Here is a 144,179-nt window from a genome sequence, read left to right on the forward strand (position 1 = left end):
ATGGATTTCTGATAGGGGAGCAGGGAATCCGAAACCTAATTAATGCAGTTCTTAAGCATTATACCCTGGGTTTTTTTTTAATTATTTATTTATTGGCTGTGTTGGGTGTTTGTTGCTGCACGTGGGCTTTCTCTAGCTGTGGCGAGTGGCGGCTACTCTTTGTTGTGGTGTGTGGGCTTCTCAGCGCAGTGGCTTCTCTTGTTGAGGAGCACGGGCTTCAGTAGTTGTGACACGTGGGCTCAATAGTTGTGGCTTGCGGGCTCTAGAGCGCAGGCTGAGTAGTTGTGGCACACGGGCTTAGTTGCTGTGCAGCATGTGGGATCTTCCCAGACCAAGGATCGAACCTGTGTCCCCTGCATTGGCAGGTGGATTCTTAACCACTGCGCCACCAGGGAAGCCCCCAACTCACTATATTTTAAGCCTAGTTTCTCTTAAAGCATTTGGCTTTAATTCTCCTATCAGATCATTAAAGTTTGATCTGTAAAAGTTAAGTTTTATTGTTTCTAAAAATAAGCAAAATTGGCTTTTAATCTCTGTTAGTTTGTGATTTCTTTGTTTTATTATAAAACTTTTCTTTGTTTTATTATAAAACAGCTCACTGATTTGGATGTGAATCAAACACCTTACCTACTTGAATGGAAATGTTTTCTACCATGGCTTTCCTGAAGGGGGTGGGTGCTGCTATAAAACCACCATGTCTGTAAACTGTGGTGCCAGCAGAACTCCCAGGATGGTTAGGATAATGTTGACCATAATAGAGGGTTTCCTAATGGTAAATAATTAACATCAGAATTAATGACTAATTTGTCATCTTTTCTTTTTTTAAAATTGAAGTATAGTTGATTTACAATGTTGTGTTAGTTTCTGGAATACAGCAAAGTCATTCAGTTATACGTGTATATATATATACACATATTCTTTTTTATATTCTTTTCCATTATGGTTTATTACATGATATTGACTATAGTTCCCTGTGCTCTACAGTAGGTCTTTGTTGTTTATCTATTTTATATATAGTAGTGTGTATCTGCTAATCCCAAACTTCTAATTTATCCCTCCCCCACGCCCTTTCCCCTTTGGGAGCCATAAGTTTGTTTTCTGTCTCTGAGGCTGTTTCTAAGTTCATTTGTATCATATTTAGATTCCACATATATGTGATATCATATGGTATTTGTCTTTCTCTTTCTGACTGACTTCACTTAGCATGATAATCTCTAGGTCCATCCCACTCCTTTCTTTTTAGAATGTCTTTTAATATGCTAGCACGTTGCGAAGCTCTTTTTAGCTCTATAACTCTTTTATCAGAGGAAGGATTGTGGGGAAGCTCAAAATGTAAAACAGACAAAGCTGCTCCCAGGAGAGGGGGTCACCTAGAGCCCCCGCAACTAAGACCAGCTCCAGGCTCGTCTCTCGTTTGCGTGCATGATGTAGGCGTCGTGCACAGCCTACGATGATGGAGTGGACGGGGTACCTTTCTGTTTCCTTCCAGTGGAGTGTTTGTCTTGTCTGCAGACTCTGAGGTGGTCCTGGATCTTCTTGGCTTGGTAGGTCACTTTCAAAGCCCAGCTGCAGTTTTGATACTGTCTGAGCAGACAGACGCCTTGCATCTCTGGTGTCCTCTCTGGAAGGCTCTGTCACTGGTCTCCTCAATCAGTGGGAGGATGTTTTTCAGGTTCAGGAGAGTTACTTCTGTGTTTAGGGTGAATTTGATCTGGACCTTAATGTTGGCATACAACTCTCAGAGATAAATTCCTACAAAACCCCACGTGAGCTCTTAGAACCATGTCCAGGTGTCTCATAGGAGCAGTCGTTTTGAAACTGCAAAGAGCAGTGGTTGCAATTCTCATCTGAACACTTTTATTCCCCAGGTTGTGACCGTTGCTTTCCGATGTCCAAGTGGGCGTGTCCTGAGGAGAAGGTTTTTTAAGTCTTGCAGTTCACAGGTGAGGAAAATCATATTTGGAGAAATACTTGTGTTGAATTTGGCAGTAGTTTATTCCCATGCAGGGAGGAGGGGTTATCTGTTATCTGTACTCCCATCAGGTGCGGATAAATGGGATTTATGTGTACTCTATGCAGAAATTTGGAGAATTAGGCATGCTGAGCCTTCTCAAACTGCGATTTCTGCCTTCAAATTTTTTTCAGTTCTTTTTTTTTCTTTGTTTGTTTTTTTTTTTTAATTACATTTTCACAGCTTGGTGGGAAGATGCTTTCAGATCTTTAGGAAGCAGCTGGTATTAATTCTGTTCTTATCATTCCTGATGGGTTAGTCACCTCAGCCCCATTGCCTGTGTGTAGTTTTCAGATCATTCTTGAAAGCTTGTTTCTCTTTGCTCTAATAGACTTTTTTTTCTTTTGAAAACAATACTGCGTTCACTAGCAATAATTTGGAAAATATAGAAAAGTAGAGAGAGAAAAATTTTGATCTGACATCAAAGTCAGTTACTCATATCTGAGTGTATTTCTACTTTTAAGTGATTTGAACATATTATGTGTGCATTAAAAATCTAATTAAGTAGTTTTCTATATTGTTGCATTTAACCTATGTTAAGAATACTATAAACCATGATAGAAAATACTGATAGATATGACTAGATAAAGACTTTAAATTCTACAAAGTGCATCAAGTTAAAAATTTGGAAAAATTATTTTTTTTTATAAGGAGCTTCTACAAATCAAGGAAAAGAAATACCTTGGTGGAACGGCAGATAAAGAACATGCAGGATTTCCTAAAGAAGAAAAACCAAGTGACAGATAAACATGAAAACAATGTTTGGCCTCACTTAGAATCAGAGAAGTGCAGGTTAAAATGTCAAAGATTAAAAAGAATAGCACCCAGTTTTGGGCAGTGTGTGGGGAGAACAGGGATTCTTATTAATTGTGCATGTGAATGTAATTTGGACCACTGTTCCTGTGGGATAATTTATCAGTATATATTTTAAGTATACGAGAATTTATTCTTTGGAAATAAGACGGATGATCAAAAGTATGTGTTTATGTAAGGATTGGTTAAAAGAAGGCATATTCACATATTGGAAAGTTATGGCTCCCTGTAATGTAGTATACATTTATTACATGGAATATCAGTAGGTACGTGGATGGTGGTAGAAGTCAGGGATTACACCAGCATCCCCTGAGAACATTCTATTATTCAGTTCTCTTTCTAAAACAGCAAACCATCCTTTAGCAGGCATTGTTTTTAGGCAAAAATAAGTGGAAATGTGGACAATTACTGTGGGAATCTTCATGGCAGGAAATGCAATACATTTATAGGGATGGCCCACTGAATACTGGGTTATCAAAAGGCAGAGTCTCTGGAACCTAGACATGTCTGGTGTGACAGTTCCTGGGTGATTTTGATGTGGACCATTGGCTTAGATTATAATCTAAATGATGTTTTCCCCAAATACTGAACTTTTGTTCTTAACCTTTTTATTGAATAATCTTTCCATTCCCTATGATTGGGGCTTTCCTCCTTGTTAAATGCTTCTGCTCTCTGTAGGTGCCAGTAGTCCCTAGGCCTTCTCTGAAACAAAAAGTATTAAAGGTCATTCACATCTCAAAATTCATAGCATGGTATTTTCCTTTAAACTCAGGAAAGTTCCTTTAACAGGTATGAAAGTTCTGTTTCACAACTCATAGGGGCCTGATTTAACAATGAAAGAATCGTAAAATATTACGGTGATCTAGAGGGACACAACTTCGTATAATATTTGATAACTAAGCTTTTTATCTTTTAGGTCTTGTTTGACTGGATGATGAAAATTGGGTACCACACATCCCTATACAGCCTTTCCACTTCTTTTCCCAGAAGGCCTCTGGAAGTGGAGAGAGGCTGGTCACTGCAGGACATAGGAATAACCGTGGATACTGTACTCAACGTGGAAGAGAAAGAAAGAGAAAGTTCTTAACATCTAGTTAAGAACTGTGAACTACCTGTCCTGCATGCAATCAGTTGTGCCTGTGCGACCTTACAGGACAATAAAGGATTCACATTAAAATTGTGCCATACCTTGAACTCAAGGCAGTGAACACATTAATTTTAGTCTCCATGGAAACCCATGGACATAAAGTATTAGAAAAGGATAGCTCTCCACATAGAATTTTGGGAGTGTGCCACCTTACAGTGTACCAGATGAGAACAAGAGGTAGAACTATATACTGTAAGGTGGTCGTTAATTTGTATTTTTCCTAGCCGATGGCACTTGTCAGTTTCTGCCTCTTCAGTCTATCTTTGCCACACTGAACATGTCACAGTTCAGCCAAACTCTGAAGCCTTCTCAGTGGAAATGTTTATTCTGCTGTATTTCTAGAAATTAAACTTTGAAGACGTTTCAAAGCTCTTTCAAGGCTTTAAAGTTCATTTTGATAGTAAACGTTGTATGTACTAATGTTAACTGATGTGTGAGATTTATTTCATTTTGTCTTGCACTGAAGTGTAACATTTGCAGCATTCCAGGTGGATCAGTATTTTTAAAGATAAAACGATGACGACAAAATGTAGGTGAGTTTTAAAAATATATCTGGTCATTTCATTTTCCTGCTTATACCCCTGTAATGGTGTATTCACACGCTTTAACGCCAAGTCCAAACTCCAGGGATAGTACAGAGGCTCTTTGTTGTCACCACTCCCTTTCTCTTTCCCTTGCTGTTTTAAGGAGTCAGTTTAACTTGGCTCCTCTGTGCACTGCCCTTTTTTTTAATGCTCCTTTATTCCTTTTTTGTAGACTTTACTTATTATGTGTACTATAGCTATGTTTTTGTTTTCCCAAATACGTAATTCCTTAAAAGCAAGGATTATATCCTTTTTTCCCCTTCAGAAGTGTCTAGTAGTGCTTCATACAAAATGTTTCAACCTTTAACTCTTTTTTGTCTCTGGAATATTCCACATTGAGAAAAAAAGGAAAAAAATTTCTGATTATAAGTTAATTATAAAAGCATTTGGGAACAAAGTTGCAAACACCAAAGTAAAATCACCCCTAATCTCAATACCCAGAATAAACCTGACTGACATTAGGATTCTGTAGGTCCTGCCAGGCTTTTCTATACTTACGAGCCATCGATTAAAAAAAAGAAAAAAACACCTCGTATTTTCAGACCTTTTGGAAAAACCGATTACTGTAAAAGCTACCAGGTAATCATGCTTCTTAGGAAAGGTGGTAGCAGGCTCTGAGGTGGTCGCCAACGATCCCTGCCCCTTGGCCACCACACCTTAGCACGATCTCCTCCCTCGTTGTTCCAGGGTTGGTCTGTGCGGCCAGTAGAAGTGGTGTGTGGTGTGTGTCACTCTGAGATTAGTCTATAAAAGACTGACTTCTGTCTTGGCGTCTCTCTGGTCACTCACATGGGGGAAGAAGTCACGTTGCAGGTGGCCTCATGGACAGGGCTGCATGGCAAGGAACTGAAGCTGGCCAACAGCAACGGGGAGGAGCTCGCACAGTCGTGTGGGAAGTGGAAGGTGGAGATAAGGAATGAAGGGATCCAGCTAAATATATTTCCAACCCGAGTGTTGAAAATACCAGTGGTTTCTTCTTGCTGCTTACGGTAAAATGTGAAAGGAAAGAGAGACATTAAAGAAAGGACTTAAAAAGGAACCAGCGCTCCCTGGTTTGCAAGATTCCAAATAATGCAAAATTACATGGCTTCAGAGTGAAGATTAAATCCAGAACACTCTCAGGAAAGCATAGTCGAAAGATGAAGCCAAGAGTGTAAAATGTGAAATCCTTTGTTAAGATCCGAGAAAGATCAAAGGGGATGCCTCAGAATAGGACTCATAGACGATTCAAAGTTTTAAAAAATATATCAGCAGTAACCTGGTCAGCTTGGACTGAAAGAGAGAAATGAAAATGAAGAGAGGCTTTTGGACCTCCCCCGCACCCCCCAAATTCTGCTGGGAAGCAAGCCGAGCAAACAGCTCTGTTGTAAACCTGTCAAGTAAAAGAACGACTCAGAAGGTGAGGCCAAGGCCTCCAAGGGCCAAGTCAAGAGCCATTGGAAAGTCATTTCCTGGCAGGAGGACTGAGTTCTGGTCAAGGAATTTGTAACACTTGCCCAGCTGGATTTCAGAACTGCTCACGGACCAGTAACTTCTGGGTGCCGTTTGTTTTCTGTCTTTCTGAGCAGGAATCATCCTGCCTGATCAGCATTTATACTGGACGTGAGGAGGGGGATAACATTTCTATTTTCAGGCCTACAGACCAGGAGGAACTGTGCTTGAGAGCTACATACTCCCTCCTAGTCCCATCTGCACCTGGGCCTGATATAGATAAGATTCTGGACTTTGAGCTGATGCTGTAGCGGGTTGAGGCTTTTGTGTTCCTTGGGAGGGGGTGGGCTGTGGGAGCCAGCCTCCCAGATGGCCCAGTGATCCCTCTGTCCTGGTATTCACACTTTTTGTGCTGCTCCCTCCCACAAATGTACCAGGGTTGATCATGGGACCAATAGAATTAACCAAAAGTAATGATATGTCCCTTCGTAGATTAGATTACAAAGGACAGCTGCTCCTATCTTGGTTCTCTCTCTGTCTCATTAGCTACTCTGATGGAATCATGCTGTTCTCAGCCCAGTGGAGGGGACCGCGTGTCAAGCACTGGGAGCCTCCTGCCAACAGCTTACATGGAGCTTACGGCGAGCTTGGAGAGAATCCTCCAGCCCCAAACACGTCCAGAGACTGCAGGCCCGGCTGACACCTCAACTGCAACCTAATGAGAGCCAGAACCACCCAGCTAAACGCCTGGATTCTGGACCTGCTGAAACGGTGGGAGAGAATACACGTTGTTTTAAGCTACTGTTTTGGGGAAGTTTGTTATGTGGCAATAAATAACGAATACAAGAAATATTGAGGGCGTTTCCCTCAACAATATAAAGATGTCCTTAGGAATGACTTTTACTTTTCTGGATAGGTTTTTTGGTTCCTCTAGCTGTTGCTGTCTCTTTATCAGGGTTCCTTTCAAAGATTCAGGAAGCTTCCATTATTCTTTGAGATAGACTCAGATGCAAATAGAAATGCAAAAGAAAAAAAACCCCAAACATTTACGTATTTACCTGTTCTGGTCACAGGCTCTGTTTCCAGTTGTCCATCCACATCCATTTCCAAAGATATTGACACAGAAAAAAATTATTACCATTTTTAAAAGATCTGTGTTACCTTTTAGAAAGCTAAAATTTCAGTCATTAACAAGTAGGTCCTAAAATTTGTGGAATAAAGGTCCCTCCAGCCCCCCACTCCCCAGTTTCTAACACAAAAACATTAGGGCCATTTCTTTGCCTGGCAATACGTTTTTCTTTAACACAAAGAAAAAACACTATCAGTTGCATGTTACAGCTAAAGGGCTAAAAATAGATGATTAATTGTTTCCTTGGTGACAAAAGCTAATTATTCCTCTGAATTTAGGGAAACTTATAGATGCCTTAAATCTTTAGACTCTTGGTCAGTTAATACATCCTCTTATACTGTAGTCCTCATGCAATGAGTTGGAAAAGTTAGAAACATATGATTATGGAATTATTTTTTTCTAGGTGTGATGATGGTATTGTAGTTAGGTGAGAGAGTCCTTATCTCTAAAGATAAACACTACAAAATGATAGGAATTATGGTCAAAGTTTGCTTCAAAATAATCAGAGGGGGACAGTACGTGGGGATATAGATGAATTAATATTAAAGCTAAGTAAAAGGTACCCTGAAGTACGTTATACTCTTATTTCTACTTGTGTATAATTTTCCATGATAAAATGTTTTTTAAAGAGATCAACAGCTTAAGATAAAAAAGGGGGCAGATGTGTAACTTGTCAAGTGATACATGAGAGAGGTGTCACTTAAAATAGCTTTAGATTTTGGAAAAGAATAGCCCCAGGGAAAAGTAACTTGAATCCTTGCATCCCATTTCAATTTAGCCCTGTTTATTATTGTTTCTAATAATATCCTTCAGTGAAGGCGTGATATTGAAAAAATCTGAAGACCTACGTCTTAAGTATACTAAAGAATATTCCGAGTGCTGACTGAAAAAAAAAAAGCACAACATTTGAGAGTTGTGCGCTAAGTTTTATTTGGGGCGAAATGAGAACGACAGCCCGGGAATGAGAGACAGCACTTCAGAGGGCCCTGAGAAGCTGTGATAGCACAGAGGCGGTGGGAAGGTCAGTGTTGCATGTGATTTATGTGAACGTGCAGTCAAGCACACATTTGGGCAGAGGCTCGCTGCTGGTTAGGAGGAGCAGGTGTCGCCGTTCATGATTTTAGTGCTTTTCTAGATACGAGAAGATGCAAGAATTGGGCTTATAAAATCCTCTCCTGAAAATATCTGTCTGAAGACCTGTTTTGCCAGTTTCTCCCAGAGCACAGAGGGCCTCGTTCCTGATCTCCACCCTGAACTCCTTTCAGGGGCTGTTGAAGGTCGGCAGCTGCAGCGGCTCATCATTTAATCCTGGTGGAGGTGGATGGCGAGTGCCAGTTTGTAGTGGGCACAGGTATTTAAAAGTAGTATGCAGTCACCGCGATCAGGAGTGCACTCTATAACCTGTTTATCTCTAGCACACAAGCCACAGATCCTATTTAGAGAACTTCCCCTACTTTTATTACTCTTCCTCTCTGTTCATGCTTCACTCGGTAACTTGCTCCCTCACTGTCCTGGACTGATGTAGGAGATCAATAGAGTAATTGGGTTTGATGATACAACAGCTGCCTGTTATCAAAACAACCTATAAATGTCATTTCAGATTGTTCTACAATTGACAGTGACACGAAGGCGTATTTTGTTGTGGGGAGAAAAGAACATAAAGCCATCCTTTTTTAAAAGAGTTTTTGATGTGGACCATTTTTAAAGTCTGTTGAATTTGTTACAATATTGCTTCTGTTTTATTTTTATGTCTTGGTGTTTTGGCCCTGAGGCATGTGGGATCTTCGCTCCCCCACCAGAGATCTAACCGGCACCCCCTGCATTGGAAGGCCAAGTCTTAACCACTGGACCACCAGGGAAGTCCCAAGCCATCTTTTTTTGAAGGAAATTTTAAAAGACATGTGACATTCCTCTTTCAAGGGGCGAGGAGTGGGGAGGTGGGGGGAGAGACTAGCCGTAGCCAGTTCATTGTTTTGCTAGCTGAAATTGAGAGCCCGAAAAGAGCAAGTTCTAAACCATACAGCAGTTTTGGACTTCCATTTAGGACGGGAAAAAAATCCACTTAGAAAGTTGCAAAAAATGTTTCTCCCACCCTAACAAGAAACAGCTGAGTGATATACAAAATGGTAGCATCTTTGAGGCCTCAGATGGCTGAGGCTGCAAGGTTATCACGGAAACTGAATTCCAAAGAGGGATAATGCACTCGGAGGAGAGACAGGACACACAGACTGACTTTCCTTTTGCGTCCACGGGAGAAAAGGTAGCTGCTATGTAAGCAGACAAGAAAAATTCAGCCAAGATTTTAACATTTGTAAAAGCCAAGTGTGGGCTACTGCAGCACTTTGGAACAGGACTGGCTACTTAATTTATGGGTCTAAGTGCAAAATGAAAATACGAGAACCCTTGCTCAAAAATGAAGAATTCCGGATGGTGACAGCAGAGCATGAAACCAGATGCTAGGACCTTCTAAGTGTGGGCTGTTTGTGAGTGCACAGGTCACGCGCCTTGAAGCCAGTCCTCAGGCACAAAGGGAGTTCCCACTCACCTGAAAGCTCTTCGGCATCCACCTTCACCAGGTGTCCATGAGAAGGAGGAGAGCAGTGCTGACCTCTGTGCAAACGAGGAGCTGATTGGTGGCTGTAGAGGAACAAGCTCAGATCCCCACTGGCTTCCCGGGATCCTTCTCGCCTGCAGAGCGGAAGTCTTGAGGTGCTGGGGGTGGCACACCAGGTACTGTGGCCAAAGGATACTGGCAGAGATTTCCTGTCTCTGGAGAAGCAGTAGAAGCAATGTCCACCTGCCTCTCCTGACACGAGCAAAGATGTATTGCTGCTGGGGGAAGAGTGGAAGCAGAAAGTCTCTGCTCCTCCCGGAGAGGCCGATACAGATACCAGATGGTTGCTGTCCTGCTGGGGGAGGTGCAGAAAACGACCCCCCCCAGGCCAACCACAGTTTATCAGGCAGAGTTTGGAGGCCACAGGTAGGAGGAACGGGAATGCCAAGAAAACCTCACCTCTGAAGCCAAAGTATAAGGGGGCCTGCCTGAGACTGAGGTTGCATTGGGACAGGTGGTATCTCACCTGCTCCTGCCACGAGTTTAGCACCAAGTCACAAGCAACAATGTCTACAACTGGGGAAGCGGTCAGAGAATGGGAAGGACCCTTTCTCTGATACAGGTATGTGGGGACGGGGGGGCTGGGGGGGGCACAGGACACAAGAAAAGCTAACACCCAGCCCCTACCCTGAGCACGTGGTAACAGCAGCCAGCTCGCCTGTGGGTTCTGAGACTGTAATAGAATTCTATACCTGGTGAAAATATCTTTCAAAAAATGAATCATGAGGGAATTCCCTGGTGGTCCAGGGGTTATGACTCTGTGCTTTCACTGCCGTAGGCCCAGATTTGATCCCTGGTTGGGGATCCTGCAAGTTGTGTGGTGGGGCAAAAAAAAAAAAAAAAAAAAGAAATATTTTTAAGACATGCAAAAGCAGAAGGAATTCATCACCAGCAGACTTGCACTACAAGTAAGTCTTTAAGGCAGAAGAATAATTACACCAGAGTGAAATATGAATCTAAACAAAGGCATGAGGAGCCCTGGAAATAGGCTATATTTAAATGAGTAAATACATAAAAGTCTTACACATTATTATTTATATCCCTTTAAATAATAATCTATTGTTTAAACAAAAGTAGTAATGTTATATGTGATTTTTAATATGTGCAAAAGCACATATTGGGTATAACAATAGCACAAAGTTTGGGCGGGAGAAACGGAAGTATTATAAGGGTCTTACACTGTGTGTGGCGTGGGGTAATATTACTTGAGGATAGACTGGCTTAAAGGTATACCACAAATCCTAGAGCTGCCACTTAGAGTAATAAAGGAATAAGCTAATAAGCCACTAAAAAGATAAGTGGAATAAAAAAATATTTAATTATTCCAGAAGAATTAAGAAGAAAAAAGAATGTGTGGGACAAATAGAAAACAAATAGCAAGATGATAAGACTTAAACCTAACTATACTGATAAGCATGTTAAATGTAAAGACCTTAAATATTCCCAGTTGGCGGGTTAAATTGGATTTTAAAAAATAGGGCCCAGGGGCTTTGCTGGTGCTGCAGTGGTTAAGAATCCGCCTGCCCATGCAGGGAATACGGGTTTGAGCCCTGCTCCAGGAAGATCCCACATCTAAGCAACTAAGTCCGTGTGCCACAACTATTGAGCCCACGTGCTGCAACTGCTGAAGCCCACGCACCTAGAACCCATGCTCCACAAGAGAAGCCACCGCAATGACGAGCCCGCACACCACAACAAAGAGTAGCTCCCACTCACTGCAACTAGAGAAAGCCCATGTGCAGCAACGAAGACCCAACACAGCCAATAAATACATAAATTTATTAAAAAAAATAGTGCCCAACTGTATGCTAAAAGAAACAGTGGTAATGGGTAAACACCTCCAAAAAAACTGTAGCTAATATGAAATGCTGGTTGTCTTCGCTAATACAATATGAGACATGTAAGGAAAATCATAGAGCTTAGGAAGGAAGAAAAAAGCTGTGTATTCACAGACAACATGATTTTGTAATTTAAAAAACCCAAAGTAATTTCTAAGTATAAGAACTAAGTGTCTTTAGCATGGCTACTTGATACAAGTGCAATACTTTAAAAATCACTTTTATTTTTATTTATCAGTAAACAATTAAAATAGAAAGGTATCTTGTTTTACAACAGCATTTTAAAATCAAATAAGATTAGCCATTAGGAGAGAACCGTTTCTAATAGAGTGAATCCCGGAAACGGCAGAGAACATGTTAATGCCAGGGAGGGGTGGAGGGAGTGGGTTGGGACCCCAGCGGAGAGGTTCCGGAAGCTGCGTCTTGCGGAGTTTGAGGGAGGGGGAAGGGGTGGGACAGAACCTACAAGCCCCCTGCGAGGAGGAAGAATGGGGCTGAGGCGCGGAGCCATGGTCGACGTGCCCTGAGTCTGGGGTAATTTGAGATGAGACTGAACAAGCACGCAGGACAGAGCTAGAGTCTGGTCACAGAGGAGTTTGGGCACAAAGATTTTGAGAACGTTTCCATGTTTCTGTGGACTTGATATAGGGACTATCTGCTCTACCAACCCTGCCTGCCTCTCTTCCTCCCAGATGCTCGCCACCTGGGGTCCAGGTACCAGGTGCCTAAGCCAGAAACCTAGAAGTCTCGCTTGACCCCCTTCCTTGTCCTCACCTGCATCCAGTTAATTATCAGGGCCTGCCCGATCTTTCTCCTAAATCCTCCCCAGGCTCACCGTCTGCTCTCCATCCCCGCGGCCACGCCCCTCCTCCAGACAGCCCTCCTCACTCCTGAACCCAGCTCCTGGCAGTGACTGGGTCTCACCACCTTCGAACTTTGACATGAGAGAAATCCTAAAGCAAATCTGACCACATTCCCCCTGTTACTGAAAACCCTTTTCATCGATCCATTCAAGTATTGAGCAAGTGTTTGTTACAAGTTGAGTACTGAGGACACAACAAGGAGCAAAACAGAGAATTTAAAGAAGATTGGGGTGGCAGACGTCAATCCAATTATCCTCCACCACCGAAACAATTTATCATTACAGACTGGGATGTGTGTCATAGGAGGGCCTGACCTAGTGAGGGAGGTCCCAGAATGCGCCCCAGGGTAGCCATCTGAAGTTTGAATAGCAGTTATCCAGATCAAGGGGTCAAGGATAGGGCAAAAGCCCTGGAGGTGCTTCTCTGAACTTCAGTTTCCTCCTCTGTATAAGGGGGATATTTAGAGATGTGAGGATTAACTGAGTTACTATGTATAAAGTCCTTAGAAGTGGTCCTGGGATGTAATAAATTTCCCATAACTATTGACTATAATAACAAAAATTATTAATTTTTTTTTTAATGTAGAGAGGAGTTGGAAGCCTATCAGCAAAGGAGTTAAGTGAGAAAGTAGCATTTTTTAAAGGTCATTCTGGATGCAGGGAGCATGGATTGGAACAAGGAAAGAACAGATTTGCGGGATTTAATCAGACTTTTGCAGTGGTCCATTGAGAGCTATAGGACACAAACTAAGGAGGCAGAGGGGACTTAGGTTTTGTGATTTAGGCGGTAGAAGCTACTAACCTTGATGTTTGATTTGGTGGTGGGATGCTGTAAGAGGTGGCAAGGGGCGTCCCAAAATTGTGGCCCTGGCAGCAGAGGATGATGTTCTTCACCAGGTCAGGGGAGCCTGGAGGGAGGACCAGGTTGGGGAGGTGCTGAGCCCAGTTCTGGACGTGTTCAGATTCAGGTACCGTGGGGCATCCTGGATGAGGGGCTACAGGAGCTGCTCATTAGGTCTGGAGTTCAGAGGTGAAATTGTGGCTGGAGACACAAGATTGAAATTGTTGGCAAATACATGAAAATTGGACCACAATCAACCCATCTGGAAAAGGTGGGAGGAAGGAGATAGCTAGATGATTTTTAAGGTTTCTCCTGATTCCATGTGTAGGATTCCAGGTGTTGAGGTTGGAAGGACCCCAGAGACAAAAAACCCACAAAAATAAATGTTAAAATAAAATAAAGTAAAATATGGTTTGATGGCAAGATGTATACACCAAATATAATACAGCAAATAGTATAATACAACATTGAGAGAAATTAAGGAAGACTTAACGGAGGTACATGCCATCTCCATGGACTGGAAGACTCCATGTGAAAGCATCTATTCTCCACAAAGTGACAGCTACTACATCCTGGTCAAAATCCCAACAGGTTTTTTTTGTTTGTTTTTTTGTTTTTTTTCTCCTGTGTGTGTGGCTATAACAAGCTGATTCTAAAAAACAAAAAAAAATTTTTTTTATCGAGGTAAAATATATATAACAGAATTTACCATTTTAACCATTTTGAATTGTACAATTCAGGGGCATTAAGTACATTCACAATGGTGTGCAACCATCACCACCATCTATTTCCAGAACTTTTTCATCATCCCAAACACACTACACATTAAATAGTCACTCCGCACTCCTCCTTCCCCAGCCCCTGGTAATCTCTATTCTACTTTCTGTATCTTTGAAATTGCCTATTCTAGGTACCTCATATCAGTGGAATTAAACAATATTTATCTTCTTGTACCTGGTTTGTTGCACTTAGCATGTCCTTATGGGTCATCCATGTCGTAGCATGTATCAGAATCTGTCTTTTTTATGGTTGAATAATATTCCACTGTATGTATATACCATATTTTCTTTATCTACTTGCCCATTGAGTTGTTTCCACCTTTTGGCTATTGTGAATATTTGGCTAGTATGAACAGTGGTACCTAGGGCATTCTTTATAAGATTTAAATGAGTGATTGAATTTCTTTAATAGTAACAGTAGTTAGACTCCTTTTTTTTTTCTTTCCCATTATGGTTTATTACAGATGTTGAATATACAATAGGACCTTGTTGTTTATCCATCCTATATATAATAGTTTGCTTCTTATAGTCCAAACTCCCAGTCCATCCCTCCCCTACACCCCCTTCCCCTTGGCAACCACAGGTCTGTTCTCTATGTCTGTGTAGACTCCATTTATTCTTGAGTCAGTTTGTTAAGGTCAAAATACCCTAGTAATTTGCTCATTACTTCTGTTTTCAAATTTATTGGCAAAAATATTATTCATAGTACCCTCTAAACTTTTTAATCACTTCTCTTTTATTTTGCACATTCATGCTTTTGTTTGTGCCCTCTGAATGTTTTCCTTAATTTTATTAATCTTTTCAAGTACCAACTTTGGTTCTGTTGATATTTTCTTCTGAATCTTTTCAATATTTGTTCTTAATCTTCTAACTTTTATGGAGTAATAAACACTTAGCTCAATTAATTTTCAGCTTTTCCTCTGTTACAATACAAGCATTTAGTTATAAATTCCCCTGTAGAGCCTGGTTTGGTTGCATTGCACAAGTTTTGTTTCTGTAAACAGCTTCATTGAGGTATATTTTACATATGAAATTTTCCCATTTCAAGGGTACAGTGAAGATTTTTGGTAAATTTACCAAAAGGAGCAATCATGACCATAAACCATTTTTGGAACATTTTCATCATTCTAACAAGAACCCTCATGCCCATTTATAGTTAATTCCTATTCCCACTGGCCAGGCAACCACTAATCTACTTCTGTCTCCTGTGTAAATTTGCCTTTTCTGGGCATCTCATAGAAATTAAGTACATGTAGTTTCTCATGTATGGTTTCTTTCATTAGCATGCTTTGAAGTTCATCCATGTTGTATGTTTCAGTTCACTCCTTTTTATTAGTGGTGGTTTACCATTACATAACATTTTTGACCATTCACTGAACAGTTGATGGACATTTAGAATGTTCCAGCTTTTGGCTCTTATTTTTTTTATTTGGTTTTCTTTTTTAGTCTTCGTTGCTGCAATGAGGGCTCTCTCTAGTTGTGCTGAGCTGGGGCTGCTCTTTGTTGCAGTGCGCCGGCTTCTCATTGCGGTGGCTTCTCTTGTTGCGGAGCATGGGCTCTAAGGCGTGAGGACTCAGTAGTTGTGGCTCTTGGGCTTTAGAGTATAGGCTCAGTAGTTGTGGTGCACAAGCTTAATTGCTCCATGGCATGTGGGATCTTCCGGGCCCAGGGATTGAACCTGTGTCTCCTGCATCGACAGGCAGATTCCTAACCACTGCGCCACCAGTGAAGTCCCTCAGCTATTAATGTTGCTGTAGAACTGCAGGGTCATAGTTAATTTACATTTGAGAAGCTATCAAGTTTCCCAAAGTGGCTGCACCATTTTACATTTATCAATAGCAAGGGCTCCCGTTTCTCCAGTCTCAGCAGTATTTGTTATTTGTTCATAAATGAGAAAGGCTTATCATACCCTTTCTAATGGTGCGAAGTGATATATCAATTGTGCTTTTAGTTTACATTTCCCTAATGACTAATGATGATCTTTTCATGTACGTATTAGCTATTTGCACATCTTCTTTGGTGAAATGTCTATTCACATCTTCTGCCCATGTTCTGATTGGGTTGTCTTATTGAATGGTAATAAGAGTTCTTTTAAAATCTGGATACAAGTCCTTTATCAGATATGTGATGCAAATAATTTCTTTCAGTGTATGTCTTTTCATTTGTGTCCTTTGAAGCACAAAAATTTTGAATTCCAGTTTATCAACTTAAATAATACCAGAATGGTACATAAAAATTCTAAGAAATCTTTGCCTAACCCATGTTTTCAAAGGGGTTCTGTGTTTTGTTGTTAAAGTTTGATCCATTTTTAGTGAATTTTTGTGTACAATGGAAGGTAAGCATCTAAGTTCATTCTTTTGCATTTGGATATGACAATTTTCCTAACACCACTTGTTGAACAATCCTTAATGAATTGCCTTGCTGCTTTGTTGAAATTATTTGACTGTACACATAAGGGTTTATTTCTGGACTCTCAACTCCATTCATTGATCTGTATGTCCCTCCTTACTCCTATACGAGTCTTGAAAACTACTTCTGTAGCTAAATTTTGACATAGGGAAGTGAATGTACTTTTTGTTTTTCAGAATTGTTTTGGCTATTCTAGATATTTTATCCACATAATTTTATATGTATTTTCATAACCAGTTTTTCTAAATTCTATTTTATAAAATTTTGAATTTCTTTTACTTCATCTTTGACCCTTGAGTTATTTTCTAAGTTTCAAAATATATCGGTATTTCTAGAAATAATATAGATTTTTCTATTAAAGAATAAGTATTGATTTTATGATTACTGTCTCACCATTTCCTTAATTTAGGCTTACAGATTCCTAGAGCAATCTATGACAGTGGTATGATTTGTGTTTTAATGATACAAGTCCAAAAGTCCTTGGGAAATACACCTACATACACAGTCACTTGCATACCCATACGTGTATATATACATATATATACACATTTTTGCTCTTAACTTCTAATTGCACTGTAGTCAGAGTATTTGGTGTTATGTATCAATTTTCTGAAAGTTTCTGAGATTTGCCTTTGGCCTAATTGTCAATTTTTATAAATGTCCCATGTAAACTTGACAAGAATGTATATTCTCTGTTGAGATAGAGATGTATATATATTTATTATATCAATTTTATTCAAGTGTGTTCAGATCTTCCACAATTTTTGTTTTACTTTATAACAGAAGTTAGTTGAAATCTGCCACTGTAATGAAAACTTGTCAATCTTTCTCTGCATTTCTAAGACTTTTTGTTTCTAACATACTTCAGGCTATTTTGGTATGTGTATACAAGTTTAGAATTATGAGTTTATTTGTATTGGTCTGATGCTCTTAAATTTTTTCTCAAAGTCTACTTTAATATTTATATAGCTACTCCAGATTTCCTTTGTTTAGTATCTTTTCTTGGTCTATCCCATCTTTTAGTTCCAACCTATCCAAGTCACTCTGCATCCGGTGTGTGTCTTGTAATCAGTTATATAGCTGGATTTTCTGAAAAATCAAATCTGACCCTTTGTCTTTTAACTAGAGAATACAGTTCATTTACACTGAATTACAATTTTGAGATGTTTATACCTATTTCTACCATCTCATTTTCTTATATAAAGACAAAAAAATTTAGTTTTTTTTACTCTGTCTTCCACCCCAACCCTGCACAGCGACTCTGTATTTTCCCTTCTACTGTTTGGAATTTGTACTATACATTTAAATAGTACTACTACTTGTACTAAACTTTATCTGGAGATTGATTCTCATTTCTAGATCAAATGGTAAGGATAAAATATTTTGATTTTTAGAAGATGCTACCCAGCTATATGATATCCTACAGTTTGAGCATATAATCCATAGTTTAAAATGTGAATACTACAAATTACCTAATGAAATGATGTTAGGTAATAAAAATGTCTTTCGTGGCCTAAAAGTTATCAGGTACTATTAAAATTTTTTTTCTCCTGAAAATAAGTCCTATACAAAGAACACTACATTTAAAGTACCTCAACACAACTATTTATTACAGGTCAAGAGATCTTATATGAAGTTTCAAAAGAGTAAAACTTTCATTTAAAGTGTACCACAGTAAATCAATGTTTTTGTTTAAAATGGAAAGTTTATTTGCTCAGTACACCAAGTAGAATGCAAGCACTGTCATGACAAATATACAGAAATATGCAGATCAACAAAAAACAGTAATTTAGTTTAAATGAAGGGAAATCTCTTTAAATGTTATGACAACATACTCCCAAGAATCTTTTTCTCAGTTATACATTTCAATAAAATAAATGGTAATGAATTAAGTGGAAGTTAGCTTGTGAATTTTTCTTAAAAATAAAAATCCAACCCTATTAATCCATGCCAGTTAAACAGTCTAACTAAAATTTCCAAATAAGTGCAAAAGGAGATGGAGTTAGTTACCTTTTTTGCTTGAACAGTCCGGAGGAAAATGGTTACTACAAATACAGCAGGCAAACTGTTAAGACCGACCGATCTAGAACATAGTGTTGAACTAATCTCAGTCTCAAGTTGTGCTAAATGCTCATCATTAGTATGGCACGTTTGGTCCATGATATGGTTTATGCCAAGACAGACCCCAGTTTGTTACAGAAACACATACATTACTGTTGCTTTTTTTGTTTTCTTTTTTAAATATATATATATATATATATTTAAAAAAGCCAGGTACACTTCCACATACAAAGACAGGTTTTCCCAGGAGGAATTTACAAGAAGTAGTCTGGGGTGCGCCGGGTCACATGAGGCTCTCCACGACGAGGTGCCGGGTCAAACTGAAGGCTACAATGGCAAAAAAGCAAATGGTTAAAGGATTTGACTTTGCAGGCAAACGAAATCAATAAAGAACAAGACACTGAGGTAGAAAGAGCGTCCTCATGTGTGCTGTTTATGACTGGAATGACCCTGGGCAGGTCACTGCAGGTGTTCTCTTCCATAAAACTATCTCACAGAACCACGGTGAAGATTTAAGCAGACAAGATGTCTGGTTCGTGTCTAGCATGAAAGGTCTGAGGTGTTTTTATCAATAGAATGGAAGTAATGAGAGCAGACATGCTTGTTTTGTCCTAGATACTAGGGGAAAAGCATTCAGCCTTTCACTATTAAGAATGATGTAATTAGCTGTGGGGTTTTTGTAGATGACCTTTATCAGAGATCTCTTTATCATGAGAAAGTACCCTTGAACAACGTGGGGGTTGGGGTCCCAACCCTCTGCAGTTAAAAATCCAAGTATAACTTATAGCCATGCCCTCTGTACACACGGTTCCTCCCTACCTGTGGTTCCAAGGACCCTGTAGCACCGTAGTGTTTAGAGTACTAAAAAAACAAATCCACATATAAATGGACTCGTGTAGTTCAAACCCATGTTAAGGGTCAACTGTACTTTTATTGTGCAAGGGTGCTGGATTTTGACAAATGCTTTTCCTGGCCTTACTGAGAGGATCATGTGGTTTTTGTCCTTTATTAATATGGTGTATTACAAGAACTGATTTTCATCTTTTGAACAAACTTCATATTCCTAGGATAAATCCCACTTGGTCAGTGTGTAATTCTTTTCATATATGGCTGGATTTGGTTGATATCTTGTTGCAAGTTTTTGTATCAATATATATAAAAAGTATTGGTCTGCAGTTTTCTTAAAATGTTTTTGATTTTGGTATTAGGGCAATATGACTTTTAAAGAATGGGTTGGGAAGTAATCCCCCCTCTTCTATTTGTTTTTTGTAGGTGTTTGTAGAGGACTGGTGTTTACTCCTTTTTAAACATTTGGTCAATTCACCAGGGAAACCAACTGAGCCTAGGCTTTTGCTCTGTAGAAAGTTTTAAAATTATTAATTCAATTTCTTCATTTGTTACAGGTTTATTCCAATTGTCTAATTCTAATTGAATTGGTTTTGGTAGTTCCTCTTTTTGTCTTTCTAGGAAAATTTGTCCAATTTATCCAAGTTACCTAATTTGTTGCTATATAGTTATGGCATTCCCTTACAATGCTTTTTATTACAGTGAAGTTTGTGAGGATTTTGGTGATGTGAGTCTTTCCTCATTTCTTTCTTGGCCAGTCTAGTTAAGTCTTTTCAATTTTGTCAAAAAGAAACAACTTTTGGTTTCACTGGTTTTCTCTATTGTTTTTCTACTATTTCATTTTATTTCCACTGCTAGTTTTATTTCCTTCCACATGCTTGCACTGAGTTTAGTTTACTCTTCTTTTCCTACGTCTGTAAGGTGCACAGTTAGGTTATGGAGGCTGGAAGTCAGAGACCAGGGTGCCAGCAGGTGTGAGTTCTGGTGGGAGCCCTCTTCTGGGTTACAGACTGTCAACTTCTAATTCTATCTGATGTTTAATACAGGCATCTACAGCTATAAATCTCCCTGCAAACACTGCTTTCACTGTATCCCCTAAGTTTTGGTATGCTGTGTTTTCATTTTCACTCATCTCAAAGTATTTTCTCATTTCCCTTGTGATTTCTTCTTTGATCCCCTCAAAGGTTATTTAGAAGCGTCTTAATTTCTACCTATTTATACATTTCCCAGTTTTTCTTTTGTTACAGATTTCTGATTTCATCCTACTGTGTTTGGAGAACATACGTTTATGATTCCAATCTTCTTAAATTTACTGGGGCTTGGGGTATAGCCAAGCACACAGTCAGTGCTGGAGAACGTTCCATGTGCATCTGAGAAGACTGTGCTCTGCTGATGCCGAGTGGAGTGTTCTGTAGATGTTAGGTAAAGTTAGTGTTTCTAAAGTCTTCTATTTCCTTGCTGATCTTCTAGTTCTGTTACTGCAAGTGGCATAATAAAGTCTCCAACTATTGTTGCTGAACTGTCTCTTGCTTCCTTCAATTCTGTTCATTTTTGTTCCATATATTCTAGGGCTCCACTGTTGAGTGCATATGTTTCTCTAATCATCTGACTCTTTATCATCGTGAAATGTCCTTTATGTCTAGTAATAATTTTTGTTTTGAAATCTATTTGGTCTGGTATTAGTAATTCCAGTCCAGCAAATAGTGGTTACTATTTGCATGATATACCTTTTCTCACCATTTTACTTTTGTATTTTTGAATCTAAATTGTTTCTTACAGACCTTATAAAGCTAGATATTTAAAAACAAACACACCAACTTGATAATTCCTGCCCTTCGATTGCACTGTGTTGATGGCTCATTCAGTGTTATTGGTATGACTGGTTTTATATCTGCCATTTTCTTTTCTTTTTAACATGCCTTTGTTTATTGGTTCCTGCTTTAACTGCTTTCTAGTAAAATACTATTTTCTAACACTATTTAAATTCCTTTAATAACTACAGTCATTTTTGTTTTTTAATGGTTGCTCTAGAACTCAGAATACACAACTTGTGAAATTCTACTTCAGATTGATAAATTCTAGTGAATTAAGAGGTATTTACTCCTAGGAGCATATAGCTCCTTTCCATTTCCATTCCCCTTCTTTTTTTGCTATTGATGTTATACATAGTACATGTTACAACGCCCCCAAATTACCATATAGACTTTTTAATATAATTACTATAACACATAATCACTACTTTATGTACTCTATGACCTAGAAGCTGAGAGAGGCGGTCAGTGTGTAGTTATAGATTTTACTGAAAAGTCTCATTTTTACTTTCTTCACATTGTTCCTTTAATTCAAATTTCCAGCGAGTGTCACCGCCTTACTTTAGCACAGCTGGGTTCCTGCCCGCCTCCTCTGTGCTGTTACCGTCAAATCTACGACTACATTTCTATATATTCCATTTCTTTTAAGTTCAACTATACTACAAATATATCCATACTGTGTCATATAGCTGGTTTTTAAGTCAGTTAAGGAGGTGCAATTCTACCAGCTTCTACTATTACTATCTGGTGTGTGTAGCTGACTTACTTTGTGGTGTCATCTGCTCTCAGCCTGAAGTGCTCCCTCTAGTATATGTTGTGTGGCAGGTCTGCCAGTGCCGAATGCTCTGTTTTTGTTTATCTGGGTATGCCCTTCGTTTGCATTCATTCTGAAGTTGTGCTGGCTATGACCTTGGTTTTTATTTTCAGCACTGTGAGATCTTTCACTGCCTTTCTGAGGAGACGTCAGCTGATTATTCCACTGAGATTCCCTTTGGTAAGTCGTTTCTCTTACTGCCTTTAAGATTTTGTCTTTTAGACTCTCAGCACTTTGACCAAGTGTCTGACTGCTCCTGTGTGGGTACAGCCTGATATACGTGTGCAGCCGCCGTGCCCCCCAGAGCTGACCGTGGTGCTCTCAGGAAAGCTCTCCTGCATGACCTCTTTCCCGGGGTGTACCTAGTAGAGCTCTCCTCCTTCCCTCTTGTGCTTGTTGCTACTAGTATCATGGGAGCTATGAGAGCCTTCTTCATCGTCTCCACCATAATACCACTGTTGCAGCAAAATACTCAGGCTTGCAATTCTCGACTCTCTGTCCTAAGTAAGGTTAGTCCTCTCAGGCAGAGGGGAGGAACTTTTTGTTCTGAATTTCTCTGTGAACAGAACTTCTATGCCACTGTTCTGGAGTTGCAGGGAAGTATGATGGCCCACTTCTTAGTGACATCCTCTATTCTAGAGTAGGCGAAGGGCAAGAACTGGGGATACAGCATTCTCTACATACAATTAAAATTTAAAGTTACTTACAAGGAATATTTCAAAGTGTCATCTAATTCCATGATAGCAGCCTGGTTCCCACAACGATAACAGTAATTAGGTGCACTGAAAATGGTAACCACATTCCGATCGTGGCACCAATTGTATCCCTGCAGCATTAAAAAAAAAAAAATCAGTATTTCACCATAAAATCATAATGTTGACATAGGTAAGTTTAGAAAACTAAACTCAAGTTACAAGTGTTCCCTGTGGAAATGCAGTCTTCTGTGTTACCTTTTGTGGTGTCCATCTTTAATACTGTGCATCTGCACTGAGACTCAACTGTGGGCACAGGCTTCTGTTGCATGGAGCTCAGTAACTGTTTTTCTGCTTAATCTATGCTTGAGATCATGACTAGGATATGTATTCAAATTTCTCCCACAATGATGGAAGATATCTGCCTTCCTCACAAATTATGTCAAATTTTGCTTTACGTATTTTGACTCTATTACTAGGTAAGTAAAAATTTAGAATTATTTCCTCCTATAGGACTGGGCCAGTTTTCATCAGCAAAGCTCTCTTTTTTTAAAATGGCCTGCATTATATTTTACAAGGGGAGTTTTCAACTTTGGAGGGGAGTGACAGAACTGTGAAAGCCCTCTTTTTATTTCTAAATATACTTTTGTCTTACAGCCTTTTCTGATTCATATTATTAGCGATATTTTGGAGAATTATCTAGTTGATATACTAATACACCATTTTCCATCCCTCTGCTTCTACTCTGTAGTATCATCATGTTTTAGATAAATCCCAGATAATGGGTGAATTTTGATTATCCAATTTGAAGAGTCTCAGTATTTTAGGGAAGTTAAAATTTTCATCCATTCACATGCCTTATGATGACTGATAGAATTAGGTTTACCTTTACCATATGAATTCATGTTCTTTTTTTTACCACGCTGTTACCCCGCCTGCCTCTGTTGGGTTAGTGAAATTTTCTCTAACATCTTGAAGCCACTCCCTACTGGTTTGGAAGGATTATATTCTATTTATATTCCTTTAGTGTTTAAAAAATAGTAACATCATGGTAGAGAAACCTGGCCGGCACCACCTTAACTAAGTGATCCAAGTTAATACCACCAAGCAATGGGAGAGATCTCATGACCTGATGTGATGTGCCGAGAAGGACACATCACACTGTGAAACACCCACCAAAAATGCATATCCCAAATCACAAGGAAACATCAACTGAACCACAAATGAAGGCTACTTCTACAAAATAAAATTGCCTATAGTCTCCAAAAATGTCAAGATCATGCAAAACAAAGAAAATCTGAGGAATTATTCCCACATCAAAGGGGACTGAATACAGCGTGACCCTGGATGAGATTACAGGCACACCCACTATTAAGTTTTGCTATTAAAAAAAAATATGTTATAAAGGACATTGGTGAGATTATAATTTGAATTTATAGACTTTAAAATTTTTTTATCATTTTATTTTTTGGCTGCACTGCACAGCCTGTGGGATCTTAGTGCCCTGACCAGGGATCAAACCCGTGCCCCCCGCAGTGGAAGCATGGAGCCCTAACCATTGGACAACCAGGGAATTCCCTGAATAAAGCACTTAGATAAAAGTACTATATCAACAAAAACTTCCTGACCTTGATAACTGTACTGTGGTTATTTAGGAACGTCTTATTTTTACAAAATACACGTGGAAATTTGGGTGTAAAGGCAGATCTCACCTGCAACTGACATTCAAACAGTTTAAAAAAAGTAATGTGTAAGGGGAAAGAGAAACAGGAAGGGAGAGACAATGAATGATAAAGCAAATATATTTGAGGAATTTGAGTATAAGACACAAAGTTTTTTGTTACTATTTTTTTTTTGCAACTTTTCTTTAAGTCTAAATTAATTTCAAAAGTGAGATATAATTTTGCTCTGGCCAACTGGTACTTCCCCTACTTGCTAAAACCAGCCAAGTTTTTTCTCCCTTCAGTTAGGTAACGTGGAGGAATGTTTCTGACATTCTAAGTCATGAAGCCTTATTAGAGATACACTGATTTGAAACAGAGATCATCATCATATAGGAAAAGGACATACCTCCATTACAAGTTGGTGAGCACGAGAAACCAGTGTGAGACCATTGGCATGGTTAAATGTTTCAGAGATATCTTGTCCAAATGTGTAGCCAGCACCGCGTGGTGAAATACCCCACCCACCACGATCATCTGGATCTGACCATAACAGGTCACACATTGGGCCCTGGCAAAGAAAATGAAGTACACGGTATAAATTATAAGCAGTCATATTTAACTAATCTAGGGTTACCACAGTGTGGTTATATTCCTTTTTCATTAAAACTAAGTTTACCTCATGTGGAACTTCTTGTAAACGATCCAGGGCTCTTATATGATCCAGTGTATCTATGGAAGGAGAGAGGCCACCATGGAGGCAGAATATCTGTTTACGAATTTAAGAAGAAAATGTATTTGTTTTATTAACTGCTAAAAGTTAACAGAGTAAATAATGGTTACAAATGTCAATCCTAGTAGCTTTGCTTTACAAAATAATATTTAATAATATTTACAGTGGAAAATGTATAAAATACAATGAAAAAAACAAAAAATGTATTATCAGAGAGAGCTGTTAACATTTAAATGTTTCTTCTGTCTTTTTTCTTTACAATCCTACATAGTTTATATAGTGTATTTCCACTTTCTCTAGAATGTGATCTCCGTGCTTCTGACCTACCGTTACCTTTTGTTGGTTACTGCTGACATATAAAAATTTAAAGTTTCTCTTACAGAAAAGACCCTATTGATTCCTGTTACTGGTTCTAATAGTTTTTCAGTTTTCTAAGAGTTTTCTGAGCACATAATCATATTGTTTGCAAAAGTATTTCTGTTATTTTCAATGGCTAGAACTTCCAAAAACAAAATTGAGTAATAGAAGATTTTCTTTGGTGGGGGGAGGGGATGGACCTACTCCCAGGTCCATCCTCCAGGGATTCTAAGTCAGAGATAATAAAGTTTCAGAGGGCATTTTTCTCCTGATTTTGATGAGAAGATTTCTGATGTCATGCTGCTAAGTATACTCAGTGTAAGTTTCTTTATCCAATTAGTGTTATTTTACTCCTTGAGTTTTAAATAATAGGAAAGGTATAGGACTTTGTTTGAATGGTCTTGGTCTGATTTCATTTTTCTGTGCTTGTCATGTCTGGTTTGGTATTGGGGCTATACTCGTCTTACAGATTGAATTCTGAAGCTCTCCATCCTTCCTAAGCTCTGAAACATAGAAATGTTATGTTCTTAATGGCTTGGTAGAATCTGTGTATAAAACTACCTAGACCTGGTTACTCTCCAATTTCTTCTTAGTCTGATGGTCTATTTACATGGCCTAATTTCTTCAAAACAACTTGGTAATTAATATTCTGCTATAATAAATTTCATCTAAGTTTTCAAGTTTATTGGAATAAGGCTGTAACTGTTACTGTGATTTGTAAGTACCTCCATACTTAAAGTAATGCCTTATTTCTCATTCCTAGTGTTTTATGTGACCTCCCTCTATTCTTCTAGATCAGCTTTGACTATTTCTTTAATAACAGACTTTTCAAAAACTGCTTTGGGCCATATTGATCAACTATGTATTTGTTGGCATCCATTTCTGCTTTTATTTGTAATTAACCCTTTATTTTACTGTTTAATTCTTTGTTTATTTCACATTTCTATTTTCTACAAAATAAATGTAATTTATAAATAAATGCATTTCCTTGCATTTCATCCCTTACTTTTTGGTTTACACCTTACTTCCACTTGGTTGTTTAGAAATGACTTTTGAGTGTTAGTAGAAGACTGTGAAAGTTCCCAAGGAGGTAGATTTGTCCTAACTGCTTAGAATCAGAGCCTGTCACTTAACACATGGTGTATAAATAGATGGATCAATAGCTGGAAAGGGAAGCAGGCAGGTGGAGAAGGACTAAGAGAAGAACTTGCTGGTCTCAATGTGTATAAAACGTATCCAATTCCCAGTTCTGAAACTTTAAGTATAAGGGAAAGATGCAGAAAAGGCCAAGGAGATGCAGACAGAATGTCAGGTAAATCTGGACCTTAAATTACTAACAGAAAATCTTTTCCTACTTTTATCTGCCCCCACATACATACCTGTCCATCTACTAAAGCTGTAAGTGGCAGATAATCAAATAGATCTGTAAAATATTTCCAAACATTGGCATTTCCATACTTTCTCAGACATTCATCATAAAAGCCATACACTTGGGTAATTTGTCGGCTTTCGTGGTTTCCTCTCAATATTGTAATGCGTTCTGGATAACGCACCTGGAGGAAAAGGAAAAGAAACCCATGGAAGTATTTTTACTAGTCTGATGCTAAGCACATTAACCTCTGATCCATTTCTTTAAATGGTTCTCTGGTCTGCTAGTATATTAAATGCAAATTCTTTTTCAGAATAAAAAATGTTCTCATTCAGCACCAGGTCCTCTTGATTAACCTTTGAAATTTTTGTTTACAGTCATCCTTCTTCATTACTGTGTATCCATACTCCCCTCACTGGAGTCCTTATTAACTGATAACTATTTTACTGCAATAAAATTATATCTGATGTTTTGTCTCTAACATCTTTTTCATACTCAAATTATCACTAGTCTCCTCAGTCTTTCCAGAACACTATGACTTTTTAATGCTCAACGGACCCAGAAGATCAGAGATCTGGGCCCGAGACAAACTCTCTACAGACTAACTTCTCTCTCCCTTTTATTTCCCACAGGAAGAATGTATTTGCCAATGAAACACAAAAACAGGCCCTGCCAAATCTGGGCAAGATTTCAAATGTATTTATAGTTTCCTTCCTATAACAGAACAGAGAGACATACTTTATGGCATACTTTTTAGTTAGGAATGTGTCTGATAAGAAGTATGAAAAAGCATCAGATTCTGTAAACCGAAAAGCTGCAAACGCATACTTCACACATATTTACTAAGCATCCATTATGTGTCCAACACTAAGCACAGTGTTCAAAGCTAGTGCCAGGTCCACACATACTTAATACATGAATTCTGCTGGTTAGGGACTCATTTCACTTAAGGGAGTATGAGAAATAAGGCAATAAACCATATGTAACATAAATAAGGGATGGGAGAATTAAGTTTCATGATAATTTAGAGTGGAAGGAGTAAAAGCTAAAATGGTTGAAGTCTTCATGGAAGAAACAGGACTTGAGCTGAGTCTTGGCAGAAGGGGTAAGAAATCAGAGTAATCTCAGGAAATCAGATAAAGAAATATTTGGAGATAGGCAGAGCACTGAAATATTTTGACTTGAGGCAAAGAGTTTATGCTACCAACCACTAGCAGCAAATTCAGGCTAGACAGCAGAGGACCAGCCAAGGAGTGTGAGCTCGATTCTGCAGGTAGCACAGAATCACCGAAGAGCTGATTACAGTGAAGGAATGAGATGAAAGTTAAACGAGAGAGATTGAATCCGGCAACAGATGCAAGGTAGACTTGGAGGGGTCAGAGCTGGAAGGCAGAAATAATTAGTTACCATACTATCACACTAATTAAGTGTGAAGTGATGAAGACATGCATAGTATGATAGTAAAAACAGACACAGGAATAACAGATTTTTCAAGGCAAGAATTAAAAAAAAACTTATTAATTGAATATATATGAGGGATAAGTTGACTAGAAATGATTCCAAGACTTTAGCTGTGGACTACGTACAATAATTTATCAGGAGTTGGCAAGAGAGGTTTAATGTATCATTTTCATCTCTCTCTCTTAAAAGATGTAAAGTCAACTATTTTAAGGGGCTATAAAATGAATGGGTCATAAACTATAATATCTGATAAGCAATGCCACCACTCTTGCCTTCTGCCGATTTAAAGCTTGAAAAAAAGAAAATGGAATTTCATTAATCGTACCTTTAATGCCACAAGAAGAGTCACAGTCTCCACAGAATAATAACCTCTGTCTACATAGTCACCCATGAATAGATAGTTTGTATCTGGTGACTTCCCACCAATTCTAAAGAGTTCCATAAGATCATGGAATTGACCGTGCACATCTCCACAGACTGTAACAGGACAACGGACCTCTTGCACATTTGATTCTTTTGTTAAAATTTCCTTCGCCTGTTAAAAAAAAATGAAATCAACAATTAAAAGATTCTATCACAAATTTGAAGGCATTTCTTGTCTATTAAAAGAAAAGCTGGAGAAAAAAACCATCTGAAAGGTGCATTATAAAATCATAAAACTAAAACCACAACAAGACACCACTTTACACCTACTAGAATGGCTAAATAATAAAGAATTACACAAGTGTTTTTGAGGATGTGGAGAAATGTGAACTTTCAAACAGTGTTGGTGGGAATCTAAAATGGTACAACTGCTGTGGAAAACAGTCTGGCAGTTCCTCAAAATGTTAAACATAGAATTACCATGTGATCCAGCAACTTCATCCCTAGATACATACTTAAGAGAAATGAAAACTTAAGTTTACACAGGTTCATGGCAGCATTACAACAGCAAAAAGTAGAAACCACCTAAATGTCCATTAACTAATGTATAGATAAATATGGTATTATTCGTTCAATGGACTATTATTCAATAATAAAAAGGAAAAGAAATGATGTACTGATATATGCTCTAACTTTGAAAACATTAAGTGAAAGAAGACAGTCACAAATGGTCATATATTGTATGACTCAATTTATGTAAAACGTTCAGAATAGACAAATCTAGAGACAGAAGATGAGGGCTGCCTAGGGATGAAGGGTAGTAACTAAGCGGCATGGGATTTCCTTCAGGGGTGATGAAAATATTCTAATAATGTGGTGATGGATGCACATATCTGTGAATGTACTAAAAGCCAGTGAACTGTACACTCAAAATGAGTGACTTGTATAGGAATTTCATCCCAAAGCTGTTTTTTTTTATTTTTAAAAAAAACAACAATCTTGTTTATAGGTTAAAAATATTAGGAAAAGTCACAATTATTCAAATTCTTTTATAAACAAACACCTTCTTACACCAATTCATAGGACAATTTTCAGCTTCTTTATTCCAACTTTTATATTTAAAAGTCAAGTTACTGTTTGGAGGCCCTGAAGTACAGAATTTATATATACACAACAGCAAATTAAATATACTGACTAAATTCAAGTTCATTATACCTCATCTAACAACTTATCCTAATAAGAAAAAGAGCCCAGAATCAGAAAGAAAAAAAGTCTTCCGAAGTACTAAACATTTAAAAATATATGTATCTCCACACCAACCCACCAGGAGTCTCTCAGGCCTTTTCCTGGGCCTATTTACTTGTAATGCACAAAATCCTAATAATGCCATGTGGTAGGCTTCCTGAGCAGGTGCAGAGAGTGGGATGGTCTTCTCCCCACAGGATGAACCTTCACCACCAGAAAGAAGGAAAAAGGAAGGAGTCAAGGAAATAAAGAGCCAGCTTGTTTTTCCTCCTGTGGACTTCTCCACAGTATGACTCCTTTGGATTTCTCTGGATTCGGCACAAGTCTCACCCCTCAAGGTAATGCATCATATCATACTGTCTCACAGCTTTTCCCCTTATTTTTCCTTCACCTTGCCTCCTTGGGCTTGCACTTCCCAAATGAAGGCAGCACTTTAACCCTTGCCTCAGGTTTCATCCTCATTGGTCTACTACCCGTGTCAATAACAGACTGATTTAATTACTGCAGGAAATTGCAATAGCTGGGAAGTGAAGCTTCCTTCCTTATTGCTTTTATTCAAAACTGTTTGGCTACTTTTGGCCCTTTCATTCATTAAGCCTGCCATGTGAATTTTAAGAACTAACTTGTCCAGTCCTATGAAAATCTTGTTGAGATTCTGACTTAAATTGCACTGAATTTACATATCTGGAGCAAAATGGACATCTTTAAAATACTAAGCCTTTCCACTGACAAATAAGGTATTGATCAAGTAATTTGTTTTTCAAGTCAAATGGGAGCAAATAACCAACATTTCGCACAAATATTTAAGACAGAATCCTCAAGTCATGTAACATTAAGAATTTAACAAGCTAACCCTACATTAAAATCTACTAAAGGAACTATTAGCAGAAGCAGAGGAAAGATTACTTACATAGTACCCATGCAGGACAAGTTACCAGGCTGATAGACCATTCACTCTGATGTACACCATCCACAGCAACCACTTGACATATCAAAATATCCCCGAAGAGTCAGGTTCACATATCTATGTAACATCTGTCAAGTGTCTTTTACAGGCCAGGTACCAGAGATTGAATGAGGAACAGGTAAACTCTCCACATCAAAAATGCTGACTTTGACGGGCTTAATTAAACCAAACGAAATAAAAACTTCTACATACAGAAAGAGATAAGAGAAAAAGCCCGGGGAAATATTTACAGCACTCAGGATAACAGAATAATAATGACATCTGTAGTATAAAGATATTTGTAGAATAAGTTACAATGTGCCTCAAAAATAATTGATTCAGTCAATCCTAATAAGAGGTCACATTTTGAGAGGCCCCAGAAACTATATAACAGCATTTGAGAATATAAAGCTCTGAATTAGCCTTCTTTGTTTAAACTATTAAATGGAAGAAGGCTTTTAACTATTTTTATACCAGTTGACTTAAAATGTAAAGTTACATTTTCTGTATTTTAACATCAAAGAGTTAATTTTTAAGTCTAGGTAAGATTTTCTACATTGATGGCTTTATTAGTTTCCAAACTTGTAATAATGAGACTATGAAGTTTTGCTGAAAAACTTTTATTCACTTACTATACTGATATCCTCAAGTTTTAAAAGGAAAAAGGGGTCATGAGACTAAAAAGCTTGGAAATCATTATATTAATGCATCTGTTCTGTTGACCTACGTGTAACATGAAAGATCATGGTAAGTTGGTTCACATTACTACACAGACATGTATCATTCACCTCAACTTGTTTTCAGTGACTATTCTGTCCTATTACACCAATCCAAAATACTGATGTTATTGAATGTGTAAAACAAAATCACAGTGGAAGTCTGTATACCAACTGCAGGAATCACAGTCAGTCTATCTCTAGGTTCATCTATGCCAACTGGATGCCCCTAGCCCATACTTTTAATCTGAAGTGACTCTAAGCAGCAGGGGCAATGGCAGGTTCTACTCCCACACAGGTGTTCTCTCCAGGGTTCTAAATCATTTCTAAGCTATGACTGGGACTGTGACTCCAGTTTCTCTAATTTTTGGTTCTCCAGCTTGCCTTCTGATTCTAGGCTACTAAATATTATTCTGACAAATGACATTTCTGCTTAAATTAGCCTGCTAAACTTCCCAAGAGTTATGAACAGGGTAGTCTGTATTTTTCTTTTTTGCCTATAATTAGTTAGAATAAGACTATGTGCATAGAAATCTTCCAGAAAAATGAGTTCTCCTCCCATATGAAATCTAATTGTGTAACCCTAAAACCTATATACCTTTCAGTTTCTTCACTGAGATTAGGTATCTGTTGGTCTGTATCTAAAATGTGAAGTCTTATCTTCCACATGTGTAATCTGGAAATAGCTATGCTTTCCCAAATTTAAATTCTCTAACTGCTGATTCTTAGCTGTGTGGCAAAATACATTATTTTACTATCATCATGTTACTGAAGTTATCTTTTTTTCAGGGGGGAAGAGAAGACCTTGACTGTGGGTGTGTTTTTCTCATGTAACAGGAAGCCTGGATGTAGGCAGTCCTGGGTTGGTGAGGCTTCTCAAGGGCCACTGGGGCAGAAGACTCCCTTTCCCTTCTCTGCCATCCTTAGGAAACAGAATTGCCAACTCGTGGTCATAAAATGGTGCTGCATCTGTAGGCACTGCATCTGGTATCTCAGCAAGAAGGCAGAAGGGGCAAAAGGCCACCTGCCAGTCTAGTCTATCCACCACACAAAGCATTCCAGGAGTGTCACTGGCCAGCTGAGACACCTGCTCCCTGCTGCCCAATTGGTCACTGGGATGGGGAGAAAATGAAGGCAGAGCTGCTACAAGGTATAATTCCAATCAGAACTGAAGGGAATTTTAGAGATTATCAAGAATCTCCTAAAAGGTCTGACAAACAGATCGGAAATGTCCAAGATCACAAGTGAAACAGCATTTTTACCAAGTTTATTCCATAAGATAGCTTCCCAATTTTGAGGAAAAAAACATCAAACTGAAGAGCACAAATCACTAGAGTTCAGTTGGACCAGATGTCTTCTATTTTTATCATTATTACTAAAAAAAACAAAACAACGCTCAGCTGATGGTTCCAACTCTAAAAGGAAATCTTCATATACGACATTATCTTCATTACTGTCTCACTTTAAATACAGAAATAAAAAGAACCAAAATGTAAATATTATCCAATTCAGTTGTTCTTTTAAGGACACATGGTTATCTTAACCCAGCACAGGCTTTATAAAACTATGAGGATGGGTTAACATATACAATTCACTCTGTGTGTGTGTGTTTTACAAGAATACTTCCTGAGCTTTTATGTACACAGCAGTGAAGTACTTTGTCAGGCCAGAGCCAGCCCCACTCCAATATTTATCTTTACTGAACAGATCCCTGATGTTTCTAAACACTTGATTTATAACTCGAACCTTTTACCGTAAAGTGATCTTACTGTGAGATCACTACGGGTTGCCTTCAAGGAAAGAATATGTTGGACTGGCAGAAGTATATAGTTCATTGGATATTTGGAATTCTCAGTGTAAAAACCTTTGTGTATCAGGGTTCCCCAAGACCACTCCCAGGTTTGGTGGTGATTCACAAGAGAAGATCCACAGAACTCAACACACCGTTGTACTCACGGCTCTGATTTACTACAGCACAAGGATAGAAAGCAAAATCAGAGAAAGAAGGTGGCGCCTGAGGCACAGCCCTGAGTAAACCAAGCACAAACTTCAAGAGTCCTCTTCAGTGGAGCTGCACAGAATGCACCTAACACCTGCAGCAACGAGTTGAAACTACACGTGTGAAATCTGCCAGTTACGGGGAAGCTCAGGTGCCCAGGATTTGTAACGGGGAGCTGGTCACATGGATACCCTCTGCCTAGCATGTACCAAAATTCCAGACTTCAAAAGAAAAGCATGTGTTCAGCATAAACCACACCCTCTGCATAAACAGTTTAGGCACAGTGAACCACTCTTAACAGGAATGGTGGGAATCCTCCCCAAATCCAAGTTTCCAGACACCAGACAAACCTTGAAACGAGGCCTTTCTACAGACAGTGGTCTCAGGACTGCTATGCTAACTCTTTTCTGTACACCGTGTAATTCTGTATGTAATTCTCATGAATGCTTTTTAATGTGACTTAGCACCCAAAGTTTAATTCTAAGACTCTGATAAGACCAAGTTTAAACTGTGAAGTGATGGTAAATGCCACTTGCATAGACGCATCCAGGCAGAAAGCTGTTATTACTGGATGCACTGCTGTATTCCCATCCACTCACCCATTTAAAACATATTTTCTTGTTACTATAAAGTCAAATATGTCTTAGGAAGAGAATTGAGAAAATAAAGCGTTGGGAATGACATTCACATATAATACTTTATTTTTCCTCTACTCGCGTTTTAAGAATGCAGAATGTGTAAATGTCAAGTCTCCCCAGCTTCTCAGCAGGTGACATTCTATTTCTGTTCTTGAGTTGGTGCCCATCAACAGAGCCATAATACCAAAAAGCTACCATATTTGGTTTTGGCAGAGCCAGTATATAACTCTTTTCTTTTCCCTCTATTTACACATAAATAATCTGCTATAAAATATTAGAGGCTACCTCTTAATCCTAGGCAAATTCATCTAAAGAAAGTCATAGAACAGAGTGATCTCCAAAACAGATGAGATTAAATGAAGTTTCAAATCCCACAGGGCTAGGTTAATATAAGTAGGGTGGCCTGTCCTCCTATAGTTACAAGGTTGTTCCATAAATGAGAATTGACTTTTTTTTTTTAATATAAGGAAACAAACCTTTTCTTTCAGTTCAACAACAGTTAAGTGTCTGTATGCCAAGCAATGTCAAGCCTGGAAATACAAGTAAGAATAAATCACTCTTGAAATTGAGAAAGAATAAAGTATGTGTATGTACACAGGCCAAAACAGATTGGTAAAAAAAAAGGTTTTAGGATATTATAACTGTGATCCCATTTAAAAAAAACAATACACCACAAACATCCTCCCTACTCTCCAAAACACATGATTTTTATACACAGAGAACAACCTGGAAAACTACCTGATGTTTGCCTGAGGCAGGACGGTAGTGGACTGGGAAGGTGGGCTCAGCAGTGGAGAGCATTTGCTTGCCCTCTACATTTCTGAGATGCTCAAATTAAAAAAAAAAAAAAAGTATTACTTTTTAAATCTGAAAAAACAACTTTTTAAACTTCAAAACAAATTCTAGATGGCAATAACTTAACTATAAAAACCACCACAATGCTATATTCATATAAGGGAATTTTATTCAGCTACAAAAAGGAATGGTGTACTGACACAAGCTACAACATGGAAGAATCTTCAGCCAGACACAGAAGATTAAGTATTACATGATTCCATTTATGTTAAAAGGTCTAGAACAGGAAAATCCATAGAGATAGAAAGTAAATCCGTGGCTGCCAGGGGATGGGGGGAAGGGAGAATGAGGAGTGACTGCTAGCAGGCACCGAGTTTCTTTTCTGGGGTGGCGAAAATGTTCTGGACTAATATGGTGGAGATGGTTACAAAACTTTATACTAAAATCACTGAATTGTACACTCTTTAGGGTGACTTTTATAGTATGTGAATTATGAGGAGGGACTTCCCTGGTGGTCCAGTGGTGAAGACCCGGGGCTCCCAATGCAGGGGGCCCAGGTTCAATCCCTAGTCAGGGAACTAGATCCTGCATGCTGCAACTAAGAGTCCACATGCCGCAACTAAAAGAGCCTGCGTACTGTAACAAAGATCCTGCATGCCGCAATGAAGATTCTGTGGGCCACAACTAAGACCCAGCGCAGTCAAATAAATATTTAAAAATATATGAGGAAAAAACCCAAAACTAAATGTGAAATACTGCTGTAGCTCAGAATTAGCCTTCTTTGAAGATGACAGTGATTTTAATGCCATTTTTCTTAGAAAATCTAAATTCAGAAAATATAGTTTACACAGTCTAAAATGCAGTGATTGTTCTGGCATTAATTTTATCTTCAATTTCTGGCATTTTGGTTTCCTTTCATCAAAGAGGACTTCAGCCACCAAGTCCTTCATAGCATCTGTCCTGAAAAAAAGACTGAAGGAAACATTTCCTCAAGATCTTCAAAGCAGAATAAAAGGCGTATGTTGCAAGTAAAACTACTCCATATCTATGAACATGATTTTACACATCATATGTAAACTCAAGAAACGATTTTAAAAAGGCTGCTTTCTACCTATTAGCAGTAGTTCATGTTAGTCTAGTTTGGTTTAGTTTCTTTGTCTGCCATGAAAGGCTGGCTTAGGTTAGCATGGAAAATAATTTGTTCAGTTGGTAAAACTGAGTTTTAACTTCATATTCCACTGTAATCATGTCATTCTTTGTTACAGTAAGAAAGAAAGAAGCTACTTTCTATCTATGTCACTGTATTTTAAACTATATCAATGGGCCACTAAAGCTGGCACTAATCCTTGCTCAAGGGAAGTTAAAATGAAAGCAATGGTTAAGCTTTTTGGCTGTTAAGACCATCACTTTTAGCTACAAACTATTAAAGAAAAGTAATTGAGAGATTTTTCTTGACTCTGAAAAATCATTCATTTTTACCAGGATGTATCAATAATTTTCATTAAGATGGTTTTAGGCATTCAGGAATTTAAGCATGTTATTTCACATTAATGAAGTAAGTAATATCCTAAAGATACTTCTGCTTATTTCAAGGCTGAGGCAAGGACCCAGAAACATATCCATAAGTCCAATATAAAATATACGTATTTATCTGCACAAACCTCAAAATTTTTCTAAGTAGGCACTGAATAATCATCAGCATAAAGTTCTGCCAGCATAAAAATAGGCTAAATTTCCTACTTAGAACATCATCACCAAGGTTCTTCAGTATAAAATAAAGTTTATCAGGTCGAAGAGCCTAAAAAATTTCTCTTCCTGAGACTCTACCAAATGTTAACTACAGTGCTAGTCACAGAATGTCCTCAACAGTGCCAGACTGGCTCTCCAGGCACACTATCTTTCTAAATCACTGTGTCTGCTGCTGTTGCAGGAACAAATCACAGAAGCCATCTCTCTTCACACATAAGAGGAATCAAATGTGCAATTAGCTCCAAAGCTGGACTGCTAATTTAAGTTCACCTTAAGAGCTAGTCATCCTCTTGGAAGACATGCCTTAATTATTTTGTGTAAACAATTCTTCTCCACAGAAATTAACCTTGAAGGCCAGACATACCATATCATTCACAGCCATACTTTTTGTAGTTATTCTCCCATTGACATTAGGATGGGTTTTATTTCTGCCACTACCTCAAAACTGCGCTTTTTCCAGTACCACTTTGGTCTTAATTTCAGCTGAGTCCTTTGCGTCTTAGGTAATCTGAGTTAGAATAGGAATTTAATTTTGAGGGAAAAAATCACCGCCATATGATTTAACTTTCTATAGAATAATATTTCTAATAGACTCCAAAAAAAAGTCACGTTATTTAAAAAAAAAAATAATAAACTAAAATCTAGTCATAAAGAATTAAATGCACAAAAGGATGATATTTACAATTAGATGTGACTTTTTATTTTCTCTTATATTTTTTCTATATGCCTGCCATTCTTGACCTGGAAGGGAAGAACAAGTATTAAGTAGACCAAGTGAGGAATTACTACTAAAATTACTACCAACCCCAGTACTTTGTGCTTCAGATAACAGGGACCACAGAAATAATGCAACTGCTTTTTTCAGAGTTCTAGAACCACTATATAGAAAACCTCTTTTGAAGTACATTCTCCACAAAAGTCCTATCAGCGCATCTATTTATTTTGCATCTTTTTCCAAAACAAAATGGGATATTTAAAACAAGATAAAATAGCTATTTTTATTTTTAGCTTTTCTTCATTTAAAACTCATTGCTAATTTCTGGTCAGGACTTGACACCAGTAGTATCTTAACACAGACCCCCCCCCCCCCGGAGATCAGCAGATACTATCACCCCTGTCTCAGAGATAAGGAGTCAAAGGTGCAGAGACTGGCAACCATCAAGCTGTGCAGCCAGCCTCTGAACTCAGGCTGGCTACTAGAGTTGTTATAAACAAACTCTGCACTTGGCAGGAAAAAGGAGGGTGGAGGTAGGGAAATAACATGCAACTCTAGACCAAGATCAGAAGACAGAAAATATACACCACAAAATCTGCCGCAGTTGCTCGAAGGGGGCTGCCACTCTAAGCACTGGTCAGAAGGGTAGAGAGGAAGGAGGACAGTCACTCTTCTCCCGCCCGGCGGCAACCCCATCAAAGGAGTGGAGGACAGAGATAAATGACAAGGGAGTTTCACTTAAAAATTCATGCTTCGTGGAAAAGTATGAACATTCAAAGAAAGAAGCGGGTAAGCTACAAGCTTAAATATACCTCAAAGGTCCTATGGATTGGTAGTCCAATTTATTTAGGAGCTGAAGTCACAATAATCTCTCTGGACAAATACAGAAAGCTTGCTCAAGTGATTAAGGCTCAAGTGTGACATTCTCCTCCCGGAAGACATCTTACTATTATTAGAAAGGCAAAGGGAAAAACCGATTCAACTACCAACTTTGCCCATGACTTCAAGTCTATTATCTACTGTTCACAGTGAGGTTAACTGACTCAGCTCATTTCAGAACTGGATGTTTCACCTGACACTAGAGCCTGAGAGAGAGAGCGATTTAAAACGAGTTTTAAGACATGAAATTATAGATTTACAGGCAAGAAAACTGAATGTCGAACTTAAAGTGGTAAGCAAACAATTTGTCTCAGAACACAAAAATATCATTTGCTTGGTGGTTCTACTTACAGAAATAAATCCTCCTGTGTCAACAAATAATTATTTAATAGACTCACAAAGAAAACAAACTCATGGTTACCAAAGGGACTGGGGGTCGGGGAGTAACTTAGGAGTTTGGGATTAACATATATGCACTACTATATGTAAAGCAGACAAACAACAAGGACCTACTGTATAGCACAGGGAACTATACTCAATATCTTGTAATAACCTATAATGGAAAAAATCTGGAAAAAAAATATGTATAACTGAATCACTTTACTGTACACTTGAAACTAACACGTTGTAAATTAACTAATACTTCAAAAAAAAAGTTATATAATACACAAAGACCCTAAGCAACATTACATTTAGTTTAAAAACACTAACTTAATATTTGCTATTACTCCTCCATTCCTAAGAGGCTTAATTTTAAAAAGTACCCTATAAATGATACTGACAAAATCTTTCACTCTTCAATGCTTTTTGAGGCATCCTGGCTTCCAAACACAATCATGGAGAAAGAATTATGGATTATGGCTTAAAAAAACAAACCAACCCAAAAGCATTAGAGAATAACTTCGTTACTCCTTCACATTCGACCTTTTTACATAAAAATTTAGTCTAAACTATAAGAGATGAACGAGAAAAGGAAGATGGAAAGTCCTAAATAAATAATTCCGGTGGTTAAGAAAACAATGGATGCAGAATTCAGAAAGTTGTCTAAGATCACACAATCAAGGGCGACTGTGAACAGTAAATCACCTGCATATTTTATTACTTTTTGAAAATGAAAAAAACTTTACATATCATAGAAGTATAAAAAACTTTCTGAAAAGTCCTAGCCTGCACGAAAAAAATCCCATTTATCGTTTCAGGCAAGCACTGTTGCCAAACTTAAGACATGCCGTCTTGTTTCTGAAAAATCAACATTTTTGCTTCCAAAGAGCCTCTTAACGTGAAGACCAGTCACCATCTGTCGCAACTAAAGTCAACTTCTATTTTAAAAATCAGTCTGCCATCACACCCACCTCTCTATAAACAAATGCTTGACGCATACCAATTTAATGATTTTTGAAGGGCCGAGGCACCTGGGAAAAAACCTAGGTCTATTACCAAGCGCGTTCATCTTTTAATAGTCACAATGCCCAGGTTCGTTTTCGGTGTCTTTTCAGCGACGAGATTGCATGAGATTCAGCTGCCCGGCAGCTAAAGCACCGAGACTGCTAGTCCGGACGGGAAATGCTGGGGTGTCAGCAGTCCCCACCAAAGCGTCGGCGACCCCGATCACACTCAGGACGTGGATTCCGGGGGCCACGTTGCCCCCGCCCACCTACCCCGGACCCCGCAGGCCAGGACCCGGAGCGTCGGGCCCGGACCGTGGGCTGGGTCCCCAGGGAGTCCTGGGAGGGTCCGGACCCGGGCCGGGGGAAGATGCCCAAGCCCGCGCGGGTCCCCGGATCTGCGCGCCGGGCACGCGCCGGGCGTCCCGGGAGGGGGGGCAGGGGAGAAGAGGGGGAGAGGACAGGGCGGGGAGGGGGGAGGGGAGGGGGAGGGGAGAGGAGGAGAAGGAGATTGAGGGGAGGAGGGGAGAAGGAAGGGGGTCCCCGCCCCCACACAGCCCGGCGCTCCCCGCCCGCATCTCGCCCCTCTTCTCGCTCACCTTCTCGCACAGCGTCCGCACTTGGTTCTCGTTGAGCTGTTTACACTCGTTCAGCTGCTCGACCCACTGGTCCAGCTCCTTGGTGAACGCCTTGTCGTCCATGGCGGCCCGAGCCCCTCCTCCGCGGCCTCCCGCCGCCCTCGTCGGCCCCGCGCGCCGCTGCCCTCGCCCGCCGCCGCCGCCGCCGCCGCCAGCTCCCAACGGGAGAGGAAAGCGCCGGGGAGCGCGCCCCCGGGCCCCGCGCCCCGCCCAAGCCCCGCGGGCGGCTCCGGGCGCGCGGCCTCCGGGAGACCCCCGCCCGCCCTGGCCCGCCGCGCCGCGCGCCCCGGGAGTCGGTGAGGGGCGCGGGGAGGTGCGGGGCTTCCGCGCAGCTCCCGCCGGACGATGGGCACCCTCTGCCGCCGCCTCCCTCCCGCCGGCTGCTCCCGGTTCCCTTGCCCCTTCTCTCTCGCTCTTTCTCTCCCCTCCCTCCGGGTTTCCGTCATCGCCCGGGCATTTCCGCCGGGAAAAGGCGAGCAGGCGGCGCCTCCGGGGCCCGGAACGCGGGGAGGGGTGCGGCGCCCCCGTGTGGCTCGGCGGAGAAACGGGCCGAGAGTCACGCAGCTTTCTCCGTTTTCCCTTTTGTATCATCCTTTCCCACTTCCGGTCTGGACCGAGCGCACCAGGTTCTTCCTTCACGTCCTTTTCTCTGGGAAGTTTGTCCCCACCTTACTCTCCTGCAGTTCTTTTGTTTTCTTTTCCCTTCTCCTCTTTTTTCAGCGCTCTGGAGAAGGAATTGGGAAGTTTGTGCCTCTCTTTGACCACAGCGTATAGCGCTCTCCCGTACCAGGCATTCAGTATCAATTAAATAAATAAATAGATAAATAATTTCTCAGTCTTAGCTCTGTCATTAACTAGCTGTAGGGCACTGACATCTCGAATCTTCCCTGTCGGGAGACCTGGGGCTGGAGCCATCTGAAGGTTTGAGAAAAACTGGATGCTTCGCACAGAAGAGCTGGAAACTGAGGCCATGAGCAAAGGGCTGAGGTGAACCAGCAGGAATGACTAGGAGGTATAATTCTGGCCAAAGAGACGTGGAGAAGTCGCTGAGGGAGGCTCTACAGGAAAGCTTGTTAAAAGGAGGAAACTCAAATACTCCTGCCTGGAGCTCATTGCGGGCAATGGAACAGGCATTTTGAGGCTACTAGAAAAAAAGCAAGAGGCCGAAGCCTACATGTTAGGGATGCCTAAGAAGAAAGAAAAAAAGAACCTGGGTACCTAGTGGGAACGTGAAAGCACAAGAGCAGCTGTGAGCTGCTTACCTCCACACTTACTATGAGTGAAAAAGAAAACAGGATTTGTTTAAGCTACCTTTGGGGGGTTTATTACTTAGGTCTAAACACAAGCCTGAATGATACATCCAGATACTATTGATTTTTAGCATCAACTAAATGATAGGCGAAAAATATGATTTTTTTTAACAGCAAGATTGAGAAGAAAAGTCATATTTTTTGACTTTTATGCTGTGTATGTGAATTGTGTTAATCATTTTACTAGCTTTTCACATCCTTATTATTTATAGGCTGCTTGATATACGTTTCAAATATTTTAGTGTGTTACTTGGATTTTATATTTGTTTGTAAGAGTCTTGCCATACAAAAGTTTAAACTTTTTTTCATAATAAGAGTATTTACTATGTCAGGCAATATTCTAAATACTTAGAATACCTCAATTATTCGCTTCACTACAACCCTATGAAGTAGGTGCTATTATTATAGTTTCAATTAATTAAATGAGGATACTGAAGTAGAGAAAATAAGTGACCAGCCTGAAGTCATTCATTCAGAGCTGGGAAATGAAGCCAGGTAGCCAGAGCCGATGGTCTCAATCTCTGTAATACTCTGCCACCAATCCTGTCAATAACTTTGCTTAAGGCTGTTTAAAAAGTCTCCTCTGCCCCAAGATTACATGGATATCTTATGTATTTTATAGACACATATAAATGATATATAGAATTTACTGTAAATTTTATACTAAAATTCCCTTGCAATGCAATTTTGGGGGCAACTCGTATTGTGGTAAAATATAATATTTACCATTTTAACCATTTTTAAGCATAAATTCAACAGCATTAGGAACATTCACAATGTTGAGCAACCCTCACCGCTATCATTTCCAGGACTTTTTCATCATCCTGAACAGAAACTCTGTACCCGTTAAACAATAGCCACCATTTCCCCTATCACACACGTGCCTTTATGTTATTTATCATACACCTCAGAAGAGCCCTTACCCTAACAAGCGCTTCTTGGCGCTTGTTGTAATATTCTTGAGTTATCTGGAGTATTGATTGAATTCGAATTTTCATTTTCTCATATAAGGTTCCAGTTTCTCGCAGCTTAACATCTCTGAAATTGAGCCCCATCTTACAATCAATGACATCGTAGATTCAATCAACTCCCCTTAGAATGAGGGTCTGTACCCAAAGTGCTGTGTTCAAGTTACTTTTGTTTGGTCGCTCCCTACCCTTCATTTCAGTGTGGTTATAGTAGTCATTTCATGGCTAATTTTGTTTCTGTTTGCGTATAGTTTTATTCCCATCCTTATTGATTTCATTTTCTTTTTGGTAGGTAGAACATTACAGGAGCTTCTAAAAGTAAAATTTATACAAAAAAGGTGAATTCAGAAAAATGTTTTTTCCCTTATCCCTTTCACGCTATTCTCCTCTATTCTTTGTAGGTAACCAACTTGTTTTTTTTTTTTCCTGTGTTCTTTTATGCAAAAATATGCATATATTTCCCCTTCTTTCTTATGGAAAAGGTAATATATTTTAAATACTCTTTCATATTGAAAACATTAACTATTTCACAGAAAACACCCCTTATTGGTTCATACAGATTGTTCACATTCTGTTTACAACTGCATGGTCTTCCACTGGTGTATGCAACATATTTCCTCAACCGATGTCTTGTTGGGGCATTTAGGTAATTACCAAGATTTTCCAATTACAAGTAATACAGTTATAGTTTTATATTATTGGAGAGTTATCATCAGGGTAAATCTCTGGAAGAAGCATTACTGGGTCAGAGAGTAAAGGCATATTTAGTTTCATTAGATACTGAAACTTCTATTCTTCAGATGTTGCACAATTTACATTCCCACAGGCAATATGAAGAGTGACTATTTCCCCACAACTTCTCCAGCAGAGTACATGGTCAAGCTTTTAAAGCCGTGCCAGGGAATTCCCTGGCAGTCCAGCAGTTAGAACTCCGTGCTTTCACTACTGGGGCCCAGGTTCAATCCCTGATTCGGGGAACTAAGGTCCCACAAGCCACGCAGTGTGGCCAAAAAAACCCCCCAAAACTGTGCTGATATGACAGGTGAGAAATGATACCTCAGTGTATTTTTTATTTGCATTTCTGCTTTTTTCATTTTTCTCCAAAACTAGATTACTATGACTGGCTTAATTGCGAATAATCCCCTAAGTCTAGAGCAGGGAAATATCTTCCTCCAATTTCAAGGACTCTCTTTCCAGTATCTGAACAAAATCGGGGTTTGGTTAACAGCAAAGAAATGCATTTGTGACTAGGGATAATGGCTGTTGGGTAAGCAAAGAAGAGTGTGCCCCAAACACACAGGTGTATCTACCCAGATTTCACCTATGCATGTGTTCTCACCTGATACTTCAAGGAAATTAAGAAGCAAAAATCCAGTGAGTAATTAAGAAATACCCTGGTACATTTATAAACACTGACATGGACTGGCAAGGGAGGTAGTAAATGTCAAGGGCTGGGCGGGTTATTATTCATTTGAAAATAATAAAATTGTTATTTAAAAAGTAGGCTTGAAATAAACTCAAAGCCAAGATCTGAAGGCTAAGAGTTATTGGAAATTGGAAAGCAGAAGTACCTCAACAGTAATCAAACAGAAGCACTGAATACAAATAACCAAATAGTGGTAACCAAAGGGAAAGAGAATAACACGGGGATTCTGTTTATAATTGTGAGCATGGTAAAGCAAGATATTGTGAATAAGAGAGACATCCCTGTTGGCGCAGTGGTTAAGAATCTGCCTCCCAATGCAGGGGACATGGGTTTGAGCCCTGGTCCGGGAAGATCTCACATGCCTCGCAGCAACTAAGCCCGTGTGCCACAACTACTGAACCTGTGCTCTAGAGCCTGCAAGCCACAACTACTGAAGCCCACATGCCTAGAACCCGTGCTCCACAACAAGAGAAGCCACTGCAATGAGAAGCCCGGGAACCGCAACAAAGAGTAGCCCCCATTCGCCACAACTAGAGAAAGCCCGCTGGCAGCAACAAAGACCCAATGCAACCAATAAATAAATAAATTTATTAAAAAGAAGATATTGTGGATAAGGATTAAATACGGGAAATACATACATTAAATACTGGCAGAAGCAAAAGATTTCACTCAATGCATGGATTGAGAGTCTCCTTCTGAAACCTGTTTCTGGGGAGACATATAACAAAAACATGGAGAACATTTGGGAGGAGTGTTCAGTCACAATCTATGAGTCAATGGATACTGACATTCCATCACCTGAAACTGTTCCACGTTTTTGCACACAAGCCCATTGACCATAACACTGAAATGCTAGAACAACAAAACTTACTCTGAGCTTAACCATTATTATATATTATCATTTTTTTCTATGGCCTTATTTAAATCTACTAAATCTGTCATAGGCCAATAAGGTGAAAAATCTCCCATAATAATCCTGTTTGTCCATCTCTGGGATTCTAAAATTTTGCAATTTTTTTCCGTGTTTAAACTACACATTAATATTATGTATAATGTATTAACATACTATGTATTCATAATAATATTAACTTTTAACTTATTACTCTCAGATTTTTCCCTAATGTAACTTTGCTTATTAGCATCGTCATCAGTTTTCTACAAGGCAACTGGTAAATATTTGTCCAATATTGAAGTGTAAGGTTTATCTTTCCACTTACAATGTCTTGTATAAGCACCAGTGGTATAATAAAGAATGTATCTGGTCTTTGTCCCTAGTTCCTGGCATGGAGCTTCCAAAACCCTTGGGATATTCAGAGTGAGAAGAGTATCTTTGTTGTGCTGATGAAGTGACTCAGGATGGGGGCTGGTCACCAGAAAGACCAATCCCATGACTGGTCAGCCAACTTTGGGCCAGCCTGACCTCAGGGGAGGAGTCAGGGCTGGAGACTGAACTGACTCATGTGACCAAGGATTTAATTACACATGCCTATAACGAAACTCCAATAAAACCTCTGGTCACCCAGGCTCTGTGGAGCTTCCAAGTTGGTGAACACACTGATGTGCTGGGAGGGTGAGGAGCCTGGATCCCACAAGGAGAGAGCATAGATCCTCTGCATGTTCCTCCATTCCGAAAGAATATTTCTCAGTTTGGTTGCTCCTGGCCTGTATCCTTTATAATGAAACTGTAATTCTAAGTATAATGTCTCAATGAATTCTGTGAGCTGTTCAAGCAAATTATTGAACCTGAAAGGGTCATGGGAACCCCCAAATTTATAGCCTAGTTAAGGTTCACCTGAGGCTTTTGGCTGGAGCCTCCAATGGGGACAGTCTTGTGAAGGCCTTGGCACTTCTCTTGTGGGCTCTGTACTAACTCCACGCAGTGTCAGAAATGAAATGAACTGCAAGACACTCAATGCAGAGAAGTGCAACACGTTAAGTTTTAAAATGTCTTTTGTAATTTAAAAAACTATTACACAGTTCTTAACACATCTTTTGACAGCTGAACTTATGACACTTACAGTCTTGGTTACAACTATATTTAGCTTACTGCCATCAACACTTTTAAAGATAAATTTTTAAGTTGCCATAGTTACGTGATAATTTTTTTTTAATGCACAGATATAATCTATATCCTTTCATAGTTTGCTATGGAAATTAACTCTCCACTCTCTTTCTGGGTCTCAGATGCACATATAATTCATCCTTTTGTTTTATGGCATGCTGTGAACATGTTTGTGCAAAACTCCTTGTTTTCCCCTCTCATCCCTGATACACAATCTCAATTCTCTTCCTTGAAACACATCCTCTAATGTTTTTGGTATATATCCTTAAATTATCCATGTAAAATATATAGTATTATGTACTTAATATGCATATAAAAATATTCATATAGTTCTGTACATTTGTTTCTCACTTCACTAAATGGTGATTATTATATTTACTATTTGTACACATAAGCTATCATGTTTGAATCTAAAATGCTTAAAATATAGTGTTCTGGTCACCATTTTTTTTTTAAGATTTATTTTTGGCTGCGTTGGGTCTTCTTTGTGGTGCATGGGCTTCTCATTGCACTGGCTTCTCTTGTTGCAGAGCATGGGATCTAGGCATGCAGGCTTCAGCAGTTGCAGCACACAGGCTCAGTAGTTGTGGTTTGCAGGCTCTAGAGCATGAGTTCAGTAGGCTTAGTTGCTCTGCAGCATGTGGGATCTTCCCAGACCAGGGCTCGAACCAGTGTCCCCTGCAGTAGCAGGCAGATTCTTAACAGCTGCACCACCAGGGAAGCCCCAAACAATATGGTTTTAAAAAACAGTAGCTTTGATTATAGTAGCATCTTCTTGTCCATCACAATCACTGTCTTACTTGCTTTGCTTCTTCTTGCATCCTCTAATCTCCACAATCTTCTTCAATGTGTTCTCATCTGGTGTGGGACTCATAACATACTGTGTAAACCAAGGGCTACATGTGAAACAGTAAATGAAAGGAATTACAAATTCTAAGATAAATGCAGTTTCCTGCGACAAATTAAAATGCAGTGTATTTCAAGATTTAAGGGTTCCACAGGATATTTCAAAGGAGATGTCTTACAAATACCAGAGGGATTCTTTTAATGGTTAAAAGATTCATAAATAAGATGGTAACAATAAAGCAGACAGCAGATCTTACACCCCAAGAAATGAGTAAAATTTATATCCTCACAAAACTTTCCTTCCTGTCTCTGATGAGTTCTTTTAGATCTTGTTCCCACATTTCATTACTAATCAACGACCACTTACCCTCTTGTTTCTCTTCATTACTACTGCTAAGAATCTGCAGTCACTGCTCTTAGAACTGTATCCAACAGCTCTAATTTAAAGAATGCTTGTCTTGTAAGAATAACTTAATTTTCTTCCTCCACAATCCTTTTTTTTCCAAACTGCATGGATAACTGGGAGTTTATCATGGTACTCAAGCAATATCAATATTGTATACATTAAATCAAACTATGCCTGTAAAAAAAATCAATAGCTTTAAAATACCACATATACCAGAATATAAGTTAATTTTTCTCCTAAGATTACTCCCATTGAAAAGAATATGGAGCCTTCTGAAGACTTAAAATCATTACTTTGAGGACGGTTTTTAGGGAGACAATTAGCTCAAAATGACTTCAACTGAAAGTAATTTTAGATTTGCATACAGCTTGAAAAAGCATACATCTCAAAGAATTTAGAAGTGAGGATGATATGCTTTGGACAACCCTGTCGTAGGGCTCCAAAAAGCTCTGATGACGTCAAAGATGCATGAGACGGCACCTAATGAAACTGTTCTACGCGTTAAAAACAAAAATGTAAAGTATTTTTATAAAACATACAATTGATGTTTAAACATTGCATTTATATCTCTAAAAGTTTATATATTTCAGCTTACCAAAAAACTTTTTTGGGGGAATCTTCTCACTGGGGAAATGGAATCTAGCCTTACATTTGGCTACATTCGGAACTCAAGTTTTAGAGGCACTTTTACACTGCGTATATTAACAGAAGGCAGACTGATCACAATTAAAAGAGATGAATATGAAAGTTAGTTTGATCACCTCATCAAGGAGGCCCCCCTGAACATCTCAGCTTACGGCTCATCCAGTAATTCTCAACTCTATTACTTTGTTTTGTATCTGTCACGTCTCAGGATGTGAAATACCCTCTATTTACATGTTTATTACTTGTCTCTCTTGACTGGAAGGAGAACAGCATGAGGCAGGAATTTTGGCTTGTCCTGGGAAACTCCAGGCAGGAATGACGTGTGTCAGTCAGGGGAAAGGAAGGAAGGAGACACAGGCAGGAGCAGCGGAGTGGACGCAGTGCCCCAGCAGTGTGTTTAACCGAATTCAGCTCTGTGTGGGCTTTTTCTTTTTTTTTTTAAGGCTCTTTATTGGAACATAATTGCTTTATACTGTTGTGCCAATTTTTGAGGTACACCAAAGTGAATCAACTGTATTTATATATATATCCCCATAGCCCCTCCCTCCCATGGCTCCCTCCCACCCTCCCTATCCCAGCCCGCTAAGTCATCACCCATCATTGAGTTGGTGTCCCTGTGTCATGCAGGAACTTCCCACGAGCTATCTATTTTACATTTGGTAGTGCATCTATGTCGGTGCTACTCTCTCACTTCATCCCAGCTTCCCCATCGTCCCTGCCCCACTCTTTTGCATATAATGAGTGTACACAGAAACAAAAGACTGTCCATAATTTGCTCGGTAGTCAAGAAACAGAAAAGGGGAAAAAAAACCTTGAAACTAGAAGGACTAGAAGGAATTCAGTTTATTCAGACAATTCTTCAATAACATTTACAGACAAGCAGGGTTTTTTTTTTTTTAATAATGTTCACTCAAATTTTAATTTGTTCTTTTAAAAAATTTTTAGAACCAAGACACATACTTGAGGGGGGAAAAGTACTCCATTTTCCATGTTCTGTTTCAAAGTGCAGCTTTTAAAATGTAACTAAATATTTACAAGGTTTTTTTTCAAGAAAATAAAGCTCATGAAATAAAAATATCACACAAATAGTATCAACAGAATCTACAAGTTGTTTAAAGAAAGCATCTTTAATTAGAATACTTAACTTCTGGTTCACCTACTAGAAACATCTTCCCGTAACCAAGCAGAAAACAGATGGCTGACGGCTGAGGCAAAGCCATTCTTTGAATAACAGCTGATATTACTGCTTTAATGCCTGTTCAGGAGTTTTGATCTTTACAGAATATTTCCAAATAAAACAACTATTGGACAAAAATATTAGTTATTTTGATAGTGCTTTAATTCTATAGTACTGTTCTAATTCCTGCTTTGTTCAGTTGCAGTTCTTTCCTTGACTTTCCCCTTTTAAGATCTGTTAGAGAAGAACCCTAAAGTGCCCTGAATTCCATCCTATTCAGTTGACGTGACTAATGAGACTTATCTTGGGGGATCTTAGTGTTTTCCTAAATTGAAAAATTAGCTACTCTACAATAAATTTGGCTGAATCACACTCTCTTTGGATGCCTGTAGTAGACAACATAAAAAGTCTGCTAACGTAAAAAGGCTGCGAAAACACTGAAGCTTTGCTAGCTGGCTGTTTCCATGCGGCCAATGCAAATCTCTCATCACGTTTTCGGGCCCACTAGCACTCAGCAAGGCTCTCCAGCTGTGAGGGATCTTTCTGACCTGGATCTTACAGAAACCAGGAACGGTTGTTGGCGGGCAGAGAGGTTGCTGAAGACCACGGTTACACACTACAGCCCTGTTGTTTAACAATGATTATCACTAACACACGTTACTTTTGTGGAATGTTGAAAAGGAAAAAGAAATCCATGATCGCAGCATTAAACAACTTGTATTTGTACTGCATTATTTAAATTACTGAAATACAACTAAACTAATGGCATAAGCAAAAGACATCATTCCCTATTATTGGCTATAAAATCACTAAAAAAACCCACTTAAATTGTAAAATACAAATAGAAAAGAAATAATCTTGTGGAAAGGGCCCTTATGGAAAAAGATGTTAAATGTGCTTTAATTTCAATATAATGATCTAAAACTGCTTCAAACATAAAAATTTTTAAACATCTCTACTCAAGGACAAATACTGAAAATATGCAAACCTAATTCTGTATTAAAATATACTTTGCAAGTAAAAATTAGACAACATTGAAATGAAAGGAATTTGTCACATCAGACAAAGAATGGTAAATTATATAAAGTGTTAGGAATTATAAAATTATTGGTTTAATGACCAATATAAGTTAAAAAAAAATTCTACTTTAATCTAAGTCACAACACTACCATACACAATGTATCAAAAAATGAGACAAAAACCTTGTTTTGAAGATTTTACTACTATTGCTTACCCTTAATCATATTAAATGTTACATTTACTCTCCCTATTCCATTAGAATAATTCCAAAGAAAATCTTTATATAACTGTGACAGCTGTGGTAGCAACATTTTGAAAAATAAATTTCACAATATTGTTAATGTTTCTGAAGGCTAAGTGGGTACTGAAATAGCCTAGTACAGAGTTTGCTTAAATAACTGCAGGAAATTATTTTGGTATTTTAGATGTCAGAAACTGATTTCCTATTGCCTGATATGATACACTTTTGCGCTTAAATATTTTATCAAGGGCTATAAGGTTTATAACTTTTTTTTTTAACCACATTTACATATATTTTTAAATGTTAAAATAAAAAATAGGTAAGTAAAAAAATACGAGGAAAAACTTGTTAAACCCCTTTTATTTCAGTAGACACAAGACTATTTTCAATGTCCTGGCTGAAAGGGTTCTTGATGCCATGGAACTGGAAGAAAAAAAGCACAAAAATGTTAGATGAGTTAATGAAGCAGACATGGTACATAATAGGATAGTGGAAAGAATCCAGTTAAGTTAGCACTAAAGAGATCAGAGTTCAAACTCCACAATTGCCCTTTACTAGCCATGGGATCCCAAGAAACTTACAGTATTGTAATATTTAAGGCTCTCCAAAGAGTAGTTTATTCATCTGTAAAAGAGCAATAATAACCCTGCACCTCTCTATCTTGTGAGAATTAAACGGAATAAAGGATGTAATGTGCCCTGCACACAGGGCTCTCTCAGCCCTTCCTTTAGTTCCATTATGGTGCTGAACACAAGCATCATGAGAACAGCAGCAGGAAGTGGGTCATGGGGATGGTCACCTCTTTAGGAGGATGTAGTTCATTTTAAGTGTGAAGTGATCTCTATGGATTTATCTGCACTCATGAAAACTAAAAGATGTGCTTATGGCCTCCTAATCGTTTTAGAGTTACTTTTGGATACTACAGTAAGTAGGCAATTGTTTCCTTTCCTTTTATTTTCACTTGATTAACACAACCGAAGAGAGAACAATGAAAATGTCTGAGAATCAAAGCTGGATTTGATTCCAGAGATAGCTTTCTTGGCATCACAACAGCTTAATTATTAAGAACACAAGACAGCTCGAACTATGAGACCTTTAAGAAACAATTACGTTCGAGATTTCCTATTTCAAAAATTAAAGTGTTTTTTTTTTTTTTTAAAGTGCTTTTATTTATTTATTTTTATTTTTTTGTGGCACACGGGCTTAGTTGCTCCGCGGCATGTGGGATCTTCCTGGAGCTGGGATCGAACCCGTGACCTCTGCATTGGCAGGCGGATTCTTAACCACTGCGCCACCTAGGAAGCCCAATTAAAGTGTTTTTAATTCATAAGTCTGTCACATCTACTGTGCGTGGTGTGTTTATCATTACAGCGGCAACAGCAATATATTAATTTAATCAAAAAGGAAAAAGCACAATTATATACCCCCGCCCCTGCTTCTTTCTCTCCGCCTTTATAGTTTTTCTTCAGGCTGTGATTTAGGTGAAAATGTTCCAGTCCTGTTTAAACTCAACTGGTGGGGCAGGGAGGGAAGGAAAGGATATGCAGATAATTACAACACCACATAATACTCATATGTAAGAAACACACACAAAAACTATGGAAGTAGAAGAGGAATTCTCACATGAGAGAACAGAAAGAAGTCCAATGGCGGCTTGAATACAGAGGTGGAAGTGGTGGGAAATGAAGCTGTATGTGCAGGGCTGTCAAGGGCCCTGCATTCTAAGTTAAATAATTGATATTTCAATTTTATCCTATAGGTTATAGGGCACCACGGGCAGCTCGAATGTAGCGGTGATGCTGTGAAAAGGTTTCTTAATTAGAAATAGAATTATGCTAACAGCCTGCTTCTTGTTCAATTCAGACTAATGAATGGATGAATGAATGAATTCAAATAATTTTTTTTCTACTTATTAGTTTGTAAGCTAACCCAGGATTGAGAAAGAACTTTTTAAAAAATACCATTCAGCTTAAAAAAAAAAAATTCCATTCAGCACGTTTATTGAACGTTCCAAATATTTTAATGAATACAAAACCTTGTTGGTTTTAACAGATTTTTTTCCTTCTTTTATATTGCAGTTAACACCAAGTTGAGGCAAAAAGCCAAATCAAAGCTTTAACAATACTTTTTGGCTTAATCTGCAAGTGGTATTTCTCACCTTATATATCTACAGACACAAACAACTTACAAAACTGATTTTGCTTGAGAAACAACTTTTCAATTTAAAAGAAATTCTCTTGCATTTCTCTGTTTAAGACATTAAGAGATGATTAACTTTACATACAGCACATTTTACCTCTGATGGTAGAATATTCAGATGTTAATAGATAACTGTAGTTTTTGCAGAATTATTAATAATTGTTTTAAAATTTTGCTTTAACTCCAGTAAATATACATTTCCATTTCATTAAAAACTATATTCCAATCATGATATTCTGCAAACAGAATTGTGTTTCAGAGAAAAAACTTCAAGTTCCAGTAGCAAACTATCAAGTTGTTCTACCAACATATTTCAATTAACTCCATTCACTTATACCAAGATACTATATTAGAATACTAAATTAGACACTATATTATCTGATTGCAGTTCCTTTTTCCACCTTGTTTTTTTCCTTCATTTATCAAAAAGTGTATGTTCACAATAGGAAATCTAGAAAATAACGCACTCCACAAACTCCAAATTTTATCACTCACAGTGGGACAAGTTAAAATGTTAGTGTATTTTATTTCAGTATTTCTATTCATTTCTTTATTTACATAAGTAAATTTATGATATAATTTTTAAAATTGTCATTGAAACTTCTATAGTCCCTTCAATGGTTGCATCATATTTCATTAACTATTATGTGCTTAACTATTATTCTTTGAAGTTGGGTTTTATTGAAGGACCTATTAGTGATATTACCAATTCTTTCTTTCTCAGTCTTTGACAACTAGTTTTTCACTGACAACATAATTCAATTCTGCCTGATATTTAAACAATTCTACAAGTCTGCACAGAAGAATGTGCTATCTATCATTACTTGTTGTAAATTCCACTTACAAAAATGCACAAAGATAAAAGTGAAAACTCTATGAAGCAAGCATTAAAACTTGTGAAACTCACCGTAAGTCCAAGGAGCTTCTGGAAACACACCCAAATCAGGAGAGCAAGGGTATGCAGCGACCGGCTGATGGGAAACATACTGTGAAAAAATTGGCTGTTGAAAGTTGTAAACAGGCATTTGAGATTGAAAATAGCCATTCACTGGCACAAAGTCATTTGCTTGTCGTTCTCCAGCAAAGTAACCAAAATATTGAGAGCACAAAAGATTAGAATGTGTATTCTGAACAGTACTTGTAACTGTGGTCAACATCCCAGAAGGAGGTGACTGTACTTCACAGGATGTAATTCCCTCGTATGTCTGGGTAATGGAACTGCCATTGCTGCTGCTGTAATGATAAACACACCAAGCATAGTAAGGATACGAGGTTCCAAATGAGTGCTCAGAAGGATTATATATTGGGGTACATGCAGACTGTGGAATTTCATTCCAGTATGTGGCAGCATTCGGAGATAAGACTTTTGAGTTCTGTTGTTCAGAAAAAGAGCACTCTGCTGTTTGATTCACATTAAAGGTCATGTCCTCAGATGCTTCAACAGGTATAGTACTGGAATTCAATGTATCCTTCATATAGTTTTCTCTTGATTCAGTTTTTGCAGGTTGTGTTTTATTCATTTGCAGAACAGGAATTTTGTTCTGGATACATATGGGTTCTGGTGAACTGGTGCATGCAGAATTTTTAACGGATGAATTTACTATTTCATTATCTTGAGGTTCAACGTCAGTGTCCTTCGTTTCTAAATTGGCATGGCTGTCCCTCACAAAATGCAAAATAGGTTTTGAGAGCACTGACGCTTTAGGCAGGAGAGAAGCACCAGTTCCTGGTTTCATGTCTGAGGAACCAGACTTCTCTGCAGGATCTGAGGAATTCTGAAGAAATTTCTGTGAAGGTGTCTCCTGGTCTTTTGAAAACATGCCACTGACACTTCCTTGGTCAGAAACTGCCAGAGGAAGACAAACTTTCTTGGCACTTTTTGCTTTGGCAGCGCTAAAATGTGCATTTCTTTTCTTCATGTTATTTAAGTTTCCCTGTTGTCCAGTGAGATCTTCTGAAGTAGCAGATGAAATGTTAGTTAAATTTATTTTGCCCTCTGACTTCGACATGCAAGTGTCTTTCAGGTTCTTTAAAGGTAAAAATGAGCCGGCTAGTGATCTTTGAGTTTCAGCTTTTTTTGGAGAGACATGATTTCTTTTCAGATTGTCAGATGAACTCGGTCCTATTTGATTTTCACTTTCAGGATGAGATCTCCTAGTCCTGTTAGATGTAACACAACATACAAACAACTTTAAATATACAGAATCACAAAATTTCAATATAAATATATATTTGAAAATTTTATTTAAGAGAAAAAATCTTAAAATTCACATTTTCCTCTTTGTATTGGCACTATACAAGAAACACATTTCCCCAGTTTTACTCCTTTGGTTTGAATTTAGATACATTTCTTCCTGAAAGTGACATATTCCACATTTCAAATATATTTCCAATACATCTGAAAATATAGAGTGCTGCCAATATTGTAATAGATTATTTTACGCTTTGGACATTCCCTGATTTCAATTTTTTCTGCAGCAGTTTCTAATTCATATACCTCCAACCCACTGACAATCTTCTTTGCTTGTGAATGGCCATATATAGCTGGGGAAACCACCAGCTGTGACCCCAACCCCCAAAAGCTCATCTTCTGTTATCACAAAGTACTGAGATATTTTCTCTGTTCAAGGTCGAGAATAGGAAAAGCAGACTGTCAGAATTTCTTGGCAAGTGAATATCCTTGGCATTTCTATCTAAATTTAGACAGTCTCAATCAGACTGAAGGAAGCGCAGTTAATACAGGTCCCCAGGGTAATTATACTTTTTGGTGTCTCATCAAATTCTTTGAATTACAAGTGGAAAAGAACATGTTGAAAGAAAAAGTAACCATCCCTCCACAGTCAAGAGAAATTAATCTTTGGCCTGGAATTTGTACATCCCACTCATGAAACCAAAAGCCCCTTATTTTACTTAATCCAGCCTCCTTAAAAGGCACTTGAATGACAACCTACACTGTCATCCAACCTGATATATAATACTTTGACAGTTTCCAGAAAGTATAATTTTGACTTTATCACATTTCCAATGATGTTTCAGTGATGTCTCAACCTTACAGACTGACAGCTGCCTGACTGATGTGTCCTTTTACGCACTCTCTCAGAGGATGTTCTTCCATGACAATGGCACCTTATACTAACCTTACACTAGAATTAATTTTCTTGCTAAGTGAGGCAGAGTTTGATTCTTTGAGTAGCAAATACTACCTATACTTAGTTACAAAACTAAGATGATTACAGAACTGGTGTATGTTATGCCTCTGATAGCCTATTCATCTTATGCCACTACACAATCATTCAAAGTCATCTGTGCCAGGAAAAAAGTTCTAGAAATGTAGTAAATTAAAGATTGTATTTAGAGAAGCAAAACGAAATAAGACAGAAATGAGAATGTTTATCTTTTTTTATTTATATTATTCATTTTCCCTCAAAGGAGGGAAAAAAAGATGGTAAAAAATGAAGCTTGTCATAAATTGAAAATCTTACAGACTTGAATGAAACAGGAGATGGTCAACAAGTCCAGTGGTGCCACTTCATGTCAAAATGAGAAAAATGTAAATAATGTAGTTGGTTTTTAATAAAAATAATTCAAAACGAATTTAAAGAACTAGCCTTTATTTTGAAACCACATTCTTCCTATATTGTGGTGTTAATAATTCTTTCACGAAACAGTAGTATACTTAATAAAATGTGTGTGTGTTTGACTAGCTCCCACCTAGCAATATAACTTATCAATTTATATCTTGTTAACCAGTCTTGAAATTTGACAGGTCTGTAAAATTCACAAGTTTAAAAAACTCAGTCTAATCACTTGCCCCATTCTACACCCTTTTTAGGAAGCCAGTCACTAAGTCCCATCAATTCATTAAATAATGTCTGTCACATACGACTTTTATTTTCCTATTCTGTAAAGCATCACTCTTCTCTAAGCCCTGGCTGACTTATTACTTCTAACTGTACTTAGAATCTCCTTACCCTTTAAATCACTGCCAAAACACATTTCACGGGACATTACCTGTCAATACTTACAGAATGAAATTCGCACTCCTTACCTAAGACATTGCATAATCTGAAACAACCTTCTTCCCCCTCCTTAGCTCACTCTTGTCCCCTAAGTTACAGGTATAACCCAACAGAGGTAACACATAAAGGTTTTAGTCTTGGTCCTTAATATGTGCTCCATTTTGTTTAGCTTTTCTTCAGAAAGGGCTGATGGCAACTCCTACCTTGGATGCCTGGATGTTGCCTTTTCTCTGCTGATTTCTGTGACACATTTCATGTTAACCTGTGTTTAAAACATACAAAGAAAACCTACATTATTGATGGTTTAAAGTACAATATAAATATTTATTATTTTAATTATCAGACATTTGCAATTGCTTGTTCTGTCATCATCTAAAATGCACTGTCTTTATTAATGATCCTCTCCTTCAAAACTCAATGACTCTGCTGGACTTCCCATATTTCAAGAATGTTTGGAGAAAGTTTTTAAAAAAACAACTTGCAGCACTCCTTTTACCCACATCCTACAACAAGTCTATTTACGACTGCTCCCTCTTTTGTGCCCTTATTAGTAAACCACTCAGCGCCACTGTAGGTAATGTCTGTCTATATGGATTTTTGTTTCCTATTCTGTAAAACAGTTCTTTTTTCTAAGACCCAGATGACTTACTACTTCTAACTATACTCAGAATTTCTACTCTTTAAATCACTGAAAACACAGTTCACAGGACACGACTCTTCAATACGTACAGAACAAAGTTCAAACTCTTCAGGCCTATATTTAAGACATTCCGTTGATATTATCTGAAACACTATTCTTCTCCATCTTTAGCTTACTTCTGTCCACTAAGTTAAAATGTTTGTTCCAGACTTCATTTTAAACTCATTTCTCAATGTCAACAAGCATTGTGCTTATATTATTTTCTATAGCTTGGATACCCTCTTCACTTGATGACATTTTTTCCTTAAAGGCAAAGCTTTGATCTGTGTCCTCCTATGAATTCAATGAATAAATGTTTATTTAAAAAATTTTTGCTTTTCTTCTCTATACTTGCAACACCTTTTTTAGTATCACCCTCATTTTACTCTTGATTTGGAGTACAGAACTTGTGTTCTTCTTGTGTTTTGGAAGTATGTTTACAAACTGGTTGTTAATTAAGCATTCTTCCACAAACACAGTGCAATTAATGATTTGTTTCCTAGTCTACAGAACTAGTTTAAGTAACTAATACAATTAGAGTAAGCTGAGAAAGAATCCTACTTTTCATTTTGCATATAGGTTTCTCCTTCTTTACTTCTGAACTGAGAAATTCTCAAAAAACTTTGAGAAGTATCTGAGGGTAGAGTAGGGGCAATTATTAGTATGGGCTTTGGAGCTAGACTTCCTGGTTTTATATTTAGGTGCTTCCATTTACTAACTCTGTGACCTTGAGAAAGTTATTGAACCTCTCTACGCCTTAATTTCTGTACTTTTTAATAAGATAATAATAGTGCCTACATCATAAGCATTTTGTGAAGAATGAAAAGAGTTAATGTTTGTACATTCATTAGAACATAGCCAAGTCCTTGATAAATGCTGTATAAAATTTGTTAAATAAAATGTACTTATGCAGGACTAACTCCTCCATAATCATCTATTTTGAAATATCTGTACTACTTCTCTGTGCGGATGATAATGGCCAAGAACACAAGCGCCACTGTCAATTTTTAATATTCACAACATTAAGTTCAGCCTCGTTATGTAGAAGCTACTCACTAAATACTTGGTCACTCGCTTAAATCACATTCACAATATGGACTTTTCCTTAAGCCGTTATTAAAATTCACATCACTCCAAGAAGTGTTTTCTAAATAAAATAATGAATTTGTAAGTTTAAAAGTAGACATTTGCAAGGTATCTCTCATATATATACAATCATTCACATCATTTTATTGATAATAGGAACCCTTTAACCCAACCGTTTACCTTAGTAAATTCGTTCTGCAAGGCAATATTTAAAGCATTCTCAATTTTTACAATTCTGCAAACGACGTACTTGTCTGCTTAAAGCGTAGACTTGTTCTCAAAAAGAATACTTCCATAAGTTTCCCTTAAAGCATTTGTTACCTTTTGTTTTTTGCAACTGGAAATGGTAGTATTTTCCTCTTGTTCCTGAGAGTCTTCACATTTGTCTACAGTGATAGGTCGTTTTTTAGAGGAATTTGAAACGGTTTTCATTGTGCACTCTGATACTGAGGGCACCGTCACACAAGTACTGGCCTTGTTGATACTCTTCCTAGGCTTTACAGGAATATTCATTTTTTCCTTTCTCTTCGGTTGGAAAGTCTTCTTTCTGTTATGTAGCATTTGGCACAGGATAAAGGAAAGGGTTAATTTAGCATTTTTAGCACATATTATCTTCATATGCTCAATAGTTTTCATGACTTTCGTAATATGAGTCATTTTCCCTAAATCCTTCCGCGGGGCAGCCATTGTATTTTTGAGCAGGGTGGAAAACTGACTGTAGTTGTAGTCTAACTCTGTCATAGTGCTGCCGTAATTTACGGATGCTACACATGGCACAAAGTCAATGTATGTGGAAATGGAATACTTAGACTTCTTTATGAGTTTTTTTATTTCTGAAAGTTCTTCAAGTTCTCTTGAAAGCAAATGAAGAGCGTAGGAGCAATTAACAGCTTCATGGTCTTTGTAGATAACACCCAGATCTCTGTTAAGTGTGGAGATGGCAGTCTCTATCACTTTCCAAAGACAACCTGTTGAATTATCTTTCAGAAATGAGAAAGAAGTCATTTCTTCTTGGCAGTGAACCAGTTCAGGAAGAAGTGACAAATCAAACCAAAGCATACCTCGAAACCTCTGTGTGTCTAGTTTCTTTGCCATTGAGTTTTTAAGGAAGTGAACTGTTTCTGAGAGCATGACAATTTCAACATAGGTTTCAATGGCCGCAGGTTTTAAAATTACTGCCTCACGGTTGTGGTTTTTCACCACGTCCGAAACATTTTCTTGTGTGATAAAAATATTATCTATGTTATCTTCTTGCAGCAACTGGAAGTCTTTTTTTAAAATTTCTAAGTGATCAGTACATCTCAAAGTGAGGTCCTGTAATTTTTTAAAGTCTGCAAATTCAGCTTGATCCAAAATTTCACTAAGACAACAGATATCTGGATGTGAAAGCAAAGTACTGTTAAACCTGGAGTTTTCAATGCTAATTGTTGCTTTGTTTACTAGAGCATTTGCCTTTCTGGAAGTAATCATGGTATTCTCCTCAAGCCCAATACTGGAAATGTGTTGTTCACTGCTTAAATCTTTAGACAACGTATCATACACCTTCTGCAACTTAGAAAAAGCACATTGATTCATTTTCAGTAGTATTTCGTTGTTCTTCTTTCCTGAGTATTTTCTGCAGAAAGATTCTCTCTTTTCTTTCCAAACGAGACTTTTTGCGGCATCAAAACAGATATGTTCCAGACCATAAAGAGCTATTTTAATACTTACTGCCTCATTGCTCTTGATAAAATTAACTTTTGAGGAAATCATTTCTATAATAATCCACAGATGGTCTTGTTTTCCTGGATAGGAATCAATTTCGGGAGAGTCCCCATACATACTGATCAGATTTAATGTTCTTTTTCTCAAGGTTTCTAGGTCTCCTAAACTATCTCCAAAGTTAACTCCACAGGTAAATGGAACAGAAAGAGAAAAGTCAAAGCAATCAGAACAACACTTCATTATTGCCTCACACTCATCAATCTGTCGTTTGTATTTTAAGAACGCATAGTACGAATTGTTTTCCTTTTTGGTTTCTTCAAACAGTTCAACTAACTGATCATGATAGTTTTGCAACTCACAGAAGGCATTATATTTTAACCTGCCTTGAAAAGCAGGATAGAAATTGGATTGTTGTTGAAATCCACGTGGTCTTCCAAGCAGCTCACTGTACAATGTCTCATCGTACCAAAGCAAGCTTCGGAATGTTGGTTCACCTCCTAAGAGCCTTTTTTTGTTTTCAATGAATTGAATAGTTTCCATCATCATTTGGAGTTCTACCAAGGAGTCAACAGCACACGGTTTTAATTTGTGTCTGCAGTTACTCCACAGGTTTTGTTCTACCAGCAGGTCTCTTGAAATTAAGATCTGTTTAAATGAACATTCTTGCTTCCTTTCAAAAGCTTCAATAAATAAAGGGAGAATATTTTGACAAACTTTAGTTTCTTCTTGAAGAATCTGCAAAGATGATGCTTCATCTGCCCTCTTCAAGATCTGAGCTATCTTAGCTACAGGAGCCAATTTATTAGTTGAGCAATGCTTTTCTTTTAATTCATTCATGTATGATGTAGGCTTCTTTGGAGGAGTAGAGACTTCAGAGTTTTCAGAGTGGGCATGTAGAAGAGGCCTATGACTCCTTCCTGTAATGCCTGGTTTGGAACTGCGGGCTTTTTCTGAATGCAAGGTGGAGTCAGACTGAGAGTCATGACTACCTTTCCCCTCCTCTTTCTCGCTTTTGTTAAGCTGATTGGAAGCAGTGTTACCCAAAGAGACTGCCTCAGTAGCATTTTTAATGCTTAAATGAGAATCAACCAAGTTATTTTTAATTGTTTTCTCACTTAAGTAAGAGGATTCTTCTATTACCTTATTCTTTGGATTTTTGTACTCAGTCTTAACACTTGATCCCTCAGTCATGTTTTTGTGAACTGAATCTTTTGCTTTTTCTGCTAGTTTATCTTTCCACATTTTTCTGTCCTGAATGTCTTTCTTTGCAATACATTTTTGGGAAGAAGAGCCCTTTATGTTATCTTTTAAGAGCAGAAAACTATCATTGGGAAATAGTTTCTTCATCGTATTGTCCTTACTTTCTTCAGTTACTGATGTGAAACCCAATTCAGAATTCTCAGTAACATGTGTTTCACGCCCGTCTACACGGAAGCAATTACTTGAAGAGCAATATTCTGTCTTTAGAAGCTCCTTTCCACCACATCCTTGCTGACAGTGTGGTACAATGGTAGACGCTGCTGAAGAATCTACAGTAAAAATGCTCTGTTTATTCAGGTAAGATTCTGAAGATTCTCCCTCACTGCCTGCCACTAGGGTGGTTGACAACAACTGAGGAACACTGTTACACGTTTTGTTTGTTATCAGAGTCGGATTTAATGGGTCTGTAAGGAAGTTTCCTGTAACAACGCCTGGTTTGGAGCTCTCATCAGGAGCTGTCCTTTTTCCTACAGGAAAACTTACTTCCAGGTTTCTTTCATAATCAGATAAAATGAGGTTATTTGGTTTGTAGTTATCAGTGTTAAAAAAATGCTTCACAAGTGATTCTAAGACTGAGATAACGAAATCCCTCTTCACCTTTGTGTGGGCTGTACAAGTTGCATCAGAATTTCTGTCCCCGCTAAAACTTATGTTGTTTTCTTTTATGCAACTCAAAAATATTGAATTCCTTCCACTTATTACTTCATTAGCCACAGAATTGTTTTCTTTTGTTGTATCCTTAATATTATCATGTGCCGAATGGTTCTCAAGCATGTCATGTTTACTAACATTAGATAAAAACCCTGTATCGCTTTGATTTTCCTGTTTAGTTGGTTTCCCATCTGCGCAGTCTGGGGAAGAGAGACACTCAGTTTTTCCAGAAAAGGGCTGAAGCTCTGATGATCTGGGATTTCTCAAACTGCTACGGCTACAAGGTGACGGACTTGTACGTTGGGACGTGGAGCACAGGGCTGACTGAGAGTCAGGATACTCTGGACCACAAAATTCTCTCACGCGAACAGTCGTGTGACTTCTGGAAACGCTGGACACATTTTTCTTAGAAATGCACCGTGTGCACCTCTCTCCACTTGTTTTATAAGACTTGTGCTTTGACACACGAGTTAATGATTTATCAACTTCAAATCCCAAAGCCCTTCTCTCTCCAGGTTTGTCGTATTTTCTTTTCGACAAAAAATGCTTAGTGGAGTAATATCTTCTTTCAGACACAGACCTATAATCTTGAAGATCACAACTTTCCCAGAAATTATTGCATATTATTGCATATGCTTTTGGTAAAGGGCCCTTTCTTTTTTCTCCCACTTTGGCTATAAGCTGCAAAGACGTGTGAACTCTTCTATGAGCTTTTTTTAAGTGAAGAACAGCTCTGTCAAGCCTTCTGGAAAGACGTCTGCTTTTGCATAAAGACGCTTCACTATTTAGAATATCCAGGACGCTCCTGATGTGTTTTTCTGACAGTGAAAAGGTTTTAATTCGTCCTTGGGATAATGAAGAAAAACATTCCAACGAGTCCTTACTGGTTAGACGCCTCCGCTTCCCACCAATTTCGTGATATCGTAAATCTTTATGTGGTGTGTTCTGGTCCCCAAAAGATGTATGTGGCTCTCTCTTGCTAATTCTTGATTCTGTGTCCTTTTTACTCCTAGTATCATTACAATCCATCTCTGACTCTGTAAAGGAACACCTGCTTTCGTTCTTTACTGTTGTGACATTAGAAGGTTCAGTAAGCAAAGGTCCCCTGTTTTGCTTTTCAGACATGTGATTCACGTGTGTATTATGACTCAAGTCAGAAGAAAGTGAGGTTTCAGATTTACTCACTAGTCCTGATTCCTCCCTTGTATTGCCAAATTCATCTTCAGACGGATGCTGTGAATTTTCATCAGAACACTGGGATTGAATTCCAAATCCTGAAACTTCTCCCTCCTCATTTATTTCTGATTTTGTGGCTTCAGTTATATGTTTACAGAAATTATCTTTCAATGCAAGGGATTCAACAGAGGGACTGAATTCGTGCATAAATATATTAGTAATCCTAACTTGCAGATCAGGAAGTAAAATTGGGTTGAAGAGCTCTCCTTTGTTTTCTGGCGTAGAGGACAAGAAACAACTTTCCTCAGAGCAATGCTTATTGCTGTTCTCCCTTCCCGTGGTGCTTTTCAAAACTTCCGTCTCCCCGTGATCACTTCCTAACAGACCTTCCCAATCGATGCGAGACTTCAGGGCCTCATATGAGGCCCCGAAGTCTTCACAGAGTACATTTCCGAGGCTATGAGTAGCTTGTTGAAACAGAAAAGCATCATCACTCTGTTCTGATCCTACTTCAATCTCATTATCCAATTTGCAGCTTTGAAGAACTGAGTTGTCACTTACTGACTGATGAAAAGTCTTGTGTAATTGATTTTTATCCACATCCGTTGCACAATCAGAAACCCTATGGTTTACTAACAAACCGAAACCTGGACTCTCAGGAGAACAAGTTTCTTCAAGCTGGTATCTCTGCTGAAATTGCTGATCTGTGCCTACCGCAGGTGCTGTAGTGTCAGCTATCTGAACTGCACTGTGTGAGGCTACGTGCACTGAAGAACCTGCAATTTGGGGAAATGCTGTGGAAATCAAATGCTCTACAGTCCTTCCAGTATTTTGAATATTTTTTTCTTTTATGGCAGTAACGGTATCTTCATTTTCTAATAATGTAGATTCTGTGGCTACATATTTTTTCCCCCAAGTCAAATTAAATGTAGCAGAAAATTCTTCAGAACTCAGAATTTCTATGCTATTGCAATCTTTATTCTCCCTCCTTTCATCTATAGCGGTGAAACTTTCGCTTCTATGAAAGCTCTGCTTCTCATCTCCATACATATTCCCTATGTTGTTTTCTGTAGACGAAGCAATGTCTTCCACTGGAGCCTCGTTCTGCTTTTCTTTATCGTTCTCTCCTCGTTTTCTGAAGTCAATATTCAGGTGCACATCATTCTTCAACTGTGAATTACAGAACTGGGTATGATCTTGAACTTTATTGTTAATTTGAGGGCTTTCTTTGCAGTCTCTTCGAATGTCCTCTAAGGACGCTGGATCATTTTCATTTCTCCTTTGAGCACGTATGTGTTCTCTAGCTATGCTGCAATTTGCATTATCATGAGCTGTTTTAATGTCATGAGATGAAGTAACAGCTGGCTGTTGTTTGGTCTGGGGAATGTCTTTCACTTCCTGGAAAACATCCGTCATAATGCTAACACAGTTTTGATCTTGTTTTTCCAATTTCAGTTCCATTAGTTTTTGAGAAATGACAAAACCTGTGTGAATGTTCTCTTCATACTCTAAAGAGTGCTGAGGATACTTTTGTGGAAGGCTCTCCATTCTTGGAGTAACAATATTTTGTATTTCCAATGCTAGATGATCTAGCTCATATTTCTCTATGGTAGATGCGGAAGATTTTGGTTTTTCTAACCCTTGAGTAATTAATATTTGATTATAATTTCCCCCCAAATAATCAAGAATCTCATTATCTTTGTAGTCTTGATGCAAAGAAATGTAATTATCGACTGGATTGATTTTTGTTTTATTAGTAAAGGAATTATCACTTTCTTTCCATAAATTTTGCTTTCCTTCATGTTTGGAAGTGTCTTCTGGCCCAGTGAAGTTTCTCATCTTCCCAATATCTTGAATGTACTCAGGTATGCTTTCTCTGCTTTGGAGTGGAAAAAGTGTAGACATTTGGTGACCAGTCTGACATATAGTTTCAAAATTAGAAGACTGTGATTCTGGAGAGATGTGACTATTGTACCCTTTTGTACAAGTATTCACTGATTCATAAGAGTCATATAGCTCACGGTTTTGTTCAATTAAAAGTGGGATGTTGCTTCTCTCCTGGGATTGTTGAGCTTTTTCTTCACTGTGTTTTTGGGTTTCAACTCCTGAAACTACATTTGACACACACATTGGGAAGGAAAAATTATCCTGACTCCCACACTGTCCTGCCGTGGTAATTTCACTGGGAGCTGTACCATCATAGGTCTTAGAGCCCATATTGTGAGTCTGCATTTGTGAATTATCCAAAGAAATTTTGAAGCAAGGGGCATCCAAATAATTAGTGAGAACAGTCTGATCACCAGGCATGACTTCAGATGAGGAGGGAGGATTAGTTGGCACTGATGACAGGCTTATTTCCGAATTAGCAAAATTGAAACCCTTCTCAAATGGCAAAATCTCACTTAAACCTGTAATAGTACTATGTTTTTCCATGTTTTCTTCTCTCTTCATCAGTCTTGGGTCTTTGATGAGTTTTGAAGTAATAACTGTGCTTGAGCCAGTATTATTATGAAGGGGAAAAGCAGCAGCAAGACTACTTGAAATATCTTTAAGATATGTCAAATTTAAGAGGTCACCATTATTAACACTTTCTCCGGTATCACTGGGGATAAATGAAAGACCTGAATCACACGCATGTACTTGAGAAGTGTCTCTACATTCTGCTGAATTGTGCTCCATCTGTCCACTGTATGCTTCAGATCCAGAACTGTTTTCATTTTGCACATTTCCAAAGGAATTAGGAATATTTGAGTTGGGAGGATTTATCTCTGAATTTAGCGCACTGCATGAACAGTTTTTCCGAACAAATGGGTCTACAGGTTTCCCGAAATGCTCAAAGATTACAGTAGCATCTTTTCCTTTTCCAATTCTTTTGGCCACTGTACAGTTATTCAGAGAGCATGTTCTTTCTGTGGAAATAATAAGAAAATAAGGAAAAATAGGAATATTTCTACAGGCAACTCTATTAATGCAAGTAAACTATGACATGAGCAGTTTTAACTGAAAGTCCATCAGATAACCTAATGATGATTAAAGTATGTTCTCGGCAGAAAAAGCAAGAAGAGAAGAGGATGAGTAACCCACCAATAAACCATAAATGATGTAGTATGAAATTCTGTCCTACAGACCCCTTACTAAAATACTTATTTGCCCTAAAAAATTTGAATTCTGAAAAATACTAAAAAACAGAAAAATTATATAGGAATAAAAACATGTTGCTCGCAGGCTAAGTATTTCTTATATTAATTTCTTATCTGCAGGTATTTAATAACAGCATCTACATATTATTAGGTAAAATTGTCTCCCTCCACCTACTGTTACCTTGCTTCTTCCCCCCCCCCCACAGGAGAACAGAAACAGAAAGAAAAGAGGAATGAGGTGAAGAAACAAGGGGGAAAAGATAAAAAAAGGTTGCACAAAATCCTTCCCAGGAGCCAAAGTAACCACTACTCCTGCTCCATTATGAAATAAATATTCCGGCAAATAATATATGTAAATAAAAACCTGGAAAACAGAAGCAAATTTTCTTTTATAACTTATATATATAAAATTTCATAAAGAACTTCATGTAATAACAAAGGAACTTACAAAAATGCATATTTAGCAAGTAAAATGCTCACAAAGCATTCATAGGTAAGTAATACCATGAAAATACCTTCATTAAAACAGATTAATAATGAGAAATTGGTCATGAGCGATATATGAACTTATAATCATATCTCTGGGAACGTACCATGAAGTTCTTTTTCACAGAATGTTAAAAGACAGCTTTGTTGAAGATTTCTAAATTATATAACCATTGTGATTATACTTTAATTACAGTAAGCTATAGTGGAAATATGTTCAAAAATAGTGATGCCATCATCAGAAAATCTTCAAAGAGTAAATGCTGGAGAGGGTGTGGAGAAAAGGGAACGCTCTTGCACTGCTGGTGGGAATGTAAATTGATACAGCCACTATGGAGAACAGTATGGAGGTTCCTTGCAAAACTAAAAATAGAACTACCATATGACCCAGCAATCCCACTACTGGGCACATACCCAGAGAACACCATAATCCAAAAAGACACATGCACTCCAATGTTCATTACAGCACTATTTACAATAGCCAGGACATGGAAGCAACCTAAATGTCCATCAGCAGATGAATGGATAAAAAAGATGTGCTACATACATACAATGGAATATTACTCAGCTGTAAAAAGCAATGAAACTGGGACATTTGTAGAGACATGAATGGACCTGGAGACTGTCATACAGGGTGAAGTGAGTCAGAAAGAGAAAAACAAATATTGTATATTAACACATATATGTGGACTATAGAAAAATGGTACAAATCAACTGGTTTGCAAGGCAGAAATAGAGACACAGATGTAGAGAACAAACATATGGACACCAAGTGGGGAAAGCCGGGAGGGTTGCAGGGGGGAATGAATTGGGAGATTGGGATACCAAATTGTACACTCTAAACATATGCAGTTTATTGTAAAAAAAAAAAATTAAAAATTAAAAAACATTGTGGAAAAAAAATAGTGATGCCACACTTAAGCTGGAGTGGATAGAAAAAAGGAAAGATGGATCCCTACACCTCCTTATACTGAAATAAAATAAAATTCATTGAAAAATAAAGCCATAAAAATACTAGAGGAAAACATGGAGGGATAGTTTTATAATCCTGGGGGTCAGAAAGTACTTTTTAAGTATGATTTGGAATCAGAAAACCAAAAATAAAAAATGTCAATTACATATAAATTAAATATTTTAATAAGTCAAAACTTAGAAAAATAAACTGGTGAAAAGAATATTCTGAATGAGACAAGCTTAGTACACAATTACATATATATTGGAATACATGAAGAATAGATAGATACCTTCAAAAGATTAATAAAAAGACAATGAAATAGAAAGTTGGACAAAGTATATGAACATGAAAATCACAGGTTAAATAAAAACTGTCAACACAAAAAGATGTCCAACTCCACTAAATACACAAGAAGATTCATATTAAAAAAATCTTTTAGATGGCTAAGACCCTGAAGGATAATTAATTACCCTTTTCAAGATAAAAACACTCAACAAACTAGGAATAGAAGGGAACTTCCTCAACATGGTAAAGGACATTAAAAAGACCCACAGCTAACATCATACTTACTAGGGAAAGATGAACACTTTCCCCCTAAGTTCTGGAACAAGATAAAGATGCCCACTCTCACCATTTGTATTTAATATTCCACTGGAGGTCCTAGCCAGGGCAATTAGGCAAGAAAAAGAAATAACAGGCATCTACAGATTGGAAAGGAAGAGGTAAAACTACCTCTATTTGCATATGATCTTGTGTATAGAAAACCCAAGGAAACCACTAAAAAACTACTAGAACCAATAATGGTATCAGCAAGGTTGTAGGATACAAGACCAATACACAAAAATCAATAGCATTTCTATCTACTTGCAATTAACAATACAAAAATGAAACCGAGAAAGTAACTGTTTACAATAGGATCAAAAAGAATGCAATACTCAGGAATAAATTTAACAAAAGAAGTGTAAAATTTCTTCCCTGAAAACTTCATTTTACACGCATGAGAATGCCTATAATCAAAGTCAGATAATAACAAGTGTTAATAAGAAAGTGGACAAATCCTAACCCACATACATTGTTGATGTGAATGTGAACGGTGCAGCCACTTTGGAAAACAGTCTGGCAGTTCCTTAAATGGTTAACACAGACTTACCATATGACTTCTAGCTATATACCTAAGAGCAAAGAAAACACATGTCTATACCAAAACTTGTACAAGAATGTTCTTAGCAAAATTATTCATAGTAGCCAAAAGGTGGAAACAACCCAAGTGGCCATCAACTGATGAATGGACAAACAATGTAGTGTATCTATGTAACAGAACATTATTCCATAAAAAGGAATGAGGTACTGATACACGCTGCAACATGCAAGAACCCTGAAAACACTGTTAAGTGAAAGTCACCCATCATGAAAAGCTACTATTTATGACTTCACTTAAATGATACAGCCAAGATAGGCTAATATATAGAGACAGCAGCAGATTAGTAACTGTTTAGGGGTGGGAAGGCATGGGGGAAAAGGGACATGATAGCTTTTAAAGGGTAAAGAACTCCTTTTTGAGGTGATAATCATAACATATCACACTCACTTGGCTGACAGAAACATTTTAAATTTTTATTTCATACTGGAGTACAGTTGATTTACAATATTACATTAGTTTCAGGTGTACAGCAAAGTGATTCAGTTATATATATATATAAGTATCTCCATTCTTTTTCAGATTCTTTTCCCATATAGGTTATTACAGAATATTGAACAGAGTTCCCTGTGCTATACAGCAGGTCCTTGTTGATTATCTATTTTACATATAGTAGTGTGCATATGTTAATCCAAAACTCTTTAATTTATCCCTTCCCTTTACCTTTCCCCTTTGGTAACCATAAGTTTGTTTTTCAAAGTCTGTGTGCCTGGCAGAAACATGTTTTAAAAAGTATATGTGCTGGGCTTCCTAGGTGGTGCAGTGGTTAAGAATCCACCTGCCAATGCAGGGGAAATGGTTCAATCCCTGCTCCAGGAAGATTCCACATGCCGCGGAGCAACTAAGCCCGTGTGCCACAACTATTGAGCCTATGCTTTAGAGCCTATGAGCCACAACTAGTGAGCCCATGTACCACAACTACTGAAGCCCGCACACCTAGAGCCCGTGCTCCACAACAAGAGAAGCCACAGCAATGAGGAGCCTGTGCACTGCAACGAAGAGTAGCCCCTGCTCGCCACAACTAGAGAAAGCCGGTGTGCAGCAACAAAGACCCAACACAGCCAATAAACAAACAAACAAACAAACAAACAAATTTATTTTTAAAAAACGTATATGTGCTGGCAGTGATGTAGAGTATAAGTAACCTGATGCAACCACTTCTGAAAACTTTGACATTCTTTGGATTAAGCTGCACATTCCTGATGTAGACATATACTCTACACAAAAACTCGCACATATGCACTGAGATATTTACATGAACGCTTAAAACAGCAATGTCTGGAGTATGAAGAAAACTACAGAATGTTGAAATATTCCCAGAGGAATAGTGTATACTCAGAAAATTAACAACACATGTGTGAGTGTGTGTGTATATATACACGAGTGAAAATGAAGAAACTACAGTAATACTTATCAACATGGAAGAGTCACAAACATAACACTGAGCAAAAGAAGTCACAAAAATAGCTGCAGCGTAATTCTAGATATATAAAATAAAAAACAGGTAAAGCACAACTCTTTTACTTAGAGATTCATAACATATTAGAAAATAATATTCAGAAGTTGTAAGACCAGCACAAATGCTACTGAAGTAGAAAAATATATGTATCTTACCAGCCCTCTTAGGAAATCCTGTTGAGAGGAATCTCAAAGATGTCATAAGGTTTCCATTATCTACTTTTTGACCAATAAATTTTACTGTTACTATTGCATATGGAAGACACTGCCTAGGTTTATCTACTGGCTTTGAAAGAATATCATATTCATAGACGTACACCTAAAACAAAAAGAAGGAGAGAACATTTTTATGCTGATTAATTTCTGCAGACTAGAATAAACTATTTTTAAAAACCTAGATAACTGCATGTTGTTACTTATTAATCAGCTTCCATACATCCCCCTCTCCCTGCCTTCTTCAACCCTAGTTTGCTTGAAGATGAATTTTTTCCCCACAATATATTTTTTTTCCTTAATAAGCTTCCAATGTCAGCAGAAACAGACAATCTGTTTTTATATAAAAAGGTATTTTTCCATTAAAACTTGTGCTTTGCATATGCTGGGAACCACCCTACTGTATTTTATTTGTGAGGAAAAAAATCAATTAGAAAAATAACAATAGCTTAATACAGCTTACATGTGGGAGCATATATATACTTCTAAAATATTTATCCTCATTTAATAATATATGATTATATAAAATAATACATATTATATAATTTAATCTTCTATAAAAGACTAAAGGTCTGCTAAGTGTCTCAGTAACATATGACAGAAAACTACTGTTTAATAATTAGTCTACTATGAAATGACTAATACATAAGCTTTTTCTCCTCTTGCAAAGTACAAAGGATCAATAACATTATTTCAAAGTGGCCTTGTTTTGCAAGTGAGGAATTAATCTATGAAACATCTAAACAAAAGCAGCCACTGTACTTGGAATGAAGTTAAATGTAAATTTGGAAGCTTCTTTATTAATGTTCCCAGATCGCAAATATTAAAACAGCTTTTACTATTTATTTATTTAGGTCATATTATATTGAATGAAGTAAGAGACTTCCATTTAATATCTTGGGCGGTTGTTTCAAGTCTTGTACCATATGATGTGAGGCATGTGCCTTTCAAGGAGTCAAATGAACCAAAAAGTTAACATACAACTGAACTGTAGGCTTGTAGTTCAATGGTATCTTTCAGAGAAGGTATACTTCTTGACATATGGCAGTCAAAGTTAGGAGAAGGATCCAAAGAAACTTTGTTTTTATCCACTGAAGGCTGAATTTTCTTCACTTTTCCAAAGAGAATCTGGGGGGGGGGGGGGGGAAGGCAAAACAAAGGTGAATAGAAAAACACCAAAACTCTCATACTATGAAAGTAAGGCTCCCTTCTTTTTTTTAAAGAAATTCAAATGGAGAGAGAGAATCCATGTCCCAGATGAATGGGATGACTTACTGTAATTATGTCAACTCCCTCCTAAATTAAACTCTAAGACTATAGTAATTCCAATAAAAATTTCAGAAAATCCATTTGCAGAAATGAGTTTTAGTTTAAAAACTTCCCTGGAGGACTAAACAAGAATGACAGAAAATTCTGGAAAAACATTTTCGAAAAAAAATTTAGGTCAGAAATAAAGAATGATGGAAGAGGTAAGGTGATGTGCACTTCCAGTATTAAATACTTTTTTAAGAAGACTGTACTACCACAAAAAAGGCAGAGAGGGGAAAAAAACTACAAAATAAGAAGTCCAGATAAGTCCAAGCATCTATAAAAATATAGCATAATACTAAAAGCATCATCTGAAATAAATGAAGCAAAATTAGGTTATTCAATAAATGGTGTGGACCTCAAAAAAATTAATCCCTCTCTTAATCTATATAAACCAAAATAAATACCAATCAAGTTAAATATTTAAGTAATGTAAACACTGTAGAAAGAAATATAAGTAACTATTTATCTAATCTCAAAGTGAGAATTCTTTTCTAAGCATACTGCCAAAAAGCCATAAACCAAAAACAGATTGCACTGTAAAATATTCCAAAACTTCTGTACATTGAAAACGAATGAACATAAAAATTTAAAAAGCCATGAAATAATTAAGTGATAAGAGATGGGGAAAAGTGCAATTAATATGAAAACAAGTACAAATTTTGTCAGCAATTTTATTACTTATATTTTTTAATATGCTAACAATTCATTCAAAATTAAAAACACTACTAAATGTAATGTGGTACCCTGTACTTGGGTACTGGAAGAAAAAAAACATTAGTGGAAAAACTGGCAAAAGCCAAATGGTCTGTAGTAAATAGTACTGTACCAATGTTAGTTTCTTTTCATTTCATTATTATTATTTTTTAAATTAAGATATAATTAACTTTTACACTGTTAGTTTCTTAGTTTCAACAGAGGTGCCACAGTTCATATGAAATGTTAACATTAGGGGAAGCCAGGTAAGTTGTTATACAGGAACTTTCTGCACTATCTTCATAACTTTTCTGTAAATTTAAATTTATTCCAAAATAAAACATTTATTTTAAAAAAAACATTAAGTGATAAAACAGTATACAGAGAAAAGCACAGCTCTCAAGATTCACTTTAATGAATTGATAATGCTTATGAATCAACTAGAAAAAAAGAAAGAAAAAAACAAGACTCAGGCAAAGGATATTAATAAGCAATTCACTAAATACTGTCAATGAATATAATATGCAAAATGTTAAACTCAGCAATAACTATGAAAAAGAAAAAAACTGAACAATAAGAAACTAACACACATTGGACTGGCAAATATTTTTTCAAAAGTTTAATACAAAGAGTTAGTGAAGACTGGAGATAATAGACATTCCCACAGGCTGTGGATAGGAATGTCCATTACTGTAACCTTTCTCAGGACAACCGGGCATTACATATCAAAAGTTATGAAAGTGTACACATACCTCTGACTCCTAATCTGACACACAGAAGTTAATCAATTAATTCTTAGAGAATAATTACAGGTGTGTGTAAAATGTACTAATCAAAGTACTAATTAGAAGTACAAGAATAAAAAACCAAGTAATTTATATCCAAACACTGAAAACTTTGTTACACAAATTTATGGTAGAGCTGTACAGTGCAATAAATATATAGTTCAGAAGGATATTACAGAAGAATATTTATTTAATGGCATGGAAAATGTTGATTTTGTAATCAATGAAAAGAGCAAGTTATATAGTATGTAAAGTAAGAATGTATTTTAATGACCATTATACAATGCATATTGATATATATGAGCAGAGGATTAAGTATAGATACACAAAAAAATTAACTGTCGTTATTAATGGGCTTTTGGAAGCTTCTTAGTATGTTCCAAATTTTCTGAAATCAGTATTATTTTTAACACAAAAATAAATTTCTCTTTATGAATTTGATAATACCTGAGGTCTAAAAATAACTATACCAAATGAACCATTGGTTTTACATGGATGTACACACATCCTAAGTTATATAACTGAGGATCCTGCCTGCCTACTGTGATTTTAGTAGTCCTGGAAAAACTGCCATAAACCAAAAACTATATCTTACCCAATTTGTCTGTTGATGCTTACAATTCAACTATAAAACTTTTTTTTTTCAATTTTGAATAATTTTAGACTTTCAGAAAAGCTGCAAGACATCTCAGAGGTCTATATACCTCTACCCAGCTTCTCCTAATGTTAACAAGTTATATAAGCATGACAAAATGATCAAAACAAAGAAATTAATATTGTACAACACTACTAACTAAATAAACAGTAAGAGTTTAGTAACTTTAGCTTCAGTTAGAAGTATTAATACCAATGTTTTGGGGAAAGACACTTAAAACACTGGTATTAACTATAGCCTGATCAAAAGAGAAGAGGTTCAACTGGACCAGAAAAAAATATATACATTAGGAAAATGAAGATGATAAAGGCTGCCCTTGCTTACTTGAAGATTTTTATGCTGCACACTCACTAGAGTCAAAATAGGGGAAACTTTCAAATGTTGATGATAGTAATAATTATTGTTTATTTTATACAATGCAACTTTACAACAATAATTCCAATTAAAAGTAAAATACGTTTAGGTCAATTTAAAACAAACTGAATGTAATATTTAATATTTGTTTTGTGTTACCAACCTTAAAAATTATAATACTTTCTACAGTAATGCTTCTACTATGAGCGTAATTCAAGGCAACATCAACATGTCTAAATACGTAGATTCCAAGAAGAGGATTTCCTAGTATCTTCAATGTAGATGCTTTGGTACTTATTCCATTCTGATATATCTCAACCACATCATTCTGAGGAAGTCCTAAAAAGCAGAAATGTTCTTCAAGTTCTCTGCCATGTCTTCCACTCTCACGCATCTCTGTCCTAAAGCAAAACAAACAGCATGTAGTTAAATGAGAAGATCAACAGGACTTTCAAGGAGAAGACAAATACTTCAGCTTGCTACAGTTAGAAAACCAAATACTTATCGATAACATTCAGAGGTGTCATTATCCTATTAATGAGTTAGGCTGAAAAATCACCTAAGGAAAGAATTCTGGAAATAGTTCAATAACTTGTATAGAATTATGGTCTACATTTTGTATAGGCCAATGGAAATAAGGGCTAACATTTCCTGAATGCTAATGTTCCCAGCAATGTAAAGACTTAACCTTTACGTGCACTTTTTCATTTTGTTCTCAAATCCCCAAGAATTGAATTACTGCTGTTATTATTATTATTAGTTATTATTGTTGTTGTTGTCATGCACATCTTTTTCAGGTGCACATATACATGCATCTATTCTTTTTCAAATTCTTTTCCCATTTAGGTTGTTACATAATATTGAGCAGGGCTCCCTGTGCTGTTATACACATTTTTTAAATGAGAAATGTGAGGTTCAGAGGGTCAAAACTTGCCAAAATAGTAAAGTGACAGAGTTGGAAATATATAAGTCAATTCTTATCCATTAAGTTCCAGAGCTAAAGTTCTTATCTGTGTTACAGAGGGAAGCATATGCATTTCAAAAACATATAGAGAGAGACATACACAATACACTTAGATATGGTCAATTATTATTAGGGCCATTCTCTATTCTTTAGGGATCTAGGTAAGAGATGGGAGAAACAAGCTAAGATTTGATTACAGATTCCTTATCTTAGCAGTATGAAAATTATGAATCATCCTCAGGAAAGATTATAATCTAAATTACAGATACTCTTAAAATTTCACCTACATTCCACAAGAACCACTGAAACATATAAAACATATATCCCTCCCCTCAAATTGGCGGATTAGGTAGGGAGTTCTATACGGCTTGCTCAGGAGTAGCAGCAGCAGCAACTGCCACACCAGGTGATGCGACAGAGAGTTTCAATCGCCATGCCAGATGCGTGATTCCAAAAGATTCTCAGCAATGAGAAGCTACAGATCTACAAAGCAATGTGTATACCAGAAAAGGAAAGCTGCTGTTGAAAACCACATGCTACCAGTATTTATTTCCTGGAACACCACTCACAGAATTTGTATAAAGTATACTATGCACATTAGTGTATTAATTAATATTAATTTGCAAGACTAATTCACCTTTAACAGTAGACAAGGCCATGGCAACAAAAACACACAACAACAATTACAAGCAAGACTAACCAATGAGATCATGCCCACCTCTCTCAGTTCCCAGAAATGTCAACCTTAATTTTCAACTCCACAGTCATCATTTCCTGCTCTTGTTTTCAGCATGACGTCAAACTCTGTAAACCACTAACATCTTTATGTTGATTGTTAAGGTTTAATTCTCACAGAAGAATTACAATACTTTTTTCTGTTTTCCTAATTTGTCAGTTGATTTTTCTTAGGATCTGGAAAAACATTAGCTTTCCGAGCAATGCCTGGAAGAACTCCCACAACAACAGCACAAAGGATGGGAGGGAGGAAGGAAGGAAATAAAAATATATTTTTGTAAGGTTCTTACACCACCCATAAATCACATTATGTGAAGGTATGTTATGATAAAGATGTATGCAGGCATACCTTGTTTTATCGCACTTCACTGCATTGTGCTTCACAGATGTTGCATTTTTTATGAATTGAAGGTTTGTGGCAACCTTGTGTCAAGCAAGTTTATTGGCACCATTTTTCCAACAGCATTTGTTCACTTTGTGTCCCTGTATCCCATTTGGGTAATTCTCGCAATATTTCAAACTTCTTCATTACTATTATATTTGTTATGGTAATCTGTGATCAGAGATCTCTGAAGTTACTACTATGACTCATTTGAAGGCTCAGATGATAGTATTTTTTAGCAATATGCATTTTTAAATTAAGGTGTATAGATTTTTTTAATGCTACTGTACACTATAGTGTAAACATAACTTTATATGCACTGGGAAGCCAAAAAAGTTTGTGTGAATCCCTTTATGGTAGTCTGGAACTGAACCTGTGATACCTCCAAGGTATGCCTGTAATGTAAACCCTAGAGCAGCAGTGCTGTTCACATTTTGAGCCAAATAATTCTTTGTGTTACCTAGTCATCTCCCCCCACCCCACCCCCAGTTTTGCTGTCTTACTATCTTTTTCTTTTAAAAAGAATTTTATTGAGATATAGTTGACATACAATAAACTGCATATATTTAAAGTGTACAATTTGATACATTTTTTTCTTATTAGTCTTACCTAGTCATCTTATTGGCTAAACATTATATCCTGTTAACGGACTGAGTAGAATGAAAAAAACAGAACTTAATAAAGATCTGATCCAGGGCTCCAAAAACCTTTAAAAATTAAAGTAGAAAATATTCCTTGGAGGTTTGTGTTGGTAATAACACTGTTAAAAACTCTGCACTTTTCAACGCATGTTCAGAATTACACTCGAAAAACATTTAGGACTACACATGATTTACATAATCAAAATTACCAATTACAAATTAGCTTTTAGAACTATTTCTAGGCCTAAAAAGGTATGTAAAATGTTGACTTTTCAAAGTCACTCAGACACTAGGATCTAGGTCAGCTTGTTACATGACAGAAGCTCTGAGCACGCGTGGATATGGAGGACCAACTAGGGACCTGAGCATCCACAGATTTTGGTATCTGGGGCGGGTCCTGGAACCAGTTCCTCACAGGTACAAGAGACAACTGTAAATGTAAAAGACTCAGATAAAACTCATATTAATGAGAAGTTATATAAGTTAACAAAGCCCAATGAACGAGTGGTATAGCTGTGCACTTCCACCTGTCACCAACCTAGACTGCTATGTGTGCACCATGGCAAGACCCTGCTGATAACCAAGGCTCTGCAGCAGCATGTGGGCCCAGATCCAGCCGTCTTCCGTCCCGGCCGGCACCACCAGGCTCACCTGCAGTGAGCCCCCTCCACAGGGATGGATATCCCTCGCCCCCATCACTAGCCTCCACAGCTATGTGTCCCTGGCAAGATCCAGTGGTCACAGTAGTGCACACCAACAGCCAGGACCCCCACAGCTGTCAGTGCCCCCGCCACTGGCACTTGCCTTGATATCTGCCCTGGCCCCCACTGCTACATGCCTGTTTATTTTATTTTTAATCATAGAATTCTAAGTATTTAATCATATTCTGAGATAATCGTTTAGTTACAGTAAATGCTTTTTGCTTCCATTTTCCTTTATTTTATTCACTGTAAGTTACTTTGTTGTTCCCAAGACGGTATAACTTTAAAATGAGTTAACATGTTACATACATTTTCCTTTACAACATGGAGTTTAATTATGAGGGTGAGTCAAAAATTATCCGCACTCTTGTTATATTAAAACTTCTGTAAATTCTACAGCCAGAGTGTGGATTATTTTTGATTCACCCTCGTATATTGCATTTAATTCACATAAGTGTTCATCTAACAACTGGATTTTTAATTTTTAAATTTTATTTTGTTTTATTTTTATATGTTTTTTAATTTTTTGAGTTACTAGAAACAGAACTTCTCTTTTTCCTCCTTTTTCTCCTCTCCTTTTGCTCTTCTTCCTTCTTCCTCTTTTTTCTCAAATTCCTCAGCACTGTCTCCTGCTCACAGATTCACAAAGTTGAGCCCACTGGAGCTAGAAGAGGCGGTAGCGACTCTCCTGTCCACGAGCTCCTGACCTGGGGTGCACTTACACAGCTGAGCTCCAAGGCTGGCTATTGTGGGGAGCCCCAAACCTTGACATTCTGTGCAAAGCTCTATGTTCATGTGCACTTCCCTGGGAAGAGGGTCTATAGCTTCATCAAATTCTCAGAGGGGTCCCTGACTCCAACGGTTAAACAAGCATCACTGATGAGAAAAACAATGGCCAAGGAGTCAAAATAGCTCATCCATGATCGTGTAACTATGTAGGCAAAACCAGGAGTAGAAACTAGGTCTCTGGCTTCTAGTACAAGGCTTTTTCTGCTACACTAAGAAAGCAGGCTTGGTTTCAATTTTTATGGAGTTGTTGATATACAGTTACATCTTTTTTAAGATTTTTTTTTCTATTAAAAAATTTTTTTTATTGGAAACAACCTAAATGTCCTCAACAGAGGAATGGATAAAGAATATGTGGTAACATACATAATGGAATATCATTCAGCTATAAAAAGGAACGAAACTGGGTCATTCGTAGAGACGTGGATGGACCTAGAGACTATCATAGAAAGTGAAGTAAGTCAGAAAGAGAAAAACAAACATCATACATTAACACATATACGTGGAAGCTGAAAAAACTGGTATAAACGATCTTATTTACAAAGCAGAAATAGAGACACAGATGTAGAGAATGTAGAGAACGTACAGATACCAAGGGGGAAGAGGTGGTGGGATGAACTGGGAGATTGGGATTGACATATATACACTATTGATACTATGTATAAAATAGATAATTTATGAGAACCTACTGTATAGCACGGGGAACTCTGCCCAATGCTCTGTGGTGACCTAAATAGGAAGGAAATCCACAAAAAGGGGATATATGTATATGTATAGCTGATTCACTTTGCTGTACAGTAGAAACGAACACAACATTGTAAAGCAACTACACATGTGTGTTTATAACCAGCCCTGTCACAACTCAGGCACCTGCAACTGGGCCACACAGCCAAGAGTGTGCATACAAGCCAGCTTGGGCCACTACTGCTGCCTACTCTGGTCCTCTCCCGAGCTTACGGACCTGCTGCTGAGAACCCCAATAGCCCTTGTAGCCTCTGCAGACCCTTGGCAGTGCTTGCCAAAGACAACACAATTGTTGATGTTGTGGATCCCAGCAGCCTGATCCAATGAGTTACACGCAACCCCCAAGATATGCAGCCACCACATGCCTCTTCACTTGGCACCCTGCACCACCAACCCAGGGTCATAGCACTCTTCAGCATGTCCTCACCCCAGGTGAAAGACTTTTCTTAGCAAAGTCAGTCCATAAAGTCTTCTTCAAATGTGCAGACACCTATGCAAGGCTACAGAACCATGAAAAATTAGGGAAACATGACTCCACCAAAGGAACAGAGTAAACCTCCAGTAACTGGCCCCCACAAAATGGAGCTATAGGATTTGCCCTACAAAGAATTCAAAATTATTCTAAAGATGCTCAAGGAACTAAAACCACAGATTGTTAAATACTTCAACAATATCAGGAAATAATACAAGAACAAAATTAGAATTCAACTAAGAGAAAAAGGACATAAAGAAGAACCAAACAGGAATTTTGGAGGTAAAGAATACAATGATTGAACTGAAGAATTCAACTGAGAGCTTCAACTCTGAAGCAAAATCACACTGGACCAAGCAGAAGAAAGAATCTGTGAGCTCAAAGACAGATTATTTAAAATTATCCTGTCAGAGGAGCAAAAAAGAAAAAAGAAAAGACTGAAGAAAGCCTACAGAACTTATGGACACCATTAATAAAAACAATCTATACACTGCTGGATTCCCATAAGAAGGATAGAAGGAGAAAAGTGTAGAAAGTTTATTTAAAGAAATAATGGCTGAGAACTTCCCAAACCACAGGAGATGTTTGGACATCCAAGTTCATGAAGCTAATAGGTCACCCCAAAATTTCAATCCAAAATGATCTTCTTGGAGACACTATAATAAAACTGTCTAAAATCAAAGACAGAGAAGATTTTAAAAGCAGTGAGAACATTTTTTTCTTTCATTCAAGGGAATCCCCAATAAAGTTATAATGAAATTTCTCAGCAGAGATCTTGCAGACCAGAAGAGAATGGAATGATATATTCAAAGTGCTGAAAGAAAGCATCAACCAAGAGTACTTAACCCAGTCAAGCTGTCTTTCAGAAATAAAGGCAAGATAAAAAGCTTCCCAACCAAAAGCTGAGAGTTTATCACCACTAGACCTGCTTTACAAAAAATACAAAAAGGACTTACTCAAGGTGAAATGAAAGCATTGTTAACTAATAACATAAAACATATTAAAATAAACAACACACTAGTAAAGGTAGATATATAGTCAGATTCAGAATACTATAATACTGTAATAAGGCAGTGTTAACTTAGATAAAAGTTGAAGTACAAAAGTATTAAAGATAAGCTATAGCTATGTTAATTTGTTAAGGGATACACAATATAAAAACACGTAAAGTGTGATGTCAAAAACATAAAATGGAGGAAATAAAAAGGTAGAGTTTTTGTATGCAATTGAAGTTAACTTGTCATAAGCTTAAAACAGACTATATCTATATAATGTTTCAAGAAAGCCTCAGGGTAAACACAAAGCAAAAACCTATAGTAGATACACACAAGATAGAAAAGAAGGAATCAAAGTGTACCACTACAGAAAATCATCAATTCACAAAGGAAGATAGCAAGAAAGGAACAAATGAACTTCAAAACAGCCAGTAAACAACAATTCAGCAATAGTTGGTCTTTACATATCAATAATTACTTTAAATGTAAATGGTCAAAAAGCATAGCATGGGTAAAAGGATTAAAAAACAAGACACAACTATATGCTACATATAAGAGACTCACTTTCAGGACACAAAGACTCAAAGTGAAGGGATGAGAAAACATCCCATGAAAATGGAAACCAAAAGATAGATAGCAGGGGTAGCTACACCTATAATCAGACAAAACATTAACAAGAGACAAGGTCATTATAAATGATAAAGGGGTCAATTCACCAAAAGGATATAACAATTGTAAATATATATGCACACAATATCAGAGCACCTAAATATATTAAGCAAATACTAATAGAGCTGAAGGGAGTAATGGACAACAATACAATAATAGTGGGGGACTTTCAAACCCAAGTTTCAACAATGCATAGACCATCCAGACAGAAAGTCAATAAGGGAACACTGGACTTGAACTATATTTTAGAGCAAGTGAACCTAACAGACATATACAGAACATTCCATCCAACAGCAGTAGAGTGTGCACTCTTTTCATGTGTATATGGAACATTTTTCAGGACATCATATGTTAGGCCACAACACAAGTCTCAGCACATTTTAAATCACTGAAATTATTACACCAAAGATCTTTTCTGACCACAGTGGTATGAAAGTAGAAATCAGTAACAGGAGGAAAACTGAAAAATTCACAAATAGGAGGATATTGTACTATACACACCTGAAGAACTGATGGGTCAAAGATGAAATCAAAAGGGAAATTTAAAAAATACTGAAATAAAGGAAAATGGAAACATGCATGCCAAACCTTAAGACATGCAACAAAAACCGTACTAAGAGCTAATTTTACAGTGATAAATTCCTATATTAGGAAAAAAAGAAAGATCTCAAATAAACAACCTAACTTTATACCTCAAAGAACTAGAAAAAGAACTAAGCCCAAAGTTAGCAGAAGGCAGATAACAAAGCTAAGAGCAGAAACAAATGAGAGAATAGAAAAACAATAGGAAAGATCAATGAAACAAAGAGTTGGTTTTTTTGAAAAGACAAGCAAAACTGACTTTTGCTAAACCTACCAAGAAAAAAAGAGAGAGGACTCAAATAATTGAAATTATAAATGAAAGAGATGACATTACAACTGATATCATAGAAATACAAAGGCTCATAAGAGACTATTATGAACAAATTATATGCCAACAAATTGGATAACCTAGAAGAAATGGATAAATTCCTATAAATAAACAACATACCAAGTCTGAATCATAAAGAAAAAATCTGAACACACCAATAACAAGTAAGGAGATTGAAATGGTAATCAAACATCTTTCAACAAAGAAAAGCCCAGGACCAGATGGCTTCATGGGTAAATTCTACCAAACATTTAAAGAAGAATTAGTGGCAATTCTCAAACTCTTCCAAAAAACTGATGAGGAGGGAACACTCCCAAGCTCATTTTATGAGGTCAGCATTACCTTGATATCGGAGCCAGGTAAGGATATTATAAGAAAACTAAAGTCCAATATCTCTGATGAATATAGATGCACAAATTATTAACAAAATACTAATAAGCCAAATTCAATAGCACACTGAAAGGATTATACACTAAGATTAAGTGGGAATTATTCCTGGAATGCAAGGATAGATCAACATATGCAAATTAACAAAATGTGATACACATTCATAGAATGAAACATAAAAATCATATGATCATCTCAACAGATGCAAAAAAAAGCATCTGACAAATCATCATTTCATGATAAAAAACTGTCAATAAACTGAGTACAGGAGGAACATACCTCAACATATGCCATTTTGACAAAATGACAACTAATATCATACTCAATGATGAAAAACTAAAAGCTTTTCTCCTGAGATCAGGAATGAGACAAGAATGCCCACGATCACCACTTTTACTCAACAGAGTACTGAATGTCCTAGCCAGAGTAAGAAGGCAAGCAAAAGAAGGCAACCAAATCAAAAAGGAGGAAGTAAAATGGTCTCTGTTTGCAGATGACAGGATCTTATATACAGAAAGTCCTAAACTCTACCAAAAAACTATTAGACCTACAAACCAATTCAGTGATGTTTCAGGATACAAATTAACATAAAAAATCATTGCATTGCTACACACCAACAATGAATTATCTGAAAAAGAAGAAAACAATTCCATTTACAACATCAAAAACTAAATGTTGAGGAATAAATTTAACCAAGGGGGGAAGAGCTATACACCTAAAATTATAACATACTAATGAAAGAAACTGAAGAAGACACAAAAAATGGAAAGATACCCCTTGTTCATGGACTGGAAGAGTTAACATTGTTAAAATGTCAATACAACCCAAAGCCATCCACAGATTCAATGCAATTTCTATCAAAATTCCAAAGGCATTTTTCACAGAAACAAAAAAAATCCTAAAATTTAAAGGGAACCACAAAAGACCCCAATAGCCAAAACAATCTTGAGAAAGAAGAACAAAGCTGGAGGCATCACACTTCCTGATTTCAAAGTATATCTCAAAGCTACAGAAATGAAAACAGTACGGTACTGGCATAAAAAAGCATATACACCAATAGAACAAAATCAAGAGCTCAGAAGTAAACCCATGGATATATGGTCAACTTATATTTAACAATGGGGCAAAGAATACTCAATGAGGAAAGGACAGTCTCTTCAACAAATGATGCTGGGGAAAGTGGAAATTCACATGCAAAAGAGTGAAACTGGACTCCTATCTTACACCACTCACAAAAACTTACTCAAAATGGATTAAGGATTTAGACGTAATACCTGAAGCAATAAAACTCCTGTAAGAAAACATAGGGGAAAAAAGTCCTCCTTAACACTGGTCTTGTCAATGTTTTCCTTTGGATATGACATCACAAGCACAAGCAATTAAAGAAAAATCAACAATGAGACCACCTCAAACTAAAATGCTTCTGCATGGCCAAAAAACCCAAAAACAACAACAACAAAACAAACAAACAAACAAAAACAGTCAAGGAAAGGAAAAAAGAACCTATAGAATGGGAGAAAGTATTTGCAAACTATATATCTGGTGAAGGGTTAATATCCAAAATACAGAAGGAATTCATAAACTCAATATTAAAAAACAATCTGATTTAAAAATGGGAAGAAGACCTGAATAAACATTTTTCCAAAGAAAACGTACAAATTGCCAAGTGCTTAATAAGGTGCTACACATCACTAATCATTAGGGAAATGCAATTCAAAATCACAATGTGATATCATCTCACACTTGTTAGACTGGCTATTCTCAAAAGACAAGATAACAAGTGCTGGTGAGGACAGAGAAAAGGGAACCTGGTGCATTGTTGGTAGGAATGTAAACTGGTACAGCCACTATGAAAAACAGTATGGAGATACCTCAAAAAATTAAAAATGGAACTACCATATAATCCAGCAATCCTACTTCTGGGTTATATCTGAAGGAGATGAAATCACTATTTCAAAGATATATCTGCACCCAAACATTCATTTCAGCATTATTCACAATAGCCAAGACATGGAAACAACCTAAGTTCAACAGATGAATTGATAAATGTGGCATATACACACAATGGGATATTATTCAGCCACATAAAGAAGGAAATCCTTCCATTTGCAACAACACAGATGAATGTAGAGGACATTATGCGAAGTGAAATAAGTCAGAGATAGAAAGACAAATACAATATGATCTCACTTACAAGTGGAATCTAAAAACATCAAGCTGATAGAAAAAGAGCAGAACTGTGGTTTCCAAGGACTGGGGAGTGGGGGACATGGCAGGTGTTGGTCAAAGGGTACAAACTTTCAGTTATAAGATAAGTAAGTTCCAGGGATCTATGGTACAGAGTGGTGACTATAGTTAATAACACTGTATCGTATACAGGTGCTATGAGTAGAATTTTAATGTTCTGACCATAACAACAACAACATGGTAACTGTGTGAGGCGAAGGATATGTTAACTAACCTTACCATGGTAAACATTTCCCTATATATGTGTATATCAAATAATCACACTGTACACCTAAAACATACACAATGTTGTATGTCAATTGCATTTTAACAAAGCTGGAGGGAAAAAAGATATTTTCTAACTCACACAAAAGTCCAGAGATAAAACAGTATATAGCTGCTGTAAGAAATTACCACACACTTAGTGGATTAAAACAAATCAGTTTATTATCTTACAGCTATATAGGTCATAAGTCTGACATGGGTCTTACGGGGCTAAAAATCAAGGTATCATCCAGACTGTGTTTCTTTCTTAGGCTCTAGGGGAGGATCCCTTTCCTTGCTGGCAGAGTTCAATTACCTGCATTTGGAGGACTGAGGACCATTACCTTGCTGGCTGTTAGCCAAAAGCTATCCCCAAATTCCAGACAATATCTGCGTTCCTTGGTTCATAACACCTTTCCAGCATCTTTAAAGTCAGCAAAGGCAGGCTGGACCCCTCTCATACTTTTCTTTCTTCCTTCAGTCTCTTCTTTCTGACCTACTCTTCTGTCTTCCTCTTAAGTTTTTAAGATTAAGAGCTCATACCATTAAATTGGGCCCACCCAGATTACCAAGAATAATCACCCAAACTCAAGGTCTGTGACCTCAATCACATTTGCAAAGTCCTTTTTGTTATGCAAAGGTTCTGGGGATTAGAATGTGGGCATCTTTGGGGGAGCATTATGCTGGCTACCACAGGAAGAATCTGAACTTATCTAGCCCCTCAACGATATTAGGAACTCAAGTTTCTTTTCCTTGACTCACCACATTGCCTTATCTTTATCTCTGTCTGGCTCCTCTTGTGGTCAAAAGAGAGCTGCCAGGAGCAACTAGGCCCACCTGCTCCCTTGCTCACAGACAGAAATAGAGACACTGACTTCACCTTCCCAGGATTTCCAGGCAAGTCTCATATTGTGTTATACTGGACCATACTGACTATGCTTGTACATCAGTAAACCAATAAAGGCAAGGGCAATGGGACAGAGAACAGTTTACACTAACTATATAAGACAATTTAGAACTATTAGGGAGACTGCAGTCTACTCATGTGGTGCCCCTTTAGACACACCCTTCTCCCAACACTTTTACTTTCAACAATGCTCACACTCACACCAAGCATGGTCAATCCACTTCACAAAAAGAGAACAATCCCATCTCATCGAGTTGCTGCATATACCTTCAGATCCATGATGTGAGTGATATGCCTTCACTTAGTCTGGATATAGACTCATGTGGCCAACATCCATTTAGGCGGCATATGGCTACAAGGTTAAGTTATCTACACCAAAAATAAACTGGTGAAGAAAACATAGGATGACTACAAATAAATTTAGAGAAGTGAAAAATGACACACTGGTCAGTGTTAACTGGCCCTTAGCACAAAGTATATCCTTCTAGAAAGAAAGAGCTAGGATTCTTTGCCCTCAAAATTCCAAAGGCTAGTAAGCATAGCATGATCTTGTTTAGACAATGGTTGCTATTAGGAATTTCTGTTTTCTGGCAACAAGCCTCTGAGACCTTCCCATTTCCCAAGGCCCTGAATTTAGAATGGTCCTTACCTAGTGCATTCCAATTTGAAACTATCCATTTCTTTCCCCAGACTGCATTTAAAATATATTTTTATTGTATAAAGTTGAGTAGTTCCATTTACCAGGCAGAAAAGGCTTAATTTAAAAAGAGGTATCTGGGAAAGGCTGAAGGCAACAGATTTGTGCTTCATACTTACTTCAGACTTGCCTCATACTTATCTCCTGTTAAATCTTTCTTTTTTTTTTTTTTTTTTTTTGTTCTCTATGTCTGTGTCTCTCTGCTTTGCAAATATGTTCATCTGTACCATTTTTGTAGATTTCACATGTACTATTAAATCTTTCTTTTGAACCCATTTTCACACTAACTTTGGAAAAGATGAATTCTTTACTTCAAGCTAATCTCGCAAAGCCAATCTGTAAAACTAGGCCATAAGTACAAAGGATTATGTTTGTTTGTTTGTTTTGTTTACCAAATCTGAATTTTAAAGCCCTCTTGGATCTAACCAGGGAATGGTCAGGGCACTTCAATATCCTGAATTTTTTTGGTACAAGTTCCTCCAAAAGCACAGCCTCATAAAATACATGGTCTGTGCCCCAATGGCGTATCACCAACTTCCCATTTAGGAACAGTGGGGGTCCTCATTGCCCTCTTTCCAAGCTAAGTCCATATCTTAGAATCTTCCACTAGCAAGTGGAAGTACCAAGTTCAACACCAGTACCAAGTTCCTAATACTAAGTTCGATACCAGTTTCAATACTATTGACTTCAAGTATAGAAGACCGTTCAAACTGGCTTAAAATTGAGTTAACTTCTTACAACAAGAAATCCAGAAATCAGGCAGCCTTTTTCAGAGTTGATCTATTCCATGGCTCCAGATGTCTTCAAGGATTCAGGTTTTTTCCATCTCTCTGTTCTGCTGTCCTCAGCTTGAGGGTCATCCTACTGGTGTCGTCATTATTCCAAGAGTGCTGCCATCAGTAGGTTGAACAACATGCTTCCTTGTTCACACCAGACTGGCTTTTATTTTCCAGAGACTGCCCCCACCCCCACAAGCCAATCTGTCCTCCGTGTGTCACTGACCCAAACTGATTTAGTTCTGCCCACCCCCTAACCCTGAACCAACCATTGATAAAGTAGATGAAATTAAGCATGGATGGCTCAGACTACTCATCTGGGGTAAAATGTAAACTGAGATGCCAAGTACAAGTTCAACCCCAGTGTCAAGATAGGTACTGACAATCTTTAAAATGATTTCACATAAATCTGAAATGTTTAAAGGTAAGTTATCTTAGAGCAAAACAAAAAAGAGTCAAACTGATACAAACAGCACAATATACTTAAGAAGTGAATTTAGTTCTCTTTTACCCATTAAGACCAGTTCAAGTTCTACTCTTCAAAACCTCTCTCAAGACTCTTACGAAGCATACTCAATCCCTCATCTGTGCGCCTACATCTTATTATAAGATTATATTACTTTATATTTAGCTGTATGTCTTCTCTGCTGGAATGTAAACTCTTTAAGGCTGAGGAGAAAACATTCATTTTTCTCTGAGGGTATCAAATACAATATCTGACACAGTAGGCACTCAAATACTCAATGAATGATTGAATACACAGATGTTTAGATGATTAATGTGTTTTTGCTGATTTCGCACTTAAGAAGTGGTAGATGCTATGTGGATAAGAAGTGGAGATTGGGGAGTTCCCTGGTCACCTAGTGGTTAGGATTTTGGGCGTTCACTGCTGTGGCCCAGGTTCAATTTCTGGTTGGGGAACTGAGATCCCGAAAGCTGCGCGGCGTGGCCAATAACGACAAGGAAAAAAAAAAGTGGAGATTGCTATTTTTTGGAGCTACTTGTTTTTGCTGAGACCACATACTTATAAACTCCTCTAAGGGGAACAATAAAAAGAAATGCTACAGGCAGTCAATGTTATTCGTACCTTCTCTTTTCATCTCTCCATCCTATTTTTCTCTTCTGCTAACCATTCTCATTTTTCCTTTTATTTTTTCCTACCTGTGCCTTAAGGCTACTTAAGGATACTTTCTAGCATCACTGATTTAAAACAATGAAATAAAAATGTAACTTAACAACTAAGTTGCCCACTGTGTTGCCAGACCCGGTTCCATACTATGGGCACAAAAACAAATAAGACAAAACTCATAATGTAGTAAGGGAATCAAACAAAACTAATATATTGTGGTAAGTCCTATAAAACGAGTATAAAGTACTATGGGAGATAAATGAGTTTGTCTAATTAGGCAAATACATAAGAAACCATTAATCCTATACCTGTTTTTCATTTAGAATGTTCTATAAAGTCTTGGGTAGTTATTCTAACTTTTCTGTAATGTTAACAGGGAGAAAGAAATGGTTGAAAATTAAGTATCAGGTGGCATTATGAAAAAGGATACAATTTAAAAATGCCTAATATAACCAAAATCAAGGAACAATGCAGGAATTCATTTTTAATCAAACTATTATTTCAATCTGGAAGGGGCAGCGTATAGCCAGTTCATTCTACTTTTGCTCAACACTGATTTTTAGGTGAAAGAATATGCCATCAACTAATTCTGTCATTCTCACCGATTCTCCCAAACTGACACCAAGTGGGGCAGCAGGTCTGAGTCAAGAGAAATTGATTTTTAAACAAAAAAGAGACCAAAAACATTCCAAAACGAGTTCTAACTTTGGGTCCACCAAACTACAGTTAGGTTCTAAGTTAAAAATGCAAAATGGTGAAGGAGACAAGTTCAGAAAATGAAAATGCTGAACTGCGTTCACACAAGATCTAAACCTATAAATACAAAATGTTTACAATGAGAACTCTGAGTGTGCTCTTATGTTTTCTTATCAAAATAACATAATGGAATGTGCCTTCCTGAAAAACAGAAGGAGGTACTTTTTAAAAGTTAAGTGTCAGAAATCGTGGCTCTAGTTGGAAACAGCCAGTTACAACTCCACCAAATTAAAGCATCAACTCTGTCTCTGAAGGATTCAATCAAGAAAAAAAAATTACATTCTAAATACTTTAACTGCTGTTTTATACAATGCAGGAGGCACAGGGATCTACGAAATGGCTGCTTAATAAATGTGCTGATGTATGCTTCTGAAAAATTTACAAAGATTAAAAAAATTAGAAGGGAGTGTCTGAAATATGACTATTAATGTAATGTGTAAAACTTGCTAATCAAATCACACTCGGCTTTTTATTATTACAAAAAGCTATGAGACGGCAACAAAATAAGGAACACTATACCTCTCTACTTACTTTCTTAGTAATATCAAATCTCAAATGGCAGAAATAACATATTCAAATAAAGCCTCATAGCAAAAACAAACAAAATCTCAATACTTCTTTAGGTCATAGTAACTTACCTCTTAGAAGTAAATTTTTTTTCCAGCTCCTCATTGTGAATCAGTTTTGTATCCCCAAATTGCCATGAAGACTGCAGATCACAGCTTATATCAAGCCGGCACTGGTTAAGAGTATCGTGTATGAAACTATACTCTCTAGTATTGGTGCAACAAGCTGACAAGTAAACTAAAAATATAGAAAACGGCAAGTGGTTATTTGTGTTTAAAGTGACATTATTGTACATCTGTACAATAACAACTATGTATCTATAAAAGGCACAAAATAACCAAGTATTTGGAATTTTCATTAACATCTGGAGGCATTTATATTTAAGATTCTATAATAGTAATACAGACTTCCTATACCTGGTATAAATGAAAATATGCACCTTGTTTTTCTCCACGTACCTATTGGGAGTTCTTAAAAGCTGATGCAAATATACTAGATAGTACTAGAATTCAAGTGACTCGTTTTCAACTTAAGATGTACAGACTCTACAACATACATTGTTACACAAACCTGGGAGCTACTGCTAGTGCAAGAATATTTCCCCCAAATAAGGCAACCTATTTATCAGTAAACTATTTGGTTATTTTGACTTGCAAAAATACCAGAACATCTTTGTAAACTCTTGACTGATATGGTGGCATGACTAAGAGACATAGACTTTGTGGTGACAATGAGTGGTGTTTTAAACATCGCTATGTTACGCAGATGCATAAAAGAATCAAAACCCTTAAGGAAGAGGACTCAGAGGAAATTGGGGAATACGGTTGGTTCTTGTTATCTGTGAAAGTTATAGTCTATTAAAGTTGCTGCCAACAATGCATTAGTGAATATTGAACTATTAATCTTAGAAGAAACACAGGGTTAGGTTCCTGGGAGCCTCTGGTCACATTTTTGACAACTGGAATGCCATCTGCAGTAAGTTTGTTTGCCAACATCCTTGTAAAACAAGAAAGTGTCATCAGGGTTGAAAACTTGCCACCTAACCTTTTACTGTGTAACACTTAGCAGGTATCTTTAAAATTCTTCCCCTGCCTCCTATTCTGCAGAACCTGCCTACCTGCATCTCTTATACCCTTTGAAATGTGGCAGCCAGCCAGCACTAGCCAGCCAGCATTTTCCTGACCTTGGGGACCATGACTGTTAAGTCTCTTTGGCTTTTCGCCTCACAACAGTGCTGCCCACAAGCATTTTATTGGTGGTTATCTCATGAATCTACAAATGCAGATTCCATCCTTTCCATAGGAAAGGCACCATAGATGTTCTTTTAACACTTTCTGGAGAGGCTTGATGTACAAATTGGCGAATTTTCTCTTCCTTTTTCTGAATGTACCATATTGTTGGCCAATAGCACTATAACTTATAGTGTAGTTTATGTAACACATGTATTTTCTCTGTAACGCCCATGATAGACTTCTTGAGCTTAGGGACCCCTGACAGCATTTCAGTGTTACATGGTGGAGGCCATCTTAAATGGTGACATCACCAAAAAAAATGGAAACAACATGGCACTAAATAGGTAATGAAATGGACACATTTATAATGAGAGCTGGAACAAGATGCAGAGCTCTGTCTCATCTGGGAACATGTGCATCAAGTGACTCAAATTTTTCACCATTCTGCACATGTCTGCAAATGACTGTGAAAACACTGGTGCTGAGCATTGATGCTGGGGTTACAAATTTTAGCAAGTAGGATATTTGCATATTTCCATTTGCAAATATGGAATCTGTGAATAATGAGGATCAATGATATATAAATCTGAGCCAATTTCCACATGTATGAATCTAACATAAATAATAGTCCTTTGTATTTAGCAATCAACAGAATAAAAGACAATGGCAAAAGTAATACAAAATATTACAACTCTCTATTTTTCAAAAACTCATTCTTCCTCCCTTTCCCATTTTAAATTCTATTATTAAATTAAAATAAAATAAATCCAAATAAAATTAATTTTCACTTTAATATCTGTAATCATTGTTACAAAGTTTGATCACTTCATAAGATATATGATTTTGCTCATGTGTGCTTGTGTTTAACTTATTTTGAAGCAAATACAGACCATACAACATATTTATAGAAGCCCTGTATACTCTTTTTTTTTTTTTTTTTTTTTTTGGGGGGTACACCAGGTTCAATCAACTGTTTTTATACACATATCCCCATGCCCTGTATACTCTTAACCCAAACTCCCCAGTGGAAACATTTCCCATAACTATAATAAAATATTAAAACCAGAAAAACGACATTAGTGTAATCCACAGATCTCACTGATACTTCACCAGGTTTATGTGCGGTTCTGTGTGTGTGGGTAGTTCCATGCAATTTTACACAATAATCAAGATCCACAACTTTTCCATCTCCCATGCTATTCCTTTACATATAGTCATACTGATAACCCCATTCCTCTTCTCTGCCTCTAAATCCTGGAAACTACCAGATCTGTTTTCCATTTCTATACTTTCATCATTTCAAGAATGTTTTGTAAATGGAATTTTGTATTTGCAACCTGTGGAGACTGGCTTTTTTCATTCAGCATATTCCCTTTGAGATCCAACCAAGCTGTTGTTCCAGTAAATCAACTTTTTTTAAAATTGTTGAATAAGTATCCCATGGTATGGACACACCATACTTTCATCATTCACTCACTGGAAATCAGGGTGATTATCAATTTCTGGCTATTGCAATTAAAGGTGCTATAAACATTTCTGCATTGGTTTTTGTGTGGACTTAAGTTTTCATTTCTCTGACATAAATGCCTGAGAGCACAACTGCTGGGTCATATGGCAGTTGTATGTTTAGTTTTATAAGAAACCATCAAACTTTTCAAAAAGTGGCTGAGCTATCTTATGTTACCATCGGTTGCCTGACTGATTTGGTGTCTCCATTTTCTTCCTAGCTTTTGGCATTGCTATTCTTATTTTAGCTGTTTTAAGAAGCATGAAGTGACACCTCACATTTCCTTAATGGTTATGACGCTGAGCATCTTTTTGTGTGCTTATTTGCCATCCATACATCCTCTTTAGTAAAATGGCTGTTCATGTCTTTTTCCTATTATCTGCTTGGATAGAACACTCTTTTTTTCTCCTACTACTGAGTTCTGAAGGTGCTTTATATGTTCTAGATATGAGTCCTTGGTTAGATTTATGATTTGTAAATGTTTCCTCCCACTTTCCACTTGTCTTTTCGCCTTCCTAACAGTCTCTCTCAGAACAATAGTTTTAAATTTTGATGAAGTCCAATTTACCACTTTTTATTTTTATTTTTTGGATTGTGCTTCTGTAATCATGCTAAGGACTCTTCATCTAACCCTAGATCCTGGAGATGTTTTTTCCTAAATGTCTTACAGTTTAAAATTTTCCATTTAAACCCAGGATTCACTTTGAATTAATTTCTGTGTGAAGTTTTTTTTGTTTGTTTGCCTATGGATGTCTTTCAATAGCTCCAGCGACATCTGACGAAAAGAGTACCTTTCCTTCGCTCCATATATCCTTGTTAAAAATTAACTGAAAGGAAACCAATTGAGCGTATATGTGTAGGTCCATTTCTTGAATCTCCACTCTGTTCCACTGATTTAAGTGTCCATCCCTTGATCAATGCCACAGTGTCTTATTACTGTAGCTACACAGTAAGCCTTAGTATTGGCTAGAATAATTCTAAATACTTCTATTTCAAAATTGTTTCAGCTATTCTAGCTTCTTTGTCTTCTCATGTAAATTTAGAACAAGCTGTGTTTTTTTACAAAACATCTTGCTGGGATTTTGATAGAAACTGCAATAAATCTACAGATAAATTTGTGGAGAACTGACATCTTCATTATGTTGAGCCTTCTAATCAATAAACACAGCATACCTCTCCATTAACTTAGAATTTATCAGCATTTTGTGGTTTAAAGTATAAAAATCCTGTATATATTAGTTTTATAATAAGCATTTCATGTTTTGAGCTATTAGAAATGGTATTATGTTTGTCATTTTGATTTTCATGTGTTCTTTGCTAGTATATAGAAATTCAATTCATTTCTGCATTTTGATTTTGTATTCAGTGACCTTGCTGAACTTACTAGTTTCAGGGTTTTCTTTTTCGTAGGTTGCTTGGGATTTTCTATGTAGACCACTGTGTAATCTTTTTTTTAAAAAATCTGTTTGTTTATTTATTGGCTGTGTTGGGTCTTCGTTGTTGCACATGGGCTTTCTCTAGTTGCGGCAAGCGGGGGCTACTCTTCATTGTGATCCGTGGGCTCCTTATTGCCTTGCCTTCCCTTGTTGCGAAGCATGGGCTCTAGGCGCATGGGCTTCAGTAGTTGTGGCACCTGGGCTCAATAGTTGTGGCTCACGGGCTCTAAAGTGCAGGCTCAATAGTTGTGGCACATGGAATTAGCTGCTCCTCGGCATGTGGGATCTTCCTGAAGCAGCAATCGAACCCATGTCCCCTGCATTGGCAAGCAGATTCTCAACCACTGCGCCACCTAGGAAGCCCCCATTGTGTAATCTTCTAATAGGAACAGTTTTATTTCTTTTCTAATCTCTATACTCTATGCTTTTTATTTCATTTCCCTGACTTTTGTGCTGGTTAGAATTTCCAGCACTATGTTGATAAGAGTGATGACAGAGAACATTCTTGCCTTCTTTTCATACAGAGAAAACATTCAGTTGTTCATCATTAAGTATGATGTTAGCTACAGGTATTTTTTATACACTTTTTATCACACAGGATTTTCTCTATTCCTAGTTTGCTGAGTCTTTATCATGAATGTTGATTTTTGTTAAATGCTTTTTCTGCATAATATGATATGATCATGTGATTATTATTTATCCTGTGAATACACACTGACTTTCAAATACTAAACCAGCCTTGCATCCCTTGAATAAAACTCCCTTGGTTATAGTATATGATTCATTTTATACATTGCTGAATACAACTTCCTTATATTTTGTATAGGATTTCTGTGTCAAGGTTCATGATGGATACTGGTCTGCAGTTTTCATTTTTTGTATTACATTTGTCTTTGGTACCAGGGTAATACTGTCCTGATAAAATTACTGTCTCCTATTTTGTGGAAGAAATTGTAAAGAATTTGTATTAGCTCTTTTCTTTAATGTTGAGCAGAATTCTCCACTGAAACCACCTGGGCCTGGAGATTTCTTTTCCAACAGTTTTTTTCAACTACAATTTCTGTAATACAGGCATACCTTGGAGATGTTGTGGATTCAGTTCCAGACCACCACAATATACACTGCGTTAAAGTGAGTCACACTACTTTTTTGCTTTCCCAGTGCATGTAAGTGTTTACACTTTACTGTAGTCTATTAAGTGTACAACTGCATTATGTTTACAAGACAAGGTATATACCTTAATTAAAAAATACTTTATTGCTACAAAATGCTAACAATCATCTGAACCTTCAGCAAGTCATAATCTTTTTAAAATAGTAACATCAAGATCACTGATGACAGATCACCATAACAAATGTAACAAAAATGTTTGAAATATTGTGAGAATTACGAAAATTTGACACAGAGACACCAAGTGAGCAGGTGCTGTTGGAAAACTGGCACCACTAAACTTGCCTGATGCAGGGTTGCCACAAACCTTCAATGTGTAAAAAACACATTATCTGTGAACTGCAACAAAATGAGGTATACCTATAGTTACTGATACAGGCTATTTAAATGATCTATTATTGTGCGAGTTTTAGTAATCTGTACTTTTTAACAAACTGGTCCATTATCTAAGTTGTAAAGTTTATGTATGTTGATCTGTTCATAGTATACCCTTGTTAAGCTTTCATTTCTGTGGGTCAGTAGTGATATCCCACCTCAATCCTGAGAGTTGTGGTTTGTATCTTTTTTCTTTGTCAGTTTCTCACTAAAGGTAGTCTTACTAAAGGTTTGTCAATTCTTTTAATCTTTTGAACCAGCTTTTTAGTTTGATTTTTTTCTTCTGCTTGTTTTGGGCTTATCTTGTCATTCTTTTTCTAGTTTCTTAAGGTGGAGGCTTAGACTACTGGTTTGAAACCCTATTTTCTAACGTAAGTATTCAGTGCTACAAATTTGTCAGCAATGATTCAGCTGTTTCCCTCAAATTCTGATGTTACATTTTCCTTTTTACTCAATCCAATGTATTTTTAAATTGCCCTGAAATCTCATGAATATTTAGGAATGTGTTATTTTCCATGTGTTCAGAGATTTACCTATTACTTTCTATCATTACTTTCTAGATTACATGACTTCAGTTCTTTTAAATATGTCGAGACGTGTTTCATGGCCCGACACATTCTCTATCTGGATGAGTGTCAAATGAGCTCTTCAAAAGAATGTCTATTCTGCTGTTGTTGTGTAGAGGATAATGTCATAATAATGTGTAAATGTCAATTAGATCCTGTTAGTTGATAGTGTTAAGTTCTCCTACATCTTTGCTGATTTTGTATCTCAGGAGTTCTATCAATTGCTGAGAGGTGTGCTGAAGTTGCCAACTACCATTCCAGATTTGTCCATTTTTCCCTTTAGTTCTATCAGTTTTGCTTCATGTATTCTGAAGCTCCATTGCTTATGGATACACCTGTAGCATCACTATGTATTATTGGTTGATTTATGCAGTATCCCCCTTTGTTCCTGGTAATTTTCTTCCCTCTCAAGCCTACTCGATCTGATATTAATATAGCCACTCTGCTTTATTCTGATTGTTTGCGTGGCTTATCTTTCTCTATACGCTTTTTAAAAAAATTAATTAATTTATTGGCTGTGTTGGGTCTTCGCTGCTGCATGCGGGGTTTACTTAGCTGCAGTGAGCGGGGTCTCCTCATTGCCTCGGCTCCTCTTGCGGAGCACAGGCTCTAGGTGCGTGGGCTTCAGTAGTTGTGGCACATGTGCTCAACAGTTGCGGCTCACGGGCTCTAAAGCACAGCCTCAATAGTTGTGGCGCATGGGCCATGCTGCTCCGCGGCATGTGGGATCTTCCTGCAGCAGGGATCAAACCCGTGTCCCCTGCATTGGCAGATGGATTCTCAACCACTGTGCCACCTAGGAAGCCCCTATATGCTTACTTTCAACCAACTTATATCACTATATTTAAAGTGCATTTATTGACAGTATATAGTTGGGTCATGTTTTTTTATCCATCATGTAAACCTCTTTTAATTGGTATGTTGAGCTCAATTATATTTAATATAATTGATACAATAAGGGTTTAAGCCTGCCATTTTACTGTTTATTTTTCCCTCAGTTGTTCAATTCTCTATTTCACTTTTCCTGCCTTCCTGTGGGTTACCTGAACATTTTTAAAATTCCATTTTGATTTACCTGTGGTGTTTTTATAAAAAAACTTTTAATTCTGAGGTAACTGTAGATTCATACGAAGGTGTGATATTTAATAGAGACTCTATATCCTATTCACCCCATCCCCTTCAACTTTGTCTCATTTTACATTTGTCTTAAATACCTCTTCTATATGTACCAAGAATCACATTGAAGAATGTCATAATTTTTGTTCCAACTGTCAAACATAATTAGAAAATTCAAGAGGAGGGCTGTATATTTCCCTATATTTTGACTCTTCTTTGTTCTTCCTTCATTCCAAATGTTCCCAGCTTCTTTCGTCATTTTCTATTTGGAGAACTTATGTTTAGCCATTCTGAACTAAGACCTACCAGTGAAAAAGTCTTCGTTTTACTTCATCGGAGAATGTCTATTTCAGTTCTATTCCTGAAGGATATTTTTTTCTGGGGACACTTCTTTTCTTTCTGCACTTAAAAAATGTTGTGCCCCTTTCTCTGGGCTCCATGGTTTCTAATGAGAAATCTCCTGTCATTCCATTTATCCCCTATAAATAACATTCAGTTGCTTTCAAGATTTTTTCTGTTCTTAGTTTTCATATGTTTGGTTATGATGTGCCTTGTCATGGACTTCTCTGGGTTTATCCTGTTTAGGGTTTATTCAACCTTTTGATTGTGCAGGTTTATGTCTATTGCCAAGTTTGGGGAATTTTCAGTCAGTATTTATTCAAATACTCTTTCAGCTCTATGTTCTCTTCTACTTCTGGGGCTGTGAGGACAAAGACACTAGGTCTTTTATTATTGTTCTACAGGTTCCTGAGGCTCTGTTAATTTGATGTCTTCTCTGTTGTTCAGACTGGGTAATTTCTATCTTCAAGTTCACTGCTTCTTTCCAGAGGCTTCTCAATTTTTCTCTTCTCAATTCGTCCATCCAATTAGTTTTTACTTCAATTATGGTATCTTTCAGTTCCAAAATTTCTACTTAGTTCTTTATCACATCTTCCATTTCTTTGTTGAGATTTCCCATTTTTTTCATTTGTTTCAAGAGTGTTTGTAAACTGCTTGTTGAAACATTAGTACGATGGCTGTTTTAAAAGCCTTGTCAGGTAATTCCAACATCTGCTGTATCGTGGTGTTGGCATCTGTTGATTCATGTTTTCTCATTCGAGCTGCGATTTTCCTGGTTAGTGGTGAGATGAGTGATTTTGTTTAATATCTTGGTCATTTGCGGTATTGTTAAAAGACTCTAGATCACATTCAATCTTGTGTTTTAATAAGCCTCTACTAAGACTAAGTCAGCAGGGGAAACTGTAGCAGCAGGGAAAGGTGGTGGGGGAGGGCGGGGGCAGGAAGGGAGACTCCGACTGTACCACCAGGTGTCTTGGCTCTCCACTGACACGCTGGTGGAGGGGGTGCTGTCCTGTTACCATGAGAGAGGGGCAGAAGTCTATGCTCCTGACTCAGCCTCCACTGACACTGTGGGAGGGGGACGGATGCCTTGTTACTGGTGTGTGTGTCTAGGCTCCTCACTTGGTCTTCACTGACTCTCCTCCCACTGAGAAACGGCAACTCATCAACACAGGGCAGGAGTGGAAATCCACTGACAATGCAGGGGCAGGGGATAGCAGAGAGAGGGGAACGTATGAAGTTCCATGAAGAGGAGAGGTATAGGTGGAAATCTAGGCCCTCCATTAAGCTTTGCTGACAAAGGTTTAGGGGCTATGTCTTTTTTTCCCCTCTAGTGTTTTGCAGGAATAGGGTGTTCACTGTCGAGTAGGTTTCTGTCATTCTGGGATATCCCATTCCCAGTCCCTGGCAAGACAGAACAGACTTTTCTTAGGGCTTTTTGTGTCTGTAAAAGTTCCCATTCCTGGGTTGTGGTCATCCAACCTGAGACATGGAGGAAACAAAAAAGAAAATCCCGAGTACTTAATGCTACATCACTCCTTAACTCCCAGGGTCCCACACTGGTCCATCTTCTTCTCTCTACTTTTCAAAATCTTCTTATGTTTGTTTTATGTACGATGTCCAGTGTTTTTAGGTGTACTTAGTGGGAGGGATAGGAGACATGTGTCTGTTTTATTTTGTGTGGAACCAAAAGTACATGTGCGTTTAAGGAATTAAAGCCCTGACTTAACCTAATTTTATTCAGAGTCAAAATAGAAGATTAGCATAAACTAAGAATCAGAGAAATGCAGTAATAGTTATGAAATGATTCCATCTTCCATAGAAATATTACCTTTCCCAGCTGTCCTCCTGATCTTGGGAATGGTGAATTTTTTCAAAGGACTGACATCTATACCAGTAACAAATAAAGGTTCACTGGTTGAGTTTGTTTTCCGTAGTGTCTTGTATTTAGAAATCTCTTTCATTTCCATTTTGTTGGTGGCCTGAAATCAAAAAGGTCAATAAATACATAAAAGGCAATAACAGTAAAAATGTTTAAAAGTTCTTACATGGTATTGAATAAAGATATATTTTTGGTCACACTCACAACACATTTCAATCTCAATCTGCCAGGTTACTGAAACAGAAAATGAATTAGCAACTCTGGGGTTTCTATAATATTAAAATACTTATTTTGTAGTTTCTAATAAACATTTTCCTTGCAATTTAAACCCTCTGTGTTTCCAAAAAGCTTCATAACTTTCAAACAACAATTTTTATTAACACTTGGTAAAATTCTTGCCAAGTCCCTATTTTTAAAAATGTTTTTCCTATACACTTCTGTGAATTTAATATATTCTCTAAACTAGAATCTTTGGCTTTGGGAGAAATTTACGGAAGCTGTAAGCCAGGGACTGTATGGCTATCCTTACAACTGATGGCCTACTACAGTCCATCACCCCCTGGCTACTGCTCCGCAGCATCACTACAAATGGATGAAGACATCACACTCTCATACCACCAGTAACATATTCCTTTTTCTCCCTCCTTCCTTCAAGCCTTTTCCCCAAACATACATACATACACACACTGATTAACCTTTCAGGCAGAACTCATACTGGATATCAAAGGAAAGCTATGGTGCCCACACAAAGAGAAATATATGCAAAGATATATTTTTCATACCATTTTATAGTATGGTTCCTAAGCTTCCTGATACTATCAGATGCTTAGTTCAAACATGAGATCACAATCCAAATTAAGAGTTTCCAAAATTCTACAGAAGGGTCACAAAGGAAAAGATTCTATAGAAGGTCCACAAATGGTTATTCCCTCAATCCCCACTCCTTCACCCTTTTTGAAAGGTGATCTTGCAATCTCCCAATCAAACATGGATCAAAACAGGGAATGGACCGAGACCTCTAAAAAGACAAGCAAATCAGCCTTTCTCTCATCCAGTGACATGGATAGACACTAGTGTTGTTGCCTACTAACAAGAATACCTTTAAGATATTCCAGCTCCAGAGATATCTGTCAAGATTGCCATGTTCACATTGAAGTTTAATGAGGTGGAAAAGGAAGAATAATTTACTCACAGAATAACTTACATTACAAAAAACTCTTTAAGTCATCATGATCTATACCTACTGCACACAAAGGTATACAAGGTATACAACCATCAGTTGACTATACTTGAAGAAACTTGTGCTGTGACAATCAGCATTTTCTTTAACTACAGTTACATTTTCAGTTAAGATGGGTGATATTTCAGCTGTATGGTTCCTTACAGAATGCTTTTCTAGTAGAATTTACTAATAAAGACTTCTGAAATTCACTCATTTTGTTCCTCACAGCTTAGGATAATACTTAGCCACAAAGTAGCTAAAAAAAGTATGTTTAAAACTGTGTGATGAAAGATGACTATTCAGGGGACAATTCAACATCCTTCATTAAGTAAGCTGTACCCAGCAGGTTTTCAAGTATAACCTTTTAAGTAGGAATAATACCCCTTTAACTTCAGTCCAAACAAATCAGCCACATTAAAGTGATAGCAAATTTATACACTTCTTCATGCCCATACATCGCACTCCCATACTCGTTTATTTATATTATTTATATTTACATAATATGCAAAAAACATCAAGTTATATACTGCAAAATATATATAATAGTCCTATAACCATCATCTATATATTTACATATATTATTTATTTTTCTCTATGTAAAATAAAATCAGGAAGTTTGAATCCAGCAGGTTCATGCTATGGTTGTCCTATGGGGTCCTGGATTATTCTGGGTGAGAATAAAGAGAAAAATCAATACTGAAAACTTCAAGAATAGTTAATGCACAGGACACTGGACGTAGTATGTCCTTAACAGATACTAAGAGAATGTATGACCTAAAGATCAAAGAAACCAAAACCAGAAATCCTCCCCAACAACTAAAACATCTATTCACATAGGTCCTAAGAATATGTATATTATGAACAACTTTAAGCCAATATATTTAAAGATTACACAAAATAATAAATTCCAGGAAAAAGATAATTTACTAAACTTGATTCAAGAAGAGATTAAAATAATGCATCATCCTATTACTATTAAAAAGTTTAAAAAGTAGTTACAAATTGATTCTAAAAATAAAAATATTAATATATCATAAACAAGCCAAGTACATCACAGAAATGCAAGACGGTTTATTAATAGGAAATGTGTATATTTCATTTACTATATAAACCTATTAAAGAAGAAAAATCAAGTGCTTATCTCAATAGATGAAGAGAAAGCATCTAATCAAATTCAAAATTCATTTATGATTTAAAAAAAACCCTCTTAGTAAAGGAAACATTCATAACTTGATGACAGGTATCTGTCGAAAATTTATAGCAAATTGGTAAATGTCCAATGCACTACCTTTTAAATTTAGGATAAAACAAGGATACCACTATCTCTGCTTTCTTTTAACAGTGTCCTGGAGGTGCTCACAAGGGCAGAAGACAAGAAGTAAAAGGTATAAAGGAGCTAAAAAGCTAAAGGGGAAAGGAAACGGGCTTGGGAATTTCCGGGAGTGAGAGAACGAGTCTCAGCTTCTGAAAGAAACTTTAGACCCAGTAACAGATGAAGAATGCATTTTACGTAGGTAAAAACCATAATAGTTCAAATTTTGGTTCTACTACTAATTAACTATGCTATGTTAGGCAAAATGTTTAACTTCTCTGAGACTAACAACATCCATACCTCACACAGTTGCAGGAGCTGGTACAAAATAACTGCACACTATGAACTGTTAGTGATATGAAGCTTCTAACATGGAACCAACTTACAGACTTTGTTAAGTATTGTAAAGATAACTAGGTTAGAAGTCAAGTGATACTGGTTCTAATTATCGATCTGCAATTAACCAATTAACCTTAGTTAATTAACACGTCTAACTTCTAACATGTCTAACTTCCTTTGCAGTGCATTACTCTGCTTGCATTATGAATGCCAATACATGCTTCTGAGGCATGTTAATGGCAAAGGAATAAATCCCTTTTATGTCAAATAGCCAGTCTAAAGACTTAATCCTCTCAAATTTTATCTTAAAAGAATATTTATACTGAGTTTCCTAAGACTATTACTAAAAATTAAGGACCTGAATGCTTGAGACCATTGGTTATGGATTAGAGATTACTAAATAAACCTGCAAAATCTTTTACCTGATTACTATAAAAAAAATCTTCAATAACAGAACTTGGTGTTTTAACTAAACAACTTAGAGAGCCCTAGAGTTGCTTTAATAAGACTCAACTGCTATCAGTTATGAAAAAGTTTCCTAGTATAAGGCAACTCAAGATGACTGTAGCTACATGAAGCATCAGTGAGAAAGTTTTTTTTAGTTCTCTTTCAAACTTTCACATTAATCAGCTTGTTGTTAACTTACCTTTAACATCTCTAAAAGTTTGTTAATCTCTTCTTAACAAAAAAACTATGCCTCAGTTTCAGGATTTTCTGGCAAATGACACTTCTGTTTTATTTTTACAATTACCTTTGATTTGTACCAAATAATACTGATTTTCTACTTATTTTTCATCCCAAAATATATTTAAGTAAAAAATAAATCTATTATAAAACATTAACAGTGATATGCAGATATGGCAATGATCATCCCTCTTCCAGTAATCTCAGGAAAAAGCTCCTGATGAATAAATAAGTGATGAATAACGTTCTTGGAACTTGAGTCACAAACACATAAATTCTAAGTTCTTCAGCAGAGTTCTAACTGGTTGAGAGTAAGAATTACTTCTGATAAAAGGTTCAATCAGATCATACATATGATTAACTACTACACATTAATGAGATTAAGTCAAGAATCCTTCAGTTAAGACAAGATGTCAAGATGAAATATATTTTAGTCCAACTTTTCATTTCATAGATCAGGGGTTGGCAAACTATATAGCCTGTGGGTCAAATCCAGCCCACTACAAGTTTTTGAAGGGTCCACAACTAAATGACTAAACAAACAAACAAAAACAACAAATAAGAATAATATTTTATATCACTTGAAAAATTATATGAAATTCAAATTTAAGGGTCTGTAGTAAGTTTTACTGGAATATAGCTACACCCATTTATTTACCTATTGTCTATGGATGCTCTCCTATTAGCGCATAGTTGAGTAAATATGACAGAGACCCTATGGCACACAAAGACTGAAATACTTACCACCCAGCCCTTCACAGAACAAGTTTGCCAACCCCTGTTTTAGATGAAACAACTAAGTATCAAAGAACTGGAACAATAAGGACTAGGTCTTATGATTTCCACTTTGGGGCTTTTTCTCCTATACTCCCATGGTCTCAATTATCTCTCAACTGTATTCTGAATTTCATTCCTACCTACTTTGCTTCTCTATATCCAGCCCCACAGCATTTAAACAGGCTCACACCTGATCAAACAAGAAGCCAAACAGACAAAACCTGCCAGGGTCAGATCTGCCCTTATCTACATCACTTCCTACTTCCTCCTCAATCTATTCTCATTTCCAACTTCGTTACTCTACCTAAACAGCAATCTTCAGTCACCAATGATTTCCATGTTAGTCTTGCATCCACATAATTTGTTTCTGGCTCGTAACTTACTTGGCCTCTCTACCTTTGAAACTTGTGACCAACCTCTTGCTGAAATAATACACGGACTTCTGTGACTTCATAATCCTGATTTTACAGCTACTTATCAGGTGGTGTTTTCTTAGTCTCTTAGCAACCCAACTGTTTTTAACCTGGCCTTTATCACTGTTTTAATTTTCACTTGTGTAAGATAAATTTAAAAATATCCTCAAGTTTTCTTTTAGTATTTTGTCAGACTAATCTTTGTAAATAATAAGAATAAAACTTTGGGGTTTTAATTTACATTTCTTTCATTATTAGCGAGGCTAAGTCATCCTGTTTATTTTTTCTTTGAATCACTTGGTCCAATATCTTTGTTTGTTTTTTTAGGTAAAATGGTCTTTTAGTTAATGATTTGTAAGGACTCTATATACACAGAAATTAGTTCCTGCCTATCATTAAGTGTTGCAAATTTTTTGTCTTTTAATTTTATTGATGGCATTTTCCTCCCATAGCGAAACTTTAATTTTTGTGTAGTCTACTTTCTCAATCTTTTAGTATACTGGAATTTTATACTACTGCCAAGAGTATATGAGAGTTCCAGTTGCTCTATACCCTCACTGACACTTGATATTAGGAAACTTTAATTTTTGTCAATCTGATGCAAATATCTCTTTGCAGTTAGTTTGCACTTCTCTGGTTTTTGATGAGACTGATCATTTACTGGGTGTATTTATTGGTCATTTGTGTTTTCACATTTGTGAAATGCCTGTTTAAGTTTTTTCCCACTTTTATATAAAGCTGTTTATTCTATTTAATGTATTTGTAAGAAATCTTTTTCAGATACTAACTCTTCATCAATTATGCTTGTTGCAAATAATTTCCTCCATGTTTTTTAAACTTGTCTTTTCACTTTTTTGAAAAGAGCTAATTTTAATGTAGTCAAAATTATGAAATTTTCCTTTATATTTGGTGCTTTCTTTTTCAATTTTGATCAACTTTGAGAAGTAATTATCAAAAGTGGTCAAGATGGTGGAGTAAAAAGACCCAGAGCTCACCTCCTCTCATGAGCACACCAAAATCACAACTATCTGCAGGACAGTCATTGATAAAAAAGACTGGAACCTACCAGAAAAGACCTTCTACAGCTAAAGACACAAAGAAGGAACCACATCAAGACCACTAACATCAGGGACTCCCCTGGCAGTCCAGTGGTTAAGAATCCGTGCTTCCACTGCAGGCGGCACGGGTTTGATCCCTCATTGGGGAACTAAGATCCCACAGGCCACATGGTGCGGCCAAGAAAAAAAAAGACCACTAACATCATACTCAGTGGTGAAAAGCTGAAAGCATTCCCTGTAAGATCAGGAACAAGACAAGGATATCCACCCTTGACACTTTTATTCAACACAGTTTGGAAGTCCTAGCCACAGCAATCAGAAGAAAAGGAAATGAAAGGAATCCAAATCAGAAAGGAAGAAGTAAAACTGTCACTGTTTGCAAATGACATGCTATATACATGCAAGGGTAAGTCAAAAATTATCCACAATCTGGCTGTAAAATTTATTTCAATTAACTTTTAGAAAAGACAAATACATCATTTTTTGACATAATCTCCTTGCTTTTCAATACACTTTGTCCATCTGTCAACAAGCTTCTGTATTCCCTCATTAAAAAATGTTTTCGGCTGAGCTGCAGCCACGAATGCACCGCTGTCTTCACGTTTTCACTGCTGTCTTCACGTCTCCACTGCTGTCTTCACATCTTCATCAGAAGTGAATCTTCATCCTCATAAGGCTGCTTTCAGGGAACCAAACAGGTAAAAGTCCAATGGAACAAGATCAGGACCATAGGGAGGATACTTTAACACTTCAAAACGAAGTTTTTGCAGTGTTGACAGTGTGGGCAGAAGTATGTGGACGTGCACACCCTCAGACCACAAGAAAAATGAATCACTGCATGCTGCTCTTCTTTCGTGCAAATCACAAGTGGGACATCCATTTTTGCTCACCCCACAGTTACAAATGAACTGGTGTAACATGTTCACACCTACAAAGCAGTAGCTGGGGAGACAGTATCCTTGAGTGGAAAGTGCTGATAAGATGGTGCGGCCAACAGAAGTTTTAACATAACCAGAGTGCAGATAATTTTTGACTCGCCCTTGCAGAAAATCCTAAGGGAACCATCAGAAAACTACTAGAGATCTTCAATGAATTCAGTAAAGCTGCAGGATATAAAATTAATATATGGAAATCTTTGCAATTCTATACACTAAGAATGAAATATCAGGAAGAGAAATTAACAAAACAATCCCATTTACCACTGCATCGAAAAGAATAAAATAGCTAGGAATAAACCTACTGAAGGAGGCAAAAAATCTGTACTCCGAAAACTATTAAGATGCTGATAAAGGAAACTGAAGACCACACAAAAAGATGGAAACATATATCATGTTTTTGGATTAGAAGAACCAATATTGTTAAAATGACCATACTACCCAAGGCAATCTACAGATTCAATGCTATCCCTATCAAATTAACAATGGTATTTTTTACAAAACTGGAACAAAAAATTTTTTTAATTTGTATGAAAACACAAAAGACCCCAAATAACCAAGACAATTTTGAGAAGAAAGAATGAAGCTGGAGAAATCACGCTGACTTCAGACTCTACTACAAAGCTACAGTAATCCACAGTATAGTATTAGCACAAAAACAGACTCATAAATCAATGGAACAATATAGAGAGCCCACAAATAAACCTATGCACTTATGGTCAATTAACCTACAACAAAGGAGGTAAGAATATACAATAGAGAAAAGACAGTCTCTTCAGTAAGTGGTGCTGAGAAAACTGGAGAGCTACACTTAAAAGAATGAAATTAGAACATTCTCTAACACCATTTACGAAAATAAACTCAAGATGGATTAAAGGCCTAAATGTAAGACCAGATGCTATAAAACTCCTAGAGGAAAACATAGGCAGGACACTCTGACATAAAATTGCAGCAATATTTGTATGGATCCTTTTCCTAGCGTAATGGAAACAAAAACAAAAATAAACAAATGGGAACTAAATAAACTTAAAAGCTTTTGCTCAGCAGAGGAAACCATAAACAAAGTGAAAAGACAACCTATGGAATGGGAGAAAATATTTGCAAATGATGTGACCCACAAGGGATTAATTTCCAAAATATACAAACAGTTCACATAGCTCATTATCAAAAAACAACCCAATCAAAAACTGGACAGAAGACCTTAATAGACTTTTCTCCAAAGAAGACACACAGATGACCAACAGGCCCATGAAAAGATGCTCAATATTGCTAATTATTAGAGAAAGGCAAATCAAAACCATAATGAGGTATCACCTCACACTGGTAAGAATGACCATCATCAGAAAGTCTATAAACAGGGCTTCCTAGGTGGCGCAGTGGTTAAGAATCCGCCTGACAATGCAGAGGTCACAGGTTCGATCCCAGCTCCAGGAAGATCCCACATGCCATGGAGCAACTAAGCCCATATGCCAAAAAAAAAAAAAAAAAAAAAAAAAAGTCTATAAACAATAAGTGCTGGAGAGGGTGTGGAGGAAAGGGAATCGTCCTACACTGTTGGTGGGAATGTAAATTGGTGCAGTCATTATGGAGAACAGTATGGAGATTCCTTAAAAAAACTAAAAATAGAGTTGCCATATGATCCATCAATCCCATCACTGGGCATATATCTGGAGAAAACTCTAACTTGGAAAGATACATGCACCCCAATGTTCACAGTAGCACTATTTACAATAGCCAAGATATGGACACAACTTAAATGTCTACTGACAGATGAATGGATAAAGATGTGGTATAAATATATACCACATTGGAACATTACTCAGCTATAAGAAGGAATGAAATAAATGCCATTTGCAGCAACATGGATGGACTTAGAGATTACCATATTAAGTGAAGTAAGTCAGACAAAGACAAGTATAATATCACTTACATGTGGAATTTTAAAAAATGATAAAAATGAACTTATTTATGAAACAGAAATAGACCCAGGCGTAGAAAACAAACATGGTTACCAAAGGGGAGTGGGGGGGGGGGGAGGAATAAATTTGTAATTTGAGATTAACAGATACAGACTACTATATATAAAATAAACAACAAAGACCTACTGTATATAGCACAGGGAACTATTTTCAGTATCCTGTAATAACCTATAATGGGAAAGAATCTGGAAAAGAACAGAGGTATAGATATGTATAACTGAGTCACTCTGCTGCACATCTGAAACACTGTAATCAACTATATTTCAATAAAAAAATAAAAATAAAAGAGAAATAATTACCCCTAAAGTCATTAAGATAACCTCCTATATTCTCTTCTCAAATTTTTATAGTTTAACCTTTACCTTTAAGTCTTTAATCTGCCTGAAATTCATTTTTGTCTAAGGTAAGAAAGAAGCGCTCAATTTTTTCTTATGAATATCAAACTGTACTAGCATTGATTAGAACAGTCTTTCCTTTCCCTATTCATCTATAATGCCATCTCTGAGAAAAATCAACTTTCTATACATGCAAGAATTCTAGGGTCTCTGTTTTGTTCTACTGGTTGGTGTCTTTTGCATCCTGCACCAACACCATACCATACTAAACCTTGCTATATGTCCCGGCATAGCCAAAAGAAAAAAACATATCTTATTCTTCTGAAGCATTTTTGCTCTTAAAAACACATTTTAAAATGAGCTTGTGGGCTTTCCTGGTGGCGCAGTGGTTAAGAATCCGCCTACAAATGCAGGGGGTATGGGTTCGAGCCCTTGGCCGGGAAGATCCCACATGCCGCAGAGCAACTAAGCCCGTGCGCCACACCTGGAGCCCGTGCTCTGCAACAAGAGAAGCCACTGCAATGAGAAGCATGTGCACCACAACAAAGAGTAGCCCCTGCATGCCACAACTAGAGAAAGCCCGTGCACAGCAACGAAGACCCAACGCAGCCAATACATACATACATAAATAAATAAATATAAATAAAATAAAATAAAATAAGCTTGTATGATAAGAAATCTTGTTGAGGTTTTAATTGGAATTTCATTGAACCTATTGATCAACTCTGGGAGGAATGACATTGTTATGTTAGTCTTCCCATCTGTGAACATGGTATTTCTCCACTTATTCATCATTAATATCTTGCAACAAAGTTTTATAAATTTTATAATTTTTTTCCATGAGGGTTTTACATGTTTTAAAGAATTTATTCCAAGGTACTTTATAATTTTTACATTGCTACACTATATAATATGTAATATATTTTTAATTTATATTTTATTCACTGCTCATGTGTTGTAAATGGTGTTGATACTACTGATAACATTTATGTACAACACTTACTAGGTATCAGACACTTATCAAAGTGCTTTAGATATAGACTGACCCATTTAATCCCCGTTATATCCCTATGAGATATCGTTATTTTTAAATTAGAAAACAAAATACAGGGAACTTAAATAATGTGCCCCAGGACACAAAGCTAGAAAGTGTTGAATCTGGAATTCAAAGCCAGGCAGTCTGGCATCAGATAGAATGCACTCAACAACGAGGCAAACTGACTTGCAGTGAAACGGATTCCCGCATATTAACTATCCAGCAACCTTGTTAAGTGCCTACTAATTCTAATAATTTGTCTCCATGAACAACTATATCCTCTATGAATAATGAAAGATAATATATTAATGACTTACAGTTTTGTCTCTTCCTTTCCTTTTCTTGTACCATTTATTTGTGCTTGCCTTACTTTGCTGGCTAGGAATTCTAACATACATCAAATATGTGATTATGGCAAGCATCTTGTGTCTTTCTCATATTTAAAAATGTTTAAGGGAATGTTTTAAATCTTCTGCAACTGAATGATAAATAATTTTTGGTAGTCATGCTGCCAGCAAGTTACAACAGGTTAAATTTTCCTGGGTATAAAATTCTAGGCTGCCTGCTATTTTCTCTCAATACTCTGAAAATACCCTACTTACTCTTGTTAATGAAATTGTCTGTCATTCAGTTATGGGCAATCTTTTTATCTGGCAGGTTTTAAAATCTCTTTGTCTTCGGTGTCTTGCATTTTCATCATGATGGTTTAGTCTAACTATCTGGGGGACTTCTTGTATCCAAGGTTTGGTATCTTTGACAACTACATGAAATTGTCAGCAACTTTATCTTTGACTATTACTGTGGCATTGTTCTACTTGCTTAGAATAGAATTTTTAGTTATCTACATTCAAACTTCTACCTCTATTCTTCATGTATCTTAACTCCTAATTCATATCTTTCATGTTATCGCCTTAGAATGAATTCTCAATAAGTTCATTTAAAATCAATAAAGTTGGTTTAATACACATCCAAAGGAAACAAAGGTGGAGATAATATGGTATCTGGGTTTGCTTAAAACATATATAGTTTATAACTGCTGAAGCCTGAAAACAGGCATGTGGGGTTCATCACAGTATTTTATTTTCAGGTACATTTATATTTTCCACAATAAAAATAGAAATATAAGAGTGCTTGATTCAATGTGCATAAATTATCCAAAAGAAACAGCTGCCTGTGGAGAAAGAAGCACTAGATGATTTAGGAATGGGGAGGAGGGATATTTATCAATTTCTATCTTTATTACCTTTTAATTTTTATCTTTGTAAATGTACATCCTCTTAAAAATTGAGAAGACTTCCTTCACTATTAGTGAGGACTCCCTCCCCACAGCAGCAAAAAATACAACATACCTAAGAATAAATTTGAAAATGGCCCAGGCTGATATGAAGACTTGTAAAAAAAGCCTCTGAGGGTTATAAAAGTTTTGCTTAAAAGGAGAATATGCAGACTTTATTTTGGAGCAGGAGTGCTTAATATATTGAATACGCAAAAATCTTCCCCTATTAAGCCTTTTAAGTAGATTCAATCTCAAAGTTGACAAAAATAATACTAAAGGTCATATGAAAGAAAAAGCAGAATGAAATTCTGAGAAATAATTGGAAGAGGAAAATTGGCACTATTACATATTAAAATTTATTTAATGGTTACAGCAATTATAATTAGCTAGGTATCTACAATTCAATTAAATCCAGGGTCTATTAATAAGAAAGAAGGGGATGATGAGTAATAGGCAACTTGAAACTGCGCTACTGACTCAAAAATAAACAATAGAACACTGTTGTCAGGAAAAAAACCCCCAAAAAACCCATGATTTTGAAGATGCTAATACTGGTATTACAAATCAGTAAGGAATTTATGGTATCGATTAAGCTAGGGTGGAAAGAGCAGATTCTAACCAAAATCTCTAAGAACCACTGCCCTAGAGAAGCTCCTGCACACGTATACCTAAAGACAAGTAGAGGAATGTTCAAAGCAGCACTGTCACTGAACAACTGAAATGTCTACTACCAACCAGCAGATAAATAAGCTGTAGTATATATACCAGGAAATACAAAACACGAGTGAAAAATGAATGAACCCCAGAATGTCAATTCAGGTTGCAAAAAGTATAATTCCATTTATATAGAGTTTAAAAAAGCATGCAAAACTGAGATATCTGTAACAGTGGAAACATGACAGCAGGCAAAGCATTAGCTCAGCTGTGTTAACAACCCTGGAGAGTCTCAATAGAAAATTTTCAATCCTACGACAGGAGAACAACTCAGGCTAGAAAAAATACATACAGAAGGGTTTAGACAAACATGTGCTCAAGAAATATAGTAATATTCTCCCTCCTCCTCACCATTCATTCATGGTGTTCCTTTATGTAGGCATGATTGATGACTGACAAAACTACTATATTGTATCTATTCCAGGAAACATTTTTTCAAATTCTGATGTTTTTGAATCAGGACATTTATTATAGCCAATGTGAATTGGCATGTAGTATTTTTATCTCCCCCGCCAAAAGATTACTATTAGGCTGATAGCAGATATTATGTCAAATGGCAATCTATAACAGAAAAAATATGACAGTCACACAACTGAGTGGTAGCTGAATGCTGCCCCCTCCCAAAAGAATCTAGCCACTGAAAGTTTACTATTTTTCAATAATCCCAATAACCTTCCTTTCCCCTTCCATACTGTGCCTATAATACTTTACACATTTCTTCAAGTATTATAGTAGCCTTCACCTTGACCAGCCCATTACTGGCAAAGAGAGGCCTAAATGTTCCAGGAGGAACTGTGTACAACCAGAACTATGTTACTACATTAAAAACTTGGGTCTTAATGATTTAAGTGAGTTTTAACATTTTCAGATTTTTATATCAATCTTAAGTTTGTTAAAGCAGTAATGATAACCTTAAAAATAGTTATAATTAGACTGTGTTCATCCTAATTGGAACCATTTCAGTGTTCTAAAACTCACTGATCTTGTGACATGTAGAGAAGGTAAGATCAAATCTCTAATTCAACCACTGCTATCATATACTGGATTATATGATAATCTTATCAATAGACAAAGGATACTTACTTTGACCAAATACTGCTGTCTTTGATAGGTTTAGTTACAATCACCACTGAATATGAAATTGGTATAAAAAAAAGACATGGATTGTGCAAGTAGAAAGCAGCTGGTTTTATTGACAGGACTAAAGTTTCACAAATTCAGAAACATCAGGAAAAAGAGGGCCAGGGTGAAAACAGACAAAATACTAAAGTTATGGAATCCTTAGCTCTTTTGCCCTTCCTGGCTCATAGAATGTCTGTACTAACACGAATGCCCTTTGTAGGTATGGAAGGGCTAAAATACATATATATTTACCTAGTACTCTTTATAAAAAGCCATTGTAAGATGTGCTTTGGGAAAAAAAAAAGAATGAATCTAAAATGAAGATGACACAGGATAAAAAAAAAAATGAAAAGTTTCTAACGGTAGTAATCCTGGGATGCATGAGTGGCACAACTTCTAGGAAGCCATCAGCCTGGACCAAAGCAGAAAAATGCAGGGCTCCAACAGACAATTCTCCAGGTCAAAAAAACTCACATGTCTCAGCATATAAAACATGACTGACAAGTTATGGGTACAAGTGAAGGAAAAAAATCATTAGATTTATAGAAAAACAGGCTTACAAAAAGCTACGATGAGAAAGGAAGTTACAGACAGCCACAGTTGTAGTAACCAATATCTGGATCATAATAATGTGAGCATTGACTTCTAACAAGAAATTTTATGTTGAAAGAATGGGGGCAGGTAGCAGAGCGATGAGGGCTGGATGGGAGAGCTTTGTTCTCACTGACCACAAAGAGAAATATTAATGGACAATTTCTATAATTGTTAAATCAAGAAATACTCCTAAAACCATAGTATCTCTAAGTGTGGAGGGGAATACCCAGGAGAGTAACTATAAGAGTTGAAGGTGGCTGCCCATAGGAAGTAAAACTAGGAACAGAAGAGACTGTGACAATGGACAACTGTTTTCTAGTATACATCTCTAATACTAAGTAAAACGTTTTAAATAACTGCATGTATTAGTTTGACTAAAAGCAAAAGTTAAAAAGTAACAGTTTTCATACTTCATATTTCCGTTAAAAAATAATACACATGATTGTATATACAAAACAGAAACAGACTCATATAGAAAAAAAAACTTGTGGTTACCAAAGGGGAAAGAGAAAGGGGGAGGGAAGGGAGAAGGGAAAAATTACGGGTATGGAATTAACAGATACAAACTACTATATATAAACTAGATAAGCAACAAGGAAACACTGTATAGTACCGTGACTTATACCCATTAACTTGTGATAACCTGTAATAGAAAATAACGAGCAAAAACACTGACTCACTATTGTGCACTACTGTTGTACACGATATTGTAAATTAACAATGTTTCAATTAAAAAAATAAGATATAAGGCTATGCTATTAACATGTGGCAACAACTTTGATAGGAATCAGAATATCAAGGAAGAACAGTTTAACATCTTTCAGAAAGAGGCAGCATATTCACTTTGATGGGAAAACATGAATTTTGGTATCACATGTCAAAAAGTTCTCACAGATCCAGGTAACATCCTGAGGAATATGGGGGAAAGTTTGCTTTTATTGTGGTGGTGGCGGTTATTGTTATATAAATGTTCCTAGTCCTTTTCCAACTCTTTTTTAAGATTTTTTTTTTTTGATGTGAACCAATTTTAAAGTCTTTATTGAATTTGTTACAATATTGTTTCTGTTTTATGTTTTGGTTTCTTGGCCAGGAGGCATGTAGGATCTTAGTTCCCCGACCAGGGGATTGAACCCACACCCCCTGCACTGGAAGGTGAAGTCTTAACCACTGGACCACCAGGGAAGTTCTCTTTTTCCCACTCTCAATGCTATTTGGCTATTTGTATCACTTAGTTTTTGTAATGCACTTGACATTTTTTAAGCAACATTTGTCTTTTGATTTGGAATTGTCTACTTCACTGAATACTAAATAGCAGTGATATTTGGGGAGTTCCCTGGTGGTCCAGTGGTTGGGACTCGGAGCTCTCACTGCCGAGGGCCAGGGTTCGATCCCTACTTGGGAATCTAGGGATCACCCATGCCGTGTGGCCAAAAAAATAACTACATAAAAATGAAGAAAAAAAGTAGTGATATTTTGTATATGAAAGAAAATTAAGGCTAAAACAACTGCAACTATAAGCTAAGATGTAAAAGAAAAATGCTCACAGGTAAGTGCTTTTACTCAAGTAACAAAATCTTGAAGAAACATGGATAAGACAAGAGAAGTATGAACAAAGTTTAAAAAAATCCTTTCTTACTAGAAATGTGTCTGAAAGGAACTGTTCTTGGCATATCCCTACCTGTGAACTGTAAGAACCATGTACAGTAACAGTTTTTTAATGTAAATATATAAGTTTAAACTCAAGGTCTGGGTTGTCACAGAACTCTTCACTAAAAAGAATTCATGAGGAGACAGTCTGAGGTACTTTAAGTGGGAAGAAAAACCGGCTTGTTTCTTTTAGAAGGAAATACCATGGGTCACAAAGTAAATTCAGCAAGGAAAAAAAAAACCTGGAAGATAATATAACAAAAATTAAACAATAATTATGGCTTGGGTTACTGGTAATTTCCTTTTTACTTTCTACTTTTATATTTCTAACATTAAGTTCAGAGGGTTAGAGTTAAGAGTGTTCTGAGACCCCATACTACATAGAAGAAGGATAAATGTACTGATTAACTTTAGACTTAAGTTATGTATGCATGTTTTAATTCCTAGGCTAACAAGATGGAGGAATAATTAATTGGCTTGGTGAAGAGTCTCACTCATTGATTTGTAAACAATGACATCTAGTTTTTCAATAACTGCTACCTCTCTCCCAACCTGCTGAGTAGCATGTTCTCTTACAGACTTCACAACTTTTTTTTGGCAATGAAAGCATGGAGTACTAACCACTGGATCACCAGGGAATTCCCCAGAGTTCATAACTTTTAACTCACTCTTCATTATTAAGTCTCATTTAATTAAGAGAAGGAAAACAAACTTACAATAGAGAAAATGAACAAAAAACAAAAACTGTTTCTTTGTAAAAGCCAAAAAAAACCTTTAAAATACTTCTGCTAAGACTGATCAAGAGGGAGAAAGACATATTTAAGACAATTCCTTTAGAATCCCTAAAACATTTATTTTTGCAGTTAGAAAAAAAAAGGTTTAAAAATGCATGCAGGAGAATAAGTGCCTGAGAATAGCTAATATCCTTAACTGCTATTAAAATTTATTATAATGTTACTATAATCAAAACGATAAAGTATTGGCTTAGGACATATACAGCTAGCAGGACCAGAAGAGAGTCCAGAAATAAATCTAAGTATCTATGAAAAATAAATAGATAATAAAGGTGTCTTGTCATATTGTTAGGATGAGATGGCTTATTCATTAAATGGTGCCAACATAAATGGTTATTTTTAAGGAAATAAGACTAGATCCCTAATTGAGAACAGAATGTAAAAAAATTCAAGTTGGATACAAGAGAATTAACCATGATTCTCTCTAGCACTGCTAGACATTTCAGGGGAAAGGAAATCTAGAACGTTTGGGAAATTATTAATGAGTGACCATGGGCAAATTCAGCTTCAATAATGATACAAAGTTTGCCAAAAGAGGCTGATAAAAAATACAGTGGTGAAAGGGGTAGAGATTACTGTGAAGCTAAAAAAGCACCAGGGGAGAGACGAAGTGGGAGGCATGCAAAAAGAGTTCATAGTCAAAAAGGTTGAGAGTGTCTGCAATCCCAGAAGAGTGGCAGATTCTGGTAATGAGTTTCCAAGAGGAAATGAAAACACTACACTAAGGAGGCCAAAGGCAAAAAGATCCAGACCCATAGAAAGAAACAGGATGATGGCAGAAAACTGGAAGGAGAAATTTCTTCTGATGTCACGAAAAACAAACAGAACACTACGAAGGAAGATATGAATATTGGAGGGTTTTAAGAAGATCTCCATGGGTTAGGCTGAACCGATCATTAGAGAGTAAAGGATTACGATCTGTATGATGAGAAGGAAAAAAGCTCAGATGAAAAAAAAAGTATAGTTTAATAACTCAAAAGTTAACACCTAACTGTATACAAACAGATTTTCAATAAATGTCTCCCAAATTGGGGATGCGGGATTAGAGAGGTAAAGTCAAACAATACATTGTTTTTCATGGGCTGGGAAACTTGAAACCAAATTTTGTTCAAGGGGCAGGGAATGCCCCTAAGCTGCTATTAGTAAAAACCATCTGTTAAATAATTCTCTTGTTTCACTTAAAGAATGTTATGGACCTTTATTTGTCCATGAATATGGGCCAGAGCATCCAGCTGAGTATCAGATCATTTCTTCTTATTGAGCTCAGACTCAACATCCCTGAAACCATTATTACATGTTATGTATTCCATCAGATATATTTACAGGCTATTCAAAAGGTTTACTGTCAACACATACATTTAAAGAAAGCCTGACTTCATTGTAATAGTAATTTAGAAAGTTCTATCCTTAATTCTCTCTCAAGTTCTTCTTTACCTTGAGGTTTTGCTATACGACATCTGGAATGCCTAAATGCAGAACAATGACAATGATGAAGTTGTGGGGTTTTTTTTAACTGCCCCTCAGTCTTATGCACAGAAGGTGGAAGTTATTAAACAAAAGATGTTTCTAGATCATCTCCACCCTCTTCACATAAAATTAACAGAAAACTGGAGATAAAATAATAAAGGAAGTTCAAGAAAAGTTTTATTTTGCTTCTAATTTTATTAAAAATGGCCACTAGGACTATTATTTCTTTTCCACTCATCACCTTTACTCTGCCACTGCCAAATCTCAGAATCTTTTAGAAAGAGCACCATATGGAGATTTTCAAATCCCTTTGGAGAAGATGAGCCATCTGTTGAGTCCTAGTTCCCTGGAGGGCATTATTCTAAAGGGCTTTTATCAACTACACAGTAATTCTAGTAGCTACCTGGACTCACTACAGAAAATAACAAGGAAGATTTAAAAAAAAAAAAAAAGCCAAACCCCTCCAAGAGAACAGCTCTGCTCTTCTGATACCTGTTTTACTTAGGTTTAAAAGATTTAGACAAGCAGTACTCTGTGCTTCTGAAATCAGTGCCCATATCAACCACTTCCCCAGAGAGACACGCTGTATCAAATGAAAATACCATACATTAGAATGTACTATCCTATAAATTTATAGTAAAACATTATTAACTTGAACTATTCAGGGAGAATAAAATCTTACCACCTTGGGGTGACCTTACTAAATATATTATGGAATGTTACCAAGTAAAAATCTGAGAGAAGCCCTCAGATTTGTTTTGAAGACTTTACTAACATTGAAAAAGCAAATGCAAAAAAGTCTAGAACTAATCACAGTGACAGTTAAAATATGAGGGAAAAAATCTAAACTGTCAGCCCCAATTACAAGTAGCTGAGGACAACCTGGCTAGAGAGCTCACCCTCTTGTGACTTAATCCAACTTCTCACTTTCCTTCTAAATTTTATGAAACTGGTCTGAAAAAGAATTTTTTCACCAGTATTTATGATAATAGTATACAAGATATCAACAGACATGCGTTTCTTGTCCTGCTTCTACCACTCAACTCAATGTCTGCTCCTAAATTTTACTCTTCTCATCTGTTTTTCAGAAAGGCTTAAGGCTGTATTGTAAACTGTACCTAACCTTCTCTCTACCACTTTCAGGCTCTATTTATTTACATTTTCTCTGTAGTTCCATGTACATGCAAGAAATTGCACACTGTATGCAAGCTGATGCCATTCAAGTTTGATAGCCTCATAGGGTAAACAGCCCTGATCCCTCCTCTAACCTTCAAGTGACTTACAACATTTATTTGCCTAGAGTACTTCTGTCTATGGCCATGGCACTTTTGTTTTTTAAATGTCAACAGTTGGTTCAATTTCCATCCTCTGAGATGTTATGTTTTACAAGCAACTAAATATTATTTAAGGGACTTCCCTGGTAGCACAGTAGTTAAGAATATGCCTGCCAATGCAAGGGACATAGGTTCAATCCCTGGTCCAAAGATCCCACGTGCCAAGGAGCAACTAAGCCCATGTGCCACAACTACTAAAGCCCGTGCACCTACAGCCCATGTTCTGCAATGAGAAGCCCGTACACCACAATGAAGAGTAGCCCCCACTCACCACAACTAGAGAAAGCCCGAGTGCAGCAACAAAGATCCAATGCAACCAAAAGATAAAAATAAATAAATTTATTTAAAAAAATATATATATATCATTTAAACCCCATCTGATTAATATGTAGGTAATCAAATATGGCAATTACTCTTTCCTTTTAAAGAAACAAACTTTTTATATAACTTAATCACATTCCATAACACTGCAGAATACTATTTTCAGTAATACATAAATATTTCAGCAAGCTAAAATAAAATTCTACTTTCTCAGTTTGATAAAGGCAATACCACTTTTGATTAAAAATACATAAAAATAAAAAAATCTGGATACAAGATAGTTAAGTTTCTTCTGCTTATGTAGTGGTTCAAAAGACAATTCCAAACCCTGAATATCACAAATGTTCTAAGCAATATTTGCATACTGGCCTGACTTTCCAACTTATTCAAAAATTCAATTCTTACGCTAAATTAAGGTCAGTTTTGTATGGGCCAGTCTTCTTCACCAGACTATAATTTACCCATTTTTCTATCTCCAGCACCAACCAGTTTCTTATAAAACAAGTATCCAATAAATATTTACTGCAAAGGATAAACATGTACATACTTGGAAGTATTCCAGCAAGTGAAAAAATACACACATTCTTCAGCTAACTTTTTTTACTGTTAATTATTTATGTCGATCATAAAGTAGAAGAGCTTATCCAAAGTGGATTTAAAAAAGTAAATACAGTATTATTAGTAATAGCAGTAGTGAACCCATTATTTGAAATACTTACCATTCTTCAATGGACTCTACCATCATATGGTTATGATCAGGACTCAGTCCATACATGAAAAATGACAAACGAATATCTACCAAAAAGAAAGGCAGAAATATGTAGAGAATTACTGTCAGACGCTCCTTTCAGAATCATTGTCCTCTTCATTCACTTTTTTCCTCCTGATTTCTGCTTGCCTCTCACTCCTGTTTCATTTGGGGGAAGGAGGGGTTGATTTTCTGCGTGTCTCAAGTGCCTTCTCTCTAACACCCTTGCATTCTCTTCTCCTCTCTCATTCCTCATTTCTCATTAAGTCTTTCTCATCTGCTGTTCAGAATCAGCTCACCACTAGCCACCTAGCAGGGAGAATGACACTGTGACACAGCAGATGAGCTGACCCTTGGATTTTTAAATAAGGCACAAAACACTAAATAACACTGCTAGTTTTATATCAAAATTTTAGTTAACCGTCATTGCAAACAGTTGTGATACATGCCATGCTCTGCGTCAGTACTTTATATACAGCCTAGCCTATCTCATTTAACTTTCACTGACTGTAGTAATATTCCCATTTTCCTGTTGAGAAAAGAGAGACTCAGTTTAAAACACTTGCCTAAGGTTACCCAACTGCGAAGTTGGTTTTCAGGTCCAGGCTTGATGTCTGGATTCTAAACCACTACACTATCCCAACCAGTTCTTAACTTTCTTTCTAGAGGCATTTAAACCTTAACTCTGATTATATGCACCATTATAATCAGTCCAAATTTTGGTAACTTGTTATAATTAGCTTCACGTTTATGTCTTGATTTCAGGATAATATTACTTATGTCCTCATTTCAGGATAATTACTGAAATACCACTTATGCTTTGATTTCAAGATAATACTACTGATTGCATGGTAATAACTACATGTCACTAACCTATACATTAAAATGCTACACACTCTTTAAGATGAGGTACTTTGTATTAGTGAAAACATCCAGCAAAATTTTGGACTGACGTCAAATTCTACATTTTTTCTTTTCTCCAAGTTAAACATTGAAGAATATAAAAAAGGATTTAAAATAGACATTGTAGATCCATTTTTGAAAATACCACCACTACACGTTTTAAAACTCAGTGTACAAACAAAAAAAAAGTATCCTTTACTGATTTGCCTATGTTTTACTCAAGTGCTTTAATGAAGTGTCATTGCTCAAGGGACCCAAATAAATAAGAGGAGAGAATATAGAGAAACAATCGGGGGTAAGTGTAGTCATGTAGTATCAAGGTAATAAGGATGAGAGGCTAGTGTATAAAAATGAAATGCCAAATAATTTAGGAAAGAAAAATTCTGAGCAATTTGACAGTGATGGTTCATCCTATAATGTGAGCTGGCAGTCACATAAGAATATTGAAAATGCTATGAAATATTTAGTAATACTTATAAGGACAACATGTACATTTGGAAGTTAATGGTTAATAGCATCTGTATATCTACTATAATTATGATAACTTAAAATATAATTTTTAAGTCACTACATCAGTAAGAATCTGAAGCAAACTTGTAAATTAACATGACTGGCACGTCTAAAAAACAAGTATGTATGAGGATGTAAATGTTTCTAATTTTCTTTTAATTTGACCATGAAAGTTGCTCAAGGAAGGATGTTAACATAAAGACACCTGCACAGAGCTGTTCCAGGCTTTCTGGAAGAGCAAAATAGTGGCAAACAAAACCCCTGGAGTAGGAAAAAAAAAAAAAAAACTGGCATGGGGACAGTGAAATTACAGAGCAACACCAACCACAGGTTTTAACAAAGAAGGTACTGATTTGATGAGCCTTTCCACAAATTCATGCGTGATAGTCTACTAAGAGAAAAACTAAAAGTGTCTTCAAGACTTGTCTTCTCTACTAGAACCTATCTAGCCTAGAAACTCTGACTCAACTCTGAGGAGGATGCATGCATTTGATTCGTATGGGTATGGCTGAAACAGTCAACTAAAGTTTCTATAAAACTTAAGAATTCTGGAGAATTCCCTGGTGGTCCAGTGGTTAGGACTCCGCACTCTTACTGCCAAGGGCCCAGATTCAATCTCTGGTTGGGGAGCTAAGATCCCACATAAAAGCTTTGCAGCATGGCCAAACAAATCAAAAAACAAACAAACAAACAAACCCAACAACAATAAACTGAAGAATTCTGTATTCGTTGATCTATTTCAGATTTTCTTCTTTAGAACAATTCAGCAAGAAAAAATGGGTTATAAAAGAGTTGGGGGGAAAAAACCTTAGTTCCACCTCATCTTAATCTGTTTCTGGAGATGCTAAGAACGTGTTATGTAAGAATTCAAGTGACAAGGAATCAAGTCTAAAAAACTTTGTTTAGTTGCGAGAAAAAAATCCAAAAGAAATGTTAATGTTCCCATTCTTTAGGAAGTTGTATTAAAGAACAGAAAATAGATAAACACATACCAACTCCAGCAACACATGTGTGGGTAAAAAATTACTTTGGATAACTAAGTAAGCTTGTTATGACTTGGTCAAATTAACACTTATTAAATGGAGCACAGGGTGCCAGCTGGTAAGACAACGTTCAACAACAGATCACAAGAGGAAATGAAATAAATAAGTTTATTATTCAGAGGTCCTAGAGGAAGTATTTAACACGCCTCAAGCAACCACAAGGGGAGGTCAAGGCAGAGTGCCGACAGAGAGAGGCAAGACCTGAGGCACGCGCCTTTATTAGTGTCTGTATGTGAAGGGCTTTGGGGTTCCTGAGCTAAGCCTGGATTGATCAAATCAAACCAAAAAGCAGGGTTTTGGTAAGCCACACGGGCACAGAAGGGGAAAGCAATGGGAGGCAGGGGAGGACAGCTGATTGTCGGGACAGTCCTATCAGAAACCTGCATGTGCTTTTTGACTCTGAGGGCTACTATCTAGGGCATGCACTTGCACGAGGGGGCTAGTGTCAGTTTAAGGTCACTGCAGGCTGCTTGGCCAAACAAAATGAATGCTAAGGCAGCAATACCTATGGAGTAGCTTAGCTGAACTCTCAACAAAGTTTGAGATGAAAAGTAGAGAAACGAAGTGATCAGTGTGGCAAGATTTGGGTAAAGAATCTATTCCACTCAATTAAACTCAATTATTTAAGCAGGTGAGTTTTAAGTCAGTTTTTAAGAAGTCTGAAAAAAGGCGTTGAGAAAGATCTTAACAGACATCTCTGAAAAAAATATTATTCAGTAAGTTTGTTATCCAAGTATATATACTTTCCACTGGCTATGCAAGCACCAAAACTAACATTCACATTCATGAAATTACCTGTATTTCTGGTCTTGGAGAACCAAGGACAGTCGTTCTCAAATTACAGTCCCTAGACCAGCATTATCAGTATCACCTGTTACAGGCAACAAAAATCTTCTGCTCCAAGTCTAGACCTATTGAATCAGAAACTCTTAGAGTTGGGCCCAGCAATCCGTGATTGGACAAGTTCTCCAGGTGATTCTGATGTAAGCAAAGTTTGAGATCTACCCACAGATGATGCTGAGGAAAGCATCCAATCAGCTACATAAGAACCATTCCTTTCTTTTCTTTTTTCTTTTTAGTATTAACAATCTCTCTTAACCAGTGTCACTACTAGGAAAGAAATGCTCTTAACTGGGAACCTCATTTTCAGACAATGCTCCTGCAGAGAAAGAATCCAAAAGAAATTGTAGAAGAATGTGGTTTTGCTTTTTGGGAAGGGAAGGGAGGCAGTTATTCATTTAAAAAGTATTTAACAAGCAGCTACCTTGTTCCAGGCACTCATCAAGAAGGAAAGTCAAGGAAGTAAAAAAGAACTCTGAAAGCCACCAACAATTTTATCTTGGGTACCATTCAATGTAATATGAATAACACAGACTGCCTATACTTGGCGTACACATGGGCAGTAGTACCAAAATGAGTAATAGGTATTTATATCGAAGCAATGGACTAACAAAGCAAAAAACCATGGTTTATCCCTGATGATCTAGGGTTAGTGGTTCTCAAACTTTTAACATCTATCAGAATCACCTAAAGGGCTTATTAAAGCACAGATTCCTAGGTCCCATCTTCAGAGTTTCTAATTCAGTATGTCTGAGCTGAGGCCCAAGAATTTTTATTTCTAATAAATTCCCAGGTGATGCTGATGGTCCAGGAACCACACTTTGAGAACCCCCAATCTAGATGATCAGGCACAATAAAATTCGGGCACTCCATGAAGGAAAAGTCTAAGGATTACCAGCACACTTCTCAAGACTTATTCATTTGCATCTATTGCTCAGATTTAGTCTGTTGCCCTCAGGGCAAAGCGAATGGGCAACAGAGAGATTACCTTTTAAACTATGTGTTGTTTAACAATTTTATCACGATAACCACTGATCTGTTGCCTATGCTGGATCAATGAATCTCCAATGTGAGAGATTTCCTAAACTAGACGCAAAAACTATTCTTCAAACATTTCCATGATTTTGTTGCAACTCAGAAATCCGAATCTTGTTTTAACATTTGTATTAAAATACTATTTTAAACTATACTTAATATCTTGTACTACATGGATGGACTTCTCTAAAAATTTGGGGCAGGCTCTCCCTTTGGGCCCAGGGAAAATCCTATATCTACCTAATTACAAACAGTCAAATGAGAGTAAAGTTAAATGTAATTCACATGCTTTAAAGACTATCTCAAGAGCCTAGGCTATGGGAAAGAGTACTTCCAGTCCAGCTGCTTTTCAACAGGGGAGTAATTAAAGTTAAGGAGCCCCCAAGGGTTAGGAGTCCCCTGGCTCCTTTCCCTTTAGAGTCTAGAAGCTTTGAGAAAAATAGATCAGGTTCCACAAAGAGGTCAAAATCATTCTGGCTACAAAGGTAACAAAACAGATCAAATCTTCACTAACTCAATCCTCCAGTCCTAGTCCTTCCTTCAACCTTCTCAAACACCCAAACTCTGACTGACCTGACCTAAACAGAACCACTCAACTATGGAGTAAATTGGCAAATGATAACTTGCAACCTGTTCCATAACAAGGAAGATAACCTGGATTACCTAACTGGGTTATCTACCCTAACCCTCCGTTTCAACTGTGTTTTATAATATTTACAAAGGAACACAATGAGAGAGTAGCTGCTACTACTAGTGAGCCCAAATATTAACGATAAAGAATGCCTTCCTCTAAGTTACTGAAACACACTGTACTGTAAACACAGCAAAAAGCAAATGACAACAGCAAGAAAGCCGCCACCTTGCCTGCTTAAAGTCACTTCTTGTCCTGCCTATGCAGATGCAAACAGAGAGATGACTGCTTGGCCAAAGTCTTGGAAATAAGACGTGTTGCCGAAAGGGTGTAAAATATGGAAGTTAACTGTGTTACCAGGCTGTGAAAGATGAAGAACAGATCAATCAATACAACCTCAAGCTGAGCTGAGTGCATTCTCTGCTAAGCAGATGGAAATTACATGCAAAAGGAGTTGGGGAATTGTTGTAAAAGCTCATGGACAAGATTTGCAGCTAATCTATTATGACTATGAGACTTTTTAAAAGACATTAGGGAAATACAAAGGAATAATCAGATGATTAATGATAATGACATGCAATTTTCAAGGGGATTAAAAACATGAAACTCTGAGAAGAGAAAGAACAACAGCAGTCTGTCTAATCCTTGTAGAAAGCTTATCAGTTACCTTCTCCAGTAACAAAGTAATCTCTAAAATTGGTCAGATGTAAAATCCACACAATTCATTTTTATTTACCTAGGAAAAATCACTATACAGGTAATATAAATATATATAGATAAATTTCTGACTAGGACGGAACCAATGCTGAATCAATTTATCCTCCTGCACTGGATTCTTTTCTAGTTAAAAACCAAGAGTATTCCACAGATTTCCCTCTAAGATCAATGAATGTGCACTGAATCATTCTTGCTATTCAAGATGTTCCTCTCAATTAAGAATATTAAGCTATCTTTCCATATTGGTCCAAAGAATTCAGCAGTAGTTTAATTTTCTATATATCTTGGCATGCAAAATACAGCCACCAATCATTATTTACCTGGTCTGCTGAACCTAAAAGTAAGAAACATATGGCTGAGACCAGAAAAATAAGGTACAAAAATTTTTTTAAATATAACTAACATTGAACTATGTGTATCTGTAATGGAGTCACCCCCAGAAAACACTAGTACACAATTATAATTCCTACATAAATTTACCTAATTATACATCCTTTTCATGAAAGAGGCAGAATGTTCATTCAAAAATTAATCTTTTTTCCCATATTTAAATTTAAGTTTGAGAAGGTAACAAATGCCAATTACCCAACCTTCTTTCATAAAAGCAACTAACTAATAAATCCATATCCTTCCTAACATTACAATAGTAATATATAAAGAACAAACTAGTGGATACCACCGGGGAGAGGCAAGAGGGGAGAGGCAATGCAGGGTTAGGGGATTAAGAGGTACAAACTGTTAGGTACAAGATACGCTACAAGGATATACTGTAAAACATGGGGAATAAGACTGATCTTTTATAATAACTCTAACTGGAGTATAACTTTAAAAAATTGTGAATCACTATATTGTACACCTGTAACTTACACAATATTGTACATCAACTATACTTCAATGAAAAAGAATAGACCTTAATAGAATTATCTATTTATAACATCTGATTCATCTTAAGACTCTACCTGACTTTAATAACAAACAGGCTTTTCAAATTCTGTAGAAGCCATTTAATCATGCAATGTCTAAAATACAAAAATACACCCAGTGACTATGACACCAAGTAGAAATCTGTAGGCAAACCTTGAATATTATCGAGTTCCCAGAAAAAAAGCAACTAGAATACGAGTCACAGCACCTTAGGCAGAGAAATGAACTTGGATCAGTTTTCTTGACCTTTGTGATGTCATTCTTTCACTAGACTTTTAGGCCCACTTTTGGATAGTGCATAAATATCAAGGCGACCAAAACAGAATAATGTGCCATTAGCTTTTCTTCAGACTCAGCAAATTTATAGCAATTAATTTTCCTTTAAAAATTTAGCATAAGTAGTTCAGATAGATTGTTTTTCGAAGAAAAGTATTTAACTTATGCCATAGATCACAGGTAAACATTTTTAGGGGCAGTTTGGTAAAACCAGCTCACCTGGTTCCAAATCCTGTTCTACCTCTTACTAGCTGTGCAACTTTGGACCACTTACCTAATTTCTTCGGCCTCAGTTTCTTCATATATAACAATTGGAAAATTAATAAATATCTACTCAGTAAGTTAATTCAGTTAATTGACACTCTCCTGTTGTATTGATTAACTGAATTAATATACGCAACACGCAGAAAAATGACTACTTTATAAAAGTGCTATGTTAAGTGCTGGCTATTATTGGTGCATGTTTAATCACATAAGGAGGTGTAATTTTTTAATCCTTACAGTTTAATATTAATCATCTAACATTCCTCCATTCTTTTTCAACTATGTATACTATTTATTGACCTGTGAAGCCCGATTCTCTTTTTAGCCTTAAGAGAGAACAAGCATATGTAAAGTGCTTGTATTTGTATGGGCTAAATACCTCACATGGGTAGGCACATAATAAATTTGGAGAAACTAAAATACTAAGTTTAGTTGATTGGAATGGGCTTGAAAGACACCTGCAAACACAACATTTGGGTCTTCTAGAGAGAGAGAGATGGATTTGCAGAACTTTCAAAACTTGTTCTTTTGTGATTCATTGAAGTTGCTTCCTATTCCTTGGCTAAATATGATGTCACACAAACACACCTCACAGAATGTGAATAAACCTTAATGAGATTATCATTCCAAGCTCAAAGGGCTTATAGACTTCCCTGACCACCACTCAATATGCAATTCCACTAGCAAAGAATCTGACTTTATAAAAGCTTTGTCCCATTTGGATTTGTTCAATTATATGAATAGCACAAAATAGCAGTTATGTTTTCATCTATATTAGGAAGTATTTGTTCATATCTCCCTTCACAAGTGATTATTTTTTACTCATAGTTTCTGTTAAGATCCAGCATTAAAATGCTACGTGAGTCTTAAAGATCTCTCTAAACAAGGCTTTACTGGTAAGCCACAGCGTACAGAACACTGCCCTATCAAAAAAGGTCACTACAAGGTGTAATAAACATGGCTTGATGGAAAAAGCAAAGGATTGGCAGTCAAAAACTTAGGCTTGAGGTCCTAGCTCTGCTACTAACTAGCTATTTCAGTTTATAAAACTGAAAATGTGTTCTAAAAACAACCTCTCAGGTTTATTGCTAAATTTGTTCTGGGTGGAGGGAGTCTCACACCCTTTAGAAAGTCTGATAAAGCCATGTATCTTTTCCTCAACAAAAATGAACACAATTCACTCATTTTTTTGCAAAGAATTAGGGGCTTCGAGTAATCACTGAAGTCCATGTATCCCAAGTTAAGAATTTCTAAATGAGAGAATTATAATGGTTCCAGCTGATTTAATATTAAAAATGCCATTTACTCATTCTCATCTCATCCCCATCTCATCCCCCCAACCCCCCTCCCCCTTTGCAGTCTCTGCTGTTCAACCTGTAAATATACCAGTGCTAACAAGCTTATGCTTAGAAAAGTGTAAAGGCAACGTCCTTTTAGCTTCACTGGCAAAAGGAAAAGTATTTCCCTGCCTTGAAGCGTGTGTGCTCATGCAGGAGGTTTTAGATTTCTACTCTGACAAGCTAGATCCTCAAATCAGTGATTTTCTCTATTGCATTATTGTCCTTGAAATCCTCAAGTTGAATTATAGTAAACCTCTCAGAGAAACGTAAAAATCGAAATATTTTTTGTATATCTAGGGTCTAATAAGCACTACCAAAGTAATGCAAAAAAAGGAAAATTAGGTTCTGATAAGGATTTAATCGTCCACATATATTCACAGCTGCACTGCTGAAAGCCGTAGGTGCAGCTTTGTCAGTCTCAGCTGTTGCAATTAAAGACAGACCCTCAGGAGCAGCTACCATTAGTTTTGAAGAGCAGTAATTACAAAGGCTCTGCATTCTGTGATTATACATTCCAAGCATACAGAGTTGCTACCAGACTTCAGGGATGACCTCAACAGGCAAAGCAGCTCATTAAAGCAATCATCAAGTTTACTCTATACATGTGTTTAGAGTTTTCTAAACTTTGCTTAGCTTCTTGTGCTGCTTTACCTCACCTCGTAAAACAGAGATATTTCTAAAAAAGTTAAGTTCTGACAATCTAACCCTACTACTGGACTAACTTTAAAAAACAAAGCATTACAAAGTAAAAACCAACCACCCTAAAATATCACTTATAAACATATCAGACCAATACATAAAACACTGGTGCTCTGGAAATATTCGTTGAACCCAAAAAAAAAACCAACAAAGTTACTTATTGATACATAAGCATTAGTAACAAAATATGAATAGAAAAAAAGATACGATTTAGAGAAAAACTAATTCCAACTATGCAACGCAATCACGGTTTGTGATCTATTAGAAAACCATGCAGTCACTTCGACCCCCCTAAATCATCCTTCATTTGAAAGCACAGATATTTTTTAACAAATGAGAAAGGAAACATGAACACAGCAAAAGCAAACCAAAGTAATACACTTGCCAAAAACCATAATTGCCAGTTTTCTAAAATTAATCTTCAAGTACTGCGAAAATAGTGATTGCTACCCCTAACTTCAAAATTTTGCAACCCAGGTACAGTATGCCGTCCTTCAGCATAACAAAACACAACTTTAAAACTTACAAGTGCCCCCGTACCACTAGCTGGTGTACTGAGAGAAAAAGTGATCCTCAGGTAACTTACCCTTGAGTAAAAGTACAACAATAATTTTTACTAATAAAATTACCAATTATATTTTACTGCTTCTAGAAAGTAATTTTTACATATAATTGACATATATCGAGCTATAATTGACATATCACTTTCAAGTGTATAACAATGATTCCACATGTATATACTGCGAAATGGTAAAAACATTTTAAACATATTTAACTATAAAAATAAAAACAGCTAAAAAATATACTAAAATTGAAATTATCACTAGCCACTAGAGTTAAAATCCCAGAAAATGTAAGTAACAGTTATGGTATTTTTCCTACTGTTCAACAACTGACCTCTACAGATAATTTCTATTTTTCCCTAGTCATCTGAATTCTTCAATACGTTTTTCAAAAGAAAATGTGCGTGGGTATTCAATACACTTAGGCATTCTTTCCAAATTTTGACATCTTTATGACTGGGTAAGGTTCGCATTTTTAAGTATCTGGGCAATAAAGTTGACAGTTATTTTTGTTTTAATTAGAAGCTTTAAGAAAGTGAGCAATGACGCAGTATTGAAATGTCTCTAAATACTGATTTCACTCCTCCAACCCCCTTGGGCCTCAAATGTTAAAATGTACCCTCCCCTTTCCAATCAACAATATCTTTTGAATTAAACCTAAAACCTGTTTTTAGAGTATCGCATAAATAAAATTTAACCATTTTCTAAATGTGAACTCAAGGGCACTTAAAGCCTGCACTAATTCTATTTCCCTCTACACAGACACACTTAACACAGTCAAAAAAAGGGAATTCTAAAACTTAAATTACAAGTTTGTGCCACTTCGACTTTACTTTGAAATAGTCCCATATTCATCTGTCACCCCCAAAAGCAAATAATGCACTCACAGACTTGGGATGCTTCACAATGCACTTGGAATCCACAATTTTTAAAACTTGAGGGGAACTGTGGCATCTTTTAACAGCCTTGCAGTTACCAATAACCTCAACTTTTCCGTTTTCTGTAACATCATCACTAAATGTTTTTTTTTTTTTCTACACGGCCACCGCGGCGGCCAGGTACCCCAAACAGAATATTCCAAATAAACGCAGTAAATTCAACCACAAGCGTGGAAAGGACGGAAACTGCCTCAGGAAGATCTGAGTAGGGGTGGGCTTAGGAAGTGGTTCATATTAAGCTACCTGGCGGTCAGCAGATGTTTTCTGCACCCGCACCACCTTGGGACCCGAAAAATTTCAGGATGTTCAAAGGGCTGAGTCGGGGAGTCAAGAACTACGGAAGCGAAGCTGCCTGGCACACCCTCCACTCAGCCTTCACAACGGCCAAAGCGCCCCGGACACGCAGCGGCCGCATCCCCGGGCGCTTTAGGTCCGTCCGCCCGTCGGGGCCGCTCACCCCTCCGCGGCCCGCTCCCGAGCCGCCCCCGCCTACCCGAGCGCCCCCGCGTCCACCCGCTCCTACGGCGAGACGGCGGGCGGCCAGCGCCGACGGGCATCGTCCGAGCGCGGGCTCTGCTCGTTGGCAACGCGGCGCGCTGACTGCCGGGGGCGGCTCAGCGCCTCGTGGCGCCGCGAGAGCAGCCGTCACTCCGGCGGCGCTCCGCATCTCCGCGCTCGGGAGCCGTGGCTAGCGCGGGAGCCCGAGGTGGGCGGTGCCCGGCGAAGCCACGCCCAGCAGGGGGACCCCACTCCCTCGCCCCCGTGAAGCACCGCCCCCCGCGAAGCCCCACCGCGCGAAGCCCCGCCCACGCGTCCGCCGCCCGCAACCAACACGAGTCGGAGGCTCGAACGCTTGACGCACGAGGGTCTCCGCCGAGGCGCCGAGAATTCCCAGCGCTCCCTTCCGCCTCGGGGCGGCTGGGCACCTAGGATCCAGGGGTCAAGGGCAAGCCCACGTCCCAGCTGTGGGGCTTTCACCTCCCGCTGCCTCAGCGTCCCCGGCTGCTAACCGAGGCGTCGGGCTAGCTCAGTGGCTCCTGGGGGCTCGAGCTTGGGAACTAGCTCCTCCGAGAGAAGCTAAAATGTCACTTTAACTCTCGGGGCATCGTGCCCCTCGGAGGCCACACCTTTGGGTGCAAATCCTGAACTTCACGGTAATTAACATTCTTTCTTTTGCTAGCTTCTAAATCGCCTTGCCGCATCCGCCACACTCCCCACAAACCTTGAACATCCTTCTCTGCCTGGCCCGGTCCTCAGAATCTCAATTTTCAAGGTGAAACAGAACTTCTTCCACCGGCAAGACCCGAGGAAACTTCAGGAACGAAGCGGCGCTCCTCGGGCACGTGTGCGCACCCCGTGGAGGTCACATCTGCGCCTGCGCAGTGGGAGGAGCTAGAGGCCCTGCAGGGGGAAGCCCGAGGGGGGATGGGGGACTGGGGGGGTGGAGGAAGGGATGGGAGGGAGTGGGGGAAGGGATGGGAGGGAGTGGGGGAAGGAGGAAAGGGATGGGGGAAGGGATGGGAGGGAGTGGGGGAAGGGGGAAAGGGATGGGGGAAGGGATGGGAGGGAGTGGGGGAAGGGATGGGAGGGAGTGGGGGAAGGGATGGGAGGGAGTGGGGGAAGGATGGGAGGGAGTGGGGGAAGGGATGGGAGAAGGGGGGAGGGAGGGGGAGGGATGGGAGGGAGTGGGGGAAGGGGGAAAGGGATGGGGGAAAGGGATGGGGGAAGGGATGGGAGGGAGTGGGGGAAGGGGGAAAGGGATGGGGGAAGGGATGGGAGGGAGTGGGGGAGGGATGGGAGGGAGTGGGGGGAGGGATGGGAGGGAGTGGGGGAAGGGATGGGAGGAAGGGGGGAAGGGATGGGAGGAAGGGGGGACGGAGGGGGGAGGGGGGAAGGGATGGGAGGGCGTGGGGGAGGGCAACGGTGGGGAGGGCTTGGGGGGAGTGGACTCAGTAGCCTGGTTCAGTGTCCCAACGTGAAATGGGTGTTCGGCACATTCTTCATTTGCACATAGGAGGCCTTAGATAAATGTTTGTCGAATGACAAATGGTTTATACCTGCTAGTGGCATCCTTTCGACTCTGATGAAAGGCTAGGTTCTCCTCCATAAAACTGAATATAGAGTGGGCACTGCTTAAGTAAGCTTCCAGGCATTCGCAATACTTAAATGAAGGGGCCGTTCAGGCACGTTTCTTGATGAGTTTGTAGTTCAGAAAGTTTTTGAAGTGTATATGTTCTAACAGCTAAAGGCCAAGTGCCTTAGCTAAGGCTTGAGCTTGGAGGTAGCAAACACTTCAGAAGTTCGGGGGGCTAAAATAGCAAGATTTTAAAGACTCCTTGCATTAATTATAGCATGGCCTATTTTAGCCAGATTCAAAGGCTATGTAGATCATAGAATCCAGCCTAGTCCAGTCACTTAAATTTAATTTCACAGTTGCAGGCCTGAAGCATCCTTTGCTATCCGTGGGTGAAAACTTTGGAACAGGGAACTCAAATGATGCACTATCCCATTTACCAGTAATCACTTAGTATAAGGCACATTTTAAATGTTTTACAATTTGAATGTAGCATATCATGAGATAATTTTTAAAGAATTCAGTCCACAGCAAGGTTTCTGTTTGTACATTTGTTTTAACTTGACTTGAAAGAGGAGCTTTAGGAATATGTGAACACACAAAAGCTATATGAAAATGGAAACATTTAAGTCCAATTTAGTGGGAAAAGATTCTGTAACTTCATCAGATTCTGAAATACATGACTTCCCCCAAAATGGTAAGAACAGCTTTATGTTTATATGCCTGTAAAATGGTATTTGTAAAAATTATTTTAAGCTCCAGTTTCAATCTTTGTGAAACAAAATTTTATTATTCCTCAATCTATTTTGTCAATAAACAAAAGTTCAGAATTGATCAGTTTCTCATTTTCTCCTTCATAGACCCTATCCCTCCTCTTAAACTTAAGAATTAGGGTACTTAACAACTGTACTCCTAGGACTTTACACCCAAGGGACATGTATAAGAATTTCATACCAACACTATTCATAATTAGTCGTATGAGCGATAATAGCCATACATTCATAATAGTACTGGAAACAACCCAAATATCCATCAGCAAAAATTGTAGTATATTCATCCACTGGAGTATTTAACAGCAATGAAAACAGAATAAACTGCACTTACATGCAACGACATAGATGAATTTCACAATGTTGAGGGAAAGAAGTTAGACAGAAAAGAATATATGTTGTGAATTTCCACTTATATACACTTCAAAATGGGTAAAACTAAACTCACATTTAGGAATGCATACTTACATACTTAAAATATACAGAAAAGCAAAAAAGTGATTTCCATGGAAGTCAGTGTGTTGCAGAATTATAGGTGATTTTTATTCTCTTCATTACACATTTCTGTAACTTCAAAATTTCATACAGTGAACATATGTAATCAGTAGGGGGAAAATAGATGTTATTTTTAATAGTGAATAGAAAGGACAATGATAAAGTGCAACAATGAAACTGAAAAAAAGAATTATCTTGTGAACAACACTATATAACTATATCAAAGCTACGACTTTAGTTTTTAGTTCCTCTATTCCTGCTTTTGTTTCATTTTTGAAATCTAAAGAATTTCAAGTTCTAAAGAAAAAATAATCTACCATTTATTTTTTATTGCGTAAAAATTAACTTTTGTTTTATTTCCTATCATTTTCTTAGGTGTACTTATTTTCTATTATCTTCTTGGTTTGGTTAGTTTATTTTCATCTTATTTTTCATATTAAGAAAATGTTTTCAGGAAGATGCCTTAGAGGACTGGGGCGGGGAGGGTGGGGGGGACTCGAGGGGGGGGAGTCAAGGAAGGGAGGGAAAAGGGGGATATGTGTATAAAAACAGATGATTGAACTTGATGTACCCCCAAAAAAATGAAAAAAAAAAGAAAATGTTTTCAAGACTATGAGTCTGCCTCTGGGGTCATACATTGGCTTCATCCTATGAGCTTTTATGTATAGTATTTTCATTACTGTTATTTTCTAAATAATTTGAATTTACATTTTTAATTTCCTTTTTATGTCAAGTTATTTTGGAAGCCTTTTTATTTTCCAAGTGATTTAGAAGTTTTTTCTGTTATTTCCCAGTTTAATAACAACACAGTCGGAAAATGTGATCTGTAAACCTTGCTTTGGGGAATTTATTGGGGTTTTTTTATGTAGCCTAAATGTGTTAATATTTATAAAGTTCCCATGGCTGTTTTCTGTAGTGTACAAAGTTTAGCATACACATATCTTATAAATCACATTATTTAGAACATTCAAATCTTTATTTTTTTTTAGCAACTTAATGTTTCTGCCTTTTGATTTTTCCAAGAAATCAGAGAAATGTGCACTCAGAGAAATGTGCTTCTATCAATTTCTCTTTGAATTTATGGCCACTTTTCTTCATATTATTTAGTATGTAAAGCTTTATGGAGATTATATTTTTGTGTGTATTGGATCTTTTCTCAAAATAAGATGAGTTCTTTTCCACAACCCAGTTTGTGAGGTGAGTTTCCAAAGCAACAAATATCCTGCTGGCTTTTTTTCTATTTGAATTTCACTGGATACAGGTGAGAATTTCATGTGTTCTTCCAGCTTGACCTGTCCTCCTTTGAGTCAGCAGCCTTCTTACTTCCTGAGTTGGTATGCTGATTGACATCTGCTCTGTCTGGGAACTCCCCAAACATTGCCAACTTGTTTTTTCTCTCTTGCTACTGGAATGAAAAGTTTTCTTATTATATACTTTTAATCTTCAATGTGGAAATCTTGTTCTGTTCTAAAATTCTAATTTTAAATATGGTGCTTTAAAAAATCATTTCTAACATTAACTCGGATTCCTTTTCTAGATGTGACTAGCCACCAGGCGTCACCAATGTGAATGCTTTTTTTTTTTTTAATCAAAAGGCTGTAGGGTTAGCAATATGAGCAGGATTTATCCAAGGTAGTGGTGAACTTTAAGTGTAATCTACAACCCAGGCATGCAAAGTCTCATGCTGTAGAGTTGGCAAGAACTTTAGAGATTCTGGAAACTGAGGTCACAGATGTTAAGTAATTTGCCCAAAGTCACTTAGCTATTACTTTATTAAATATTTACAAGTAAATAATATTCTTTTCTGCCTATTAAGAAATCCCGTACTCCCTCACACATTGTACTCCATGTGAAATGAGATTGAAGAGAAATGGGTTACTGAAAGAATCAGTGTCTTTCTATACAGAAAGACAGTGTCAGTTTCTGGATATATTTTATTGTTTGTCTAACTGGGTTTTAACCCAAAACATCTTTGCATTGAGACATATTTGTTCTCTCCTTGCACTTTCTCTCTCCAGCATCGAGACAAGATAAAACTAACTTATGACACTTTCAAATGGTGGGATCAAGTTGATCTTCCGTTGAATATCTTATAGTCCTTAAGACTTAAGTAAATGTTTTCGGAGGGACACTACACTTTGTATATGTTACCAGACACTATGCCCTTTACTTATATTCTCATTTAATTCTCACAACAATCCTGAAAAATAGCATTAATTTCATTTTACAGTTGGAGAATCTGAGGCTCAGATAAAAGTATTTCCTAAGTACATACAGCTAATAAGCGATAGAGCAAAAATTCAAATCTAAGACCTTTGGCTTTAAAACCCACCTCCTTTCCACTGTACCACACTGAGTGGAAACTTGAAAAGAGCAAGTAATTTTCTTACCAAATTACAAAAGTAGAGGTAGTTTATTTGTTAAAGTTTTAAGCACCTAACAATGTTATAACCTTCATAAGTTCAGGTCTTTGACATTTTGTAACCTAATTACTATAGTTTCAGGGCAGTGCTAGGCACTTGAAAGAGCTGTTCAACAAATGCTGTTGACTTAAATCCAGAGAAATGATATTTTCTCCTGAATGATTAATTATTAATTTCCTGGCAAGAAAGCTACCACATAAAAGTTTCCAGCATCTTCTCCATATGGTAAATGATCTAGAAAGAATCACTTGAGTAGTTCTGTATTTGCAATGCAAATATGCACCCATTTCCTTAGGGAAAGAGTATAGTGGTAACTTTCCCATGACTTAAGAATGGCTTCATCTCCCCCTTGTGTGAAAATCTTGACTTTGGGGAGAAAATGTGCACATTTAATCTAAAACCAGTGAGCTTCCTGAGAGCAGAGAGAGAGGGGCCTTGACTAACGTTAGAGTCAATATAAAATTTTCTGATGCACTGAGATGGTCTGCACTGGGATATGCTGGAAGGATAGCTCCCTGAAGGACCCCAAGAATAAGCACAGTATGAAGGAAGAGAGAGTGTGGTGACAATGGCCAGCATCTATACTCAGCCTGGCCTGAGTGTGGAAGCTCTTCCGGATGGTGTGGGATTACCCTGGAGTTACACTGGGGCTGTGTAACCTTAGGAGTACAAGCTTGGAACACAAAACTGGAGAAAAAGACTCTTTTCTCTTGAAGAATCTCCATGGCTTCTCCAAGAAGCTAGATGATCAGTGGCTCTATCACAAACGTAAGCAAGGGTGCAGAGGAAATGCAGGAACTGCTGTTTCAATGGTACAATGAGTGACAGGGGCGGCGTTGGCTGTGACAGATGCATCGGGTGCAGAAAAGAACAGTCCACTAGAGGGCTAATCACTCAGGTCTTTCTCTACTTAGCCTTCCCAAAGCAAAAGTGGCCCCTCTGTCCTTACTAAGTCCCTGGAGTCCTCGGACAAATCATGGTTGGGGATGTGGTCAGACTTAGCAAACAATAAACAAATAAAAATACAAGATACCCAGTTAAATTTGAGTTTCAGATAAACAACAAATAGTTTTTCAGTATAAGTATGTTCTATGTAATATTTACCTGAAATGCAAATTTAACTGGGTGTCTTGTATTTTTGTCTGTCAACCTCACTTCCAAAGTAAAAATTCCAAAATTTCTGCACAGTCATGTCAAATGAGGCTTTAAACTGGGGTCATACCAGTTAATAAGCCAAAGTAGACTACTGAAAAGTATTTTGTCTGTTATCTGATCGTATCTGTGCCTACTGCTATTACAGCACATAACCCTGTACTGCAATCCTGATTTTCTTATGTCTCCCCCCAATTTTCTGTGAGCTATTTGAGGGAAGGCACTGTGTTTTCCCCATGCCTGCATCCCTGAAACTCAACACAAAACCTAAAATAGCCTTATTTGTTAAATGCTAAGTGAATACTTGAGAAATTAATTCCAATTTCAACGAATTTGGGCGAATTGTCATTCTCTCCAGTAGAGGGCAGCTGTGCACACAGTACTGTGTAGAGCAATCTGTCCAAAAGGGCAAACCAGCATGCTTAACTTGAAAAGTTGTATACCCCCAGCTCTCTAATTACAGAAGTTCTGCCACCCTCCCCTCCCCCCAGCTCCCACCCCACCCCATGCCTGTGTCAATACACGCAGGATCCAGTCTGTGGGAAAGGTTCACGCAGGCTGCACAATTCTTAATGTTCCTTTGAAAAGCTCAATCCAAATCTCTTCCCTTTAGAAATGCAGAACTCTCCTACCTGAAGACAGTAAAAGAAAAAAATCCATGTAAGTGATCTCTTTTTTAAAACAATAGTAGTTCGATACATTTATACAGAATTCTAAATATTCTAGGTGTTGCCATCAACCTCTAATACATTACATTCATATAATCTTAAAAAAAAATTCCAAGGGGGTGGGGGGTGGGATGAATTGGGGGATTGGGATTGCCATATGTACAATACTAATAAGAAAAAAATATCAAATTGTACACTTTAAATATATGCAGTTTACTGTATGTCAATTATATCTCAATAAAAGTTCTTAAAAAATTTCCATATGACTTTTTGGCTTGTAAAATATACAAAGCTGCCTATCAGAGGAAAAAACATAAAAGTAATCATGTTCATAAATGGTGTTGTGTTTTTATTGTAGCTTTGTATGCAGGGGGAAAAAAGCATGATTACTCTTGTTTTTCCATTAGGAAAAGATATATCTACTGAGATGCAGTAATTTCTATGACAACAGAAAGAGAGTAGCCTGGTGTGGTTGGAAGACTACAAAGTATTGTGCAAAGCAAAAGCAAATAGTCTGTTATCTCATTTACCCTCACAAATGTTCTGTGAAATAGGCAGGGGCAGGTTACACAAAGCTGATAAACCAAGTTTTAGAATCCTCCCTTGCATGACCCCTCCCAAGGTCTTAAAAGGGGCTGCAGCAACTTCTTTACACAGCCACAGAAGTTTTGTTTAAAATGTGCAAAAGTTAGATATTTTAATGACAATTTGGTTAAGACCACTGATTCAACTTCACTTCCCCTCTGTAGCTTCCCTTCACCTTCAGGGTGGTACTGAAAGGACTGTAGGCAGTTTTAGGATGTGACTGTGGGGACCTCGAATAGGGGTACCTTTAGTTTGAGTTTATGTGACAGATTTTTGTGTTTCACAGTCACTTCTGCAGATAGTATATGCTGAGAAGTTCTATCATGATTTAAATATGTCCTATTGTTCCCTGTACCAATGTTTATCAGAATTCCTGTATTTGCAGGACACAAAACTGTGATAGAGCTTCAAACAGCAAGTATTGATATATATGTATTAATTCACCTGCTTTTTATATCCCGATATCAATAGTAAAAAAAATCAGCCAACCAAGATGGAAAACTATTTTCCTATTATCACTGCAGAAAATGGTAGTTCAACATATACATCACACAAAGAGGCATTCGGAGCAAATGAAGCCTAAACATAGAGGGAAAAATGTACTAGAGGTGTAACAGATAGTTGATAAACTATCACGTTATTTTCCTGGATTTTGTAATGTTGTGGTATTTGTCAACTGTTTACAGCTGTACTTTGTTAGGATACCTTTTTTATTCATACCTGATTTTGTATTTCTAATTTTTTATTCTTTTCCTTAAACATGGGCCCCCCAAACTGTGTAAGATTCAGGACCCCAAATCCTGGCTCCATTTCAATAAATAGGAGTTATCATAATGGGGAAGTAAAATTGAGGCTCAGGGAGTTTAATAAATCAAGTCATGGAGCCTGCAGGGTTCACACTCAGACCTGTAATTCCATGTCAGTTTGAAGGTCCGTTTGATTATCTCTTCTCACTGGCTTGGGGTCATTATTTCCAACTCCTGTCTTTATGAGCAATGAGTGTATACCTGCAGAACATATGCATGCTCACAGGTTCAGATTTCATCTTAAATTTATATCCAAAAGGTAGAAAGTTAAATTTCTTAGTCAAAAAATTGAAAAGAATAACTGTTGGTGAGGATGTGGAAAAATCAGAACCCTCATGTGTTGCTGGTGGGACTCTAAAATAGCGCAGGGGCTGTGGAAGACGGACTGGCAATTCCTCAAAAAGTTAAACATAGAGTTACCGTATGATGCAGCAATTCTACTGCTAGGTGTATACCCAAGAGAATGAAAATATATGTCTGCACAAAAACTTGTGCATGAATGTTCACAGCAGCATTATGCAAAATAGCCAAAAAGTAAAAACAGTCCAGATATCCATTAACTGATAAATGCATAAACAGAATGAGGTATATCCATACAATGGAATATTATTCAGGCATGAAAAGAAGGGACATTCTGATACCTGCTATAATATGGATGAACCGGAAAATGTCATACTAAGTGAAAGAAGCCACACACAGAAAGGTCATGTGTTGTAGGACTCCATGTATATGAAATGTGCAGAATAGGCAAATCCATAGAGACAAGAAGTGGATTGGTGGTTGCCAGGGGCTGAGGGGAGAGGGGAGATGGTGAGTGACTGCTAAGAAACTGTGGATTTCTTTTGGGGGTGGTGAAAAATATTCTGGAATTAGGTATTGCTGTAAAACACAGTGATTATACTAAGAACCACTGAACTGTATACAGTTAAAAGGGTGAATTTTATGGTATGTGAACTGTATCAGTTTAAAAATTAGGCCAAAAAAGTTAAATGCCTTATTCCGAGTCATCCTTTTACCTACTAAATCATGACAAAGTGATACAAAAGATTAAAGTTTTAGCACAAACTTCTTTTTATATTTAGTTAGAAATGTGCATTTCTTTTTCCATAGGGTTGTTTTTCATTTTTTGGAAAGAGACCTACTTGTACTGGTGCTGTTAGTTGAATAACTTTTGATACCCAGCATTCTTGGCATTTACTTGCCATCAATAAATATTTTATTTTATTGATTGATTCTCCGATTTCTAATCGAACCTATAAGTTATTGAAAAAGGTATCAGACCGTATACCTAACAAGGAAGAGACAAGACATAAATCCAAGTCTAAGGAGAAGGTAACACATGAATTCCGTGACGGATCCTTCCCTGGTTGGCTCCTCAGCAGACATCGTCTAGCTCTGCTCCGTACAAACTCTCCAAGTTAAAGGTGGAACTTGGAGACAGGATCTCACACCAAAACTCTTCAGAGAACATGTCCCTCACAAAATGCCATGGGTGTGTTTTCTCAGGAGGTATTTCTGTTCCTCTTCTGAACAGCAGTTCCGTTTGCCCAGCTCCAGTTTCTCTCAGAGTTTGGATTCTTACCTTTAAACCCAGAATAACATATTCAGATTTTATTTCCCACCAGTTCTTATGAAATGGGTACAAACTGGTGTGCTACATCCTTTCATCTCCTTGGAATTTCTTTTGGTGACAGTAATAATGACTGCTATGAAATATGTGTATATTTGAATATATGTATTCAAACAGTAATATAGGGGATCAAAGTCTGTAATCCCATACCACAGAGAAGACCATAGATAGGTCTTTGATCTACATAGGGCCATACTCATCCCTACATCTGTATCAATGGTTCTCAATCCAGGGCGATTGTGACCTCCAGGGGACATTGGGCAATGTCTGCAGACATTTTGGGTTCTCACTGCTGGGTTGGGAGAGAAGTGACATTGGAAGTAGTAATGGCGTTTGATGTGTTGGGGCCAGAGATGGTGCTAAACATCCTGCCATGCACAGGACAGGCCCCTATAGCAAAGAATTATCCTGCCCAAAATGCCAACATGGCTGAGGTTGGGAAACCCTGATCTACATGATCACACTTTATATTCAGTTTTGTAGTCATAGTTAATAATGTATCATGGACACTTTCTCATGTCAAAACCTAGAGTTTTACCTTATGCCTTTGTATTCTCAGTTCAGTAATAAATTTTTAAATGAGAAATGAATTTTGAATTTTATCCAAATATGTTCCCATCTATTGAGATAAACATAAATGTCTTTCCCTTAATATATTAATAGTGTATACTATGAATTCATTGTCTAATGTCAAGTCATTCTTATAATTCTCAAATAAGCCTTTGTGATAAACATTTAAAATTTTTCCAAGAACTCTTTCCTTTCTCAACACCTTTAAAAAAATTTTTATGGCAGTTTGCATCTTTTGCAGGTTCTTTATGTCTTCAAATCTCTCTGAAGACAATAATTAGAAATTTTTAGATGGTCTCTTCTATTCCTGAAAGATATTTTTATTCTAGAGTGGGTTGTTCTGCTTTGTTTATCTTAAAACTTTTCTTCAGTCTCTTGTTTTGCTTTGAATACCTGGGAATGTAACTTGTTCATGCATATTTTTCAATGACAGACTTGGTTGTGCAGCTTTCAAACTGGCCCAGGTACCCTAGGGAACCTCCACAGCCCTAAAGGTCTGTTCCAGGATAGCTTGTCCCACGAATAGGAGAGTGGGCAGGAATGTGCTGACAGACAGGATACCTTTCGGAGTGAGTGCAGATTGCACAGGTGGGAAAAGCCCAGGTGAGCTCATGCTCCTTATTTGCCGCAGTAAGAAAGACCTCATGTGGCATCAGGGTGCTAGCGTTTGTTTCACCCCCACAGTGTCACTCCACTTCCTTTTTTCCCTTTGTGATTGCTGTGGGGCTGCAAAGCTTCCCCGGGTTTTACTCTTGGATTCCAGTCCTCTCCCTGGCAGTCTTCCCCTTTTATTTAGAATTTCTTTTTCTCATCATATCTAACGTGGATATAAATGCCTCCATGAGGTAGTCTATCTACAAACAGGACAATTAATTATCCTATTCCATGAGTCATTCCAACTCCAACTCACTCGGAACTTGGAGTTCCTCCTAGAAACCATTGAGGGGAGTGGTGCTCAGCTGTGTATCAGGCCTTGATTTTGTACAGCAGGTTTCTTATTTACAGTTTCTTCATCAGACAAAGAACTTCCTTTTATGTATTTTCTAACCCTTCAATGACATTTTGGCAGGTATGAGAGATAAACACACTTGCTTAGGCCACCATCTTGAACAAGTTAATATATAAGTTTTAAATTTCAAAACATATATTCAAAATCAACTTTCCAAAAGAAAATTTGCACCAGTTTACACTTCTATCAACAGTAAATCAGAGTATCAACTTCCCCATTCCCATGCCAGCTTCGGGCAAAATCTAGACTTTAAATTCTTATCTTCATAGAGTCAAAATATTTTCTTTTTCTTTTGATTTGTGTTTCTTTGGCAGTGAATTTAATATCTTTTCATCTTTGTAATAGCTTCTTAGTTTTTGTTTCTGTGAATTTTCAGTTTGACCCCCATTTATTGTTCTATTGAAGTGTTTGTTGATTTTTATTGAATTGAGAAATATTTGTACATACTAAGTGTATTAATTAAATCTCTGCCATGTTACATGTATTTTTCCCAGTTTGTCACTTGTATTGTATTTTTATGTATGGCCTATTTCATTCTAGAAGTTTAAGAATAAGTTTTGTAGTCAAACCTGTCAGTATTTTCCTTTATGGTTTCTGATTTTAGTGTAATACTTAGAACATTCGTTTATTCTTTCTTTTGTTTTTTGTTTCTTGAGATAAATGCATAATTGATCAATATTTCTTATTTATTCACATAAATATTTATAGCATTGAATTTTTCTCTGAAAATGGCTTTAGCTACATCCCAAAAGTTTTGATAAGTAATGTGACATTGTTGCTATATTCTAAATAATCTGTAATTTCAGGGTTTTTTTTTTTTTCATTTTACTGTCTAACTTTAGTTCTAATTTCTCCTTTACCTAAGAGTTATTTAGAGGTGTCATTTAATATTTCCAGGAAATTTCTTTTTTAAAAAGTTATCTTTTTATTTATAGCTTCTATTCCTTATTTTGTTCAGAGATTTTTACTTTGTAGAATTTATTATTTATTGACAATATGACTCCTTAATCTCTAGGCAATTTCATTTATTCTGAAAAACTCTTCTGTAATCATCCTCACGAGATCACTCACACCAATCATTACCTCTGTTCATGGAGCAGGTCTTTCCCAGTCTCACCCAAACTGCTGTAATTTGGTTCTCACTGGCTTTTCTCTCTTTAGAATGACTCTTCCTTGTCACTTTCTTTCCATTTCTATAAACACGTGTGAAATTATCTGAGGCATGTAGAGAATGGTCTTTTGAGCATTTGAAGAGTCTTTTTATGGATGCAGACCACAGCTGGATGGAAGGTTATACAGACCTTGAACTAGACCTGCCAGGTAGTATAGACCCTCTACAATATAACAGATGCAGCAGCAGCTGTTGGGAAATTAGGAAGAAATCCAGATCAGAAGGGCAGAAAAAAGTGTTTAAGAGATCTG

General features: G+C 37.2%; 3 protein-coding genes across 6 annotated transcripts in view; 1 reads left to right on the forward strand and 2 right to left on the reverse strand.

Annotated features, from left to right (window-relative positions):
- Positions 1-4,393, forward strand: part of UBXN8 (UBX domain protein 8) — a 22,117-nt gene extending 17,724 nt beyond the window's left edge. The window contains exons 6-7 of one of the 2 annotated variants that reach the window (XM_057696725.1): positions 1,869-1,943; positions 3,741-4,393. In XM_057696725.1, coding sequence (XP_057552708.1) covers positions 1,869-1,943; positions 3,741-3,911 — 246 coding nt within the window. In that variant the 3' untranslated portion in view covers positions 3,912-4,393. The remainder of the gene's footprint in view (positions 1-1,868; positions 1,944-3,740) is intronic. The other variant, XM_057696724.1, reaches the window with a different exon arrangement.
- Positions 4,394-18,143: 13,750 nt separating this feature from the next.
- PPP2CB (protein phosphatase 2 catalytic subunit beta) lies at positions 18,144-40,414 on the reverse strand. 3 transcript variants are annotated; one of them, XR_009047716.1, is made up of 8 exons: positions 40,293-40,414; positions 28,589-28,798; positions 26,813-26,986; positions 25,023-25,112; positions 24,753-24,914; positions 22,698-22,816; positions 20,650-20,774; positions 18,144-18,846 (listed from the first exon to the last, which is right to left on the reverse strand). XR_009047716.1 is itself a non-coding variant. In XM_057696990.1 (7 exons), exons 1-7 carry the CDS (start codon positions 40,392-40,394, stop codon positions 18,774-18,776), a joined length of 930 nt encoding a protein of 309 aa, XP_057552973.1. In that variant the 5' UTR covers positions 40,395-40,414; the 3' UTR covers positions 18,144-18,773. The 3 variants fall into 3 exon arrangements, 2 of the variants coding, with proteins under 2 accessions (XP_057552973.1, XP_057552974.1); XM_057696990.1 differs by lacking the exon at positions 20,650-20,774; XM_057696991.1 differs by lacking the exons at positions 20,650-20,774; positions 26,813-26,986.
- Positions 40,415-41,181: 767 nt separating this feature from the next.
- On the reverse strand, positions 41,182-99,873 carry TEX15 (testis expressed 15, meiosis and synapsis associated). Its single transcript, XM_057696398.1, has 10 exons — positions 99,735-99,873; positions 90,234-90,399; positions 74,618-74,855; positions 71,638-71,784; positions 70,600-70,762; positions 58,737-66,115; positions 56,854-56,912; positions 53,539-54,791; positions 41,594-41,604; positions 41,182-41,472 (listed from the first exon to the last, which is right to left on the reverse strand). The coding sequence occupies exons 1-10, from the start codon at positions 99,871-99,873 to the stop codon at positions 41,182-41,184; spliced, it is 9,846 nt and encodes a 3,281-aa protein (XP_057552381.1).
- Between the last annotated feature and the right edge of the window lie 44,306 nt (positions 99,874-144,179).

Source organism: Hippopotamus amphibius, chromosome 10, assembly GCF_030028045.1.
Source record: "Hippopotamus amphibius kiboko isolate mHipAmp2 chromosome 10, mHipAmp2.hap2, whole genome shotgun sequence".
Classification (NCBI taxonomy): domain Eukaryota; kingdom Metazoa; phylum Chordata; class Mammalia; order Artiodactyla; family Hippopotamidae; genus Hippopotamus; species Hippopotamus amphibius.

Excerpts from the sequence above, each read along its gene's own strand:
- PPP2CB (XM_057696990.1), bottom strand. The coding sequence starts at position 40,394 with ATGGACGACAAGGCGTTCACCAAGGAGCTGGACCAGTGGGTCGAGCAG. Across the intron at positions 25,113-26,812 it reads CAGCTTTAGTAGATGGACAG|ATATTCTGCCTCCATGGTGG; the intron begins GTATGTATGTGG and ends ATTCGTAAACAG. Across the intron at positions 24,915-25,022 it reads TACAAGAAGTTCCACATGAG|GGCCCAATGTGTGACCTGTT; the intron begins GTAAACTTAGTT and ends TTTCTTTGCCAG.
- TEX15 (XM_057696398.1), bottom strand. The coding sequence starts at position 99,873 with ATGGAAATGAAAGAGATTTCTAAATACAAGACACTACGGAAAACAAAC. Across the intron at positions 71,785-74,617 it reads AAAGTATTATAATTTTTAAG|ATTCTCTTTGGAAAAGTGAA; the intron begins GTTGGTAACACA and ends CCCCCCCCCCAG. Across the intron at positions 70,763-71,637 it reads TACAAGCCTACAGTTCAGTT|GTGTACGTCTATGAATATGA; the intron begins GTATGTTAACTT and ends TTTTTGTTTTAG.